Here is a 127,672-nt window from a genome sequence, read left to right as displayed (position 1 = left end):
CAGGAGAGGATTAGGTTGGATATTAGAAAAAGATGCTTCACCCAGAGTGTGGCTGGACACTGGAACAGGCTCCCAGGGCGGTGGTCACAGCACCAAGCCTGACAGCTTTGAAAAAGTGTTTGGACAGTACTCTCAGGTACATGGTGTGACTCTTGGGGCTGGTCCTGTGCTGGGCAGGTGTTGGACTTTAATGAACCTTTTGGGTGCCTTCCAACTCATGAAGAGTTGAGCTTTTCCTGGAAATGGACCTGGGGGTTCTGGCAGACACTGAGTGAGCCCAGGCCAGCAAAGTGCCATTGTGACAGGTCCATTTCTGTGAAGCTGCTGTCCAGTGGGGTGGCCACAGCATGTACTGGTTCGCTGGGCAGGACCTGGCACCTTCCCTTACTGAGCTTCACGAGGTTCTTTTTGGCCCTTAAAAGGGATCTCCTCCGTCCCTGGGTGGGCTCGAACCACCAACCTTTCAGTTAACAGCCGAACGCGCTCTCCGATTGCGCCACAGAGACTGATGCGTTGCACTTCCCAGAGGAGCTGAATTCTTGACCCTGTTCAATAAGTGCTGCTGGTGGTGCCTGTGTGTGCTGAACAGTGACAGAGCAGTGCTGCAGGTACACTGCTGCAGCAAACCTGATGTGCTATTGTGTCAGAATCCAGGGGCAAGAAATGCTCTTACCTCCTGTGGGGAGCGAAAGATGAGATTCTTTTGAAGCAGCTGTTCCTCACTGCTTACCTCTCTCAGGAGAGGATTTGGGGTTGTGTCATGCCAGGCAATTTGTTAGTGGTTCCAAGTTAACAGCACTTGTTTCTTGTGTTTTTTGTGCTTCTGGAAATTTAGCTTTAAGATGTCTGAAAACCTATGTGGCTTGTTAATTGTATGTTAATGTAATTAAAGCAAAACACGGGTATGCTTCAGAACATGGATTGTGAGACATCAGATTTACTGACTACAGAATTCTCAGTGCAGCTGAGAGCTGGGGATTAGAGGTGAGAGAGCTGTTGGGCAGGTCTGGATGAACAGGGAAGACTTCATGGTGAAACTTGCATTTTTAAGCTTCATACCTCAAAGAAACATGTTATCAATACTAGTGGACATATGTATTTTTTACTTTGTCAGTCGTCAGCCAGGAAAAGACGGAGCCTTCTGCTCTGTTGCCCTTGCATATTGCTGGAAACAAAAGGATACGAACTACTGAGATACATGACAGGAGCTGAGTTCTGTTCAGCTAGTGAATCTGTACCTGGTTTGTTTTGTTTTCTGCCAGAACAAAACTATTTTAGTATTCCAGCCTTTTTGTTCTTGTTCATTTGTTGAAGGAAATACAGCAAAAAGTTGGCTTGAAAATGGTTGAATGCTTTTGAAAGTTAGGAAGCTTAATCTCCGCAGGGCTGTGCTTTGAAGTGCTGCTGAAAGCATTGCTGGTGAAGTTCTCCTGTCACTGAGCTGCAGAAGCATAGGAAGATGTGTAAACTGTGGAAGGGCTTGGAGCAACTTTCTCTTTGAGAGGTAGGAACTGTTAGGTACCAGCAGTAGATAGTCTTTCTTAGCAGGGAGTATGACAACAAGCTGCTCCCTTTCCCTTTCCCTTTCCCTTTCCCTTTCCCTTTCCCTTTCCCTTTCCCTTTCCCTTTCCCTTTCCCTTTCCCTTTCCCTTTCCCTTTCCCTTTCCCTTTCATCTCCTGTACTTGAAGCTGTACTGTAAAGCAGTCTACACCATGTGCCTCAAAGCTGTGGGGCAGGTGTGTCCCACAGTGTGCCCTGGGGTCTTACTGCTCCAGCTGCCCCCCTCGGGAGCTGAGCGGTGGTACTTGGCTCCTGTCTGCCCTGCACACTGGGTTACTTGCCAGGATCCCTTGTATGAGACAAGGGTGGATATCCAGGTTTCATCCTGAGCTGGATTTGGAGGGTAGATGGGCTGGATGGAGCTGGGATGGCCTGTGTTAAGTGTTAACAAGAGAATCCACTCCTTTTTGCCTCCCCTACTCTGCAACTGCTTGCAAGTCAGATGGACATAAATGCCCCTTTTCTGGATTATACCATTGCTCAACTACATGTGTGCATTGTCTGAAAAATGATACCTAATCATGTATAACTTTCAGATGTGAGAGAGTTTGTGTGTGTTCTCATGCTCTGTAACTTCCACCTCCCTTGCAGCCTCTACTGTAGGCTTTACAAGGGTTAGATGAGTTTGCTACCAAGAACTCTTTCCTCCAGAGCTTTTATCTTTTAAATGACCTATTGAAAAGCTCTCCCTTTGCCTGTGCACAATGGATTTTATCAAGTCCTGTCAAATCTCCCAATCTGTTTTCATCTTATGGTGCAATTTACTTTTATCCTAAAACATAGCTCTGCAAATTTGCCAAAGAAAACATTGGGCTCTATAGAAAGACTGTTTTAAATGAAGGTGTTTGGAGGAATCTGTTACAAAAGTAAAAAAAAAAGTATAAAAAAAAAAGGCAATGTGTTTTTTATAGAATATGTTTAAAAAAAAATCTTTTATGCTCTGATTTAGAGAACAAGTGGACCCTTGAAACCACAGTCTCTTTCCTTATTGAAATTTTATGTCTCTCAGTTAATAAGGGGCCATGAAAGTGCTGGAATTTTTATTTAAAGGTCAATGTGAACATTAGAAGATCTTTTCAGACATAACTGAGAAATGCTGCTAAATGAGACTTGCCAAACTGATACAAGAGAGAGAAGATATTTGTCTAGGGCACCTGCAGTTGGCCCTCTCCAAAGCTTGAGCTCTCCATAATCATTTGTCCTCTGCAGTGCTTAGAGAGAGGCTTGAAAAGGCAGTGCAAGATGGGTCTGGATTTCTGTAGAAGCATTTAGGTGGCAAACTCCCTTTGAGTATCTGGGCACAAATTATTTGTGTAAAATCTTACAAGGACACAGAACATACCTGAGTTCCCACTTAATGCCAACCACTTACTTCCCCCTAGTTCAGTAGTTGTAGCTTTCCTGTAATAATTCACAGGTGCTCTACATAAAGTTCATTTAGGTGCATATGGGGAAATGGGGATTATGGCCATTATGTTGTAGGAGCCCTGGTTGCATACTACCCAAATTTAGCTAGTACAGCTTAATAATGTAGGGTTATTGCATTGTAGGTGTTCATGCTCAGTAGGAATTTTTTAACATCTTCTGTGGTTACTAGTGAGTTGAAAACTCTTTCATGAGGAGGAAGAGGAAAACAAAAAGCTCAGGTCAGATAAAATAAAGTCTTTGAACAGTGACTGTAATTTTACAGCTTGGTGCAAGCTCCAGAAGGGCTGGGGAAGCTCAGGTTTGCTGGTGGAGTGTCAGTGTTAGATGATTTGGGGGGGCCAAGGAGGACACTTGGCTCCTCTCATACTGGTCATACTCCTTTCAAAAATATTTATGATTTTTGGAATCTAATGATTTAGATATTCAAGCTGCATATTGTGTCCTAGGTCATGACGAGAGCTGAACTTGCATGAGCCCTGTGTTCATACAAATGCAGTATCTTGGCCTTACTGAACAATCCTTTCACAAAAAGTCCTTATCTGAAAACTTACTTTTCTATAAAGCATAACATGGAAACGTGTGGAAAGAATTTCCTTTCAGAACAAAAGCAAAATCTCTCTGGTGTTCTGCAAATGCATCTCTTTGTGACTTACAGATGGAGAAATTGAACCTTTGTGCTGGCTTCAGGCTTAAACTGGCTTATTTTTATTTATTTTAGCATTTTATAAGTCACACCTTTGGTTAAACTGGTTCAAGCTGGCTGTGTAGAGAAGTCCACAGATGGAACACACTGAACGACTGCCTGAAAACTGGACAAAATTGATGACTCTATCCTGTCGTGGCTGAATGGCTCCAGCTGGCTTTTGTTTTATCTTACAAGAAACCTCTGTCTGAGGCAGTGTCAGGATTAACAGCCTGGCTGGTTTGTTCCCTTCCTTGGAAAACTACTCCATTTGACTTCCTGGATGCTGTGAAAGTTACTGTAAAATCAGAGGTGAAAAAGTTACTTCCCCAAAGAATACCTCATCACAATAAGCGTATTTTTGCAAGGCAAGGAAATTCTTAAAAAAAAAAGTTATTACAGAGTAGACCATGGAAGGTGGAGAAGTGCAGGGAAGGAGGAAGAGCAGAATGGGTTTTGCATCAAGTGCTTTTCAAGTTCTCTTCCATAAGATGGCAGCAGCTTATTTTGTCAACTTGTCTGGGAGACTGGTCTGCTGAAAGCTCTACAGAATAGGCTTTCAGTCTAAGGCTTTAATTCTATTTTCTTGGTATACATCTCTTATAATTGTGCCAGTATAGATCAGCTGTGAACCTTACTTCATGCGCAAAACTGTTTTCTGTTGTTTAGTACAGAGGTAATTTCATTTTATTTTTTTCTAAATACAAGCAGAGATGCTTTTGCATTTGTAAATGTTTAGTGTGCAAGATGTAGGGAGGGTGACGGGGTTGTTTGGCCTATATTGATATTTTATAAGTGTTTCACTTTGTGTGACTGTTTAGTTAACAGTTGCCCAAAACCTTAAGTTCTGTGAACTGAAGAGGTAGAAAATCTGTTGGGATTTTTCTCTCCTCAAATAATTGGAGTTCAGTTTCATGACACAACTGTTTTCAGTAGAATCAAGACACTCTTGATTTTCTTTTGAAGAGGGAGACTGTGGAAAGAGGGGATTTCCTCTCCCCTCCAACAGAAAGCAGTGGAAGGAAAAACATATGGGAAGAACTATTTTCTAAAGTCTTATGACATAAAGGATTTTCTATTTCAGCCATTTAACTTTCCCTTCTAAAGGTTTTCCACATTTTCAGTGACACCCACAGTGGTGTGTGCAATACATTTGTGCAGTTTGACTGTCTCCTGTTCTTTCATGCATGTTTTCTCTGCAGATGAGCGTCAGACACTTATCCTGTTAGTACCAAGTACTTAACAGTCATAAACTGCTGTGATACTCACTAATAGAAGATTTTATTTAAGTACAAACTATGAATAATCTTCTTAGTGCTTGTGTTTATTCTGAGTAGCTGGATAACATGGGAGGAGTGAAAAGCAGCCTGTTTTTGCTTTCCCTGGTGCTTACACTTACTGGCTAATGTTAGTCATCTGTTTTGGTTTCCTGTGGCCCTTTAGTATCCAATCAATCAAGTGAGCAGGAGCCACAGTAGCAAAGTTGTAAACTTGAAGACTCAAGGAACAGCTCTCTGTGGTATTTGCCTTCTGTTAAATATTAAATTAAATGGATTAAGTTTAATTTAAGAAACTGTGATTCTGATTTCTGGTGTTGATGTTCTGTTGCAATACAGCCCAAATGGGGTCCACCCTGAGTCAGTTCTGACATTGCTCCCCTGTCCTCAAGTTTGTGCTCTGACTTGATGAGGGCCCCAGGGCTGGATCTTGTCTGGAACTGAGTGGGCCAAGCACAGCAAGTGTGAGAGGTTTCCACGGATGTGCTGGGAAAGGGATGTGCCCAAAGTACTAATGACAGGAGTCTGATAGTTTTAGTCCTGAAGAAGAATTTGGGTGTTTATAGAGGCCAAGAGCATCTCTCTCCTAACCTGCTGTTCTACTGAAAACATCAACAGAGATGAATTGCTTTTAGTCCTTTCTTCCTTTCTCTGAACTGTGCCCCAGGTTGAACTAGGAAAGAAGGACTTTGAACTCAAAAATTTTGGCCAGTGAAGTTTAGTCTTCAAAGAAGTTATGCTTGGCAAGAAATGCAGTATTTTAAGGGGTCATTTCATTGTTACTGGTGTGCAGTGCGTGTGTTGCCTGATTTATACCAAGGAGACTCCTGGAATGTGTGTCCTGGTGACTTCTTTCCTTCTTTCTTTCCAATTAACTTTAAAGAAATAAAAAGAGAGATGAAAGCAAGTTATTTGAGTAATATTTGAAATGTATTTATTCTAGACAAGTTCACATTCTTTTCAAGAGTCCACTTTCTTCCACTTTTGGAATAGGGTCTTTTACACCTCAGATTATTTGCCTTGTGATAGCATCCAGAGACTCTGGTCAGGATGACTCCAGAGGGCTTGGGGAAACAAAATGGGTGAAATGAAAAGTAATGAGAGCAGTTTGGAGTTGGCTTGTGGCACTGAGCACAGGAGCAGATGAACACAGAGCTGGAGCCTGGATGGGGAAGACCAAGTTCAAAGTAAAATGCCTGGTTTATTCAGTTTAGGTGGAGTGAATGAGGCTGAGAGGGCTGGCCCAGCATGCAGCTGAGTGTTAGCTTAAGGATGGGGCTTTTTGTGGCCACATACAGTGCCTTTGCTTTTCTTTCCTGCAAAGTTTTGTTACAGGACAAGTTAATAGCAATAATTTTGGTTAGTAATGAATTTCTTGGAGCAAATAACTTGAAGTCAATTGAGTATCAGATATTGTCACATATTACTTTGTTTTGTGTTTAGCCACAAATAGCTCATGACAGTTTTTGTATTATAATACACTGTAATTTACTTTGAGCAAGCATGTAATTCCTAAGAGACAGGGTGGCATTGGGTTATGTATTCTTTGGTCCACTCTACATTGAATCCAACACAATGGGTGCAGCTGATTGATTTAATGTCATCCTAAAAGAATTCACACAGGCTGCTGAAAAAGAAAGCAGGCCATGGAAATAAATTGTAACTAAATATGTTCTTAAATATAGGACCACAAAGCACACAGAGTGTCTATACTGCTATCCCCTGCTGAACTTTGTCTTAAAGCCTTAACTTCCTGTTAAGAGAAGGAATAAGAAGGAATAAGAGAATAAAAGGGAACCCAGTAGAGTATATTCCAGTAAACAGTAAATTCTGTGAAACGGTTCTTTCATGTCAGACAGGTGGAAGTTCAAGATTCCAGTGCAGTTCAGAAGAAATGTGAGATTCATACCAAGCATGAAGGTATTCTGTTTATTGGCACAAGAGTTTAAGTAAGAGTGAGAAATCCAATAAATCTGTTAAAATCTCTCTGCTAGATAGAGGTAGCTTTTGGAGAGTTTTCAAGTCTGCTGTAAATCAAAGCAGTTTGCTGGTTCACTGTCTGTTCATGGGCTGGGTGGCCAAGAGAGTCATGGAGCTGATCAATAGGTTTGAAATAGCTTGGTCTGCAGTGGTTTACACCAGAGCTGACAATTGTTGCAAATATACCTGTTCCTCTGACCAGATCCTGACATGACACTAGCACTAGGTGTTGGTTTCTGTTACAGAAAAACCCATAGCAATTCAGTGTTTTGCTTGATAAGCCAAATTATCTGGGAAACACATAAAGGGTTGATGCTTCCATCAAAGCAGAGATATAACATACACAATTACCTCTGGCTTGCACTGCTTCCAGCAACCTGACTTTGTTTTGATTTGGAGAGGTTGTGTTTTGAAGTGTCAGTATTCAACTGAGAGAGGCTATTTGCCTTTTATTTACCTGACAAACCATGTGATTCCTTGCATTAGGATGTTCATTAATTCTGCTCTGTTTTAACTATGTCAGAAACCTACTAAAAAGGTTTCAGAAAATTTCCATGCCAGATATTTCAATGTACTTTAGATGATTTATTTTATTCTATTTCTAGGTTATTATACTTAAAATTATACTTGAATGCATTCCTGAAGAAGGGCCTAAATAAATCATTTATATTTCAAAAACAATGGAAGTAACTTCACTCAATACACAGAAGGATATCGCTGAGCAAGTGTAATGCTTGCTACATGGCTTTGTATGCTGCTCTTGAAATAGTACCTATGGCAACTCTAAATCACATTTTTCTGGTACAATTGTCCCCAGTGCTGCAACAGGATCTGCCTGTTAGGAAGCCTGCAGCCCTTGAATCCCACTGTGCTCTGGGGGGATTTGTGTGAGCTTGAGGATCTGTGCCAGGGTGAACTTTGTTTCAAAGTGGAGACTGCAGTGTTGGAAATGGAGTGACAAGATGGGGTTGAGAAAATATGAGTCTTCTTGTAGCATCTCCTGCCCAGGGAAATGACATCTTTGTGGCTGCAAGGGTTTAAGCAGGTTGTATTTCCTTGTCTTCTAGTATTTAATTAAAATATAGAAGTGCACTAAAGAGGCAAAACAAACAGAAATTTTCCTTACTCTGATGTGTTGGTGCAGGTTGATATAATTTGCCTTAGTGTGCCTGTTGCTGGAGAAACTTGTAACAATAAAATATGTACCAGTGAGAAGCCAATTTATGTACCAGAAATGACTACATGTGTTACATAATTAGAATACCTGCCCCAACTGCTGAAACCTATCGCTGCTGGGCCTGCTTTTAATCTAGCATCGTCTCTTCAGCTCAAAGGATGAAATGTAGCTGGGGAGCCTTATGAGAACCAGATGGGAAGCCTGGCTGGAGGGCTGCTGGGGATGGAGAGTACCTTGCCCCACTCTGAGCCAAGTGTACTGTGTGCCTTTGAGTGATACCTTAATCCATGATAAAGACAGACAGCTCACTTTTCCAAAATCAAAACCATATTCATCAATGGTAGCCTCTTTCCAACACAGTACAGGCTACTGCTCTGAGAGATGCTGTCTGGAACAGCTTGATACAGGCAGAACTAGATGACTACACATGGATAAGATAAAAATCATTCAACTACCTAATAAATAAAGTTGAAAGATGTTCTAAGATGATACAAATTCAAGTACTAACTTGATTTATTTTCCTAGAGGGATGTTTGCTCCACCTTTCAGTCACTGAATCCTGATTTATGGTGCACGTTTTTAGGCTTGATTTCCCCACCTTTTTTAAGAAAGAAGCCTTTAAAATATAGTTAGTTGACCTAGTGCTCTCTGTCCAGCTAACTTCATACTGCTTAAATTAATACAACTCATTCAAAACTGTTGTTGAATGGATGGGTTTTTAAATCCACAAGGATTCAGTTTTGGTAATGAAATGTTATTCCTATATTCTAGAATACCAGTAGAAGTAAAGTCAATAAACTCTAAAGGCAAATATATTAAAGAATTCTTATGCAGCATGATTTTCCTCTTACCATTGAGGGAAAAGATTGTACTTTGCACAGGAACTGAAATGTTTCCCTTTCTGTGGTCCTGTGTGGATTTAAATAAAGCAGCAACTAAGAGAAACAGGGGTTCATAAAGAAAGCCTTGTTTATAATTGTAGAGTGGTTGTAAGCATATGTTCAGAGCAGTTATTTTTCTTGTTCAGAATTTTATTATGGATCTTTAAGTTTCAAATGACTCTTGATACTTTGCATGTGTAGACAGATTCTAGGTAAATAAACATTACTGATTATTTTGAGACAATACTTCAAATATATATATTTTCAAGGGTGTGTTCTTTGTTTGACCACATATGACTCCTATAAATCTATAAACTATTTGAAACCAGATTATCAGATTGTAAATAAGATAAGATGGAGCTAGGGGGAGAAATAAATATTTCTGCTAGTTAACGGTTCTAGTTTTATCAAAAAGCTCATTGGCACAAGTATAAATTATTAACTGGTTGTTCAAGATTTTTGACATGGTTAGAGTTTAAAAAATTAACCACAAAAACATAAGACTCTGTGTTTATTTGCTAAATCAGGGGATATATTTATATTTGCAGAAGTAAGAATCTTTGACAGCCATCTTTTGAACAGCATGATGTGTTTATCATCTACATATTCCATCAGGAGCAGAAATTGATTGTGAAAAATGTGAAACTTAGTTTAACAAGTTCTGTCTACAAAGATAAAATACTTCCTTGGCTAGGATTCTGCCTGTTACTTTTTAAATGTCTCTTGAACTCCAATGGTGGAATTTTTTATAGCCCTGAACATGTGAACAACTTGGTGGTAAAAGTAACCTTCAAAAGTAAGGCATTCATTGATCTGGAAGAAGTAGTTTGGGTAACCTCTCTTCTTTCCAGGTGATGTTTTCCTTTGGCAAACAATTGGTATAAAACTCACAGTGCCCTCCACACTAAGGCTATGACTGATACAGCCAGTACACTGTGTTACATACCATAGCACCCAAAACATTGTGTATTGTGAATTTTTTTCACAAACCACTGATTCAAAAGGCTGTAGACTTCAGAACAGCATGTTTTGAAACATTGAAGGCTGAACAAAAGACACTCAACCCACCAGAAGAATGAGTCTTATGGGCACAGCTTGTAGTGCTGCTGCCTGAAGCATTGGGTGGATATCCAGATATAAGATTCATAGTTCAGTCTTTGCTGTAATTTATTATGTCCACGTTTTTCTGGAACAGGTAGCAAAATTAATCATATCAGTCCTTTATCTTTTTTTTTTTCCCTTTTTTAAAAAACATTTAAAAGGTTAAGATTTCAGAGAGAGCCAGGCCTTAAGCTGTATTCCTTCTGTTTTGAGCTGGTAGTGTCTCCATTTGCATATGACACCATGTATTTCTTTGATTTATTATTTTAGTCAAGGAATAAGAAAAACATTCAAAGCCTACTGTAGGTTCTGACAAATAAAATTACTGATTTCTTACATCTGAAAAGCCAAGTACCCATAGTCTGGCTGGTTCAGATTTGTCTAACTGCAAAGGTGTTAGACTGCTTCTTATTCATGCTTCATTTGAGATTCCAACCATTTAAAGAATGTTATCCTACTAGTATATACAATCCATTTATTTTATTGCACATACTTTGTTATTTAATGCCACCCAGAGTTTTCAAGGTGGCTTAGATTAAGTAAAAGGGCAGTGTTAACTATTAACATTTACAACTTAAACCAGACCTGATGCAGTAAAGGGAAAAACATTCATCACAAGATGCCAGTGTACCAACAGTGAGCCTTGCCCCTGCATGGTAAGGTGGGTGCTGCAGGCTGGTAGAGCCTGGTGTTGGTCTGACTCCTTGGGATGCCTTGAGCAGCAATCAGCCTTCTGGAACTGCTGCTCTGAGAAAGGTGGTGGGCAGTGGTGCCCAGACCCAGAGCCAGTGATGGACAGGAAGGGAGGGGTGATGCCCTGTGACAGCAGATCTAGCAGTGTGAACAGGCACAGCCTTGGGAGTAAGTTACACGTAAACCTGAGGCAGTGCAGAAAGGGGAGCTTGAATGACATCAGCTCTGGAGACTCACAGGGCCAGACCTAAAAATGGCCTGATTTTTTATCTGTAGCTGTACTGCCTGTGCCTCAAAGAGATGCTTTGCATGGCTGAAGGCAATGATGAAAGCAGGAGGTGCTGAGGACATGAGTTAAGTCTCTTCACCGTCTGAGTCAATGTTCTCTCTCATCTGCTTCTTATGCAATATGTTTCAGTAAAAAAACCCATTTAGAGAGTATTGTTCCATGAAGAAGAAAGCTAAGCTTTTCACTATCTAATCAACATTTCCTGAAGAGTTGCCAATGTCTCCTGAGCAGAGTAGTGATGTTTCTGCAATAAATCATGCCGTTACTGACCTTAAACTTTCCCTGGACAAATGTCCTCCCTCCTGACAAGTGACATTTCAAACAGGAATATAGGCATTTAAGATAAGGACAGTGTGTTCTATAAAGCACATTCTTGGTGTTCTGCAGACAATAATCTCTGAACTACTTGTGATGATAATTTTGGGGGATTTCATCATGCCAGTACATATGTCAGAATCCTGGATTTTGACCAAGAGGTTGTTACAAATAATAAACATCAGTAGCATTGCCATCCACTGTAGCTAACTACCATCTTGCACTCAGATTGCTTTGTGCACTTGTATTGCACCCAGACATATACAAAGTTTAGGTTTCTCTTGCAAACACTTGATGTTTTGGTAACTAACTAAATGAATAAACATATAATCTTTCAGGAACTGGCAGAACAGCATCTAGTTCTCATTACCCTCTTTGTTTCTCTCCACCCTTTGGCTCTCACCATAATTGAAGACAACTGCTCTGGCCACTCAGCTCAGCATCTGCAAGATGAAGTTATACATCTTCTAGATGTGGCACCCAATTGCCAGCACTTTTCTTACCCTTTGGTTTGTTTTGGGCCCCTGCTTTGGCCTCAGAGCTGCCTACCTGTCTCCAAGTCTACTGCTGATGCTCTTCTAACCATGGTGCGTAGTACTGGATTCCTGTGCTGCTCTCTGTCACACTATGGAAAAGAATGGGACATGCTGTGAGAGACAATTACATTGAGCTAACAGTATGCTCATTTTATTTGCAAACATATCCAGAGCAATCTAGTTATTTCAGAGTTCATGTTGAGCTTTTTTCTGTGACAGAGATGCAAGCAAAGGAGTACTCTCTGCCATCATGCATTGGGTCAGAGTACCTGCATCTTTCTGTAACAGCAGCAGTTAATTTTCTATTTTAAGTAGAATGGTATTACCAGAAAATTGTTATTGTTAACATTTGCATAGAGCAGGTTAGTTCTTTTAAGTGGCTTCATGCCACTAAGTAGGAATGTAACCACAATATAGCAGTTTGTCCACAGAGAGGAAAAATAACCCTTCAAACTCCTGGCACCAGATCCACATTAAAGCTAAAATACTGTAGCAGATTGAAATGACAAGACTTGCATTTTTAAACGAGCGTGTAAACAAATCATGTGCCCAGACTGGCATGGGACAGGAATCCTAATTTGCACATAAGCCTTGGGAGTTGTGCGCACACACACAAAAACAATTAAAAAATAATCAGGCAAAGAATACATAATGCAAGACTGGAGGATTTTGTTTAATATTCTTACATCAGTAGTGCATGAAAAGACCTAAGCAGACTTTCAGGATCCAGTGTTTTCTCTAACAAGTAGTACCAGGACAGCTCACCACAAATGCCCAAGGAAACCTGTTATGGCATGTATACATAGAGTATATATGGAGTGTGTATAGAAAGTCTGCTTAGTCTAGAATATTTATGCATAAATATACTCTAGAATAGAGGCCTCTTAATTGACTTTTTTAGCTTTGTAAATGTGATGCAAGAGACTAGACAGTCTGCATTCTTTGGACAGGTCCTTTCCTCTCTCAGCAGTTGGAACATGAGTTGTCAGTTTGTCCTGGACTGCAGCAGAGCAAGTCATCAGTTGAAACATTTCTTATTGTTCTCCATTTACAGTGAATGTGTCCAGTAGGATTGCTTTATGAACAGCTCTTTAGGGGGCTGCTAGGTGCAGGCAGCCCCACTGTGCTCTCCCACGTGCTTGGTGAGAGAAGCAGGATAACCTCAGTGAGGCTGAGAGCGGCTGGGCTTTGTCAGGCTGTGCCCAGCTCAGGCCACGGTATCCTGCCACACACTGGGAAGGGTTCTTCTTGACTTGCAAATTCAGGCTTTGTAAAATTATTCTATTTTGCCAGCCATGAATAAAACTGTTGTTTGAGTGGTGGAGACCTGGGTACCCTGGAGCACGGGGTGTGTGGTGGGGCACAGTGACAGCTGAGGCTGGGTAACCAAAGGGTTGAGCCTGGCACCAGTGCCCTGCTGCCACCACAGCCAGGCTTGGCTGCAGTGGGTGTAGCACTTGTTTGGGCTGCAAGGCCAGTGCTGGGGCTAGCTGTACAGCAGCTCAAATACTAATTAGTGTCTTAGTTTCAGAACTGTGTTTATTTCCACTCTGATTTCATACAATTGTTTTATATATCTGAATCTTTGGTAATTGGCCATGTTGAAACCCAGATACTTCAGGTGAAATCCAGATATTTTTCAATGTAAAAATTGTGCTTTGATAGTTCATTAACATCATGCTGTCTGATATCATAATGCTTTATTGTTATACTACCTGATTTTCAAATGTGATGACACTGTGAAGTAATGTTTCATATGAGTTAGTAGAAAACTATGAACAGGGGAAGGGAGCTCCATCAATCTGTGTCTAAGCACAGATGAAGTAACTGACCCTGATCCAAAGACCTTTCAGCTGAGCAAATTCAAGTGTTGTACTCAGCTGCTCAAACCCAGCTTATGTCTCATATTTGTGCCTTTTGTTTTTCTATTTTGGGCAAAGCTGAACAGAAAGTTTTTGCTGTTGGTTAAGTGTATATGCATATTTTCAACTCCAGCCTGATTGTTGCCAGTGTTACAATGCATCTAATAATATTTTTTAAAGTAAAAAACAATAAAAAAATTAAAAGTCCTCTTCCCCACCCCTATCCCAAACCGTATAAAATGTCATGGGGTGGCTTTTCCAATAATGTCTTGAACTTGTAATTCTGCAGCGTTGTCTCTGAGCCATTAATGAAACCCATATTGCAGGGATGGCCTTGAAGTAATGGAGGCAGAAGAAAGCAGCTGTATTTCCTATCCTCTGGCTCTGTGTTTTTCATTATCTTCTCTCTTATTTTTGTTTTGGAGCATATTTTCTGGAGCGAACAACCTTTCTGGGAATGGTCTGCTGCAGAGACCAGGTTAAATGCCTATTGCTGGCTCTCCAAGGGGTGCCAGATGTGAGACTCAACCTGTTAAGCAAAGCACCAAGGTGCTCGTAAAGGAGGAGCAGCATTTTCTGGGGTGAAAGTTCTGGCACAAGCATTTGACTGAATGACTGTGAGCATTGTTACTGAAAAACCAACCCAACCAGCATGATACTGCCAGAGTTAGCCTAATGATCCCAGCACTTTACATAGCTGATGATCACGACAGGTTTATTCCCTCTCAAAATGACACATTGGAATAATATTAGCTAACTGTCTGTAGCCCGGCTGGAGCGTCTCCTTCCAGACACATAATTGGTACTGTCACCTCTCATGCTGTATGGTATGCAAAGCTGATGCCTATGAATTTTGCCCATATGTTTTTTAAGTGCAGTGGAGGCAGTCAGCCTTGAATTCTGAACAAATAGTGATGGGTCAACTAATAACGGGCTGAAAAAGCACAAAATTAAAGCATGTTAGAGTGCATACATTAGCAAGATGGTTTTTCAACAAGCTGTCAGACAGCATATGTAAGAAAAGTAAAGCTACAATGGAAGAGACAAAGAGGTTGCACTTAGATAACTAAAGCAGAGCTCATCTTTGATCAGGTTTGCAAAACTGGATTCACTTTGCTTTTTCCTTACTTCATGCAATTTGTGTCCATCTATAGACATTGTAGTGGAGCAGAGGGTTGAAGCTTACATGGACAAAAAGCTCCTGAGAAGGGTTTAATCCCCTTCAGCTTTCCATTGTTTGCAAACAAATCTTCCTCCTAATGAAAGACTACAAAACTGAAAAAAAAATTAAAGGATCAAAATAATATAAGCACATCACTGCTTGTTTTTTTGGCTTCCTAGTAACTAATTTCTCCCAAAATATATCTGCACATTGGTAATACAAAATGTTTTATTTCACATTAATGTAAGAGTGTTTATTTATGCAGCTTCATTTCCAATAAAAGCTACGCTTTGCAGTGCATTATGCAGAATGACAGCAGTGCACTGAATTGCAAGGTCACGCTATAGATCATACTCACTCTGCCAAACACCCAGTAAGGAATTTTGGAGTAAGCTGTAATAAGGGGCTGAGCAGTGAGCAGAGCCAGAAACAATACAGGTTAGAAAAATGTTTGGTTTATTTAGTGAAAGAAGAAAGAGTTTGACTTATTAGGAAAGCTTTTCCTACCGTATTCATTCTGGGTCCAGGTCCTGGAAAGAAAACTTGGGATGGAACTTCCTGAAGTTGACCCTAATCTGTCCTCAGAGCCTCATGCGTCTTCCTCTGAACTGAGGGGTATGGGGTGTGTTTGAAGATCTAACCAGCAGTTTATGCCTGAACTGTTACTTTGCCAGACCCGCTCCTTTTTCCATTTCGTATGTGAGGCTACATGTCTGCTGAAAGGTGAAGTGTCATCCTCTGCACACAGATTAGGTGTGTGCTACTGTGCAGCTGAAAGCAGTGGGTCCAAACGGTGAGAATGCCTTATTCCAGATGTTTGCAGAAGTAATTTTTCCTCCAGAAGAAAAATTTACCCTAGGATAGAGAGGGTGACAGAAGTAACAATGCACAGTGCAACTACTGTACAGGTTTGTGCATTTTCTGTCTGTGGAAAATAATTTGAAGATAGCAGAGGTCTAGCAGGCCAAGAAGTGCCAAAGTCAGGGTGGCAAATAGCTTCTCTTTAGGAGGGATACAGCTTTCAGGCCCTGTTTCACATGTGGGACAAGAGAAGCAGCACCAGTTATGAAAGCAGAGGGCCACAAGAGAAGTTATTGTCACATCCACATAAAACATGACAGCAAAGTAGAATTTCACTATGTCAGGCTGTTCTCCAGATGTTTTGGTGAGCTGTACCAAAAACACTGAAGACGTTTATAGTAAACTGGCTTTGCAACAGAATCAAAGCTGAGCAACAGCTTTGTTGGTGTTCCTCAACAGACACAACTGGTTATTTTGGGGAGGAATAGAACTTGGTGTGGTTGTACTGCCTGAGGGGGTGCATTTTGGACAGCACAGAGGTGCTGGTGCCATTTTAGAAAACTTTCTTTTTACTTGTGCTTTACCAGGTTATTTTCTGCAGAAGAAAGAAACTGGTGATGAAGTGAGAAACATCCTTGGTGCAGACCAACTTATTTATCTATTTATTTATGTATTTAGATACAGAGAAAAAGACAGGAAACTCATCTGCAACAATGAAACAAATTGTCAGCAAAAGACATTTCCAAGTCTCCCTTACTTAGTGACTTTGACAGAACTGCCTGCTCCTTCAGACATAGTTTGTCAGGGCTCTCATAGCACTGATTCATTGACCAGAACTTTGATTTATTATTGCCTCCTTGGGTGGTTGTTATCATCAGGTGCCATTGTAACATGGGAATGATGGTCCCAGGGCCTTGTCCCACTGTTGGCAGCACAAATCACCAGTCTGAATTCCTCATCCAGGGGACTTAGTACCTGTATTTAATGCAAGCGTTCCTGATGTATTTGCCTGAATATTGTCACCACTTTCAGATGAAGTGAGGTCACTCAAAAGTGAGAAATGAAAAACTGGGATAGGGACAACCAAAGCAGGGTATTAAATGGTTGGTGATGGAAGTCCATAACAACAGAGAAGTGGTGAACATGAGTTTCTTTACATGGTTCTATAAAAAAAACAAGTGATTTCTGTAGTTTATCCAGAGCAAGACTGGCTCTTTCACCCTGAACTTCAGCAAACCTAAGAAATAGTGATATCAGTGGCCCAAAGGGAGGGGCTTTCATGCAAGTATGCTCTACCTCACCCTTTCTTGCTATTGTAGCTCTTCACTCCTGCTGTACACTACAGCCATATGCCTCTGAACGCAGCAGAGTCTCCAGGTTGTTACATCAGGTCAGTCTCTCATTCTCCCTGGTCAATACACATCTCCACTCCTCTTGCACTGCAGTGCTGGTCTTCTGTTCAGGGCCTTGCAGTCTCATCATGCAAAAGGGTTCTGTTTATACCCAGCTGAAGGGAACTTCACAGTGCTATTGCTTTTATAGTAAGCATTGCTGCCAACAGTCTGGTTCAAAGTTTATTGACAGCTCTTCATGGAACCTGTCGTGTTAGTTGTTCTTGTTCCAGTCTACCAGATGACTGAGGTAATCTGGTAAAAATATCAGGTCAGATAAGTCACAGTTTTGCTGTTTTAGCCCAGTCATGCTCTGGCAGATCATCATTATGTCCACCAAGATTTTACATGAAATAATATTTACAGCTTAACACACTGAAGACATTATCCATGCTGTCTGGCAATATAAGAAGCTATTAAGAAAGGGCAACCTCTGCTCTCTGTGCAGAGCTAGTGTCTCAGATCCATCCTGCAAAAATAGCTGCATTTCTCTCCTGGACCAGACAGTCAGGCTGTGACATTGCTCCCTCTGTGTTCAGCACTGGTGAGGACTCAGCTTGAGTCCTTTGTCTTGTTCTGGGCCCCTCACTGCAAGAAAGGCACTGGGATGCTGGAGCGTGTCCAGAGAATGGAAACAGCTGGTGAAGGGTCTGGAGAGTGAATAATTTGAGGAACAGTGAGGGAGCTGGTGTTGTTTAGCCTGGAGAAAAGGAGGTTCAGGGAAGACCGTGTCACTCTACAACTGCCTGAAAAGAGGGTGTAGCCAAGTGGGGGTCAGCCTGTTCCCCCAGGCAACCAGTGACAGGACAAGAGAACATGGCCTTGTGTTGTGCCAGGGAAAGTTCACGTTAAACATCAGGAAGAAATTCTTCCCTGAAAGGGTGGTTAAGCTTTGGAAATGGCTGCTCAGGGGAGTGGTGGAGTCACCATTCTCAGAGGTATTCAAGAAATACGGACGTGACATTCATTACTTTGGTTTTGTTGACATGCTGTTCGATGAGAGGCTGGACTTGATGATCCTGGAGGTCCTTTCCAATCTAAATGATTCTAGGATTACATGAGCATTGCCCATCTATGCTGGCCATCCCAATGCTGAGCTGTCTATTAATGTGTGACCTATCAAGATGAAGGCTGATGTTAGAGCAGCTGGATTCTACCCTGATTTCAAAAGCAGTTAAAAAGTTATTGCTAATGGGCTTGTCAGTGTGTACAAGGCAGTGTCTGAACTTAAATGCTTCACTGGGACCTGTGCTCTCCCACAACGTGTGAAGCAAAGGCAGTTAACACAGTGTGCTAACAGTCTGTGTACTGGTTAGGGATGGGTGGCTCTTGCTACTAGAAGTTCCCTTTTGAGGAAGAGTTTCTCTGGGCAGATTCATGTTTAAGTCAGTGGTTACTGCTGTAATTTTATTACCTCAGTAAGTGAAGAAAAAGTGGATCTGACTGAAACTGAAAAGATTGCTTTTATTGAATTTTTCTTTAATTAAAGCTCTTACTGCCTTCATGCTGCTTTGGTGGCAGTAGCATAGTTTAGATTTTTACAGTGAATGACAGGAGGAGGGAGAAAAAAGAGGAAACGTTTATTTAATTCGTGCTATAGAATGTAATGACAAGAGATTGTTTCCATACGTACTGTTTTTGTTGACCTTTTAACATTTGGAAAACTCAGGAAATACCATTACTGTAGGTCTATCCAGCTTTAATGCTACAATAACTTTATAGCTATTCACAAAGGAAATTATTATACATTGCCTGAAACAGTGAAGGTGAATGCAAGCATGCACACAGATCTCTTTTTCTCCCTTCCTGCCAAGTAGATCTCTGTGGTTGCATGCAGTCTCCATTAAAAATGCAACTTTTGTGTCCTTCCAATTTTGACTTTACCAGGCTTACTGAGACACCAAATAGGCATGTTTCTGGGAAGCTTAAGGAAGCTTAAAATAATGTATGATGCATTTTGAATTACTGTGATTAGAAGTTTGCTAAAATTTCACAGGATCTTTAAGCACAGATATTAACCTTTGCTTGGTTTGAGTTGTTTTGAGGGGCCTGTTGAGATTCAGAGAAGTTGGAAAGCTGGTACTTGGCTCTATGCATGATGCCTTGCCTTTAGAGCTGAGGAAGAGCGTTCAGTCATGACTTTGACACTCTAGTCCCAAGAACATGGAAGCAGTGCTGCTGAGACAATGTCTCCCTGGCTGTGCTGAGCTGTGTGCCACGGAACAGCCCCGGGGCAGCCGAGCTTGGCAGGATGCTGTCACCTTGGACAGCACCAGCGAGAAACCGATTTGTGATGGTCCCCTTGTCTGCCACGGAAACAGCGTAACAGAGACACTCAGGAGAAAGGGACTGGCATCAAACACGTTGCTTGTCAGATTCTGGCCCAGAACCTGAACCTTCAGTGGTTTGAGAGGGATGGGCATTTTGTCCTTCAGTTAGAAAAAAGAGCACAGTAGCTGATGGGAATTGACTCTTCCACCTCAAAATCTCAGCCGAGGGCTTCAAATACTAAATGAGGGAAACTGAAACCAACAAACAGAAATACATGTATTTGAAAATATTTTAAAGTGTTAAAATTAATACTGAGAATGGGCATAATTTTTGCATGTTTTATGGAACCAAGCTAATAAAATTTTAAGGAATTACCTCTAAGTTTATAACTAACATTACAATGTCTGCTCAGATATACCCTGAACCTTCCACAGTCAGTTCTTTCACAGGCAGTTGTGAATCTGGTTGATTTTACTTATCACATGTGCAATTAAAAACCAGTGATAACTCAAAACACTCAAATAGAAATGCCCTACACAAAAATTGTGATCTGAACTAATGAAAAAGTATAGTTACTGCCATTTCACAAGCTTAATTTTATTTCTGAACAAATCAGTTTTGAAATACAGTAAATGAGTAGTAATTTTCGGGTGTGATTTATTACTTTGCAGAAGTTTGGAAATGAGAACTGTGAAAAATGTCTACTTGAGAGTACCAAATCTCTTCCACCGGCTCAGATCAAGATCACAGTTCAAGTTCGTATGTATTGTTTCAAAGAATAAATTTTAAAATATTTAGATTTTGACAGAATTTGTTGATATTTATTTGTACACATTATTTTAACTATATATGTAAATATATATATATAAAATATATGTATGCGTTTTCATAAATATAATGTAATTCACACAGAGTTATCTGACTACTCTGTTGTCCTTTGCAATTCATTTGCATGATATCAGAATAAATAAAAATTATCTTCCATATATATTAACAAATATGCTGAATTTAAGTGTATTGGTCATACTTTGTTATGTGTCTTAAAACTGTGGATAGTATTAAAACCTTTGAATGGTAGTGGATTATCCTCACAACAATTTAAATTGCTTTAAATGTTTGTTATTCATTACATCTGTTAGAGAAAAATCTAAATAAGCTTTAGAGACTGTCAAAATAAAAAGATATCTTTGGTGGTCTTAATATGTGTGCATATAAACCTATAGTGTGGATACTCACAAAAATACACATATGGGATTCAGCTCTGTGCTTGATTCAGCCAGGAGAAGAAATTTCTGCTACATGTGGATAGCCAGTTTTCACAGTTGTTGTTTCCAAAATTTTGTGAAGTTGTAAACTATACCTGACAGTTTGGACTGATGTAGTCATGCAGTCTCTATGTTAGTAGCTTGCATGTGCTTTATTACTTTGGCTATATAATTATTTATGGTCTTTAAACATAAACTCAGACACTGTGATGTGTGTGACCACTAACAGACATGCTTCATTTAGAGGTGTAATGTGCTTCCAAATTATTACATGTGATTGCTGGCAGTATCTGTTGTGTTTCTGACACCTTTCCCATCTACATATTGAAAAAGAACTTTCCATTATTTTCTAATGTGGTAGATTTCTGATGAGTACAATTAAGCACAAAAATAGACTTTAGTACACCTGATAATCTACTGGTGACCTACTTTGAGATAAGATTTTGTACTGGTTTTTCTGGTTGATTTTTCACTTGTGAAGGATAGAAGATTTATTGGCCCAGGTTTCTGCTGCTAGTGCTTAAAGCAGAAACAGTCCTTCAGTGTGTTGGCCTGTTGAGAGTCCCCATGTGCTAGGACTGGAGTGATTCCCAGGGTGGGCCTCCTGCTGCAAGATGACCTAAAGGGAAACTATATAAAATAATTGCTTGGTGTAGATGTCTGGTATTCCTTGTGAAAGAAGCTAAAAGTTGGGGTAAGCCTCTGGAGCCCTCCAAATCAGACAGGCAAGATTTCAAGTTGGGTCATTTATAACTTAAGCCAGCTGAGATAACTGCTGGGATGCAGACAGGGGGAGGGAGGGAAATAAGACAAACCCACTTTCTCCTTCCCTCTGAGAGCCAGCTGATGAACCTTTGCTTCCATGTGTGCCCACGCTACTGTGCACATTTGCAGGAGCTGCACTAGATGTTTAATCACAAATTTTGTTCTGTTTTGCCTGATTCATATCAAGGGGCCCTTTTTTCTTTTACAATCTGCGGAATTGAGCACTTGCTTAGCCATTTGTACAGCCTTGGTAATAGTTTTTATAAAACTGTGCCCAATTTAAGTGAGGTAATTGCAAAGCCCTTAATTGCATAGAATGAGCACATATCAAGCAGCAGATATATGGGTGAAGTTATCTAAATAGCAGTAGCCTTCAAAGGGTCACAAAAGCTAATATATTTGAGGTACTGAGGCCTTGGTTTTGCAAAAGTGTCAACAAAGTCTGCAGCTGGCTGTGGTGGCAGGGACTGAAAGTCAGTAATCCACAATGTGGTATTGGTCATTAAACATGAGGCTTTCTCCCTGCCTGCCTGCACTCTCTTTGCTAGTGAAAAAAATAGTCCTGCCTCTATGGCAGAAGCTTTGGTCATGACCTGAATGGTCCTCAGGCACAAGTGGTAGGTGCTAAAAGAGAAAAATATGCATCATTTGGTGCATACAGATCAGCAATGAGTGCAGTGTTGAAAATTCCTGGCTGTGGGTCAGTTTAGCAAAACATTTGGACAACATTTCCCTGAACTGACGTTTCTTAGTCTGGAAATCCAAACTGGTGATAACAATTAGTTGTTCCCTTTTGCTTCTGTCCTTAATTAGAAATCAGGCATGGGGAGGGTGGGGGGTGGGTGCAGAAGAACAAATGAAAAACAATCAATCATTTTCAAACCTGTCAGAAGGTGAAGGTCAACCTAAATTTAAGCCATGGCTTATGGTTGATTTGTATTTGATCTGAGCCACCACACATCCCTCAGACTCTAATACACCCTGGCAATCAGGATGTACTCCTTCCAGGGCTGCGTTTTTCCCATTACTTGCCAGACAGCGGCAGGGTGGCTCCTTGCAGAAGGCTTTAAGGAACAAAGAAAGACAAGAGGTCATCAGTGACCACTAAAGGATCAAAGACAGGGAAGCTGGGTGGTTTCATACAGTCAGTCTCCTATGGAAAATTATTTTATATTGCTCAAGATCCAAGTCTGGTGCAGCCCATTGTTACTGCTTTTCTAAATATCCTGACTTGTTCAGAAATGCAGTAAAAGGCTTTCATCCCAGCCCATTCAACTTAAAAAATGGAAAACAAAATCCTCTTAATCCCTCCTTGGATCAGCCTGCACAATGAAGTAGCCAAACTGGTAGTCACAGTATTGCTATGGTGCTCAGCCTGCTGCGATTCCTCCACTGTGTCCTTCTCAGATCATCAGTGGGATCAGTCATTCTCTATTAGGTTGGAAAAGCTCAGAAAATAAGAACAAGAAAAATGCTAAACGTGCTGTGGAATTTCATTCCACTTCTATAATGAGCTTAGCAAACCCTCAAGCAGAGAATACATAATTTTAAACAGATTTTTAAGTAGCTTTTTGTCAACTCTGTTAGAAGAGAAGCAGAGCCAGATGATAATGCCTTTTTAGGAGCAGAAGCTGGGGCCTTCTGGGCTTGATCCCCATGGTGCTGAGTGCCCCTGGATTCTGCTGCCATGGGCTAAGCTGCACTTGTGGGGTTGGCAAGGGAGCTTTGGGGTGCTCCCACCCATGGAGCAATGGTGGCAACACAAGAACTCCTGGTATTTGGGCATGGAGGCAGCCAGCTGGGCCTTGCAAAGGATCTGGCACCTTTTCACAGGAGAATGACATTGCACAGCCGTAATTGTAGTTTCAATAATTCCTCCACCATCTTCAGCTTCATTTAATTCCCCCCTTAACAAGTGTCTGAAGGAAAAGATGCAAAAAGAGCTTTTCTAATATGGGATTTCTTTTGGACACCTTAAACAATGGCTATAAAGTAAGGAGGAGGATTGCAACCCAAGATCACCACATCTTCACTTTATTCTTAATCTTCTATGACTGGTAACTGCTCAACAGAGCAATAAGAAAAGCATTTGGAGAATCCCATCAATCCAGCACAGATTTTTAACACAGGCCAGTCCAATTAGACTGTTATGGGTGGCCAAAATAAGATCCCCATGCTCTTGATAAGTCACATGAATAAAGTACTGGATGATCATGCTGTGCTGAGCAATTTGAAGCCAAAAGCAAGAACATTTCTAGTCTCAGTTTCTGTCTAGAGAAGCAGACAACATGGAAAGGATCTGCTGCTCTTGATTAAAAAAAAAAGAGCTGGAAATGAAACAGATGAAACCATTAGTTTAATTCACTTGAAAGCTTCTGCTTTGAGGAGAGCTATGCCATATTGTTCTGTACAAGGACAACAGATTAATCGCCTTTTCTCTCCTTCACCTTTTATAGTGATGCTGCACAAATGGTATCAAGCTGACAGAGAAAATTATAAATATACTGTGGCTGCAATTTAGCGGTATTAATCACACAAATTTAGTAGTTTTAGATGGTAGTAGGTCATCCATTAGCTGAAAAGTTGACAGTAGTAGCATAGAAGCCTGAGTTCAGGCCTCATCTTCCCCTTTCAGGCAATCTATTTCTTTCTCAGCAAAAACATCTGGTCATTTAAAAACTGTAATTTTCATACATTTTAGCTAACAGTGGAATGTTGAAAAGCTGTTCTGAAAAACATAGTTCTTTTCTGTGCCAAACCAGTTGGCCTAGAGTTAGCAAATGTTGTTATAAATCTTCCCTTTGCTTTTTCAACAGCTCTAAAACTACAGAATTAAATGCTTCATAAAGACTAGCCAGTGGATGCAAGTTAATATGCTGAACAAGTTGAGCATGCAAAGCCCACAAGACCTTTTGAATGCTGCCCCAGTCACCCTACAGAAAACCCAAGCTGCCTCCCAGCCCCAAGGAGATGGAGGATCCTTCTGTTTTATTTCCCTCTCCTCGAGCATGGCTCAGTGTAAGCCTCTGAAGTATAGTTACACTGAGAAGGCTCAGAAAGAAAGTAACAAAACAGAAAACCTGCCTTCCATTACATGTATCCATTCTTCCATTAATGTGTGTCACTGGAGATGGTCTTTCCCATCGCTTGTCCTTCAAATTTTACCCCAGCCTTGGGTGTAGACTCATAAGCAATAGGCTGAGGGATTTCCCACTCCACATCTCATTTATTTGCCCAAAAGAAGAAAAAAATCCAGAGAGAAATAGCAGCACAGCAATTTTTGTCAACCCAAAAGAATTAACAATATGAAGTGGTGAGATAACTTTTAACCTTTCCATTGTAAATTTCATGCAGAGGGAACTGAGAACATCAGAGGTGTGTCAGCTGCTGTGCTGCTTTGTCCCACCAAATAACAACTGAAGAGTGTGGGAATGGCAAAGCCAGCTTCTTCCTCCTCCAACAGGTAAGTAATGGCATATGTCAAATACAAGGAGAGGGGATTCTGGCAGTGTTCTACTCCCGTGGATCCTGTGGTACGTGGCTGGGGTGTGCTGCTCACAGACCTGCTTTGGCTGGAAACCTTGTTCTGCCTTAGGCATAGTGATGTAAAATCCCACCTCCCCTTCCCACACAAACCTCCTGGCAGCAACTCTGGAGGCTGGTGCAGGGGAGATGCCATCCCACATGCTGTGAAGGGTGCATGGATCTGCATTGCCATTGCTATTGCTATGGCCCAATGGTGCTATTTGAAAAAACACACAGGGAAACAAGGTGACCCATTCAGTCAGTGCAGGGCTCTTGTTTGCTGAAAATTCAAGAATTATTGAAACTCCAGGTCTAAGCCAAAGCAATTTTTTTAAAAATAAACAGTCTGGTTTTGTGGTCCTGACAAGGACAGCAGGAATGGAATATTCTCCACTACCGAGTCCTGATGTGATAACAGCACTCACCCAGAGCAGCAGCCTTGGGACAAGGCAAGAGGAAAATACTGGCTGCATGGGGTATCTTCCAGAGCCATGACAGAATTTCTGGTCAGAGGCAGGCAGCTTTATTTCAAAAAAGCCCAGCAGACCATAATAGTTGTTAAACATATGGAGGAGAAAAAGTCAAATTGCTCATCTGTGTGGCAAATCCCAGACTTGGCTGCCAGAAATGCTGGGGTTTGCTCTCTCTCTCACATGCTCGTCATCTGCAACTAAAGCTGCTCTGCTCTGTGTAAGGATTAGCCAGAGTAAAGATTAAAACTGAACTGCTAAGCTGCAAGCTGAGTGTCTGTCTGTGGAGCTGTTCACAAGAGGCACTAGCCAGCAAACTACTATTCTCTCGCTTAGTACAAAGAGGCAAAGACTTCAAAACCCTTTATTTGACAAAGAACAGGGACTTCAATATGTCTCTTCTTCAAAGTAGGTAAACAGCCTCAAAACTGGTGTTTTGGATGAGAGATCTTGCAGGCTTACTTTTTCTGTTTCTACATAAAATGTGAAATAACCATCTTTTCCTCCAGAGAAAGACATTTTTAAATCTCCCTACAGTAACAGATGCTGGGAACCTGAGCAGGACTTTTCGTGGTCACAGAAGACCAGAATTATGTTAGGAAGATGAGTCATGCAGGAAGGGTATTTTTTGCCCCTTCTGCCACTCCTTGATGTGATGTCTAGCCTGGTACCTAAGCCACTGGCCTGGGATACTCAGCACATAACAGCCTCTTGCAGAAAGCAGCACCAGCAACAAAAGTTGCCTGTTTCTTAACCCTGATATTATGATTTGCTTTCAGACAGATTCCTTCAGCTCATCCAAGGCCTTCTCCAGTCTTAAACCTATCAAACAGACAGATAATACCCACCCTTGGCAGGACCAAGAAATAAAGGTACAGAAAGACAGGCGTGAGTCCCAGCTGTTGGCTGGACAAGCTTTCAGGCTCACGTTTCAACAGCATCCATGCGGAAAAACACTTCTTATTTCCAAGTCCTTCAGCCAGTCATGGTTAAATTGCAAAATAGCTCCTTATGAGCCAATACCTCCTGTCATGTGCTGTCCAGGAATGTGGAAGCCCATTCAATTCCTAATGGAAATGAATTGAGCAATGCTGTTTGTCTTCCTCCAGTCCAGAACTCTCAGTTCACAGCTAATGATATGGGAGAAGGGCTTCTCACCCTTCATTTCTTCTCAGCCTAAGTCTGTGAAGCCTTTATGCCTGTACAAACCAGTATAAAATATTATTTTGCTGTCATGGTGTTTTATACGAAAACTACACAGATATATGGTGACTTTGCAAGCTGTGAGTTAGATGTCAACCAGAATTTTGGTTACCTAAACAACACTTCCAGATCCTATAAACAGACTGCCACTTTGCAGACCTGACCATGCAGGAGAGGGACAGGTATCTGTAAGGTATCTGTTATCCAGTCTCCCCCACATCACACTCCAACACCTCCACTCTGAAGGGTGGTCAAGGCAGTAGCAAAGTTATTTCAATACCACAAACAGAACTGGGTTTGGTTTTAGTTTGCCACAAATTTAATTCCCTTCCATCTGTGCTAGTTACCCTTTTGCACTGATGGACTTCCTGCATGTTTACCTAAAATGTGATGGCATTGAGGCTGATAGTTATTTTGCAGGAAAAAGTGTTTTTCTGCTTGTCCATCTCACCTTTGCCTTCTCCAGCAGTAGCCACCAAGGCTTCCCTTCCTTTTCCACACACTTCTCTTCTCTTAGAAGTCAGGTCTCTGCATGCTTTATAACCAGAGGACCTGTGCTGAATTTTAGAAGCTGTATTTGGGAAGTGTGGATTTTCCCCCCGCCTCTCCAGTGGCTGTGAGCAGCAGCCCATTTTTAGCTGTGTCTGTGCTGTGAGAGCCGTGCTGCCTTCGCCCCTTCTGGGCTGGGGCTGGGCTTTCCTGGCCGGCGCTCAGGGCTGGCAATCGCACAGGCTGCAGCTACAAGAGCCAAGGAGCAAAAATGTAGAAAGCTACTTAACAAAGAGATCGCATATGTGCGGCTCAACCTGAGGAATGAACAATTACTTTCCTGACTTGTCTGAAAGGGGACTGCTTTATTTCAGTATCAGAAAAGAGATTCTGGCTTTCTCCCCAAGTACGGGCAGAGCAATCCTTCATTAGTGACGCCGTGCGGAGACTTGTGTCAGCCTCGGAGCAAACTCAGCTCCTTCAGCTCCTTGAGCACGTCCCTGATCATTGCAGCTTTCTCTTAATGCTCTCCATGAGCATGTAATGGCCCTCACTGCTGGTGAGACAGAGGAAAAGGAGAGCCCTTGCTCCCATTCCAGCACTGTCAGTCAAGATGATCCGGGGAGGGTGGGTTCATGTGTTGCAAGGAAGGTGTTGTCACTCCTTTCTCCCACTTTTTCAGCCATGGCTCTTCAGTTTGGCCCTCCATACAGTGCAAACCAGAGAACTCTCTCTACCCACACAGGCAGAGGACATGAAACAAAATCTATCAGACTCAAGGGAAGGAAGTGAAATTCCTTTTTTTCATTACATTTAAACCTGTCACTTTAAGACAAACTGCTGCTTCTGCCTGCCCTCTCCCAGCTTTCTCTGCTGCACCTCAGGGCAGCTTCTCACCTGGAGCAGGACACACAAGTGAAAGTGGCCTCAAATCCCGGGAATGGACTACAGGTCCCTTTTTGTGTACATCCTCCACCTCTGAACCCCTTGCTGCAGAGAGCATCTGTTATGTGGCTACTGCCCTGTGATGGGGTCTTGGTTATGGCCAAAGCTCCAAGAGATACCACTGTAACACGTCAGTGAGAAGGGGCCTGTGGTGGCTGCCAAAAAAGTTGTAAGGATATTCTCTCTGCAAGAGGTATTAGAAGGGGTGGAAACAATAAAGAAAGGACTGGAGGCTGAAGGGGAAGAGACAGATGAAATTGTGCATTCAGAAAGTGCCAGAGCCCTTGCAATGAGCTCAGATTGCTTACAAGGCATTCTGTGCAAAGTGTTTACAAAGGCCCAAAGTTAAAATTATGGTGATATCAGCAACCATTAAAGTTTGCTGCACTGGAAGTATTTTATGCCTGTCAAAATTTACCTTCTGCTCTAATACACTTGAAAGACTTATAGGAATAAAAATAAAAGTAAGATGACTTTATTATTTTAATTTTATTACCCTACTCCCCACCACAATAAAAAAAAAAGAAAAAAAAAAGAGAGAGAGAAAGAGAGAGAGAAAAGCATCAAAGAGTCCTGCGCAGAAGTCAGTCTCGTAATTATGCTTTCAATGATGAATCTACTTTTCCAGTAGTAATTAGGCCTGGCTGTGCCATTCAAAGACTTACCTCCATGCTTTCTATGGCAATCTGATCTTTTTTCCTTACAATGACTTCTAAGCATTCCCTAAATGCTGTCGGACACTGCAGAGAGTATCTGCATAGAAAAAACCCCAACCCAAACACTAGGTAACTCTCTCAGCGGTTGTCCCATAGCCCACACAGTTTTATACAAAAATAAATCTGAGTAAACAAGCATTTGGGAACAAGTAGTATTTGCACTGCAATAAAAAGCATACATGATGCCCTCCCACCCCACTTCAAGCATGAAGAAATTGTTAATTATCTGTGTTGAACGGAATTAGGCAAAACCTGTAATTTTGATGCTGTTTCTTCAGGCAGGATCACCCACCAGAGGATTTAATTGGTATTTGAACTTTACTGGGGAGAGGCTGAAGGGTTCACCCTGCAGCACAGTTTTTTTATTAGACCAGCATAGTGGTATCACTGTTGCTCAAGGCTTAATTTTATTGCACTCAAAATTGCTTGGGGCAGGAAAGTTCAGTTCTGGTCTCACTGCACTTTGCAAAAGGCAGAACTCAATTTTCCATCTGGGGTTACTCCCAAGCTGCACAGCAGCAGAGATAGATTTGTACCCCCTTTGTGTGGGAAACATAAAGATGATTTTCAATACTGGTTTTCAGGTACCTGCCCTCTCCTGCCTGACAAAAGCAGTATTTTACCTCAGTTGACTTGTCCTCCGTTTGTAGAGCTCAAAAAGAAACCTTTGGTGTAACTGGGTCTTCCCCAGGTAGCAAACAAGCCTCTCAGAAAATAAACATTTGTAATTATCCTCGGCTGCCACTGGATGTCAGTGATTGCTGGACTTTAGCAGTGGGTTTAGTAAAAAAAAAAATAATAAAGGACAGCATTTTCAGACCTGCCTGAGCCTAACAGGATCACAACCAGGCAGTGCAAGGGCAGCCAAATGATGGGGCAGCCAAGCTGGGGACCAGAGGAGATGTTTTTTCTCAGACTGCATTGCTGCCTTTGCACCCATACATGCTTGTAGGCACTCATTTGTAAAAACGTACTTTAAGACAGATAAGAGACTGGTGAAAAAGAGGTGCTCTTTGATCTGATAGACACATTAGAGTTCAATGGTCTGCATTTGATCTGCTCAGTTTCAGGCTCATGAAAGCTTTTCAGAAATTGTAATCTCAAAATGTGGCATTGGCAGATGGAATAAAGGAACCCACCAAGAAAGGAAAGTCCATTAGTTCATGCTGAGTGGCTCTCCAGAGCAAAGGGAGACAGGAGGCACAAGAGAGCAATACCAAGTCTGAGAGAGATACCCCTGGATTTTTGCAGGCATAGGCAGCAGAGGTGTGGGGTCACTTGTGTGTGCTGGGTGGAGTCAGTAACACCCAGAGAAAATAGATCTGTTCCTGCACACGAGCTGGTCACAGAAGCAATACTGTCCAAGTTCTTTGTGGGCATGCTGGCTGCTTCCCCTCTAGATTGCTGTGTGTGTAACTGGGGAAAAAGGAGAGGTAAATTGGAATGCTTGAAGACCAATCTGTTAACATGCTATAGCAGCCTTCAGGAGTGGGAGAAAACCTGTAGAAGCAAACTGGATGACAGGTTGGAGGGAAGAAAGGTTGACACACTCAATTTGTTCTGCTTCCATAGTTAAAACATGAGGAATGCTAAAACACAAAGCATGAATGGTAAAGTGAATAACTGCATAAGGCAGCTGCAGTAAGCAGCTTCCCATTGGTGTGGGGAGCTCTGAAGAGGCTGTCAGACACTCCAGGAATGAGAAACTCCATGGAGCTCTGCATCTGGCACATAGTCTTTGAGGCATTTGTTGTCCCACGGGGAAGGTGCAGGCTGCCAGCACTGGTTGGGACACTTGGCTGGGAGAGGGACACAAGGGCTTCCCTTACAGGGAGCTTCCAGGGGCAGGACCCGACCCTTCTAGTCCCAGAGCTGCTCACCTCCTGTGCTCCCATTCCCTTCTATCTTTCTGCATCTCTCCTTCACAGACCCCTCTGTACCTTCCTCTCACAGGAGATGCTCCATTTCAGCAGAAGGAAATCTGGGTGACCACATCCCAGCAGGGTGGCCCACAGTGCTCTTGGTGGTCCTTCACATTCACAGGAGGGAATGCAGCAGCACTGAAACCTCGTCCTCCAGTTCCCAGCAAAATGCTCTGACCACTGGACTAGGTGGAAGTATCAGGGGTCATATTGCTGGATGTGTTTTAAGGAAAGACATTCCCAGAATTTGTGCTGAGCCATTATCTGGTATGCATATAGGAGAGCAAGTGGAATCCTCTGGGGACTAAGAAAAAGCAGAATGTCAAGCCCAGGGTGCCATATGGTTTTAGGTGTAAGTCAGGACTGATCTAAGTTGTTTCCTTGGGGTACCAAAAAGACAAATGGGGGCTGAAGAGGAGACTTAGGCACTATGAGGGTCTCTTTAATAAGGGACCATTTTCAAGATAATCAGTTTTAGACTTAGCTATTTTAATCTTCCTTGGCTTTAGATTTTAAAGTAATAAAGTCATAAAGAATCCACCACAGCTTTAGACAAGTTTTGGTGAAAAAATACCCAAATACTTAAAAAGGAAGTATATTTTAGTACCTTAAATACACCTTCAGCAAATGTCACCACACTTCATGGTGACTAGGTAGAATAAGAAAATGGTTTTGTAGCAGCAGCATAGAAGATATCACTGACACCAGGCTGCTGTCAGCCTGCCTTTATAATTTAGGGCATTTGAATAGACCTAGGAGATAAATTGGTAAGTCTACAAGGATCTTGTCACAGTATTCACTGTCCTTCACAGAAGGTGAAGACTGTGCACACCAAGGGCCATGACTAGTAGGGCACTACAGTAGGTACCAGATGTCAGCTGTCACTGAGAGGGAAATGGAGGGATCCTCTGGCAAGTGCCAAGTATTGCACTTGGGTGAAGTAGCCCACATCCTCCCTCAGCTTCCTCCAGGGATTTCAACACAGCCAGGTACAGAAATTTCACAGTTGTTCCCATACTGTGAAGAACCACATGCTTGAGTGTGCTGTGTCTGGGACTGCAGGTGAGGAAGATGGAGTAGAGGGCTGAAGGAACTTCAGGCCCTTTCAGCTCTGCTCTGAGCAGCTGCTTTACCCTTGAGTGGAGGCCTTGTACCAGAGATTCCAGCTGCAGTGGAACAGCCACGAGAAGCTGAGCCTGCTCCCCTCTGTCCTCCCACTGCTGCAGCTCCCAGGGTGAGGTGACAAGTGTGGCTGCTGCTGGCAGGGCAGGGCAGGGCAGGGGCTGGCTCTGAGCTCCATGTGCTGCCCTGCTGGAAAGCCAGCCCAGGCAGCACTGCTGCCACTGCTGTCACTTGAGGGAAGGAGGTCTCAGAACAGCCCTTAAGCTCCTGCTCTACCTAAAGACAACATTTTCTTTCTGTTAATTGTAGCTCATGCTGAAAAGACCCCTAAAACCCCATTACAGAAAAAGCCACTGGGGGTACCTGATCTGGGGTAAATAAATATTTCCTTACTAGGAAAACAGGAATAGAGGGTAAAAGTCCTTTGCTCAATCCTGTTCTTGAAAATAAAGACTTCTTTCACTCTATTGTTAATGTAAGCATTGAGACAGTTGTCTCTTTCTAGAGCCTGGTTTTCCCAGCCCGCAGGGGCTCGAACTGGGTTAGCACCCTCCTTTCACTCACCCTCCCTTGCCACCACAGCTTTGATGCTGTCTTTGGTAAGTGCTTTCATTAAATAAGAGACTGTTTGGATTATTTGCCACCATCACATGCTCAAAATTTCTTGTTTTAAAACAAAAAATGATGCCTTGTCCTAGCTGTCATCATCTTGCTTGTGAATCATTTAGCCTGATTGTCATGGGATGTGAATGAATGTTTGGCTTGACTTCAGTGCAGGCTGTGCAGAGCTTTGTAGACGTGAGGAAACACTCCTGCACTGATGGCCAGCCCTCTCTCACACCAGGTACTGCAAACACAGCAAAATCAGTGGGGACACGTAGATTTCCAGCCTGTCACACACAGGGTATAACTGCTTTGCCTTGAAAAGATAGCTGTAACAAATGAATTAGTTTTCTTTCACATGTGTATGCTTTCTGCTTTAATGTTTTGTGAGCAGTATTTTATATTTTCACATATATCCAGAGGCACATTTTAAAAGTCCCTTGGAAAAATGACACACATACTTTATTTCACATTCAGTGATTTTATGTCACGCTACACAGAAACTTCAGTACTTTATAGCAACTGTATTTCTCTGGATGAATTTACCATCACTATTACTAGGCTAGGGAAAGAAGAGTGAAGAAAGCTGGCAGGTGTAAGGCTAAGAGGAACACATTTCAGAAGGTCCTTTTCAGACTACCAGGCAAAGCTGTTATATAAATCCTAATCTTCAAGCTAAAAAAAGCCAGCATGAAAAAATTTCTCTCCAACATCCCCCAAATAGCCCATTGTGGTAATTACTGCTTTTATCCTTATGGTCAGAGAGCTCTGACAAAGGGCAGCAGATTAATTTTAGATCTGTCTACTCTGTCCTATCCAACAGCTCATAAAAAGTAAAGTTTCCTTTGAAAGCTCTTGCACTCCTTAGCTCTTGGGCAGCTTTAGAAGGCAATATAACAAAAAGGGCTAGGAGCACCTGTACTATTTCAGCAGTGCTCGGGCTAGGTTTTTGGATAAGCTGTTTAATTCACAACAAGAAACATGCCCTAAACCAGGACAAAGCCCCTAGGCTTAGCTTGATTCTCCCCATAAACTGATCTCACAAGCACACATCTTCCAGCCTGGGTGGCAGCACAGGTTTCCTGCTGCAGCTGGAGCCCAACAGCAGTGCCAGGGGGAGCTGGAGCAGGCAGGCCTGTTGCATTCACACAGTGGCTGATTTATTATCTGCTGGGCACACACGGATGGATTCCACTGCAAATAATAGATGCTGCTGGCACAATGAAGGAAAATAGGCTCCCAAAACCACTGCTGACATTTGCTTGCCTGCTGATCACTGTATCCCATGTACCTCTGCTGGTCTCCATCATACCCTGCTTAAGCACTTTGCAGTCATTGTGAGCTTGATTCTCCACTGCCTCTCACACTGTGCAGTCATTTTCACCTGTGTAAAGTGAGTGCAAAGTGAGTTTACATCTACTTTGCACAGGTGTAAATGGTTACACATCCCTGGAAGCCACTGCTTTGCATTGAAGTTGCTCTGGCCAGAAGTAGCATCTCTGTTAAGCATCAAGAATCTGCAGGGAGCAGGTGATACACTTACTCCGTAGGGGAGAATATTGGATGTGCCACGGGGAGAGTGTCCTTTTGTTTTAGCATGAGCTTGCCACATCTCATAGCACACAACCATCATTCTCAGAGGCACAAAGACAATATGTAAGTTTGATTTTCTAAAAGCAACTCTGACACTTCTTGTTTTGTTGCAGGGGAAGGGTGGTGAAGCTGGAAATAAGGAGCTTATTGAAAGAATTTCAGTGGCTTGAAAGAGTTTCTAGACAACACAGTTACTGTTAGCACACAGATGCACATCACCTCATTTTGGAAAAGGACAGGTTTCTGCCTTGCCTTGGTTTGTGCTACAGAAAACAGGGCTTGACTGTTCTTTTTGATGGGAAAAAAGTGAGTGGTAGTTCTATCAGCAATCAGTTAATTTTATAACAGATATTGACTGGTTTGAGGGAGTTTGAGTTATGTAGCTGAAGAAAGTTTTTAAAGACAATGTTATTCATAAGTCTGCTGAAAACTTGCATGCAAACTTCATATATTAACTTTAATGTCACTAAAAATGTTTAAGAAAAGATAGGACTATTCCCTTTTAACCTGAGTGGTTGCAACTTGCAACCCTGCAGTGGGATTTGTTAGGAAGAGAAATCACTCACTAAATAATATGGGGTTTTATGTTAGCCTCTTTATTCATAGTAATCATTCAAAGTTTTTTCTTCTCAACAGAGAAGAAATTAAACAGCAAGTGGTCAGCATTCTGCTCATAGTTCCTTTCCCTTTTTGCAGGATACTTTGCCAAAGAATTGCTTTTTTTGAGCTTTTTTACCTAGTTTCTTGGGTCAAGGTATTTATTTTCTTGTTCTTCTGCTACGTGCTGTCCCAACTAACACCCAAGTTTCACAAAATAAGACCAAGAGAGATTTATCTTTCCATAGTTGCCCGTGTAACATATTCCATGGTTCATGTGGAGGTTGTTGAGTTTGAGTAAAAAAAAAAACCTTTTGAAAGAGAGTAGCTACTTTTAATCCATTAAAAGCACCTTTGGATCATTCTCACCAGTGTCATGGGTCTATAATGGTGGTAGTCTAAAGAGTATGTTCTACACAAATAGAAATATGGTATCTCTCACAATCATATTTGAAGCAGTTATAGTTAAATAACTAATTATTACATAACTTGTCAGAGTATTTTGTTATTAAATTGTTATTTTATTCCCATCCAATCAGTCTTGAAAATATACAAATAAGACTTGTAAGCCAAGGTGTTCTTTAGTAATACAATAAATTGACTCAGAGGCCTGAAGCTTTTGCTGCAATTAGGACACTTTGAAATCCTTTATGTTGCTGTAGCAATACTGTCTCTAAACAAGAAGTTTAGTGTCTCTTAACATCTGTTTCCTATGTGAAAGATATTTTAAAATCAACAAAACCAAATGTGTATGGTCACAAGAGCCTTAGTAACTCCACAAATACTAAAGTATGTTCTGGTGACCATTGCAGTTATTTTCTGCCACAAGCTCACACAAACTAGCTGATGTTGTGCAATATCTGCAAGCTTAGAAATAAACTTCTTGTTAGGAACTAAAGTCCTCCCTGATCCTGCACATCCAGGAAGAGTGGCTGTTTCAGGACCTCTCCACTGTCATTCTGTCAGCAGCAATCCCCCTCCACTCCCCATCTGCCCAAAGCAAACTGCTCTTTCATCAGGAAATACTTCCTTCCTTTGGAGTTTTAATGCAGCCTGATAGACTTAAGCTTGTCTCAGAAATGCGTACACTCCCTAGGTAGAGACCATGGGTTTTGATGTGCTGAGGAGCCAGGGGAGGCAGCTCCCTCAGGGCACTCAGCACTCGATGGATGTGCCAGTGCCGCGTGGAGGTTGTTTGGTTGTGTTTCTGCAGGGCTGTGCTCAAGGTATAACCCCTTGCCTTATGGCAGTGGGGAAGAAGCCACATTCAGTGGACACTGACAGAGTCCTTCTGCCACTGTGTAACACTTTTTTCTGCTGAGGTCTACAGCTGTTTGCGAGATCCAGAGTGGAAAACTAGGCTGCAGTGCTGCCGTCTGAATGGGATGTGGGGCTGCCCTCCTTCCTCTGAAAAACCAGAGATACCCAGGGTGATGTCAGAGCTCAGTCTCACCTTTTTGAATTTCCCAGCTGCCCAGAATATCTCCTGTAGTTGGCTTTAGCTAAGCAGTGAAGTGGCTGCTCTGTGGCCACCTTTCTATATTATGGTCCTGTGCTACTTTGGCAACAAGAAGGAGGAAAACTCCAGAAACCTCAGCAGTAGAGGTTTGTAGGGCATCCTCAGCACTGAACACCAAGATCCCTACATTTCTCTCCACTCTTCTTTCCCTGCCAGTTTTCACCTGTATATTTACTACATCTGCTTACTTTATTATGCTTTATGGCACTTATTCTCTTTTTTCCTCTTTTATTTGCTCATCATCAGAAAAGTCTAGCACACAAGGGAGAACAGATTCCTGCTTCCCATATACCAACACTTGAGCAGCTAAAATCCCTTTGAGATCCTAGTCTCGAAACCAGTTTCAGCCTCTGGGAAGAGATGTCTTTGTCTGAAAAGCTCCCATAGCATGTCACTTATTAAGGTGCCATTCCCTGCTCTGTGAGAAACGGTTGTCTACATGTCATTTTACTCACCTGCGATCCACATTTTAAAAGAATTTTCATAGGCAGGCTTTGTAAGACATGGTTTCCTGGCACTTACAAAGCTATTAGGCATAAGGAAATCCAAACTGTTTATTAGCTCATCCACTATCTTGATTATCCAGAAATAAAGCTGAAATTCCAGATGTCCAATTTTCAACCCCAATTTTCCCAACTGTTGGACAAATGCACATTTCTCTGTCGCTGTCTCCATTTGAGACCAATTAGTTGGCTCACTTTTGGACAGTCTACCCCTTGCTGTTTTTAGCATGTCTGCTCTATTAATGGTTATCCTTGAGGCAATGTCCACTTTTTCCATGCATTTCACAGATACCAGCAGATGATTTGTAACCAGCCTCCTCCTTCTGTTCTTCAACAGTGAGGATCTAAACAAAAACTTGGGCCTCATTTGTGTACCTCTGGGATTCAACGACATAATGTGGGGTCCTTGCAATCCTCAGACTGGGAAAGAGGACTTTTACTAGGCTCTTGTGATGTTTTGTTCTGGCCCAGACTCCTGTTATAACAAGCTGACGTTTTATAGCAAACTTTTTCACTGTACCAGCACTTAACTGCTTTCTTTAGTTTTTGCATTATTGCCAACTTCTCTTGTTTTAGAAACCAAATCTATCACTATTTTTAATTGTTCCAAAATGCCACAGACCAGACTAGAGTCACCTTTTCCATTTGACATATCTGTGCTTATAGGGTTCATGACAATTAATGTCTATCTTGCTAGCAGCTGCTTCCTTTCCTGATTGGCTGCTGCAAAGAAAAAACTCAAATGATGGGGCAAATTCCCCAAGCCCTTGGACTGTCTGATTTCCTTTCACTGATCTGGCCCTGCAAGCTGAAGTCCAGCTAAATATAAATTGTATAAATTGTTCCACTGCCCATTTATCCTGGGAGTCCTTGTTTGCACCAGATTATGCCAAGAACAGGTTTTGTCTGGTCCTCAGCCAGGCCAGAGGATCCAGCTTTCCCCTTGCTGCTAATTTTCTGATCTGGCTCTTTTTGCCTCATGGCTGCCTGTGCACCACATCTCAACAGCTCCTGCAAACTTGGAGCACTCCTGTCTGTCACGGGCTGCTCTGCAGCAGGGACAGGGCTGGCGTGCACAGGCTGCCTGCTGGAAACCTCTCCTGTTCCTCCTCCTGGCCACTCGCTTGGGTGAGACACTGAGCAGAGCCAAGAAGCCTGTCAAGGAGTTTTCTCTCAAAGAAATCAAGCTTTGCATTATTTGAACTGGACAATCTCTCCTCTCCCTCATTGGCCTCTGAGGGTTACAAATGAAGTAGAAAATAGTTTTATTGAGGCCATTTGGCTAACCCACTTGTGCAGCCAGGTGGCTGAGTGAGGTCTGCTCTGACCTCTGCCCCTTTCATTGCTTTCTCAACACACTTTTTGAGATCTGTCATTCCTTGCTGCAGATTTTGGGTTGTTAGGACACCTTTGAGTCTCCTGGCTCCATGGAAATCCTCCTTGTTCACAGCAGACAGGTCTCTGCTTCCAGCTATGGGGCTTCCCAGTCTGGCTAGACACTGTGTGCAGCATGTGGAGATCTTGCCTCAAAAGCAGTTCCATCTCCACCTACAAGCTCTCTCTCCATTGTTACTAAGAGACTTCTTGATGATTCTTCCTTCTTTAATTGATGCTTTCTGCTTTAACCATGCCTCATGCTGCTGGCTCTAGGGAGAGCTTTTTCCTGGGGGAGTTGAATGAGCTCAAATGCACTGAGTCCTTTTCCAGCACCACACTGGAAATACAGGTAACATTGACAGACACATTGACAGCAGTGGTGGAGGTGATGATAAACTCAGACTTTTTTATTATGGTCCTCTTTCTACAAGGAATGTGCAGTGATCTCAGACACAGGAGGAATTAGGAGCTGGTTTTTTTCAGGTTGCAATTGCCTTTTAATCTGCTTAGCCAAAAATTCTCTCCTCCCCCCCTCTGCCTCTGTTCTTGGAGCCATAATCCTGATGTTTGTTTAGGCCAAGTCCTTGGCTTCCCTGGTCTTCTCTGGTCTTCTCTACCTTCTTTCCATAAACACACAAAACCACTGGCTAGTGAGATATGAGACACCAGTAAGCAGAGGTAATTTCTTTATATCATTTTTGCAGGAATGCATGTGTCTGTGTGGAGACCACTTCACTTCTTCTGGTTACACAAAGCATCTTGAAGGCTTTTGTCTCTTGTATTTATCCCAAAGTCATGGTGGCTCTTACAGGCCTCCTTGAGTCCTCTGAGGACAATCTCAGTGCTCGTCTGCCTGCACAACTGACATTTCACTTTAAAGAAAAGGCATGCTTTTGTTTTTGTAGGTTACAGCCATTTAGTTCAGTATTGCTAATTTGCTTTAGCACTAATTAAAATGGCACAAGATTAGTACACAGTCAGGTATCTTCATGGTGGCCTTAGTCTAGGGTGGTTAGTTTGATGTCTGCAGACAAATTGCTCCCCTAGCTGAGAACTCTCTTGGGACCATTAACAGAAAGTCACAGTTGTGTGTAGGTCTTGGAGATGAGTACCCTCCTCCACCTGTCTGAGAGGAATTAGCACATCACCATCCAAAAGGCAGCTCACAGGCTTCTTGTGCCTGCTGTGGGCAGCAAATGGAGCATTCAGCCTCAAGAACAATCTATGAAGGCACTTCTGCCAATGGTAAATTCGATCATTAGTTAAAGCATACTCACACCTGTTCAAGTGTGATGCAAAGAAGCATGGGTGGGAAAGAGAGGTAGGGAACCAAAGAGCGGCTGGACCAAAGCTCTGTAATTCCAATGGAATGAGCTCAGGTCCTTTGAAAGTTGTCCATTTGAAAACATTTCTGCTAACTTTTTTTCCTCACATCAATTTGCTTATAGATTAATTTTCATAAGCTTTCCATAGGGGGAAAATTGATAATGTGACCCAAAATATTTCTTTTCCAAAAATGTCCAAGTTACAGTGGAAAAAACCAGTTCAGCCACATAAAGATGTGATAGTTATAAAAGCAATGTGAGGGACTTGCACAGCTCTCCACCTGCAGCAGCTAATTAAGAAGCTGAGGCTGAAGCCAGGTCTTTCCCCTTGCTCAGAAAGGACTGCTTCCTGTCCTCCGGCACAGCAAGAATTGGGGTTTGCTTCTGTGATCATCCACTGCCTCCAGCAGACAGACAGTGTAGGGGAGACTTAAAAGTCCATTACCAGCAATGACTACGCTTTCCTGGAGGCAGCAAGTAATTGTAGAATTAAGTTCTAATTCTAATTTTCTTAGAGGATGTCAGCTAGGTGAGTGATCAAAGCAACAGAGTCTTAGGAAAGGGTTAGGTATTTGTACAGTCAAACAAACTGTCTAAAGAATTCACACCAGTACCTCCATGTTAGGTCTTCTGTGTGGAGGGACAAAGACAGAGGAGCTTGTCCTTGCCTCTCTTGTGATTCAGTTCTTGTGTCACATCTTCACTGTCCAGGCTATCACAGAATGATAGAATGGTTTGGGTTGGAAAGGATCTTAAAATTCATCTATCTCCAATGCCATTGACATAGGCAGGGAACTTTCCACTAGACCAGGTTACTCAGAACTGCATCCAGCCTGACCTTGAACCCTTCCAGGAATGGGGCATCCTCATCTTCCCTGGGCAACATGTTCAGTGCCTCACCACCCTCACAGTAAAGAATTTCTTAATATGTAATCTGAATTTACCCTTCTGTGTTGCCCTCTTTAACTTCCCACTTAATGTATCTCTGTAGGCACATGCTGGTGCCTCACATTTGTTCCTCACATCTTTAAGATCAAAGCTGAAACAGGTCTGCATCTTTCCCCTTCTCCCTCTGTGCAACTTACCTCAAGCTATTACCTAAAGAAAGTCTCTGGGTACAATCACTGAATATGGAGAATGATGCGTCCCAACTCATTTCTCAGCCAGGTTGACCTGAAATGAAATAACTTTATAGCTCTGAACACTAAAATTTTGAGGAGGGTTTGCTAGTCCCAGGAGGAGGGTTGTGTTCTCCTTCTTGCCCTGCCCTGGGTGTTTCTGCAGCCAGCAGCGATCAGAGGGCTCTTTTCTTTGTTGGATAGAGCTGGGTGGTTTTGGTGGTGATTTGCTGCCACTGGGGGGATGGACATGTCCCACCTAAGGGACAGCACAGGTCTGCACAGGGCCAGTTCACAGCTATGATCACAGAGGTGCTGGAAATAGCCTGCTGTTGCTGTGCTGTACCTGTTATGCATCTCTAAGGGCAGGGTTACACCTGGTGCCTGACACCTAATTTGGGATTTCTGATGGTTGGTGTCCACAGGAGGGACAGGGCAGGTTAGGCAGTTTAGCAAGAGAACTGTGCTTTAGAGGGACAGAATCTCTCTTCATCCTTCTCTGGCAATTTAGGTGAGATCCCTGTCATGTTGATGGACTTTATCTGCCTGGTTCACACGGAAACATGCATCTTGACTCACAGATTTGAAGACTCAAACACCTTGAGGGTTCATCAGGATCTGCTCTCAGAAGGAGATGCTCATCCATCTTTGAGCTGCCTCATGGAGCCAGAAGCCATTCCCAGGAGTGCTGTGAAAGCCAGACTGCTATCTGCAGTTTGTAGCCTGCCTTCATACCTTGGGTTTGGGATATTTGTAGTGCTAGCTTCTTCTGGGCAGGTTCCTAGGAAAATCCTGATGGAGCATGCTTGGTTGATGATCCAAGCCCTCAGTAAATGTCCTGTAAAACTGGTTTTATGTGTTTCTGTGGGTAAGCAACATGGGAAGGCATCAGATCTGGGCTGAGTGTTCTATGCTGGCTGCTCTATATGGCAGACTAGTCCAACCAAACCAAAACCTGAGTTCATTTCCTGCCTGAATCAATCCATTCACTTGAACCTGGCCTTCTACCTCCCAGCTATCCCCTGCAGGCCTTAAACATTAGCATTCCTTACTACCTCTGTCCTCATCCCAATGACATCCAGTTGCCTTAGACAGAGTCTCAAGAGAAAGATGCTACACGGTAGGCTGAGATATTAGGCTGAACCTAAGTAATGTCACATGGAGACAGCTTCAGCAGCTGGTCCTGGGACTAAGTGTCAGGTCTGTGTCCAAATCTGCCTGGCAGCAGGAGAAGGCAGAGTGACAGCTTCTTTCTTCCCTTCTTGTGGCTGAGCCTCAAGTTCACAACATGCCCCTGAACTGAGACAGAGAACACATTTCTGGAAAGCTCCAACTGAGCTGCCACGGCTGTACCTGGAGGAGTTGTCCTCGCTGTTTCCTGTGGTTCCAGTGTGCAGCAGCAGTGTAGGTTTGTTCCTCACTGTCTACAGGTGCTGTCCCTGTGCCTCCCGGTGCCTCGCACAAAACCAGGCATGACCTCTGCCCAAAGGAATTCCACCAGGCAGCGAGATGTCTAGCTGCTAGAAAATCACCTGCAATTATTCACACCCTCAAAATTGCAGGAGCAAAATGAGAGCCTGCTTTTCAAAATCAGGTCCATTATGTGTCTGCAAAGTATATAATCTCCACATAATTCATCAACACCATTAATCTAAACTCCTAGGTACTGAGCTCAATAGAGCATGTGTTTTCCATGTGTGTGTAATATCAAACAAACCTGTGTTTAACTTGTCAGAATATAATCAACTTCCATTAATTACTTCAGTATGAAGTCTCCAGTACCAATGGTTCTTCATATAATCACTCAAAAAGCTTTTATTGGGGAGCTAACCAGCTCAATAACACTAATTAATTGTGTTTCTTGGACAACTGAGATTGTATAAGTGGAAAGGTGGTTTTGGTACATTTCCCACTACATTGATTTTCACATTTCTGGAACGCATTTCCCCATAATAGTCATTAGAGCACAGAGAGAAGAGTTGGAAAGGTGCGGTAGAAGCACGGCATTCCTAAAATATGATTTGAGATTTGTACTGGATCTGCTCTGTTTGCCAGAAATTCAAACTCTGGCAAATAACTTAGCCTTTCTAGGCTGTTTGCCCAATAGGCTGAGTGAAAGAAGCAGCAAACCTAAAAATCTGCCAATATTTATGTACCAGCATGTGATTCAATTGTTTTATTGCAGAGTGAAAGCGACACTAGAAGAAGAGAACAGAAACTCTGCAAGGGGAAAAATATGAGTGTTAGTGTCAAAGAATTTTAAGACTTTAATTAAACCACCCCAAAATTCACAAGTTCAACAAAACCAAAAAAAAAAAAAAAAGGAAAGAGAAAATGCACAATTGCTCTCTTGGGGTTTTCAGGGCTTTACTTCTACACATATTTTCCTAATTCCACGTAGAGGAACAAAGAATGTGTTTTTCCCACCTGAGAAGTGTTGTTTGGTGATTCATGAAGCTTTCTCCCTTGTCTGAAGCAGAGGTTTCTCAGTTAGCACCCCAGGCTGTGCTGCTGCAGAGTGGAAGAGAGCTGGCTGGGAGGGGGGTGCCAGTGGGGAGGGTGTGAGGCCAGGGGAGCATTTCAGATCAGCAGGATATTGCTTGGTGTCGTGTGTGTATGTATTTATATATAAGGAGTAAATGAATTGTTGTTCTCAATGGCATGGAAAAGTAAATAAAAAGCCTCTCTCAGCAGGATTGTGAATGCTGGCTGTGGGTTTGGATTCATGTTGCAAGGCTCCATTCGCAACTGGGTTTATGTTCTCAGGCCCTCTCTGCAGCTCCAGTGTTATCTCAAAAACACCATCTTTTTGTCCTCACAAATTGCAGCACTCAAAATGCAACTCTACTTATCCAGGAGTTACAGCATCCAGTTCATAGCTTTTTGCCTTATAAGTGTTGGCTCTCCCCAGCATGACAAAATGCAGATTCCACTCAGCAGAAATGGGTGGCACAGCCAGTGCCTTCGTAATTCAAGATCAAAATGAGATCAAACCCTACAAGCTTATTCTATTCAAGATTATTTTTGTTTAGTAGCTGCTTCTTCTTTAGTAGTAAACATTGTCAAAAAGAAGCCATAATTTAGTCCTGTGCCCTAATGAGCCAGGTCCTGTAAAAGTGCACTCATCCCTGAAAAATTTCGTCTCCTACGTGGTAAAGATGTGTTGGGAAGTGCAAGGAGGGAGGGAGAAAAGTTGCAGACAAAGCTATGGTGATGGTTTAGGACTTCACATTTTCCCTTAGTCTAAAGGGCAGAGTTAATTTCAGCCTGAAGGAATGAGGAAAGAAGATTGCATTTTAATTAAGTTCAAAGAAAATAATTAAATTATAAATAATAATTATAATTTGGAACTGGAACATTCACTGCTGAGTTGCTTATGCTGGCAATTTGAAAAATACCTGGTCTGGCAATTCTAAGAAAGAGAGAAAAAATACTGCCTTTACACACAATCAGACTGTAATTTCTGAAAAGACATGTTCTAATTCTTAATGCCTTACACTCTTTTATTCAGACTATGGAGTTAATGCTATATTCTCCAGGCAGACCTCTCAAAAGCCATTTGATAAAAAGTTGGTGTCAAGAGACAGACAACAGTATCAGTATTATGTGTTGCTCTTGCAAGGATCTCATGAGACATTTCTGCCATTTCCTTAAGTATGTTTTCACAAGTCTTGCAACTCTTGTTAAAGGAGCAGAATCTTAATGTAAGAAAAGAGAGTTGCTCTAAAAAAAGAACTAGACTTGCAGTCTTACTGAAATATTGGCACGTGACAGTCAGGGTCTCTTTAATCCCTGGCACCAGCTGAAGGTGGAGGGAGGAATTCATGTTCTGTCACTAACAGGTAATTTATTATGTTGGTCAGGTCTTTCAGATTTAGGATATTTGACTGGTTTCCATCCTCCAGTGATCAGTAGTTTTGTTTAATAACAAGTTCCCATTAGCAGTATCTCTGATATTCTTTCCTACCTTGAGAGCCAAAGCCTGTTTCTATTATGCTGTACTTGGATCTGTTTCAGGTTTCATCATCCTTCTGAAGATTTCTGTCCATATAAGTGAGTTCTTTGCATCCAGAATAGCAGGACTGTCAGTCTTTTTAGTGAACACCTTGTGAATCATGTAGCTGGCAGAGAAAGGGGATTGAATTTTCTGTATTCACTGGATTTGATACAGTGGTAATAAAATTCTTGTCTCTTGTATCAAAAGTGACTGCGTATCTCTTTGGCTAATGGAATTGCTGGTGCTTGCAAAAAACTCCCTGTGTCATAATGAATAGAAATGCAAGACTCTTAACTTCTGATTTACTTTTCCCCTTTATACTTCTGGCTCATTCTTCATCTTTGTATATAGCTTGACTGTGTTTTGTCTCCTGCCTACCCCCCACCTCCATTTCCCTGTCATCTAGCTTCTTTGTGAAGTGAGCTGCTCGTACCTAGGAATGCATTCAGTGTCTCCTTGAGTCAATATACCAAATCTTTACATTCCAAGCAGTCTTCCTTCTGAATGATCCATCTTGTCACATAAGGAACATTCCTGCTGTTTTTTCACAGATGCTGCCAGCCTGTGTGCACTCGCTGAGCAGCTCTGGGGATTCTCTGGCAGCAGTTTCCTTGGCTTTGTGGTGCTGAGTGTGAGTCCCTGCTCGGACTACAGGCATTTGTTTTCCTGTTCGTTAGCGGCAGTGGCCACAAACCAGCCTGTCCAAAAGTGTGTTGGTTAACATGTTCAGCAACCCCTTTTGAAGCTTGAGGCAAGCTGTGAAATAATTTCTTCCCTGTTTGGCATCTTTTGTGAGACTAGAACTTCTCAGCATTCACCAGATGCTCTGGAGCAAGTGTTATTTGAAGCGGCTTATAGGATCTGTTCCCGTGTTTTTCTTTGTGGTCGGTCTGCCTGTGTCAGGTTCCAGAAAACAGTGAAAACATTCAGTCTCCCATGACACTGAGTAGAGAGAATATGGGCTAATCCTGCAACACAGCCTTCAGAGAGCTCTGTGCAGGAACTCCAGGTTCTGCTCAAAACAAACATACCTTCTGGAGGGTTTCTGCCCAAGTATTTTCTATGGAGGCCAAAAGCACTTACAGATCCTTCAGGAGCTGTTCCATTGCACCTAGTTGGAAATTTCCTTGCTTTCTTCTGGCAATTTGAACTAACATGTTAAATGTACATCCCTCTCTGTCAACTTTCATGTTTTTCAAGTCTGCTGTCTTCCATCTGGGAGCCACCTTTGTCCCTTATGTTAGACTCTGAAAGGCTGTGAAAGTTAAACAGCCTGCGATGGATGGCTGCCCAGTCTCCTCTGCTGGCTGGCTGGTGGGATCAGAACTTGCTGTCCTTCCCCTCCACTCTTACTCCTGGAATGTAAACACACCTCACAAAAACAGAGGAATAAACCAGCTGCTATTCACTCTTTTAACCCTCTATTGAGCAACAGACCATGCTATGTTTATAAGGCAGATTGCTGAAATGGAAAATCAGGTTGGAGAGGTGACCTCGAGAAGCCATTCTGTCTCAAAGTACCATCAATGATCCTATTTAATTCCTGATTAATATGTCTCTAACTTGTTCTTTAAAACAGCTTTGATTGATAGAAAGTCTGCTACCCACACAGGATATATTTTCCAGTGCTTCCCTGTCTGATCCTCCTTCAGCTGGCATGTCCTACCCAGGAATTCACCTATCATCTCCTTTACTGCAATTAAAACCCGTTCTTACTCAAGTGTACTGCTGTACAAAGAAGGGATTATTCTTTTTGTGTCTCTGCTGACCTCATATACCTGAAGTTCACAATCTTCTCTACACTTAATAACACCAGATCAATTAGATTTCCCTTTCAAAGCACGTTCACTCCTAGTATGGTAACTGGGTGCCTCCAGTTGGTACTTATCTAAGTGCAGCCCCAACAGAGCAGAAGACATTCACTTACACTTCATATAATCCAACACCTACATATACAGCTCGGTGTGGCATTTCTTTTTTCACAATAACAGAATAGTTTTAAATCATCTTCACCTTGTGATCAGCCTTCATCTTCTACAGAACTCCTGTCATGGTTTTAAGGAAACCAGGACACTACCTCACCATGCTCCGTGCAGTTCATCACTTTTGTTCACAGGCCCTTGCAATACAGTATATGAATTCTGTTATTTTTCAGGCCATTTCTCCAATGTATCAAGGCAATTTAGAATTCTTACCCTGGCCTCTGATATACTTGCAAGGAGAACAAAGCTGAGAACAAAAAAAGTATCAGGATTCTGCATCGGAAGAGTTTGAATTTTTTTTCTGCTCCAGACCACCATGGAGAACAGTGGAGGCACGGGGAGCATGCCCCAGCAGCAGCAGCCAGGCGTCTTTTCTGGGCTATATGCCCCCTAGGAACTGGTTGTATAAAGCTAATAGCACATATTGTATATCTGGGGAACCTTTCCTTTATTCCTTTAGACAAGCTATTGATGAAAATACTGAACACAAACTGCCAAGACCCCAGTGGAAGTCCTTGATGGATAATTTCATTTTGACAACGAGTCCCTAATAACTTCCCTGAGTTTTCCATTTATTTTATACACTCTGAATGGTAATTTCAGTTCCATGATATTTCCTCTGCTTATTTATAAGAATGTCATATGAGAGGTTGCCAGAAGTCTAACTGGAGTGCCAGTAGCTGTCTGACCTACTGAGTATCCTCCATACGTGCAGTCTGCTCTACTGTCACAGCAGGAAATCAAATTGGTTGATGTGATATGTTTATAAGAAGCTCATGCTGACTGTTACTTTCAGTACCTTTCTTCCTTGTGCACAGCCTGACTGGCTGTTCCTGCAGATCCCTGAGATGACAGCCACCTGTCTGGAATTCCACAATTTGTCCCTGACATGGCTGGGCAGCACAGGCTTTGGTGGATCAGCTGACACCCCTGTAGAGTGCAAATAGCCAGAAATGGGGCTGCCTATCCTGCCCTATAGCATCAGGTGCCTCTTACTGCCCTGCTATTGTGAAGAAGGTATCAGGGCACAGGTAACCCTCAATGTCTGTTTTGGGTTCCTGGTTGATCTACAGGGCCGGGAGAAGTGGGTAAAAGTCACATGAAGGTAACTTGGTTGCATCTTAGAACACTTCACCCTTCTGTTTGGGTGGATGCAGCAGTACCTCAGGCTAGAGCAGTGCTGAATCAGCAGCACAGAGCTGTGATGTCTCTGAGCTACAGATTATTTGAAATTTACTTCCTACTTGAGCATCAGGAGCCATCAGAGCAAACTACTGAAAGCAAGACATCGGAGTACCTTGCCAGGATTCTCAGTAAAAGGTGAAAAATGGAGTCTCTGGGATCTTTCATGCTCAAGTGGAAAGCAGTACCAAAGCTCCATTGGTTTTGATGAAAGCAGAGTTCAGCCCAGGGCCTGTGACATTTAAGAATCCACAGATGAAAAGTAATGACTCCTCCTTATACATGGGATGGGTTTCCTTTTCATTCTCACAGAACAAGCTAAAAAATTACACTTGGTCTTTGGTTTCCATGCTGCTATTTTGGTGCTGTTGAGAGAATTCAGAGAGAAGCAGCTTAGTATTTGTTTACATAATAATGTTTCCACATGCCTGTATTTAATTTCAAGTTGTAAATTCAGGTACCACCAGATCCTACACTCATGCTGGGACAGGTCCTTGTGAAACAGATGTGGGAAATATTTCATTTTATAAATTACGTCTATAATTCCCACCCCAGCTACCCATGAGGAAATCTCAAAGAGATTGCAACCTTTTGTATTTTTGTTCCTGCAGGGGAATCTGATTGATGTGTCTCAGAAGATGTTTGATATTGACTGGATTATACAGCAGTGCCTATATTGTTGTTTTCACAGTAAACACTTGTTGCAAGCAGCCTTGTTTGAGATAGCAATACGGGAGATGTGATTTTCCAGGAACTCAGTCCATAAAGGAAAGGCTTTTAAATAAAAAGGTGAAAGAGGGTGGATAAATATAACTTGTAACTGTATAACACTTCACTTACGTTAAAGTGACAAAAGCACCAGACTTTCCAGCCATGTCTCTTCCAGTTTGGCACTGGGCATGGCCTGATGGGGTTACACCAGTCTGGGCAGGCTGCTCTTGAGCAAACCTTTCTGCTGCCCACCTACAGACACCCTGCTTAGCAAACGTCAGCTTCAGGACTGTAGTCAAGGTTTAAAAGACTGGAAATTACGAAGATTTTCTTTGTTCTACATTTTAAAGCATAGTGAGACACTCTTGGCTGTTTGCTGGGTTTTTCCTCACTTTTTTTTGCATGTGGTTTCACTGCCAGTAAAAGGTTGGTGCAAAACTTGGAGCACTCTCAGTTTTCTGGTTGCCATTACACTTCTCACTGAGAAATATATTATTATTGCTGTTGCAATCTCCTTTTAAGTGATGGAGATGCCTTCTTCAGTCTGACCCCTTTGCTTACTCTTGCTTGGTCTATTATTTGTAATCAACATGCATGAATGAACACCACATAGATTCATCCATTACTGCAGTGGGTGTCTGCTCTCCAAGGCTGAGGAGTACTAGCAAATGCTATGCTCACTATCTTCATTTTCCATCTGAATGCAAATTACTTTACATATCCCAGACAGCAGAAAAAACCTCACCGTTTCTTTTAAACCCTTTTTTTTTTTTTTGAAGGCAACAGGACACTGACACAAAGGCGACCTACAGCAAAAGCATCATTGTGCTGGCTGAAATGATTCAGCATAAAAACCAGTACTGAGATCCAGACTTTTATATCCACAGGCCACCATGCAGAAGTGCTCTTGTTTTCAAGACAATGAGCATTAAAAGTTCTTCAGTGCAACTATGGAGAATGTATTTTCCCTGCCTGTAGATATTTTTGAGATGGAAAAACTTTTTTGTTGTTGTTGTTTAAAAATGGTTAGAAAGTGTAAATACATAAACAAATTAAGAGAAATAGCTAAAAGAACAATTAAAAAAAGTCAGTAAACATAATTTGAAAACCTCAATATTTTGGTAAGTTTTAATTATTTCTGTTTTGGTGTTGATTTCAATCCTTTTTACTATAATTATCTTACATTTCAAGACAACAAAAGTAAATCTGAAAAACTAGACTTACTCATTAAAAAAATTTATAAATTGGGGATTGATCATCTCCGAGCTTTCTTAAAAGAAATCCAAAGAAATTAAACACAGTTGTCCTGTTCCACAAAATGTTTCCAATTTGCTGACCTGGCATTTAATTCACAAAGATTTAGCTGAAATGCTGCTGACCATTTTTCATTACTACACTGGCTGCCACTGAGTACTTGGAACATTTTTAAATCCGGCCACATATTTTGTGGCCATTTCACAAGATTCCCAAAGTTAAGATTAACATTTTAAGTGCTGCCCAAAGCATTTAGCCCTGTACTTCAGCTATACACTCTCACTCTTCCCTATGAATATAATTTTTTCTCTGTATGTGAAGGCAACAAACATGAATCTGGAATTTACTGTTGAAAAGGAACCCATTTGTGCAGTGCAGTGATGGCATTGACCCCAGTGTGGTGTCTATGTCCTTTCCCAAAATGACAGTAAGGTTATCTTGCGTTGCCTGACTTCTCTATTTCTTCTGATTCTTATGAGCACATTCTCCAGTTCTTAGACCTCGGAGAAGAATTCTTTAAAAGATGCAAAACCAGAGCTTTAAACCCTTAAGAGTGAAGGTTCTCCTCCCTGTACCAGTTAATATGAGGAAAATCAGACTGCTCTGCTGAACATTCCCAAGTCACAGGGACTGCCCTAAATGAAACATCTTATCTTACACCTGAACTTGTACATCCACAAATTCCTGGGCAGCAAGTCTTTCTTAAAGACACATTTCACACTTCCTAGGGTGAGGTTATCCATGTGCTTCAGTGTGCTTCTCAGTTGATATTGCAAAGGAAGGTCAGTAGTGGTGGCCTGGGCCCAGTAAGAGTCTTTGTGGTGTGGGTCCCAATGTCTTGTTTCTTGAGAGTGTGGTTTGTCTTTCCCAACTTCAGCTCTGTCAGATTTGGACATCTGGAATCAGTAGCTCAGTCTCCTGCTGCAGTCAGTGAAGAGATGGAAGTGCTGCGGAAGGTGATGCCTGCACTGGGACATGTGACTGAGATGAAATTATAAATTACACTTAGTGTCTGAAAGCCACAGTTCCTGAGTGTGCCACTTATGAAACAGCATTGCTGTCTCCTACCACAGCAGTGAGGGACATCTCAAGACATTCCCTGGTGTTTAGAGCATCCCCAGGGAGGAGTCAGCTTGTCTGCATGGACCAAACTCAGGTAAGGCTTACCTGGACTCACACAGGGAGCCTGTGGCAGAAAAGGGCCTGCACTCCAGTTCTTTACCAACAAACTATCTTTCTTATGCTCAAGATAATGTGCCTTTACTGTAAAGAAAGAAATGTCCCTAATTTGTGGTTATTTACAGCACTGTAAATCAGGCACATGCCACGAAGTACCAATAAAAATTGTTTAAAATCAGCCTTAAATAGCTAAACTCTCAAAAGCAGCTCATAAAATGAGACTTGGCAGTTCTTAGGTAGTTATGGTTAAATTGACAGTCCTTTTGGGAGTTAAGATAGCCAAAAGCAGTAGTAGTTAGGAGTGAAGTGATAGATGGTGAGCTTGTTGGTTGAAGAGCTTCTATTGCACACTCCTGATGCTTCATATGTTCACTGGCCCTGGACTGTGAGAAGGGAGATACCAAAATTTGTCATTGAGGACCAGCTTGTTGTACCATGTATCGTTTGCATATATGGCCCTAGAAACTGCAAAGCCAGAAGAATGAGCTTTGGTGTGAAGGATCCAATTGCTGTCTGCTTCAAACAGGAGACTTTTCAGGCAGGAGGAAAGATAGAAGGACAATTAAGTCCAAAGCAGGCAGAAAGGAAAGTTAAGGAAATCTGGAGAAAGGACTAATACCAAGAATGAAAAAAGCCCATCCATGAAGAAACCAGATCTCAGCTCCTTTTAAAACGTCAGGTGCACAAGTTATATTAGCCTTGAGCCAGGTCTAACTTCCGCTGCCAATAACCACTTCCACTGCCAATAACCCAAGCTGACATAACAGCAACATTAAGGAGGTTTGGTGGTTTTTTTTCTGTTGCATTAGGCATTCATGTCTCTTTTCCACTTCTTTTTTTTTCTCTTCATTTTTTTCCCCCCTCAAGGTACTTGAATTTTAGCCAACTGCCTCCCTTCTTGTTAAACAAGAGGAGTTTCAAGATGGGGCCCAAACCTAAACACTGGCTCAGCAACCCAGCACTGTGAAAGCTGTGGGTTTGGGTCTCAGTTCTGCTGCTAATGAGAATCGAGCACACCCGGGCACTTGCAAATCAGCTTGTAAAACATGAACTGGCATCAAGGTTGGATTCCTGTAGCCTCTCTTGCAGTGTGTCAGCGCAGTGCTCCCCAGCAATTTGTCCCTTTGCATCATGCTTCACCTTTCTTTCCTGCCCTACCTAACTAGGATGGGCAGGGATGTCACCAGAGCAGCTTCCAACTACCAATGTCCTCCTACAAACATCAGCTCAGCCCCACAAAGCTGTATTATTGTGTTCTTTGGAATACTGCGCCAAAGCACAGAGAAATTTGTGGACAATGTGAATAAGACATAGAACAATCAATGACCCCAAAGCTGCACAGACATATTCACACCATACTAAGTCCAGTTCGTGCTCTTTGGGGGATCTTGGTAGAGCAGCTCAGGCTTGATGCCAAACTTGGTTACCCAAGTTTCTGTCCAGCTGGCTCAGAGGAGGCACGCAACTGCCTGCACTTGGCCATGGAAACATGCCTTGGCCCTCAGACCTTCAGAAGTGTTTCGATTTGTGAGGTAAGGAGCCTGAAACCCTTTGAGGTTCTTTCTAATTTTCCAAGAGTCTCACAGATCATTCATAGTAGCATAGGAATGAGAACAGGGGGTTGTCATGCTTAAAGCTGTCACTGTGACCACTGAATTGGTGCCAACTGGGCTTCAGAGCTGGTAGTGGAACACTGGAGAGGATCTGGTGCTCTCAGTCTGTGCCAAGTCCAGGCTCTATTTTCCTGCAAGTACCAGGCTCAGGTTTAAGAAAGTGTAGTCACACCAAGGACTGAATGGAAGCACACTTGTGTTGAAGGTTTCATAGCAGAACATGGGGTTTCACAACAAGAAAAGTTTGTTTGTGTGAGAAAATCATTGAATTTGGCCAGAAATGTGGGGGGCACGAAAAAGATTTTTTTGCAAATGTATTAATGGTAATAGGCAGTGCAGAAGCAACTTTGGACCATTATAGGATGATGTTCACCCCACAAAGAGGGAGGGACATGGACATGGCAGAGGTGTTTAATACCTTCTTTGCCTCTATCTTCAACATGGAAGATGGACCAAGGGGGATGATGATTGGAGGACCCTGATTGTGAGAATGATCAGTTTCCATTCAATCCCAAAACTGTGCAGGATTTGCCTCCCCAGCTGGATCCCTACAAATCTATGGGATCTGATGGGAATCATTCAAGAATTCTCAAAGAGCTGGCTGGTGTCATTGCAAAACCTCTCTTAATTTTTGAGCAGTCCTGGGAATCTGGAGAGGTCCCAGCTGACTGGAAGCCGTCAAACATTGTCCCAGTTTTCAAGAAGAGCAAGAAGGAGGACCCCAGAAACTACAGGCTTGTCAGTCTCACTTTACTGCCTGATAAAGTCATGGAGATTATTCTGGGAGGTATTGAAAAACACCTGAAAGACAACACAGTCATGTGGTCACAGCGTGAAGTCTGAGAGAGTTCAAGAAGTTCAAGAATGCTTTTGGGCGTATGGTGTGAATCCAGAGAATGGTACTGTGCAGGGATGGGATCTGGACTCGACCCTTGTGGGTCCCTTCCGACTTAGCTTATTCCATGATTCTGTGAAAGTCAAACATGATAGAAACAGCTGCACCCTTCCCTTTGCCACACAGCAAGAGGACATCTGAGGCAATGCCAGGAGCAGTGGCAAGCTTTGCTTTTCTGTTTTTCTCTCCTGGCATTACCAGGATCATGGCTCTGCCAGGGCTGCTCCGAGGTCCTCAGTATTCTTCTGAATGCAGAAATTATGTGTAAGACTTGTATAGCCCTGGTGGAGCTAAATTTATAGAAGTTTTTCTGCAGCATTGGAAAGTTGGGTGTTTAGTCACCCATTGACTCTCATCTTCAACCCCACACAGGGGACTCACCAGCAGACAAAGCCATCTCCTCCGGCCCCTAGAAGCCATGTGAGGAACATGGCCCAGGACTTCCATAAGACTGAAAGATACAGAGGCATGATGGAACCTGAAAGCCTCTGGAAAGGTTCCTGAAGGAGGATCCGAGCTTGGTGGCTGCGGTCCCACTACTGGCAGTGCCTTAGTAGGCAGGGGGAATTGTGCTCCACTGGCATGCTCCCTGACTGGCCCTGAGTCATTCCTCATGCCAGTGATTCCTCATTCACCACTCACTGTGGTGAATCTGGGAGAGAAGGCAGTTCCCTGGCATTTCAGACCATCCCCCAGGGCAGCCACCAAGGCCTTTCCCTGGTGCACGGCCCTTTTTGACTAATGCAGAACAATTCCTAAACTGTCTCCTATTGCTGGGGATGATACACAGGGTAAAAAGGACTTTCTGAGCATTAAAAGTACAGCAAATTCCAGAAGCTCATGATTATTTTTATAACCAAAGCTGATTCCTGTAATAGCAGCTCACACTTGGTGTTGTTGATCTCCGGTGATGGATAATTTAGGTAGATAAAAAACATAATTCATCAAAGTCAGGGAATATAATGAAAATCTATCTGAGTAAAGAAATCATGAAGAAACGGGTTTAAGCCTGCATAGGCTTTCCCATAGCAAAAGCTATATCCATTCTTCCTTTCACAGTACAGACATGTTATCAGCCTCTTCCCCCATCTTCTCCTTCTGGCTCATAGCACAGTGGCCACTTCACACATTGTGTGTGGGTATCCAAGTCTAGCTGCATCCTTTGCCAAACTCCAAGTTAAAACATATGCCACCAAGTTATCAAATGTCCTCAGAATGGTCTATGTGTTGTCCTGGGACTTGGTCTCAGTCTCCCTGGTGGAATGCTTCACCTGGCATATGTATTTTATGCATTAGGTCACCAGTGGAGGATATGAGGCTACAAAGTGAGAACTATAGCTCAGTGGTTGCAGAAGTTGTGTGGTGCTAGGAGAGGAGTCTGCATTCCTGAGCTCAATATATATTCTAACTACTGAATTGAAAATTGGAGCTCCCCTTACTCAGTGGTTTATAGCAGTTTGGAGTGCTCAGCTCTGGCAAATGATGTGACAGAGGAGGTGGGAGCAGATTGAGTTGGTGTCTTCATGTCAGACTCGGGTACAAAGTAGGTGCCAAGTAGCTCAGCATCATTAAGATGTGGGTGTTTTTATACATTCCCAACAGCAAAAGTCAGGCTGTACATACTCCCTCAGGAACTCACGTGTCAGCTGAATATCCAGATCTCCACTGACGTGTTGGGTGGCCAGAGGTGTTGCAGCAGTATGCTTTGTCACAGATCAGCAGGACATAAAACCTGAAAGTGCTGATTGCCCACCAAATCTGAGCTATCACCCTCCCACACAAGTGGAGCAGCTTTGCCAAGCACAGAATTAAGAGATCACTTGCACTGGGCTCTACTATTAGCACTGAGCTTCTGCATGGGCTGACTTCACCTCCTTCTGCACCAAGGTTCCCCAGCCAAATATCTACACAGGGCAATGTAGGCAAATGTAGCCTGTGCTCCCAAAAAAACCCAAATGACCAAAGTTTTTCCCAGCTGATGGACCTTCTCCAGGGACTCAGGTCAGCTATGGTTCCCCCCTGCACTCCTCCAGTGTGGAGGATTTATCAGCATCATGCCACGTTGTCATTAGCAGTCATCACTCAAACCTTGCTGCAGCCATTTTCATTGGGTAGGAGCTAAACTACTTCACACAACTACATACCACAAGGTGTATTGATCAGAATAACTTTTCTGTTTTGTCCTTTCCTATCACAGGTTTGTGTTCCACTAGAGGGAAACCTGACTATTACAGGAAACCAGGAATGCAAATGCCTAAGGACAGATAAATGAATATTTAATTCAAACCAGCAAGATGTTGTTTGCAGTTATTTATTTTACTAAAATGGTTACATATGTTGAAACAAAGAAGAGCAATAGTAATAATGTTTGTTTTTCCAATATCATAAATAATTACTGAGTTTTCATTAGCTGTTGGCTCAGCACTGATCATGACTTTCGTTATTTAAAAAAGACACACACATAATTCATCAGAATTTGTGTTTTCAGAAAACTCTAAAGCAGCAGTAGAAAAAAAATAAATTAAAGGAAACAGTAACAAGAAATTAGGCCAAGTATTTCTTAAATTTAAAACCCACTTGATGTGTTTTACAGATTATTCTTGTGCTTTGATCATTGGAAAAGACAACCATTAACAAGTAGTTTATACAATGGCTTACCTTCTCCAGTTTTACTTCAGAGGAGTCCCCAAAAGTACCCTTTCTACATGACAAATTTTGTTGTTTATACAGACAAAAACACTGAATATTCCTAACAGAAGAGTTTGTCAAAACCATGAATTTATTGTCACAAAATATTTAATACCAGAATAACTTATAATAGTATGAACAAAAGTGAAGTATTAACTCTCTGCTATTAGTTATAAACTCACATTATTATGCCAAAATCCAGTAAAGTATTAAAAATTAATGTCATGGAATTTAGACATATAATGATGCAAGTCAGTAAAACATACTTCAACTGTTCATACAGTCACAACATACATTTCTTGCTTGGCACTTTAAGTCAATGCAAATCAGCAATTTAGAAAACAAAGTAAAAATATATATGTACAAAATATTTTCATATCAAATAATTTTCATTGTACACTAAATAAAACCAACAACGTTATGTTACATCAAGAAGTTTCCTAAGAAGTCACACCAAGGCTGATATTTGCAATGTGTCTTAACTATTTTAGTGCAACTGAAACAGCCTCTATTTGCAAGTTAGTTACATCATTAACATAGTCCTGCTTCCATTGATGTGGGAGTTCTGCCATTAAACTCAGCAGGAGCAGAACTAAAGTCTTGTCTTGTTCATTGATGGCTCACCAGAAAGAGAAGCAAGGAAAGGGATAAGTAGGAAAAAACCTGACAGGATACCCACAGGAAAAAATCCAAATCCTAGCAACAATCAGCTCTTTTCCAGTTTTCTGTAACAGATTCTGTATAAATTGGTTTTGGCTTTGCCACTGTTTATTCAAGCACTGTAAACCTCATTAGACTATTGTTATATGACTTAAGAATAACTTGTACACCTCCAGATAAAATTTAAAAATAAACCTGGTTTTATGATAGTTATTACACTCAATAGCAGTCAATTTTAGAGACATGACATTTAATACATGGTTTAGTATCTTCTTAAAACCCTCCTGTCTTAAATGCTGAGATTTTTCAATGTTTCAGTTCCTTCTGTGATTCTTGTTTGGGCTTCGATAGTTTACATGATAGGCTTTTCTTACTGAAATGTGAAATGTCAATCAACTGTCCTCATTTATGCAGTACATACAAAATAAAAATGTTTAAACCACATTAAAGTAATAAGTTCCACCATGGAAACATTTCTGAATGGCACTATAGTTTTAGTTTTGTACAAGAAGAAACCAATTTTACTTCTATCAAAACTTCAATAAGTCACTAGTAAAGCTTTAAAATTATAGAAATTCAACTTGAATTTACAACTAGTCTGACTAAAACCTTCTCAACTAGAAATCTTTAATGAGCAACACAGCATATGTATAAGTTCAAAATAATCTGAACAATTAACTTATTTCCTAAATTTGTGTGTTCTAGAGTATTGCACTTTTCAAAGGAATGGTTTTGGTATTTTAATATACTGCATATACAGGTAAGAAACATGCATAACAACCTTATCGTCACTTTGACAAAACATACTGTACAATTTTTATAATACTGTTGATTAGAAAAAAAGAGAGTGAGAATGATGTAACAATTTCATTAAGACTCATCAATTTGTACAAGTCAAATAAGCACAAGTCTCCAGGGCCTTCAGCAGTAATGTGTTTAGCCCTCGGCTGCTTAAGCCCACTTGGAATAATATACAAAGTTGAAGCATTATGGCATTGTCATTTTGAGGCATAACACTGTTGTACTATGCCCACGTTATAGCTTATTTTTTCAAAGCAAGGCACTTACTGTAATAGCAATGCAAACATCTTATACGCGCTTCGATTAACATAAAATAAGTTAATGTTTTGATAAAAACAGGGTTTTTATAATTTACATGCCTTTTATAGAAGCAGTTGAACCTTTCATTTGATACAATGAAAACATCTGAGTCAGAAGGGACCTTAATTTTTTTTAACTGACCATTCTGTAAAAGGGGACCTATTTTCCACATTTTCCTCCTGTCTGTGAATCGGATTTTGCTGAAAACAAATCCTGTGAGGAAAACGTCTGTTTGATGTGTAAAAGAAAGAGGGCCCATCCCTTAAAACTGCTGAACTAATGGCACTTTAACAGTCTTTACTTCTGATATATGTGATGATTTCTGAATGATGCAGCTGGTAGTTCCCTGCAGTTTATCCTTCCCCTGGGCAAGGTTCGTTAGGGCCATAGCTGCGTTGATCTCCTTCCAGTACGTCTCATCTTTGCTGGGTCCCCTTCTGTTAGCTGCACTAGATTCAAGCAATAATAAATATTTACACACACATCTTACATAGCTACGTGGTATCAGGAAAACTGTAATAGCAACAACAGTTTTGGAGAACTGTGAAGTCCCTTACTCACCTTTCACACTTATTTGGTCCATTCTCCAGATTTTCTGAAAACAGGAAAAGAAAAGTCTATTTTATTTTAATAGTTTTAAAAACAAGCATGTTCAGGGAATAGGCATATTGAAAAATAACCTAAGATTTACTCAAAATTTGATACCAGATCTGAAAGAAAATCTTTGCTTTGACACACATAAAGGACACGGTTCATGCAGGCATCTTCCTGGAGAAAGCTACACTGAAGGTGTAGCTGTTCCTGAAGGTTCACCTACATTTTTTAGGGTAATAGAGGAGTTCTTCAAAACATATTTATGTTTTGAATACCAAGGACATAAGGAATTGCAAAAACTAAAAATAAAATTCAGCTTCATTGCCCTTCAGTGAATGCCTTCTAGTATGCACTAAAAATAGGACTCCCACCCATGCACACATGGTGTGTGTGGGTTTCAGTGTGCCCCTTGCCCAGGCAGTGCCTCAGTCACAGAGGCAGCTGAGAGGGACACAAGTAACAAGCACACCTGGTTAACAGCCCTCAGAGATGAAATTGCATCACAGGCATAAGCTACACTTCCTCATCAAGAGTCATATTTGTTCATTCACTAAGTCCTCACGTCCCAGAGAAGCCAGAAATATTTGCCAGGCAGAAATGTATAAGCTTTATTCAGTGGGTTTGCTATCCTGACACAGAAATACATTATAGAGGAGCAATAAGCCAATGCCCAGCTGCAATTCCTATGGAAAACAGGTCAAACCAAAGAAACATCAATGGCATGAGCACTAATGGCTACAAGACCCAAAAAGCCTCTAAACACAACATAAATCTCAAAAAGTAATGTACATTTTTGCAAGGCCAGATTCCCAAATAAAATCAACCTTGCCGCTAGATTTCCATCAGATTATTAATTAAAAATTGATCTTGTCTTTAAACAGAGCTTCCAGTGGAAGAACCCTTGGTAGCCCTTCCCTGCCCAGACAGCCAGCAGCCCATTATCTCCTACAGCCAATAATTCAGCTCAGCTGCACTGCTCAGTACTCAGAGGCGACTGCTGGAGACCACAGCCCCACTAAAGAACTACAGGGAGAGCAGCTGCAATTTCGGAGATCAGCTGCTTGCCAAAATGATCTAGCAGCCCTCCATCCTTTCGAAAAACAGCTTTATAAATAAATGTTCCCAGGTGGCCAAGATTTAAGTGTTGTTCAAAAAGCGCACGGCTTAAATCAGTATTTCTTAAGATTTCCTAGAACAATGCTTGAATGGCATTCAAGAAAGGGAAGACCAGCCTATGCAGAGGACAAGTAACCAAGGAAAAAAAGAAACATTTGGTCTAGAAAGAGGTACTGGATGACACAAAAAGTCTCATTTTTCACACTGTCCTTGGCTATGAAGAACTCTTCAGCCCTGCTTCATTGTTTTTCTCTACTTAGAGACAATTTTCAAGATGATGTTTAGGACTGAATAGATCAGTAGGTATAGAAATGGAAATGGCAAGTAATAGAGAAGATCATTGCCAGAGCAAGCCTGGATATAAATACACCTCTCTCAAGCATCTGTCAGTTTCTTTTGCTGTTGGAAAATATTTCCTATGAACAAAAAAATTGCTTGTACAAACTTCTGAGGGAAGTAGGTGTGAATGGTGACACACATTCCAATTCCAGCATTTATTTGAAGGAGTATTTGCAAATATTTTTTACTGGTGTTTAGCCAGCTTTCAAAGAAAGCATCTTGCCCATGGTATATAAAAGCAGTAGCAAAACTAAAAAATAAAATCCAGGAGGAAAGAGCTGCCCATTCTTTAACTTTGCTGAAGATTTTTCCTGAATCACACATATTTTCTTATTCTGTTAATATTTTATGGTTTTTTCAAACAAATAATTTATGTCAAAGAAACTCAGAACTGGGTTAAAATAAAACCATCAGTGATAATTTGCAAATCTCTGGCTAATAACTGCTCCCAAAGCTTGTTGGTACAATGAAGTCTGAAAATCCATAATTTCAAAGAACAGGCCGTCTTTTCCTTGCCAAAAATCCTTTTCTGCTATACCAAACCTCTGACAGCATATGCCAGTTTGCACTACCACAGCCTTTAGCAAAGGAAAGAAGTATTAACTTTTTTTTTTTTGGTTGGGGATAACCGCAATGAGAGAGACAAAGACCTTTCCTTATGCTCTCCTTGACATCTTGCCAGTCAAACCAACTTGATGTGACTCAAATCAAAAGTGGGGTTCACTTCCCATGCCATGAAACTGCCATCTAAGTCACACAAATTTGTATCTTTATTTGTCTGGACTCCATTCATAAAGAACAGAGATGTCCTCCAAGAAGTGGATTCAGCCATTCTGTTCAACACTGCAGCCCCATGTCTGTGAGTGCTGCTGCAAAGCCAAATCCCTGAGCCTTGTTCTGGCCCCTTCCTCACACTTTGTCCTTTGGACAGCATTATCATCCATGTGCATATGCTGAGAGCTGGATGGGGGGAGGACCATATCTCTCCTTTGGCTATTCAGTATATCAATGATTCATATCTATTTTTATATAGAGACATTAGACACTGCTAGGATAACTACAGCCTTAATGGCTTAGCTCAGCCTGGAAGAAATGCAGCCTGGTCATGTCTGGCTCTTCACTCCCCAAAGAACATAGATGACAAAATGTTATCAAGCATATAAAAAAAACTGCAAATAGTGAGTCTTACCCAATATTTTGCTTTTTCTTAATCTTTTGTAACCTCTCTGCTCTGCCTCCAACTACTAATTAAAGATTTTGATAATTGAAGCTTTTAATATTTGAGGTACCTGCACAAGAATTGCAAAGTATATTTCAATTGCAAAAGCAAAATTTTGGTGAGATTGCTCCATAAAAATAATCAAAGAACTGCATTCTCAAAATGGAAAGTGTTCATTTGCTTGACCATCACACAACACATCCTTAGATTTCATCTCTGAAGCAATAAGGAAATGGTACTGGGGCTGGGCAATCTCTCTGGAAATGGTGATGAAAGGAATGGAAAAAGGATGGAGCATCCTGAATCCCACTAAGTAGCCTCAGCTACTTACTCACTTATTTAGTCACCCCAGAGCAAGTGCTGATGGGCACTCCACTCATGACCCTCTCTCTACTACATGAGAAGCAGCACTTTACCAACCTTGAGGTGCCAAAGTTGCACCAGAGGTGTTCTCTCCAAGCACTGTGGTTACCTTTAACCTCATACACCTTCAGTGGCAGAACCTCTGGTCTCTTCCTAAAAGAGTGTGGCTCTCTCAATAGTCAGATCAAGGCAAGCTGCCACACCAATTTAAACCCCTACAGACTGGTCAATTTAGATCAGTGTGTGAAGTGACTCCTGGGAAAGCCAGCACTGATGAATTATTGTATTCCACACCGTTCCCAAAACTCATTTTGATAGGTTAAAAAATTATATTTATCTTACTACACACAAACATAAATACATTTTAACAGCATACAACTGGCCAGCACAAATAATTTTTCTAAACAAACAACAGTAGTGCTTAATAGTATATTCAGTAATTTAAACCAGAAGAAACTGCTGCTGAAGATGTTTTGTAGTGTCTCAGAAAGGATTATGCTTCTTGTCAAAGGATGGTGGTAGGCCTTCAACATATATTGAAATCATATAATAAATCTATTTAATATTAAACATCAGAAATACTTTTTGCTACAGGTTTGGAAATCACTTAAAACAGTGGTCACTTTCTCTGCAGCCAGAAAGTTTTAAACACTGTGAAAATAGAAACTTAATCATTTAAAATTAGGTGTTGTCATTTATACCTCAATTTCTGGTGCTTCATTCTGTAAGCATCCAGAGAATCACTTTTGCCTGGCCAAGAATGTCTCATTCTGCTCTCAACATCCACCCAAAGAAACCAGCAAGGCAGGATATTTGTTCCCTCTTGTTTATAATAGGAAGTCATTATAAATCACCTACCAATGGAATTCTGTATACCTTTCCATTAGTATGAGTTTTCAGTATACAGTTTACTGCAGGGCACAGTGCCAAGAGTGTAGACACCAGACAATACCAGCTTTGTGATACAGCATGGTATTTTTCAGGACTCACATAATTTTTAATAATATACATGGCATCTTTTTTTTCCACCATGAAATTTCTTCATAAATATTAACTCGCTGATCCTGACAACTCTCTTGGAAGGTACCCTGCTGTCCCATTTTAGCAGAGATGTAGATGACACAGAAGTCCAAAGTCAAAATACTGCCTAGGCAATATTTCAATAGCATTTAAGAACAGAATTTTCTAGGATTTCTTTTATATTTAAAGCATTTTTCATTGTTCTTCTGCTATCAGAAAGGACTAGCCAAAGAAAAGGAAGCCCAGCGTTCTTGCAGGCAAACCAACCTTAAACTGCACAAGAGCATCACATAACTCCAGTTTACTATGCACAAAGGCTCTCTGGTGACACGGAGCGTGCAGCACATTCAATATTTAAGAACAACTCAGACCCTCACTGTTCGCTGCATCCAGACTAATAATTTTTTACACATTTGGACAACTTTGGGGGTGTGCTAAATAGCGTTAATTACAGTTACATTTTATCATTTGGACCTGAGAATTCTAAACGAAGCACTGCATGTGTGCAGTGATGAACTACACCCTAAGGCCCTGCTGGGAGCAGCAAAGGCAAGGCTGACTGACCCCTTACGTAGCACCAAGCAGCCTCACACTGCTCCCTGTGGTATCTGGCTCCAGCTGAGCCACAACAACTGGCTTAAACCCTGCTTTGTGTTATCAGGTAACACTGACAAAGCAGAGATGGCTTGAAACCAACAGGGGAAAGAATGTGTGAATGAGGGAATGAGACAGAGATGGAAGGGTACAGAACATTATGTAGTGGGGAAAAAATGGACATAGAAGTCAAGGCACAGTAGGTCAGTCTCACATGACCGTCGTATTTTTTGAAGCTACTTAAACATGTACAGATTCCTGATGAATTACACATCTTCTATTCTAGCTTAAAATAGAGGGGGGAAAAAAAGAACTGCTGGCCTCAAATGGTGAACACTATAAAACATTTGTTGGTTCAATAAAAGGTCCTGTATAACTTATCTTCATTTTAAAATTGGCAACATTATTCAGTTGTTTCTCTCACTGCCTCTCCTGAACTTTCTTTTGTTGGTTTTGGAGACTCTGGCTTAACATGTGTTGACCAGCATTTTCAAAACAAGCAAGAAGAGGAAAAAGAAGGAGAAACAGGAAATAAACTGGGGCAGCTGAAAGAAAAATGAACATTACATGTGTAAGTAAATTAGTGGGGAGATGAAGTATTTCTGTAGGACACATACTCACGCACACCTTGACTCCAGTATTTTCCAAACCACAATTTCAGGGCACATAAGACTTTCAGATCCCCAAGAACAAAGTTAGGTTAATTTGAGTTAATACTCCCGTGCTCTTCTGCATTGACACAGCTCCTTTACCCCTGAAGGATCCCAAAGTAAACTGTGAACCACACAACACCACTAATGTTCACCCACATCTGGGGAGGGAACGTGGCTTAGCCCAGGCTGCTCAGCAATGCAAGGGAGGGGAAATTGTAGCCCAAAGCAGCAGGCCAGGGTTCTTATAAAAAATGCCATTTAATCTTGGTGCAAAAACTACAGCATGTTTTGAAAAACAAGAAAACCTCAGCTTCTCTAGCTAGAATTGGAGGAAGAAGGAACTGGCCATCCCATATTTACACTTGCAGCCTCCCATTTTGAGCCTAATGTAAACAGACAAATGAGCCTGTAAACATGGATAACTGCTCAGCCAGCAACCCACGCTGCCACAGGCTTTCCACACACAGACAGGACTCATCCCACCCAGCACTGGAACTCCTAAACCCTCTTCCTTTTGCACCATCCTCCCAGTTTCCTCAGGGACAGTAGACCTATTAAGGATGAATTATGAAGAAGTGCAGACAGGAAAGCTCAAGCTGGAAGAGACTCCAAACCGCAGAGTCTCCTACAGAAATATTCCCAAACATGCCCTGGTGGCTGATCTCCTGCAGACCCCAGGCCACCTCCACATGGGATCCCTTCAGTGTTGTCCCTTGTGAGCCCTCTCCTGCCCCAAAGCAGGTCCTGGGCTGGGAAGGTCTGTGTGAAACTGTCTGGTTGGGGCTGGCAGCGCTCATGCAGCAGAGCCTTTTGGTGGAGGAATGAAAGTCCCTGTTGGAGTTTCAGGTGACCTGTGGCTGCAGACACAGCATGGCAGCGTGACCTGGGAGAGTGCAGGATACCACTCACAGCTGGTCTGATCTCAGGGGTGTACTGGATTTCTACTGACAAAGATTTATTGCCGTGTCCTTTAGCTGGTTGGGAGGAGGAAAGCTGTCAGAAACTTGCAGGAATGAGCTCTGGGCCCAGGCTCTAGAGAAAGCTCCTTTTCAGCAAAGCATTATTTTACCACTGCTCTTTCTTCCAGGAGGAGGTTACAGAGCAGCTTGTAGTGAAGTCACCCCCATAACCCTGTTACCTCACTCCTTTGGCTTCACAGGGACACCAAGTACAACAACTGACCTGTCATCAGCTGTTATGTCCTTTCAGATGAACAAACTGCATAATGACAATTTATGTTCACAGTGACCACTAGAGTGAATATTTTTCCCTGTTCACCCAGTGGGTTTTTTCCGAGGAACAGCCATAGCCCTGATCTGACATCTTCTATTAAGATCCATTTGCTGGGTCTTGCCAATGTTAGAAACATCCCTTTTCCATCATGCCCTAGACCAAACCTTTTCTGTGAAAATACTTCCTTGCAATTTGTTTCTTGCATCAAACTTCAAATAAAAGCTTTAACTGTGAAGGACTGCTAACACTCAAGTTTTTTGCTGAATATCTGAGTATCCAAAGACTTTTTTATGTTGTGCAGCCTGGAGCCTGCAGTGGGAGTAGGCATCTAATTACATTTTAATACATGTGATTTTTATGAAATGAGTGTACATGCCCACAGAGACTGCGATAGGTGTATTTTATAAATCATAAAAGAGAACTGAGTTTGCAAGTCTATATTAATAATTGCATTAATATGTGCACTGAAAGCCCCACATAATAGTAGGCTTGGTGGAAATGGTCTTAGTCTTGAATTATGCACATGGATGTAAGAATTAATGAGTTAGCAAAATAGATTAAAAACTGGTGTAAACCACTTCATTGTTTGGGCTGTCACAGCTGACTCTAGATTTCCACTGACCAGTGACAATGTGTTCTCCTTGGTGAGATTCAGAGCACTGTGGGAGTCTTGTTTTCTTAGCCAGGCCTATAATGGGAGCTGGGGCTGTGAGTGTTGAGGTGAGCTGTTAACAAACTGATGGTTATACAGTTTTATTTTCTTTACGAGTTTGCTGCAAAGCTGACTGAAATAAATTTTTTTCTCATTGAGTTGGCATGTTCCTCATTGAGTCGTGCAATGTTGTCAGATTCCTTGGTGATAGTCTCCCACATGAATTTCACAATGCATAAAGGAACATCTGACCTGGGCTTCTTTTGTGTGTTTGTGTGAGATATTTGGAAAGGGATTTATAACACGTGCTGTGCTGACTCATCAGATGAAGTGGTTTGCCCTTCTGTTGCAAACCATTAGGGGTTAACATTGAAAACCACATTAGGCAGCAGGTAAGGGGGAGGGTGAAATAAAGAAAAGAGGGAAAAGAGGAAGAGAAAAAAGAAATAAAGGAAAGACTATGGGAGATGTTACAAAAAAAGAAAATGACAAAATGGTAAATGAAGATTCACCAGGAAAAACAGAAGTAAGGAATATAAAGGGAGAAAACATACCACTATGTCAACCTTCTTTATTTTTAATACAAAAATATCCTTCTCCCACCCAGGAAAGTTGCTGTTGTGCAGGCAGGCACGTTCAGTCTTTCATTCTGGATCTAAAGATTTTAATTGGGAGCTCTTAAAGACTAAAATAAGGCTTTAAAAATAAAAAGCTAAAGTCAAATGCAGCCAGGGTAAGCACTATTACACTCCAGCACGATTGTTTTTCATTAAAAAAGCAGGGTGAAAGGGAGGGTTTCAAAGCCATATTTCAACCCTAGGCTGACACGACAGCAGTAAAATCTGATTTTGTTATGCTAGTTGGCTGTGGGTTTGGGAGCAGACCCTATATATGCGGTGTAATGTTATGATATGAATGCATGCACACAGGATATTTTCAGAAGCTTCTTGCAGAATTTAGAGAAACGTGCCACCCATTCCTGCAGACCTGCCTGAAGGAGCCAGCTCCTTTCCTGCTCCTGGGAGCCAAGCATATGCTGTACAAAGACAATTTAAATTACAAGGTGCTGTATTTTCAGGCAAGTGGAGGAACTTCTCAGTGAAGGTCAGAACTGATTTCCATGACGTGTTTAGCCAGAAACATGGAATAAAGAATGGGTGAGTATCTGAGAGACAAATTCAGTTTCTTTCACTCACCTACAAGATAAAGAACTGACAAATATGGTCTCTTTAAACACTGCTTCTTCCACCCACTGCATGGGGTACTGAAATGTGCACAATACTTACACAGAATCATAGAATATCCTGAGCTGGACCCACAAGGATCACTGAAGCCCAGCTCCTGGCCCTGCACAGGATAGCTCCAAGATTACACCATGAGCCTGAGAGCTTTGTCCAAATGCTTCTGGAAGTTCAGCAGGCTTGGTGCTGTGACTGCTTCCCTGGAGAGCCTGTTCCAGTGCCCAGCCACCATCTGGGTGAAGAACCTTTTCCTAATATCTACATAAACTACTGCTGACACGTGTGCAAATACTAAACCCAGACACCTCAGTAGTGTCCCAAACCTACTGTGCTGTGAGATCATAAGTATACAAATTCAAGGAGCTTGTAAGAAAAGTGCATCAGCAGGGCTCCAGCAATCAAACAGCTATAAAAATCACTGTAAGCTGCAAAAGAGCCTCATGGTAACCCAGACAACTGTTGCACAACAGATCCTGCAAATCCAGGCATTATATGTGAAATTTAAGATTGTTTATATCTCCAAGGAGATGCAGATATTTTCAAATATATACCTACCTGTATCTGCTTCTACATTATGTTTGCATAAAAATGGAAATGGCTAAGCATTCTGCCTTCACACTATGAGATGCAGCAGTACAATCACACATGCTATTTTCTGTATTTTCTGTGGTCACCACTTCCTAAAGGCACACGATGGAGCTGTGCCAGGGCTGAACCTGCAGCAGTCAGTGACACCTTTCCCTGCACAGCCTTGGTGCCAGGACACAGCAGCTCCAAGGCTGTTGCAGAAAGAGGACACAAGAAGAGAGAAGACAGTCAGGTGGACTTAGCACATTAAGTACTTCATGTTAGTGACTGACAGTCTCTCTGCTTGGGCTACAGGTTTGTGTGGTGCTCAATAAGTCATTCTAACTAACACTTTCACAGGTGCTACAGTGCATTCCCTGGTCTCTAGACTCTGACTTGAGAGCCTGGGCTTCCAGCTTCAGCATGGCTGAGCACTCAGAGGTGCAGATGATGTTAACAAGAGTGTTGCTCTGCATGCATAAAAAGCCATGAAACCATGAGCATCCTCAAGGACTTAACCAGCTAAAATTACTTTAAATTGTAATCATTTGGTGCCTTACTTATCCATTTGTGAAATCCAACAGGTGTTTTATGAAAACACCTTTATTAAACTTCAAAAAGGGCAGGATAGAATGTATCAAGTGGTACTGAACAGCACACCAATAAGTCATCCTCTCCTCAGGGGGACTCAGCTGCATTCATGCTGTGGCTTTGGTGGTACAGAACCAGCAGTGAGCAGCCAATGAGGATATACGTTTTGAGGCATCTTCAAACTAGGCCAGGTCATATATGTCAGAAAAGTATCTCTTTCCTGATCTAGCTTGAAATGTGATGGGAACCTCTTTATTCAGCATCCCTAGGAATAACAGCAACATGAAGGGAAAGCTGAAGTCACACTGCCCTGACCATATACAGAATAATCAGCAGAAGGAAAGTGCTGAGTGAGCTGCAGGGGAAGGGGCTGCCCGTGGATTATTCTCATCTCCAGTTGCACAAAAGTGATTTTAGTGTTTGACAGCATTATTTTTGAGTCAGCTCTTCAGTTTTGTTTCCTCTTCTTTCCCTTGTGAAGCTATTGCAGTCTTCATGCTCCTGCTCACCACAACTTGCACTGTTATTATTTCCATTACAGGATTTCTTCCCAAACCTAAATATTCCCAGGCACCTTTTAAACAGGTCCTCAGAGATTTAGTAAATTGGGAGGCCTATCAAGAAGGGCTGTGTTTTCAGTTTTCCTATTCACTGAGTGAGTGAGGGGCAGTGCACTAAAAGGCAGAAGGCTCATGGAGCAGGATATCATGCCCAGAGTTATTCAGGAAGATGTGCCTATTTGCCAAGAGCTTTTGAAGAAGCAGAAACACCTCCTTCTATACTCTAAATATCATCTTGTGTTTAAAATTGAGTCCTAATGCAGTGCAGTTCCAGTAACCCTGCAGAAGAACCATACTAAGAAGAGCTCAAAGCCTCTCTGGGAGATTGGTGCAGTGGAATAAATCAGCCACACTGGGCTTGAATTCTCAAGGAGCAGCTAAACTTTAACACTGCAGATGCTCGCTAATTGAAAGTTGTAAGCGCCCTTCACAGCGGAGCCTTTGCCTAAGACAGACGAGGCTCCTGACTCTGAAGGAGCACGTGTGGGAGGTCCTGAAACAGTAGTAGGCTAGCACTTAACATTGCAGAGGCCTTGGATGTGAACAGCTTTGTGGAAGAAGATGAAATTGCTTCTCTGGCAAAATGTATGAAATCGTCTGTGATAACAGAAATGAGAGCGAGGATGACTGAACAAATATTTGCACTGAATGCCTTGTCAGGACAGGGAATTGCTACTGATATGATCTTTACTTTCAATGTTACTGCTTCTGACAGTCTTACAGACCTTGCAGATGTTTATTGGCCACTAAATCATTCTTCAAGAATGTTGGCTCTGTTCCCAAACCTGAAGAGCCTGAATGTGAAGGGGTTTGTTATTCAACACACAACGCTGTTTTTGGAGACAGTAATTTTCAAGAAACCGGCAGGGAAGCATCATCAGCTGATAACAAGACAGGGACTGGGTTCAGATTTCCTTGCACACTCCGGGCCTCAGGCTGAGTAAATGAGCAGCACGTAGCAGGGCACTGAGCATCCATCCACGTGGCAGAGGCATTGCCTGAGCTGTGACTGCACCTTGATAATGGACCTGCATCACAGCAAAGGGCTTACAGCTCCTCCCGACCAGAGACACTGCCTGCTCTTCCTGCTAGAGCACAGCTGCACGACTTCCAGAGCCTCTGGAAAGCTCGCTCCGTGGGGCTGCAGAGAGCAGCTCTGCTCTGCTCTCCAACTGCAGACACGCTGCATAACAACCAGGCTCATTCAAAGCCTTTGCCATTCATCGCAGCAAGGGCAGCTCGAAAGACGCAGTTGCTGAGCTGTGGAGGACCCTGAGCCACAGCATTTCACAGCAAACAGATTTGCTTCCAAACAGAGTTTTCGAACTACGGGCAATATGCTCAGGCTGCTTCTCTGAGTGAAGAAGATGAGTTTCTGAGATCATTGCAAACAGTTCTCACCTGAAAAAGCTACACTAACCACAGGAAGCTGTACCTAAATAGACACTGGACTAAAATGGTATTAATAATATTTGTGACAGTAAGAATACATATCTTTTAAATAATAAGTCATAAAAAGTAATCAATTCCCTTCATACTATAAAATTATTTTGTAACAAATTTATTAATTAAATTTCATAATATGATGATGAGTTATTGATGCAGTGTATCGTTACAACAGGAAAAAGATACTATCCATAGATATTGAACATATTTCTCCCAAAAGGCACCAACACATTGACCAGTGAGTGGGATCTAAAAGGAGTTAAAGTCAATAGCCTCCTCTAAAACCTAACTGAATTGCTGTCTATCAGCTCCCAAGATAAAAGACAATTATCTAAAGTAGCCCTTGTAACATTTCCTCTCAAAATAGGGTGAATACTGTTTAAAAGTATCAGATTGGTGCAGACATAAGGTGCTTTAAAAACACGTAAGACAGTTGCAGAAGGTGATAATGTCATATTTACTACGTATTTGTTTTACATTAGCTCATACATGTTTCCTGGAAGCCAGGAGACTTCTGCCAGGAAATTCTCTCCTGCAATAGTTTGCCATATCAGACTTAAAACACACATACATATTTATGGTAAAGCCATATTGTATTTATGGTTAAATCAACCAACATACTTCAAAAAATATAAATTTTGGTTAATTTATAAATCTCTATAAATTAACTCTATAAATCAAAACCAGCTCAGAAGCTTTATTAGCATTGTAAATAACTAGTCTTTCTTCATGTTACCATAAATAAAACAAAAAAAAACCCCAAACCCACCCCCCCCAAAAAAAAAACCCCAAAAAAACCCAAACCAAACCAAACCAAACCAAACCAAAAACTCTTCACCCAGCAAGGTTTGCAATGGGAAACTGAGCTATAGATATGTGAAAAAAAATTTAGAAAATACCAGCATTCATAGAACACAATTCCTTATACAGATGCAGCTGGAAATCACTGTGAACTTTTTGTTCAAGGAGCAATTAAATTAACTTTATCTCAGAGTAATTCACATTTATGGAATTTTTTAATGTGTCTTCCCTGATCTACTTAGACATTTTCCTAGCAGGAAAAGGGTAAGCAGCATCTGCAACAATCACATATTTGTACAAATAGCCTTGCATTCTCACCTGCCTTTAAGTATTAAGATCCTGAATTTCTACTTCTATAAAGAAAATCAATGACACACGAAGCCATGGCTCCAGACATAAAGAACATTTATATTTTTAGGAAATAACTGTGGTGGAAGAAACTGAGCTCCTGTGATCCCTCTAACACAATTCAACTCTAGGCTTTGAGCTTTTGACCAGAGGATAAGAGGAGGACTTTCAGCAGCCATGCAAGCCAGGCAGCTACAACACAAACTCTTCAAGCTCTGTGAACTGTTTCATGTTTTTTAATTAACTTGCTGCTATTATTAGTAGTACTTCTGTTTCCACTTTTATAACAAGAAAGGCTTTTTCTTTAATTTTGCAAGAACTTTTTATTTTTGCCCGTGAGCCAAAGCTTTGCCATAGAACAATTGCCTATATATCACAGTCTGTGAAGTTTATGGGGCTCTGCAAAGGGCCTGCAAAGCAGACACAGCAAATCCCTTTGTGGACAGTGCCTGCAATCCTGCCCCCCATCCTTCTCCCACAGAGGGCAAACAGACCTTGCACCACCAGCAAATGCTGTATTTGATAGTGTGGATTCATCAGGATGCACAAAATCCAGCCTAGCTGGGTGGCACCAAAGTGTTACTTCAGACAAACAAAATAGTGAGGTGCTGGCAAAACCAGCCCCCCCAGCAGCCCTGGGAGTGGCTCACCCAGCTCATGGGCAGGTCTTGGGAGTGCTGGCAGACACCACCAACCCCAGCTGTGACTCCAGGTTCAGCAAATCTTTTAAAAATTATCTCTGCATAGCACATCCTAGGCAACTACTATCTGAGACAGGAGCATCCTGAGAGGTGCTCAAAGCAACCTGAGGGCTGCTGCCCACCCCCAGCCCCACCTGCAACAACACCCACCCTGCCTCTCACACCCAGGCTGTCATAACACCAGGTGAGTTCTGCCTGAGTGGTCCTAAGCTTTGCAATCAGTACTTGCCTTGCACCCTTCAAACACCCAGAGGCCCACTTTGGGGGCTTAGGTGACACCTGCCCCATTCCTTTTTTTTTTTTTTTTTTTTTTTTTTAATAAAACTCATTAGCCTTTGTGGTGAAGCACAGATTCCAGAGTACAAGCCAGGACACTGACACTGTGAGTATCCATGCCCTTAGAGCCCAAGGAGGAGCTGCCCAGAAGAAACAACAACAAAGTGTCTAAAAACCTGGCATCAAGGACTTTTCCTTATTATTTTGGTTAACATTAAGATGCCACATTGCTTAGATAGACCTGGGAGAGGAGCAACACCCTCTGCTTTATTTGTAAAATCTGCATTTCAGTAGAGAGAACAAAATGCAGGAATGTTCAGCCATACCCAGTGATTGCAATTCTCAATCAAAATTGCTTCTCAATTGTGTTGTCCTCTTTTCTATCAAATCTGTCTTTTTCCACTTCCTCCCCATTTCCAGCTGGATCCTCATTTTTCTCTCTCTGCTATGATAGGGGAAAACTGAAGCAAGAAGAGTTCTTTCAAGAAACATCCAAGGCTACCTGTTGGGATGGCACTTGGCTTGCAAAACCAAAGTCCCACTGCAGCAACCCATCAAAATATGAGCAGCAGTGCATGTTCAGCTGCTGGCATTAAATTCTTGTTCTGTAAGAACTGGGTAGAAATTGGTAATTGCTGCCTGCCAAAGAGGCAGATTGGGAAGAATGACTTGTGAATATGAAACACAAAGACATTGTGAAAGTTTTCCCTGGCCACAACTCTGTGCACATTTCCTACCCCTGAGTTTGGTATGTAAGCTGGTTTCTATATAGCACTTAAAATGGAAAAAAAAATCCCTTTGAAAGAAGCGCCTTGAAACACAGATATTGGCAATGGATGACACTCACTTGCTGTAATTACTGAAAGACAAATTTTTGATCAGGACTTCTATTTGAATTCTCTCCAAAGCCTCTCTGAGCTCCAAATGCTGTGACCTTTAAAATCAAGGGAGCAAAATGTTCTCTGTTTTAATGACTGGTACTGTAAAAGCAGAAAATCCATGTTAAAACAAAGATTTAAATTGTACTGTTTGGCAATAAAATCGGTCTTGTTTCTTTTTGGGTATCAGAGAAAAACAGGGTCTGTACAAAACGTTTAGAAGGATACCAAGCTTTAGAAAAATGGGCAAAAGTTATAAATAGGAGTCCTATGTTTTCAAGGATGATGAAAACAGTATCTAAATATGTAATGGCATAAAATTTACTGCCTGAACTCCACATTTACTTGTACAGAAAAAAAAGCATTTATGTTTCAAGCAAACAATAGAAAATTTTCTCTGATTATATGATGAAGTTTCAGATGAGTTTACAGCTCTAACTGTTGTTTGTGTTCTCACAGATACATGCAAGAAACACTTCTGTACAAAACATCCCTACTTTCCAAGCAGCAGAAAGGATGCCCTCCTTTGGACAAATACACACTTTTCATTTATTGGGAAAAAAATATTAAAATTAAACAGAACAAATTTTCAGTCAACACTTGTTAATTCAAAACACTAAAATTTCTCTCATATTGAAAGCAGATTGCTCTGAAAAAAACATTCATTTTCAAGGTCATAACAGTGCTGGCAGAATGCAAAAAATTGTAGTCCAACTTGCTTGTGTTCAGCTGTGTTTACTTAGTCTCAATTTGACAAAAGTCTGCCTCTGATTATACATAGCAGTCATCTGCCCACAGATAAATAGATATTACACAAATGCTTGGAGGGAATGACATTTGGCTACCATTATTTTTGGAATAATGTACCCTGCATCCTGAACTTAAAACACCAAAATGATTCATAATGGTTTCTGGATCCAAGTATTTCTATTTAATAAATATATTTACCTCTATGACCTTTGTGGACTTTATATTGTACATGTTGCTGGCTAATAAAAAAAAAAAAGAAAAGAAAGAAAAAGGCAATTTATTCTGTATTCTTGGGAAAGATGTATTCACCCAGAATTCAGACACACACCCCACCACTACCTGCAGCACAGGGGCCTTGCTCAGCTCTCTGCAGAACATGCACCTGCAGTGGAAGCCCACACAGCAGAAACCATAACAGCCCTGCCTGAGACAGAAATGTGTTTTCTATTTCAAATGCTCCCACCTCAAATGTAAACTTAATAGTTCTCTGCCTATTATTTGTAGGAGGGAAAATTAATACATGTTGGATGCCAAAGTGAAATTTTGTGTTATCTGAGGGAAATAGTTGTTTCGTGACATCTATAGAATATCTTATATTTTAAAGGAGACCTGCAGTATTTCTCTGATGTGGATAGAAATTTTGTCTAGTTGAAGATACTACTCAGTCTGGGGTATTTTGTGTTATAAATTATCCATGAATAAGGCAAAAATTTTATTAATAAATTATAGTTCCTACTCTCATTCCTTCCCTAATGCCTCTTCCTAATTCTCTCCCCTTCAAGTAATGCCCTGTCAGTTCCCCAGCCTCAACTACCCCAAACCATATTTCCACATCACACACTAGAAGTATTGAGGCAATTCAAAGTCCATGAGGTATACTGTTACTGCTGCACATTTAAAGTGGAAAATGGTTCCAGAGTGTGGTGACAGATGGAAGAATAAAGCCTAGACCCAACAAAGTCAGATTAGTTTCTGTAAAGTTAGCATGATTTCAAAAATGTCTCTTCAATTAGAACACCAAAATTAAGAAAGTCCCTGATGCAATAGGAACCATATGTGTTTGATATACCCAGCTTCGCTAAAATAACATGTAAATACTGAGTTTAAAGAAAATTAAGAGACTTGTTTACAAAGAACTAGTTTATGTGTTTACAAAACTAAGCTGAATATTTTTAGATGGAACAATTACATACAAGTAATTTCCCCTCATTTTCCCATGTTTCACGAAGGAATATTACTGTGAAGAAGGAATGTTTTTTCAATGTGGACAGCTGGAGGTACAGAAAACAGATTTCTGTCACGTGGAACAAATGCAGCAAATTCCTTCTTTACAGGGTGTTTCCTTACAGAGATTAAGTATTAGTGTTCATTACACTATGATGCAAAGCCCCACTCATTCAGAAGTGTGCTAATGACTGTGACCCAAAGAAGAGTTAATTCAGATGGAATCCAGGAAAATGAGGCAACACACAAACCTCATCAGCAGTCCAATCACATGACAAAATGTGAGGCATCTCCAAAGCCACTGCCTGCCAAATAAAGAAAGGCTGCTGCAAGAAAAATACTTTCACAGCTTGATATCTGGGTCTTGTGACTGCTATCCAAACAAGGAGTAAAAGTACTATATAATGTGGCAGGGTAAACAGAACGACCCACTCACCATCACCAATCACATTTTTAATTCAGATACACTCTGTTTCTTTAAAAAATGATGGGGGAAAAGGAAACAAAACCTTTTGTTGAACTTGAAAATTATATGTGTAATTATCAGATCTGGCATGACATATTTTAGGTTCATATATACCATGAACTGTACAGGAATGCATGTTTTGACATACAGGATCAAACAGCCAGTCCATGCCAGGTGATGTCCTTTCCACCCTACTGACAGATGCTCGTCTCAGAGGAGCACAAAGACACTGCCCCCAGCCAACCATGCATTAGGTTAAGATTCCTGTCTTTAACTTACAGATGATGACTTGAAAAAATTTCAAAGAGAATATCTGATTTGAAAAATTTACAGAAAGGAGCAGACCTAAAAGAAGTTAAAACTTTCAGGAACACTGGGCCAAGGAAGCCTCCACACTTGGCCAAATTGTCTGACAGTAGCCTGAAAACTACTTACAGTTTTCAAAACAGGTCTTGGTAGAATCCGCCAAAGTCTGGATTGGGTATGATTAAGCCAAAGTATGAGAAGTATTCTATACTTTTGTGTCCAGCTTAGTCAGGGATTGCAGATGCACCAAGAGACTGGGAAATTAATAACCACACACCTCACACTAACACCACACGCCTCCATCACTACCACCACCAACACTGGAGTGTTTCCCAGTCCCAGAATAAGCTGTGTTTTTGCCCTGAGTTATGGAGCAATAGTTTGGATTAATTTGCTTTGTATTCTAAGCAAGGTCATACCCTTTCCTGGAAGTGTATTTGCTCTTAGCCTGTGTAACATGGAAAGAAATGCCAAGACACCACAACTGGACTCAAAGGTTCCTTTCAAGAAGAGTGGCAGTATCTTGAATGCTTATCTGTCCTCATTTCTCAAATATGTTGAAAAGGAAAATATCAAACTTCTAATTTTTTACTGTTAAAAATGTAGATATCTCCTACCCTTCTCTAATTTATTCTAGAACCTTTTCCTGTTACACTCAAGATTCCTACCATTATTTCCATACCTGCTTCCTCGGTATTTTATTCTTGCCTTCATCCCTTTGATCCCTTTTATTTCATTTTCCTTTTTGTTCTGGTCCTTAATCTTTCCTTAATCATTCCCCTTTCAGCATCCTTTCCCAGCACTATCTTCTCTTTACAATCTTCCAAAACTTTCTGCTCTTTATTTTCCTATCTGTATTTATTTCCTGGCTCTGAGTTTTTATTTTCCCCTTCATTCCCAATCCTTTCTTCTATCTTTTCCCTCCTAGAGCTAAAACGATACTCCAGCCGTGACCTACCTGAAAAGAAAGTTACATCTTTTAAGTCCATTGTCAGTACTAAAGGGATGGAAAATATCTCAAAAAGAGCTAAACGACTATTCCAGTCACTGTCCTGGACAAACAAGTGTAACTCCCATCAACAGCTGGAGGAGTTCAGCACCTGAGTCAAGTTATTTCCCATTTGCCACCGGTGACTGTTTGGCGTGGGAGTCCTGCTATAGCAATCTGTCCTCACACTAGGGCACGGAGGCACAGACAGAATTTCATGCAGTGGCTGCAGGGTGTTGGTGATGAGAAAAACAACTCTGATAATGTAAGTCCTTTCTTCACTCTTAACTGAGAACAGAACCTAACTGTACTGCAACTTTGTTGAAACTTAAAAAGCAAGGAAGAGACCTGTATAAATTTGTAGACAGCTATGCACCACTTCACCCCAGTATTCTGCTGGATCTCTAAAAAAATACCAAAACATCACAAGAAAAAAATCCATGCATGGCATGCGTTGTGTAATCACGAACACTAGTAATGAAAGTCTTGCTCTTGGCTTCAAATAAAGTGGTGTAACATCCTGTCAAAGGACAGAATTACTACACAAGCAATTAGGTCAAAAGGATAAAAACACTAAGAAGCACTTGCTCCCTGAAATTCTTGAGATCTGCCCATCAAAGCAGTAATGTTTGCTTTTCAAAGCAAACAAAACAATAACAGAAACATGCAGTAGAAATCATCTTTACGGCCAACACTGAAGACAAATTATTGGGGAACACTTTTGTTTTTTGTGGTGAATAAATTGCCCCTGTAACAGTCCCCAGCTGAAAGCCCATTTTCCCCTCCAGCTGGTGCTGCCTGGACAAGCTGGAGCTGTCTTGTGCATGGCTCAATCCAACTTGCACACCAGATCTTAGAAAATTTTCTCTGTTTTCTTTGTCTCACTCTTTTTATATTGCTTCTGGTGGTTTTCTCTGTGTGTTTTTGTTGCTGCTTGCTTCCCACCCTTACCACTCTCCAACTGCTTGCTGGGCAGGCACAGCAATTCCATGTAAGGAACACAGGAAAGAGAAGCATTCCTTGATTTTTCTGTGCGCAGTAACTTGCACGACATTTGATCATAGACAGAGATTAAGTCATTCATGAATAGGGCCCAAAGGGAGGAACAACTCCAGAAAAACAACCCTCCTCACTGTTAGTGAAGCATCCAGGACTCCACAATCATTACTGCCACACTTACAGTTCATAGCCGATCTGGCAAAGCAAGGAATCCAACTGCAGGCTCTGTGGTTTAAATAAAATGTATCTACAGCAGCTTGGATCAATGTTTAAAAATGTTCCATGTTGGTTTAGTCCAAGGGCAAGCTTTTAAAATTAAAAGAAAACTTTGGCTTTAATTACAGATTAAAAGTGAAAGTTGTTTAAAAAGAATGCATATTCTAAGAACAGCAATAGAAGTTACTTAAAATTTAAAACTCATTTTTCTCTCTCCCAGAGTGTGACAAGTCTCCTTGTAAATATTTAAAACACAAGTTTAAAACTATTAATTTGTGGACAATATTTAGGGTGCTTCTGCCTTGCTGTTGTGAATCTTTGGCAGAGCTCAACTTTTTCCTACATTTATACTTTTATACTAAAATAAGTGTCAGATTTTGATGCATGTTACACTGGCCAAAAAATAACCACAACTGTAACTTGTACCTCGTTTTCGTCCCCTAAATTTTGTCACCACATATGTGTGAGGCAGCAGATGTCACCACCCTGTACATAAATGCAAAGGGTTTATTCCAGAGCAGCTACAAGCAATGTGATCCCACAGTGGTTAGGTGCTACAGTGGAGAAGCTGCTGCTCTTGGGACGATTTTCAGCAACAATTGCCCATCTGAAAATCATTAGTGCATAGCAGTGGATTTTCCACATGTTCATATGCTGGACAAGCAGGTTGCCCTTGAAGTATGGTTCCCTGGGGGAAGAAGGAAAACCCAGAGAAAAGTATTCTATTGTCAGATCACGGTTTCACTAGAGCCAGACAAAAATATGGTCAAGCATTCACATGGCTGCTCTGCTGGCAAAACGATAGGGTACCGAAATGGAGACAGCTAATGAGGAAGGCAAACAATGAGTCTCAGGAAGAAGACCTTAAAGGAGTACAGATTTTTTTTTTTCATTTAAAAATTCAAAAATAGGGGTAAGTATGCAAATGTAATGACTTTCAGATTACTGACCTTTCTTTTTATAAGGTCAAAAAGGTTTAGAAAGGGTAGTATTTCCAGTAAAATATCTCATCTTTTAATTCAGCTGTGTTTGAAGCACCAATAAGAAAGTATTGAAAGAGCCTAAGTAAAAAAGTGTATGATTCTAACTAGGCAGTATTTGTTACTTAATGCCCCATTAATCGATAATTTGGCTTGAAGGAGGAAGAAAAGTTGGCAAAAGGGAATGGAATTCTTTAGCTCCTTGTTTTACTTAAGAAAAATTCCCAACGGGCTTCACTTAAACAAAGAACTTTAGTTTTCCACTGGAAAGACAAAAAGAAAATCTTGGTCTAGCATGTCCTGCCACATGCTTTAACTACACAGTAAAAGAGTATGTACTTGGATCCCAGGCACATTTCAAAAGTGTAGTATTTATTAGCTGCTCTGTTGCCAAGTTCCACTATTATCATTTTATTATAACTAAGGTATATTTTTACTAACTAAATTATATTTAGGTTTTTAGTTTAAGCATTTGAAGGCCTCGGAGTGTCACGTACAGATGACATACAATATATCAAAGGCCTTTGTTGATTTTCTCCCTCCTCTCCTCTCCAAACAGTTACCCTGTATTTGTGAACTCGGGGCGCCTGATTTACCTAAACCCATATTCCAGCTGTAAGATGTGCAGGGGCCCAGGGAGCAATATCCTGGGATGAAGCAGAGCTCACCAAGGATGAAGCTGAGCCCTGTGGGTGGATATCCCACTGCACACATGTCCCTCACACCCTGAGGGGCAGGACAAACCCATCTCTCCTGACTACCTCCTTCAGACACCTTGCTCCAACACTCGTCTCTCCCTCTTGGCCAGCTCACCTAGACCTGGCTTTTGTCCAGGACCTCCTGTTCCCAGCTGGGGGCTGGGGGTGTTGCATGGTGGGACACAAGTTCCCCATGGGCAGTGGTGGGCAGGAGCCAGTGGCTCATGGGGAGTTTATCTCAGCAGAGGTAAGCCATACCTTCTGTAAAAGGAGTTTTGGTCTTGTGGGGAGGATGGAACCACTCCTCTGGAGGCTGTCCACACACGATGGGAAGATGAGACAGCCATGAGGCAGGAGAGGGTTTGGTGGGCTCACATCAGGCTGAGTGTTGCCACTGCTCTGGACAGGGAAGGGGTGTTTCTGAGCAGCCACAAAGCCCACGGGCAGGTATCAGAGCTCCCCAAAGCTCAGCAAATGCAGTAGCACCACAGCACTGAATGCAGCCTTCATTTTTCCTACTTTGTGCAAGGAATGAAGGATAAGGACTACCCAAATATGAACACTTACATTCTCCGAGGCTCAGAGTCTGATCTGTGAGCAAAGATCCCACTGAAAGCAGCAGGAGTTCACAAAGTGAAGTTTGGAGACATTTGTGAACACATGAACATTGTGTGTCAAATCATGTAGCACTCTTTGGGGCCAAAACACTCAAAACACAGACCAGATCTTGGCAAAAAAAAAATTGGATTTTTGCACTTCCCAGCACTACCACAGGATTGCTTTTAAAACATATCAGAGTGCCTGTCCTTCAGATATCAGGTGAAGATAAAGGCCTTTTGAATTGGGTATAGATATAATTGTCAACCCTTTCTGAAATAAGAGGGAAGAGAATCAGGTTTGTCAGTCTGTGATTTGAATGAGTTATAGAAGAATGAGAAATATTAAGGACATTTTCCTGGTATAGATTCACAGCAAATGTAATAAATACAAATTAATGCTTATGTGCACATGTAGCAAGGAGAAATTATCACTCACATTCTCATTAGACAAGGAGAGGAAACAGCAGCAGAAAGGCTGGGACAAAATACTAAAAGGAAAACAGGCTTATAAAGACACCTGCCATTTTTGTTCATTTAATTGTTTAAAAAAGTATTTCTTCACATTGGTTTAGACAGCAAAAATAAGCGTTTGCATGAAACAAAAGATTACTGGGATAAATACCTGCAGGTCAGCCTTGTCTTCTCTGCTGACTTTTGTGAAAAAGACTTTCAGCTTTGCAGGGGCAATCTGGAGTAAGCAACTCAGCAAGGTATGGGATTTGAAAGCAAGATATATCATTGTTTGTAGACAATACAGTTGGGAGCCTCTTTTCCTCTGCCTCTGCAAAATTCACTGCCATGGTGAACTTCTGCCCAGCTCTGAGCTGAAGGCACAAGCACAGCAAAACAGCAAGAGAATATCATAACAGAGCACTCAGGAAATACATGTGCATCTGTGTGTATGGGTATATATGAAGCACTGTATATCTTACAAACACCACTATAATCTCAAGTGCTGGCCAGAGCAGGACAGCTTTTTTCGTTTCTCTTCACTCCAGAAAGTGTCACTAAAAATCTGGCACTACTGAGATTCAACAAGTAGGAGGCCCAGAACTACTGTAATTATGATATTGCAGACAGAGAGGGGCTCCAGGTTCACCCAGCAGCCCTGCTCCCCCAGCAGACATAAACTTCACAGGCTGCACGTGGCTCTCTGACACTGCTGCCACAAACAGTGCTGCAGACACCCAGAGCTTTCCCTGATAAAGGAACAAAGGCTGCTGCCTTCTGGAGGAAGCTCCTATTTGAAGATGATCCCAGGGAAATTATTTGATGCAAACATCAACAGCTACACCGGCTAAAAAGCATAAAAGGGAGAAAAGTAGGACAATGATTTTAGTGTGTCTGTGTAAAGGACAATCCACCACCACAGTGCAAAGCTGCCATAAATAGCCAGGAGCACAGCATTGGATTTGCACACCAGATCCAGAACCTGCTCCCTGAGCAGCCACAGTGGGACAAAGCCAGGTCCTGCTCCTTGGGGTAGAAAGAGCAATTAGACAAACAGGGCCCTGGGGTAAAAGTCTCCCTGAAGTCAAGGGCCGAGAGGAATTCTGCAGCACACCAAGACCTCATTAAAACTGCCCGCAGTGTCTGGCCCACAAAGCACACCCCGTGCAAGGAGCGCAGCCCTGCCGCTGTTTTGCAATGCATTACAAAATACCTTGGCTAGCAGAAAGAATTTGAGGCAATTTGCTCCTGAAGAGCCAGGTCGTGAAGAGCCTTCATTTTTCCAGAAAAAAAAAAAAAAAAGAAAAAAAAAAAGGGATTTAAGTTGACAAATAGTAACAGAGAGAAAAAACACCCTGACAGAGTAAGGGGAGATGGAGAAAGGGACAAGGTTTAACTTGATCTTCGAGGGTGTAAATCTGTCAATACCCACAAATGACCACAAGGCCACATGCCAGTTTTCACTCTGAGATACCGTAACTAAGACATTTGGCTGGTACCTCACATTGGAAAGAAAGTTTTTACATTTAGAAATGTAAAACATTGTAACATTTAAGGAATTTTGGCTACAGCCCACTAGCCAGCCTTCCCCCAGCCTCAGCTAGGGGATTATTTTGAATGTTGCTTTGCTTTTCGTGCATCTGTTGCCTAAATCAATGTGGAGGCATGAGGGAGGGACTGAAAATTGGCTCTAGAAATAGTGGTATATTTTAGTGTCATAACTGAGAGTCTTGGCAATCCCTTTTAACTTGAAATGTCAGTGCCATACCAAATGATCTGGTCATCATAACCTCAATTTCTGGCCATCAGTGAAAGAACAGAGATAGAGTCTCTGACATCGGGTTTCAAGGCCACTGTGAAAAATTAAGGAAAACAGATTTCATGCCTCATTAGAATTTTGCTTTACCTATTTTTGTGTTTCTTTTCAGCTATTCCAGCTTGAAATGTTTATCTGATCTCCTTCTGTTTGAATAGTTTTTCACTTTTCCAGATTTTCTACAATGTAATTTACCTCTCCAAATCTCTTCCCTGCTTTAAAAAACTCTCGGTCCTTCTTTTTTTTTTAGCTCACATAAAACTCACTTATACAAGCCTTTTGCATGCTTTTACTGTTAGGACGTATTTCTCCTTTAGCAGATCTAAAGTGGTGATTTGATGCCAATTTAATGCCATAAAGCATAAAAGACCTCAACAGGTCTTTAGTAATCACTGGTAATTTCCACATCTGCCTCTTTATCTCATACCCAAGTTTTTAAGTCTGTAGTGAAGTGGATTTAATATCACTGAATCCAACTCTGGCTTTCTGGATAATTAGAAATTGAACTCTACAGATGAACACTAGACAAGGTTTTGCAGAACAGGTGTTTTTAAAAGCACTCCCCTTTCTCCTTCAAGCTGACAAAACTCCCATTCACAAACAATGCCTACAGGCTCCTGACATTTTCTGAATTGCTCTGTACAAACTCATCCACAGCCCAGAATTATTCCATGCAGATATCCCTTCAGTCCACTTCTCAAATTGTGTCAAAACCCTCCCAAAAGCTTCTCTGTGAGTACACATGAAATATCAGAAGTCTGGTCTCACTACACTGCTTTCATCATTATGTTTCTGGTATTCACATTATGGACAAATGACCTAAAAAATTTCAGTTAAACACATATAGGAGGGTTGGGTTGGTTTTTTTTTTTTTCAAATTACAGAATTACTTTTAAAACCCACAAATCTGCAAAGGGAAATAGGATTTGCTGGATCAGATAAGATCATTTGTTTATCTTGTCAGGTATGTTCAGTGTCTAGCTTTTTAGAAAAGAAAATTAAAATGGGAGGAAGCAATGGTGAATAAAACTAATTTTGCTGTTCAATACTGTATCCTTTTTTACAGCATTTTAAGAAGAATTAAAAAAAAAATCTCACCCAAAAGAAAACAATCCAGTCTTCTTATTTCCCTAATTTTTTTCTATTACAATCAATAGCTAAATTCTACCATTTGCACCAGCACAAATACAATTTTTTAACCTATTTGAGAATCATCAAACACTGCTTTGGTGCATGAGAGTGGAGAGTTTCAAGCGTTTGCCACTCATATCAAAATCTTGCCATGGTAAGGAAAACGTGTGTGTTTGTGCATGTAAGCAAACACAGAAAGACCCAAAACATTTTCTTTATTTACAGCTATATGACTGAACACAAACAAGCTGCTTTTCACTAGTTTCACCACAGGCATAAAATATTTCAGACTCCAGGACTACTGAGAAGCTCACAGTTTTTTTCACCAGTCATCATGCTCCAAATTTACAAGCCTCACTCAGATGGTTATTACTGGGATGTACCTGCTTAAATCCCTTCCACAGATGGGAGAGTGAACACTGTTCATGCCAAGTTTCAGTCTGGATTGAATTTTTACAGCTGGGTCATAAATTTGCAGATTAAAAGGGTTCTAATGGAAACACAGGTACAACCTTAAGTACAGCAACATGAACAGCAGCAAGGTAACTAAAACTGCACGAGGGACAGTCTGCACTACAAGCAGAATCTACCAGGATTTACCCAAAGTCACATTATTTCTCCCCAGCAGCGGCGGAAGGAGGCTGGGACATGCAGAAAACTCATGCCAGGTGTGAAGTTTCAATTCAGATGTTTTTCCAGAAAGAAGTGAAACTTTTATGGGCTTGCCATTCCTTTAAGTTTACTGCCCCAGCCAGAATGTGAAAAGTCCAGCCCTTTTTTCCCTTCTGCTACTACCCTGTCTCGCCTGTGCCTGCCTTGTCTGCACCCTGTCCCCTCCTGGTCACACTTTCTTGCACTGCACACAGATTAGTATGTTAGTAAGGCAGTGGTTACTCGTGATGAAGATTATAGATTTCATATGTAAAAGTGATCCACTGGGCAATAAGGAAGAGTTTTGTCCCTGTCATTTCTCTTCATGCAGGTGCCGTGAGCAGATGTCTTGGTGCAGGAACAGAGTCAGCTGCAGCGCCACAAGAGCCCTGAGGAGCAGGACAGGCACATTTCAGTGTTGGAGCCAGAACAACCCAGTGATCTGCCCCCAGCCATGGCTTTGTCTGCTCAAAAGTGCTACCCCATCACTGATATAAAGTTGTGTGTGATTTCTAAGCCACTTCTGATGAGGTGACAGCACACATCTCTGTGTTTTATTCCTCTGTTTTGCTATTCCATGTATAAAATCGTGCTATATTTTAAAAGTTCATTGGCATACATCTCCCCTTTGCCACAAACAGCTGATACTCACATTTTGCTGCTGGGTCTCCTGGGTAAGGGACAGAGCAGACACACCCTCCTTTGTGCCTTCAAAGCATTCTGGGGGACAGCAGCAGTGCCAGGGCCCCTCTGCATGCACACCAAGGCAGCATGGGGCAGCCAGGCTACGGAGACATCCCACGGGATGCAAACCACTGCTCTTGCCTGGTGCTTCCCTGCTCTGTCCCTGGCTCTTGAACAGGGCTGCAGCACCCAGGACCTTCTGCTGCTCTGCTCCAGCTGGTACACAGCTCATTTACCTCGTCTCGTTACCTCCCCCGAGCCCCACTCTGCCCTCCTCTCTGAGCAGTGTTTCTTTTTGCAGTCTGGATGCTTGCAAGGCTGAGGCACCCCTGAATCAGGGCACAAGCCATGGCAAGGCAGCACGTGAGCCTGGCGTTTCTGCTGCAAGAAATCTGCACACAAACTTGGCTACTGGGGAAAAGTCCTTCTCAGGCAGTGGAAGGAGAGAAGGAATCACATCCATTTCACTAAATGAGTTTTCCCAAGCTGTAGTTTCACACACTCTTTAAATATCCTTAAATTAACTGCTAATTTTCTAACTAATTTCCCTATTATATTCATTACTAACCATGCAGTCTAGAGCTAAAACTGGAAAACAGACTGATTTATGACTATGTGCTTTTCCATGCACATAATTTCCTGAAACATTCACATTTTGGCTGGCCCCAGGTTTTAAAACCAAGCATAATTCTGAAGACATTCGGAACAATGGGAAAATGGGGATAAATATTTTTTTCTCTTTGAAAACACCTTCACTAAATGAGTGAAGCCTAAGACTTGCCAAAGAACAGCCCTTGCTGAGGCCTGGAGCATTGACTAACTCTAAAGAGGAGTATTAAAATATATAGTTGTTAGAAATTGGTGACCACACATTTTTCCTGCTGTGTCTAAGAGAGGTCTTGGGCAAGCACAGGGACCTGATGCTTTTTGGCCACTGCAGTGAATATTTGCATTGGGAAAATTTTAATGGTCTTGGAGAAACAAAGGCAGGCTTGCTGTACCAGCACAGGCAGCAACAACCCGTGGCCATAGAAACATGGCTGGTGCCCTGATTTTTTTGGTGTCTTCTCTGATTTTTCAGTCAAATGTTGTAATATTTTCCATTTCAAATCGTTCATGCAGGAACATCCCATTCCCTACAATGATAAAGCTGTCAGGAGTCCTGACACGTGCTGCTCTGAGGCAAGCTGGTTTGCAGAAAATCCTCTGCAGCCAATACCTGGCTCAAGACAGTTTTTACTGAAGCATGTGGAAAATTTGCCATGACATCAACAGAAGCAAAACCAGAAGACGTGCCCACAGTCTGCCTCTGCTCTGTGGGGTCTCCACAGCAATTACACCTGAATTATAAAACAGGCACAAATATGCTGCTATTGAAGCACATCTTATCTGCATCCAGGCAGATCTCCGGAATCTTTAATATTTTGTGTTTAAACAGAAAAAAAAGCCTTAAACATTCATAACCTTTTTGCATCTGAAAACAAACAGATAAACCAAGAATGCACAGTTTTTGCATCCAGCACCTGTGAGAAAACAAATACTCTTTTCCAATGAAAGAATGGAGAGAAGTAGCACAGGAAAACTGCACTGCCCAGAGTGCTGCTTCCCCTCCCAGCAGGGCTGGCTCCAGGCAAAGCTCTTCCTTGCTGGCTGCAGTCCCTGGGTGCCCAGGCTTTTGGGACAGTGCTCTGCCCCAGCTGTTGCTGTTCCCAGTCCACCCAGCACTCTCTCCCTCCATTCTCCTACTTGACAGAGGTTGGAACTGCTACATTTCCACGAAAAAAGGTTCAGTTTTGGTGAAGCACTGTTTTTTGGGGTCATGTGGAGAAAAGCCTGACCCACTCCCCTTGCAGCTCAGGTACTGAGAAATCAAGAAACTAAAGAGAACTAAAAAAACAGCTTATTTGATTTGTGGTGTTTGAACTGAAAGAAATGCAATAAGTGAACCAAACTAGCAGGGAACGGGTGGGATCTTTAAAGTTCTCAGGTTTGGGCTATCACATCTGGTGTATTAAACCTGATGCTTCCCGTGCAGTAAAGCCATTTCCTTTTATTCTTTCTTTAGAAAAAACAACAGAACAGTAAATTAAACACAATCTTCTCCTCAATTCTCAATTCCATGCTATTTTAGTTGATGAATCAGTCATGTAATAATAAAATTCCTGCAGAAATACGATCTTAAATTGTAACCTTCAAATTGCAGTTATGCTGCTGTGTGCATTTAATACTGTACTTGACATTCACCTTTTATATTTCACTTCTGGATGACATTAGGATCTGCAAAAAAGACCTCCTTCAGCTTTCCCAGGTTACCATTTATTTCAAAGTATCCCCAAGGTCTCCAGCACTGTTTAGATCCAACTTGCAAAAGTCACTGCTGTGAGCAGTTTTTGTAGGTCCCTTGAGTTGTTTCTGAAAACAGGTTCCATTGTGTTCATATTATGCTTTCAAATTTTATGGCTTATTTTTAAATTACACGTTAATTTCTAAAAATGTTAAATTGCAAGGAAAAGTTGGCAAGGACCACACAAAATCACAGCACTGTTCTGCAGTTTGTGTCTCTCTACAGTAGTTCTGTGCATGGCTACACCCTTAATTTAAGTGCTCTGTAGGAATGTGGACCTGATCCTGCAGAGTGCCGAGGGTCTCATCAGAGGTGCTCAGCGTGCTGCAATAAATGACCCAGGATAGTGCTTTATAAATCACCAACTTTGCAAGATCCAAAGGAAAGAAAGAAATGAAGGTGAGAGGAAAGAAAAATTCAGTAGTAATGAAAGCATCAGAAACAGAGCGCACTCCTGAGTATAAATGTCTAAAAATAGAGATCAAACATCAAAAATCGGCCAGTCATTCAAGCACTTCTTTAAACCACCCTCTTTTCCAGGCCTGCAAGTCTTGAGTTTCCTCACTGTTTTTATTTGTTCTGGCTTTTCTACTGTGCTAAGTAACATATAAAGTGAAATCAATGAAAAATCTGCCTACAGAAAAAGGACTCCCTGTCCTGCTATTTCATCTCTTTTTTCTCTTGCTTTAATTTTTCCTTCCTTTCACTAGACAACAATATCCCAGAAAGCTGGGAATTTTTCATTTCCTTGTGCTACAATGATGCAGAACATTTTGTTTCTGCAGGTGACTGACAATAGGGGACTCAGGGAGCACTGCAGCTTGATTACAGAAAAGTCAGCATTTTAGTGATCCGTAAACCAAAGACTGACGTTGCCTCTTTAGATTAATATTCAGCTTCACTACAAACATTAGATCTTTTCCTTGTAGATTTCTGGAGTGCTCGTTGCAGTCAGGACTGTTATTTCTGCATGCATTTGTACAACAAATACGGGTAGACAAGTCTGCTTTCACTTATTCCTGTCACACAGAGAACCCGCTGTGAGTGACTGCATGCCAAGCAGTTAGTGAAAACCAGTTCTCCAACACGGCTTTTTAGCTAAACAAAAACATTGAACCGAGCCTTTCAGTCATCAGTTTAAGACGCATATTTCACCAATTATCTATACTTATATATTATACCTGCACCAGGATTGATCTGAACCGAAATTTTCTGCTTTAAGTGAACACACTTGTGTGTGTCCCGCTATATCCATAAGAATATCAGCTTACGACAGAAGGGCTTATGGAAGCCTGTGCCATCCCCGTGGCACCGCGCTCTTCCCCGGCTGCCGGCACTGTCTGCCCATGCCGCCTGCTGCAGCAGCTCCCTGGGGGAGAAATGCCCAGGGAATGGCAGTGTGGGCACTGCACCTGCCAGGCTCCCACTTGGGGTTTGCTGCTCCTGCTCCAGCAGCGAAACTGCTTCCCATGAGCTCACGGTAATTGCACGGAGGTATAAAGAGGCTGCTCTGCCGACAGTCACTTACACAGCCTGTCCTTGATCTTTATGTGGGATTTCCCAGTTGCATGAAGCCGGAGTAGCATATGGTCCCGTGTTTATAAGCATGTTAATGGCTGAAATGGGAACCTCTACAACCCGTTTTCCTTATAAAGTTTAAACTGCAATTTCTTGTTTTTGTTATTGGACACTGCACGCATACACCGTTAATTTGGCTAGGCTGTTGAGACACGCATGGCCACGCTGACCCCGGGCGCTGGGCACACAAAGCAGCTCCAGACACACTGATGTACCTGAAATCGGGGTCCAGACCCTAATCAGAACCAGACAGGGCGAATTAGCTTTCTTACTCCTGATCTGCTACAAAATGTTACCTTTCCAGGAAAGCACGATAGAGAATTAGCTTAAACTCCAGTGACTTCCCGTCCTTACAGGCACAACGACCTTGCCAAACATTTCTCAAAAATAAAACATCAATCAGTTCTCACTCTGTGCTTTTTGAAATGCTGCTTAAAATGTCTTCATAAATTAAAATATTTAGTAGGGACTCGTACAAGCCTGCAACAGCTCCTTTGTGTTAAAAATAACCTGTTTTGTGCTACAAGAAATTGCAGTGTGGAACTTCTTTTACGTGGTGATATCTCACTTAAAAATACACTTGCCACTTTCAGGAAGGTAAGAGTGGTAAAGTCAGGCATACTGTGCTATTTGCTTAATCAAAATGTATTACAGCTATTTTAGTAAAAACACAGATAAAGGTCTAGTACTGTACTGCACTGGGAACTGCCAACCCAGGTATACCAATTACAAAGAAAAAACATTAAAAAAGTATATCATACTTATTTATCTCTCCTTACCTAACAATCATGTGGATAATTTCATCTATTTGAAGGTAAGTTTCATAAATGGACAATACCTTGAAAAGATATGCTTTCTTAATTAAAAGTTTAATTCCTGCATGTGTAATATCAGAAAATCATTAATGGGACTGTAATCTTGTAACTGAAAAAAGCCCATTTATACCTTATATTTCCTGAATGTTCACACATCTATAGCAGTGATACAGCAAAAAATTCATTATATATATATATATCATATGTCTATGATGTGTATATATATGATCTTTTTTTTTTCTTTCTACATAACCCTTGTCTGCTTTTGAAATGCAAAAAGAATAAAACTATATCCTAAGAGCTGCTGGTCTGTTCTCAAAAAATGTGAAAATGTCAAGGAAGATATTTAGGAACTGAATTAAATACAATCTCAGGAGGAGTTCCAGGAATGTCACTTAGGAACTTTAAGGACAAATATACTAGTTTTTAGTCATTCCAGCACAGCTGGTAAATTTACATAGCTACGGTGTGCCACCCTCAGCCTTCACATTAATGATCATATTTTTCAGTGCAGCTTGAAATTTGTCAAGAAGAACTTAATTCAGTAGCAAATTTATTATAAATTTTAGAAAGTCATTGCATCCATTTTTAGGTTATGATATAAAGTACAGAAAAACAGAAGTTTACATATCTGAGGTTCTGCATCTGCTTTTGAGTAACTTTTCACTTAAAAATAAAGCTTGGCAGACAATATACTTATAATGCAGGCCAAATGCATTTGGTATGTTCAGGAAAAAAACCCAAAACTAACAGAGAGAGTTTATTTTGAAACTTATTAATTGAGCATGCACTATTCTTTCTCTCCACGAGACCCCATTTCTCTACAGGGCCCCAAATCATTCCCAACAACCTGCACACACAAACATCCTCCTAATCCCCACCAGAACTCAGACTTGTGACCCTTCCACATGGACAAAAAAACCCACAGGAAATGTGCCAGGAAAGAAGAAAAGAGGGGGTAAAGGCTGCAAAGTGGAGAAGTTGCAAAGGCACCTGAACCTGCCTGCCAAGGAAGCCAAGGGGAACCAAGTGCAAAATCTAAATCTGTATTAACTTCACTGCAAAATCCTCCCGTACTTTTCAGCAACATCCATGCCCAAAGTGATGCTGCCCTCAGGGTGGTCCCAGACAGAGTAACCTGCCAAGAAAGGCCCAGGACAACAAGGGGCTGCTGCAAGGAGTTGAAACCCTGAGACACTGGTGGAGACCTTCAGAGACTGAGGTGCAAAACTTCGTGTTTTTCAAAATAAATTTTTTTTACCTTATGTCCAAAAGAAATACAGAAGAAGTTTCACAAGAGGAGCCTTCCAGCACCCCCTGACTCACAGGAACTTAAGCAAGTCGTGATCTTGCCCTGATTTACAGCAATTTACTGGCATGAACCAGGCAGTCCCATGTGCCTTGCTCTGACTGGTAATACAGTGGATGACATTACATCACATTTGTATGTTTTTATTGATAAAACTAAAATAATAAACTATGTTTAACCCTTCAAAAACCAGCAAGGTAAGGAATTTAATGGCCAAGTCTGAGGCCCCTTAGCTCTGGAGAATGATGCAGAAATGAGTCTTCACTAATGCCTGTATTCCTAAGAGAAGCATGAGCACCAAAGGGTCACATATTGGACAAGGCACTCTGAGGACAGAAAAGGTGCTGTATAACAGGGGAAGGACTCCACTGAAGGACATATGACTCATGTAAGTGTCACAAATAGCCACCTTGAAATTTCAAAGCCCTCTTCCTCCTCCCAGCTGTGGCTAAGGAGAACTTCAGTCCTCCTCTAGTCCTCCCTTATTGTAATAGAATACACAGAGTTTTCTCCTTGCTTAGGCTTGTCTTAGTGCTAACAAAAAGTGGCCTATAAGTGTCATTTCAAAAATTATCCCCATTCCTCCATTTGAAAAGCAAACCAGCTTCATTAGTGGTCAATAACTGCACTTCACTGTGATACTGCAGGCAGAACTTCTCCAGAGACTGAAAGGATGAACAGGATTTATCCACTCTGATATGAGAGGATGGACAGGAGTAATCCACTCCCATGCAAGAAGATGGACAGGAATTTTCCACTGTCAAATGAGAGGATGGACTGAAGTCACCCAGTCTCATAGAAGGCACAATCAGGTGACACTTATTCAAGAAGCCACTGTCTACTGAAGATGTCTGTAATAGAAATCATGCAGAAGAATATCCCTTACCTGTCCGATAGACAAAATTGCCTTCTGTCTCTGATGATGATGGAGACACCAGTTCTTCCTCAAATTCATTGGAACTAAATGAACCAGAATGATTCCTTTGCCTTGTTTTTTCCATCATAGCTGCATTAGTAGCCATGACGTGTCTCAATGAGTCATTTAGGTAACGATTCAGTAAGCTGCTTTTGTATTTGGGGGGTGACACGTAATCCTCATTGGCACTTGCTTCTGCTCTCACTCCTGATTTTATTACTGAGCTTTCAGTTTTAATCACAGTGTGATGAACTGGTTTGTTATATCCCCCTTCATTCATATGGTTTCTGGGAGGATTTTCTCCATCTGAAAACAAAAGAACAAAGATACAGTAATACAATGAGTACTTAATATTTAACATGAGGCTTTCTCTACATGTTTTGTTATATTGTGATAAATATAATTAAAACTAGACAGTAACTTCAGCATTAGACACTGATTTTAATTTTCTTCTGTTCACACATTGTTCATAGTAGTTCCCATGACTCTCAGATGTTCCAGGTATTCTAAATTAATTAGCTGTAGAAAAGTCTTTGAGTCTAATTTGTTCATGAGTAACACAAGACAGGTAACAAAGAATTGGAAAGTACCCTAACTCAATGATAATAATTTAAAAAGCTGTGTGAATAGGCTGACTCTTACTGTCATAACTTGAAATTTGGTTCACCTCAACACCACAGAATATTTAGGTACATTTATTTAAACTGTACTCTTTAAAATGTTCTGCAAGCAATCTTTTCAAGGGAAGTAGAAATGTGAGTACATTCCCACATTTTTCAAGAAATGTGAGTACAGACTGAAGTTGGAACAAAGATATTTGAAACTGAGTACAAATCGAGACATACTCTTCTAAAAATTCACATACAGATTTCTGACAATGTTCTGTAGGATTTGTTCCTGTCATTGTATCTCCATGTCACAACTGTCTAAAAAAAGCACTCACAGACAGAATTAATACAAGAATTCTATTAAAAATACAGGGTACTTAAAAAAAAAATCCTGCTTTTGTTAATTTGAGTAACAAAGAGAATTCCAGGACATCCTTTATGAAAAACAGCTGCTAACAAAAATACATCAAATAAATAACAGTAATATTCAGTTTACCATCTAAGATGCCCCACTAATCAACCCTTTAATGATGTATATTGCTATAGCCCTTCCATGAAGGAAAGTAACAATCAAATGATTTCTCATTTCTTTATACCAACAAATGTAATCAATTTTTCTTCCTTTAATGCAGACTAAAGGAATAGGCTTGTAGAATGCAAAGGAACAAACAATTATCTTTCTAGCAACAATGAAATATAATAACAAGCAGCCAGATTGCCACCTTGAACAACTTACACAATCCTGCTTTGCGAGGCTGCGCAGCAGTTGGGAGCCAAAAGAGGCACTTAATTCACAAAAACAACAAAGGCAGATCCACTGAGGGTATTTGTGATTAAAAATTAGAGCTAACTTGGGTATCTAGTACTTTCTGAATATATTTAAATCAGTTCAAAATCGATAAAAGAGCATCAACAAACCTTCGGAGCATGAGTCATCGCTGCTCACGCTCAGTCGCTCAGCATTTCCCTGAACATATTTGTTGTACAGTTTTATTCGTAAAGCCCAGCTAAGATCTGGCTGCCTGACAGTGTTCTTCAGGCGACGTCTTGCGTTGGCAAACCAGTTTGATACCTGCATACAAACATGTGTGTTAGCTTCCCTTGAAAATCAGGCAAATCAATCAATCCATAGAGCCCTCAAGAGTCTTATGTGTGCTTCAAGGGGACCACAAACAAGAGAAATATGAACAGAAGTCCACAAAATTACCACTAAGCAGAGCAGGAATCTCATACAGGAAGGCAATTTCTGGCTTCCCACCCTTCCCAAGTGTTAGTAAAACCACATTATCACAAGGTTTCAATTAAGGTGTCCCAAATACCAGTTTTATATTAATCCTTTTTTTTTTAATTTTAAAGATAAAACCCTGAACTTTTAATATGAACCTTTTAATATGACCCTTTAATATGAACCTATTACCAACTTCCTAAATTAAACTAATATCTAATATTCAGGAATTTCCTTTGATATTTATATAGGCTACAATAAGGTTGTTAAACAGAAAAATACATTCTAAATTTGTATATATAAAGGCCCAAATTCTCCCTTGCACTTTAACAGAACTCTTAGCCTGACAAGCCGTGGGCATCAGGAAAGCCTTACACAGAGGATAATGCACTTTGACTCACTGCAGAAATCCACCATTTGCTCTACAGAGAAGCTGATTTTACAAACTCTTTTTGTCATGGACAGTTTAAAATACAGTAAAGATGCAACTCCTCACAAAGTGAACTACTAAACAATAGTCTGCTTTGTCTTCCTTCCCAACTTCAAAGCATTTTCAAGAGTTTGACTTAGCAAAACGGATTCATGTCAGTATCCCTCTAGCATACAGGTTCATTACAAAGTCAGGCTCAAACACAGTATTTCACAGAGTTTTAGCCTCTGAATGAACAAAAAGGCACAGTCTACCCTTCAGTGCCAGCAGTGCTAATTAAACCACCAAATGCCATGTGTGTACTTGCAGTGACTTTGCATGAAAGCACACCTGAGCAAATGCTGGCCTTGATTCTACTGCAACTCAAAAAGATAGAAAATAGAAAATACTGACAACTCCATCTTTACTATGAGCAAGAGCAGAGGCAAGTGACCTATATTACAATGATATTTGCTTAATGATAAATAAGGTGTTAAAAGTACTATTTAACCCTGCCAGTGCATTTTGACATGACCTCTGCAAGAAGGAGGCAGAGTAGCATCACTTGCAGAGGAGGATGTAAAGAGTGTTAGCAGCCTACAGCCCTGTTCACATCTTTGTGCTGTGAACACCCACAAAGAGAAAGCCAGGCTACTGTCGTCATATTCTGACCTGGGAATGATCACACCATTTGATTTACATCAACCTGCAAAGCAAGTTCATACATGTTTTATCAATACATGCTACCCCACCTAACAAACTGTAGACCTCAGTGTTGGATTTTGGCCCTAGTTTTGTCATCTGTCTGTTGTAGCTAAGGTCACTGTATAAATCACACAGAAGTATCTGTCTAATTATTCTGGATCAATAATCTAAAGTGATTATGACAAAAATAAATACTACATGCCTAAAGAAAAAGCAAAGCTTCAGTTCAGAATCCCAGCTAGAACTCAGCAGTGGTGCCTTATGCCTGTCACTTTGATTTTACCTAAAATTACATTTACATGAAACAGGGTTCCACTGAAAATACAGTAAGCAGTGCACCAGTGCTCAGATGGCAAACACGTAACTTTACAAGCCGTGTAGTTTACTATGACAGGTTAGAAAACCAAAACTGTAGCTGGCAAAGTAATTTTAATTTTCTTCTGAGGTTACTTGCTTGTAATTTTCGTATTTACACAGTAATTTTTACAGTAAATGAGATAAGGTGGGCTGGAATCCATGTACTTTCTAATGCTGTTAGCAAAGTCACTCCAGACTGCTCAGCTGAAGCAGCAGTCACCTGCTGCATGACAGTGTAATTCTGAAATCAAGTATTTAACAGTAGAGATGGATCAATCCAGCATCCCAATCAACAGGATTGCAGTTACTGTAGCATTTTACCAAACTGACAGCTTTCCAACCTCTCACAATAAAGATTTCATTATGCTTCATTTTATTACATATTGAAATTTTTCACCAGTGAAGTGCCATTTACAGAAAAGATAGGGTAGTATTAGTGTGATTCATACATAAAAGCAATTAAATTTAGCAGGAGTGATTTTTGTATGGTACTCTTGGTTTATTTTGGGCTCATTCTTCCCATGCCATTCCTTTGCTTTCTGCATATCAATATGAAAAGATGAATCATATTTTAAGTCTTCTGCTATGAGAGAAGGGAATAGTAGTATTTGATCATTATTTCATAATGAGATAAATATATTGCACCTTGTCCTCCTGCTCTGTATGGAGCAGATGATTTTAAGTGCCATCACACACCACACACAAGACACTCAGGGGATCAGGCCCAGCCAGCAAGGATTTGTGAAAGGCAGGTTCTGCTTGACCAACCTGCTCTTCATCTATTGACAGTGTGATCCACTTAGTAGATGAGGGAAAGGCTGTGGATGGGTCTACCTGCACATCAGTAACATCTTTGACACCATTTCCCACAGCATCTCCTGGAAAAGCTGTCTGTCCATGGCTTGGATGGGTGTGCTCTTTGCTGGGTAAAAAAAAGTTTGGGTGACCAGGCCCAGAGAGAGTTGGTGAATGGAGCTACATCCAGCTGGTCACTGGTCACCAGTGGTGTTCCCCAGGGCTTGGTATTGGGGCTGGTCCTGTTTAATGGCTTTGTCAGTGATCTGGATGAGGGATTGAGAGCACCTCAGTCAGTTTGCAGAGATATCATGGTGGGTGGGAGTGTTGCTCGAGGGCAGGAAGGCTCCACAAGGGATCAGTACAGGCTGGATCCATGGGCCAAGGCCAGCGGTATGAGGTTCAACAAGGCCAAGTCCTGCTCCTGGTTCACAACAACCCCTGCAGTGCTACAGGCTGGGGAAGTTGGATGGAAAGATGCCTGCTGGAAAAGGATCCGAGGGTGCTGTTTGACATCAGCTGAACATGAGCCAGCGAGTGTCCAGGGGCCAAGAAAGCCAATGGCATCCTGGCCTGGATCAGCAATTCTGTGGTGTCAGAGACTGGAATCCTTTGGCATACGGTCTGGTTTGCATTTTAATTCAGGCAGAGGCATTTCTAACAATTTTAAGAACCAGACCATAACATGTAGCCAGCAGGACCAGGGCAGTGATTGTCCCCTTGTGCTTAGCACTGGTGAGGCTGTAACTGGACCAGTGCTGGGTCCAGTTCCGGGCCCCTCAATTCAACTCAGGTGCTGGAGTGAGTCCAGGGAAGGACAATAGAGCTGTGGAAAGGAGCCCAACTCTGACGAGGAGCAGCTGAATGAGCTGGGGGGGTTTAGCCTGGAGAAAAGAGGCTCAGGGAAGACGTTATTGCTCTTTACAACTACCTGAAAGGAGGTTGCAGCCAGCTGGGGTCAGTCTGTTCTCCCAAGTGACAAGTGATAGGACAAGAGGAAATAGCCTCAAATTGAATCAGGGGAGGTTTAGATTGGATATCAGGAAAAACTTCTTTACAGAAAGGATTGCCAGGCATTGGAACAGGCTGTCCAGTGAAAGTTACCATGGTTGAGTCACTGTCCCCAGAGGTATTTAAAAGAAATGTGGACTGGGTGCTTAAGGACATGGCTTAGCAGTAGACTTGTCAATGCTGGGTTATTGATTGGACTCAATGATTATAAAGGTCTTTTCCAACCTAAATGACTCTGTCATTCTGAAAGAACCTCAAGACAGCTTTTAGAAGAGAAACCTTTAACTAAAGCATGAAGCAGCAAACTCACTCTAGAACCTCTTATCTCAAATGCAATTACAACAAGGTCCATTAAAGCCTCTGAAGAGAGAAAAGTTAGTCAAATCCATTTAAGAGATTTTTAGGCTTAATCTATGATGTGGTAATCTCTAGCTGCTTTCCAGCTTTTGGGCACTGGTGCATGTTGCTGGAAAATCCTGATTTCTAAGACATGATGAGAGTCAACACCTCTGTCACCCTCCAGTCCTGGACAACCTCCAGGTGTGTGGACTGGAACAGGCTGCATGGGCACAGGCTGCCCCAGTCAGCACACTCACCCAGACCTCCAGCCACCACCCGCCTCCTTCAAAGACAGCAGCAGTTTTACCACTCATTTCAACCAGCCCCAAATGTTACCTTGTCTATCCATGTGGTCTTTAAAAACCTGCCTGTCCACTGCTGTAGGTCCCACTCACAAAGAGTGCCAGTTTGCAACAGGCTTACCTAAAGCATTACAAAAAGGAACAACCAAAGCTGCCAAAAACATCCAACCTTTCCCATGGTCCCAAGCTGCGCTACTGTGATCTCCAAAAATAATAAAAGAACAACAAAAAAATTAGATAAAAGCCAGTGGGAAAGTCTTTGTCACATAAACCTCCCAAGAAGTAAGTATCTTGAAAAAACACATGATGAAACTCGCTATTCTTGCAAAGTAACAATCCTGTAGTTCTTTGAGAAGTAAAAAGACAAAACCCAAAGGGAACGATAATAGATGTGCTTTCCAGCATTCATTTTTTTACAGTAGTTCAGTTGTTCTCTAAGAGCATCAGGTACTTATATCAGCATCATGAAATATTGACCCTCTGGCTTTACTTCTGAAGACATATCTTCAATTTTATTGTAATTTGTTCTGCTTCAGTGCTTAACAGCGGCCAAACTTTTAGAAAGGGAACAGACATCAAGTGATTCTCCTCCTCCAGTAATCCAGATATGCCTTTATAAATCTGAATATTATTAAATCCATAGCAGCACATGACTGATATACAAATCTTTGTATTGAAAAACTTTCTTTCCAACAATACACACATTCATATTTCTTTCTGGAAGGAATATACTGCCATTTTTCTTTTTTATTTCACAAGAACATCTAAACCAAAATTTAAAATAAAATAAATCAAACAGTGTGGTAATAATACAAATGAAAATGTAGCATATTAATAGGACAAGTTATTGGATTCTGAATTGAAATCTAATTGGAGTAAAATATAAAATGCCTTTTCAAACTATATTGCTTTTTTTGTTTCCTGCTTTGGCAGTTGTGGAAGTAGAAAACTTTGGACTGCTGGACTGAAATCTGCAATAACATTTGCCTTGAGGACTCCCAAAGACCTTGTTGGCCTGCACAGGAGTAAGTCAGCCCAGAATTTGCCCCAGGTTTTGCTACTACTACTTAAGAAACAAGATGATTTATGATTCCTGCAGAATCCTACCTCCTTGAAAGAGTGACTTTTCTTCAGCACTGCAGTTGGACATGCATCTGGAACAGTCCCCTCGCTGTCCCACTGCACCCAAGAACAGTGGGGTAGGCCAAAGTATTAGTAAAGTAGAACAAATTAATTTAAAATCAGCCAACTGAGTGATAGAAAGACAAATGAAAATAAAGTTGTGGAAGATTTGACATGCAGACATAAAAGTTATTAGTCATTAGCATGTAATTAGTTTGTTCTTATAACGAAAGTAAAAAATAACAGGGATGGATGTTCACCTCTCTCACAGAAGAACTGGTTTTATCTACACCATGGTTCTGAAAAAAGGTCCTTTGGATAGATGGAATAAGGTTGATTAGATGAAAGAAAAAGCACAGGGAGGAGAGTTACATCTGTATGATCAACACTACTGTGACCACACCATCTTCCAGGCAGCTGCTGAAGACCTTTTCCAAGGTCATCAGTCAGGTGAAAAACAAAAAAATACCCCAACCATTCATTACCTAAATGGGATTTTGTCAGAAACTCAAAGAGACATTCAACAGTATCTTTTGCCTTTCCTATGGCTTGTGACAACAAGGTGTCAGCATGTGAGGGATGCTGGGAAGAGGCAGCAGCTGTCAGCAGACAACAGCCTCCACAGGAGGGGAAAGCTGGGGGAGCAAACACCATGGGACAACACTGAGAAATGCAAAAAGTGTAGGAAATATGAGACAGGTCAGCAAATGTGAAGGCATTTAACCCAGAGGAAACATCATACACCGATTCCTGGGTCTCCAACAATGACCAAAATTATTACTAGATTAGAAAAACAATTTATAGGCAACCCTTGTTGATGCTTTTGCAAAGTGCCCCTCCTGGGACAGAAGCAAAGCTTTCCAACAAACTGACAGCCCAGTCCCAAACCTGCTCTTGGTTGTACTGCTCGTCTGAAAAAGCACAGACTTCAGGAAAGCTACTTCAGATGTACCCAGTGTGACTGGGACCACACCCTGGCATGCTCTCCCTCACTCTTAGAGAACAAAAATTTGGAACTGAATTACAATCTTGTTCTTTTTGAGTGTCCAAAAAGTAGGTGTAGGGTGTGTGTTGTTTAGCTCTTTGTGGCTCAGGAATTACTGCTGGTGCCAGACATATGTATTTACATCTCATACAGATGCTATCGAATTCCTGGATTAAAAGAGCATTGCACAAAAAAGATGAAAAAAACACCTGGGATTTCTCTTTGATGTTGTGCTTCTGTAAATGAAGATTGATATGCCTGATTGCACAGTTCTTTCAAATATTACAGTTCATAGAAACAAAACTGGTCAAATTCAGCTTCAGCGTAAATCCACTAGAGTGACAGGGGTCTAACAGAGCTAAAAGCAGCCCTCCCTGATTCTTTTTCATTTTATACTACTCTTTATGTAGATCATAAAAGTCTGTGGAAAAGTGGCCATGGCTCACTTGATGCTTTTATAAAGGCTAACCTTTCTTATCCCCATCAGGATTTATCAAAGCTGCCACAAAAGAAAACCTGCAAAAACCCACCAGTTCTTCTTCCTTCTCTGTTCATTCTGAGGGATTTCTAAAAGAACAGCAGAACTCCTCAAGATGTCATTAATGTGAAAATGTCCCAACACATATTCTGGATATATGTTTTAAATCTCATGTAAAAATACAGGGGTATTCTAAGGGCCATAGTCCAATAAAATACTCCTATTGAAATGTGCCATTGAAGGGATAGTGTTTATGTAATCATAGTTTAAACCTTTCATGTATATTTTTTAAAAGCAAGAGAAGTTGTTCTAACTATATCTTCCAGTTATAACTGGCATTTTCTGAGACATTAATATTATTTTTTGTCAAAGCTATAGTGTTTTTCCTAGTGCAATAGTTTCATAGTGAGGTACTGAAGTGTAAAAATTTCCCATTTTGCCATTACTAGAATTGAAGTTCATAGCACAGTTTTTTTGGTTTTTTTTAAGGGTCACTCAAAATAATAAAGCTGAATTACCACCTGTTTTTTCTAATACTTTAGGTTACTTTGATCTCTTTGTGCTCTTTGCAAAGTGACACATAATGTGTTAGGCAGAGTGATGAGGACCCAATCCTGCAAACACATGGATTTCATTTTATGCACCTAGCAGTAGCTTGCAGTAAGGAAATTAGATTATTCACAATGCATAAATCTTTGCAGCATCCAGACCTGAGATAGCATCACTCGGCAACTGATAGCATTTAACACATATTTCAGAGTAGAGTACCAGATGGCAAAGAGAACAAAGAAGTGAGATTTATAAACATTCGCAGCAAAATTTATGCCTCTGACAAAAAGAAAACTGCCAGTCACTTCAGGGGAGAATTACCTGAGAGCAAAACAATTACTCCCCATGTCTAACCGTATTAGAATGATAATTCCTGCAAGACTGTGTGTGCTGAGCCAGTGCACACAGTGTGTATGGTAACGCTGATGTCTGTGCAACAGGTGATGACAATTATTATCACAACAATAGAACAGTTTCCATCCTACCCCCTTTTCAAAAGGGAAGAGTAGCTCCCTGAAATTTCCTCAACAATTTCTATTCTGTGCTGAATTCTCCCGTGACTGATATTTTTTACTTGAGAATTTTTAAAGACTAAGCAAACATATTTTCATCGTATTTATGAATGAGATGAAAGGATGAGGGCATCTATTGCAAGGAGCGCATGCACACATTTTTGCTGATTGTCTTTAGCAGCTCTCCAGCCACGATAGCTAAGATGTGGCAATTCTTGTTTGAGAGAGACAGTCCTGCTAGGGCGGGGGAGCCCAGGGGAGAGTGGAAGAAGGATGTGCACAGGACCCCTGGTCTTGCTGGCTGCACCGATGCTCCCCAATACCCAGCTCAGCTCACTGAGGAGCTTCGGCAGATGCTGTCCCCATCCCTCCCGTCCATGAAACGCCTCGGAGCGGCTTTTAGAGGTGGGGGAAAGGGGTTCCCTTCCTTACCTGCACCAGGGTCATCTGGGAGCCGAGGGCCAGCAGGATCTTCTCCGTCTTGGTGGGGTATGGGTTGTCGCGGTGCTTGTAGAGCCACTGCTTGAGCGGCCGCGCCATGTCCTGCAGCGCCTGCCGCTTGTGCCGCACCTTCCCGCCGCTCTGCCGCGCCCTGCCGCGGAGAAGGGGCGCTGAGCACCGCACCGGCGGGACACCGGCCCGCTGCCCCGCCCGGCCCCGGGCCCTGCCCGCTCCCCGCCCGGCCCCGCGCTCCCTGCGCGGGTGCGCTACGTGCGCCCCGTCCGAGGGGGCACCCACCCAGCTCGGGGTGCCCAGCCCTGCCCGGAGAAGCCGAGCCCTGCCCTCGCGGACTTTCCACAGCCGCAGCCCTCGGCCCGCACGATGCTCAAGAGAAGGTGATGCCACCAGCTCCCCGAACTCCCCGCGGAGGGTCCGGGCGAGCGGGCTCAGAGCTGCCGAATGGCCGCGGCAATGCTGCGGGCCCCGCGGGGATTTCAGCGGGGCCAGGGCTCCGCCGGTGCGAGGGCGCCGATGCTTTCGGCGCTCGGCACCTGACAGCCGTGTGGCCGCTCTGTGTACGGAGCCGCTTCCCAGCTAGACCCCGCAGCTGCAGTGCGCGCTACCCCGGGGCCAGCCCGGCCTGATTCCCCCGCCCGGGTTTATTTCCCGCTGATGCTCAAGAGTTACCCGGGGCACCGAGCAGCTCCTGGATCATTTCTCCCCTGGGAGCCGGCGGCGAGTGCTCCTGGAGGAGCTGGCCTGCCGCTCCCAACGCCGCCGGCAGCGACCCGAGGCAGCCCGTAAAGCCCCGCGCCTGCGAGTAACAGCGTATGCGGGGCAGCAAAACGCGGGTTCCGATTAAAAAAAAAAAAAAAAAAGAAAAAGAAAAAAAAAGTCCCTTTAAAATGAAGGGCTACAATAAAAAGTGAGCGAACAAAACGGGAGGAATGCCGAGGAAAGCCCAGCGGCGGGCCGGGGCCGGCGGCAGCGCAGCGCGGGGCGGCAGAGGGCGCCGCGGGGCCGGGCCGGCGCTCCGGGCTCGGCGGCAGCCCCGCTCCGCCGCCACCGCCGCGGCGACATCCCGGGGACACACACCTGCGTCCTCCCGCCAGCACCGCCGCTAAAACCGCCAGCTGATGCAATCGCTACGGTGGAAACTGGTCAGTACAAGCAGCTCCCCCGGACTCCTCGGTTTCGCAGCCGCCTGACTGCGCTCCTCGATCTTCACTTTCTAACGCTGACCCGAAATGTCTGGTCAGCGCACGCCAGTTCAACCCTCCGAGCTACGGCTGTCAACACGCCAGAGCCCGCACGTCCTCTCATCACCTTCTATTTCACCTGTTCCAGCTCCAAAAAAATTCTGACCCAAAAAACCAACAAACCTAACACCTCACCCCCCCCCCCCCCCACACAAAAGAAAAAAAAAAACAAAAAAAACCGGCTTCGGGCGGCTTAGCCGTTTTAGCGCACCCGATCCTAATATTACGTTATCCACCCCCGACAGGCATCGTACTAGTCCGTTCTAAATCCCATCCCTGGGAACGCACGGACAAGGCAGCCCCATCCCGCCCGTTCGCCAGGCGCGCTGCGAAGCCGCGGGGCCGGCGGAACAAGAGCCGGGGCCGCGGAGCGCCCGCCTCAGCCCCGCTGCCCCGGCACTGCCCGCGGCACCGGCCGCGCCGCCGCCCCGTCCCCCGGCTCGCACACGTCCCGCCTGGCGCCTCCGTTCTGGAGACTTTAAATACATGAAGCGCCCGAACAAGCCGGTGGAGCCCCGGTGTTCCCGGTTGCTTCTGCTCGGAGGCAGAGGGGGAGGTCAAGCACAGCAGGACAGGAGCGCTCTGTCTGGTACATTCCAGCCCAATCGGACGCCCCTGCATCACCTATTGCCGGAATTTCCCACCGTAGCTGTGGAATGAGAATCCCAGAAAATACGAACCCGGGGCCGCGGGCAAAGACCCAGCTAGAAACCCATCTCGCAACCCCGAATCGGCGGCGCGGCGGCCGGGAGCGCGGGCAGGGCCGCCCCCGGAGCCGGTGCGCGGCGCGGAGTCGAGCGCACGGCATACCCCGTCCGCCGGTTGCGCAGGCTGAGGCTCTCCTTGATGGACGGGCTGTCGGGGAGCAGCACCTCGGCGTGGTGCGGGCCCTCCACCACCCCCACGTAGGACCGGCCGCTCCGCTCCCGCTCCTTGGCGTCCTCCTCGAAAAGCACCTGGCCGCTGAGCTTGCTGAAGACGATGGTGTTCATGGTGGGGGGCTGGGGGCCGCCGTCGTGCTGGCCGCCGGCTCCGAGGTGCGGGGGCTCGCTGTGCGCTGCGGGGAGGTGGCAGCGGTCACCGGGCAGCCGCGCCGAACCGCCGAGACCCGCCCGGCGCGGCCGGCGGGGGGGCAGCGCGGAGGCACCGGCGCCGCCTGCCCACCCACGGGGGGAGCAGCCCGCCCCTCCCACGGCCCGGCCCGCTCTCACGGCCCTCCCTCACAACCCCGGTCCGCTCCCTCGGCCCGGCCCGCTCCCACGGCCCGGCCCGCTCCCACTCGCACCTCGCCGCCAGCCTTCGCCGTGCTCTTCGCTCTCTGTCGCAATAGTTTTCTGTCGGCTTCGGTGTTTCTGTCTCGCTTGCTCTCTCTCTCCTTTTTTCCCCCCCTTTTCCCTTCCCTTTTCCTCCCTTCCCCTCCCCCGGAATGATTTTCCCCCTCCCCGAACGGGGAGGGAAACAAATTGTTTTTAACGACCACCAAATGCGCAGAGCCGGCGCCCGGAGGCACGGCGGCCGCGCAGCCACTCACACTGTCGGGACTGCCGCTGCCCATCCCGGGGGGAGTCGCCGCTGGCCCGGGGACCCCGGCAGCCCCAGCCCGGGCAGAGCGGCGTCGAGGGGCGCTGCGTGGAGGGGCGGGTAGGAGTCCGGCCAGGGGCATCTGAGGGTACGGCAGTGCACGGCTGGGCAGCTCACCGCCTGTATGGGGGAGCCTGCCGGGGAAGGCGGCTGAGGACACCGGCTGGTGTCACGCTGACCGCAGGAAAGGCGTAGCCACAGCCCCGTGCCACTCATTAACACCGGTGTTTAATAATGCCATGCCAGGAACCATCTCCTACCACGCTTCCCCGTGTTCTCTTGTGAGTCGTGTGTCCCCCCTACCAGCCCAAGGGTCGTAAATTAGCCCTCAGTCCAAGCCGGGAGACAGCCCCGTTGCCTTCAGCATCCCCGGCGCGCTCCCGCCGAGACACGATGCTCAGTTACCGGCGATGTCTGCGGTCGCCCCCGGCCCGCTGCCGCGGATGTGCCCCTGTTCCCCCGGCCCGCTGCCGCGGATGTGCCCCTGTTCCCCCGGCCCGCTGCCGCGGATGTGCCCCTGTTCCCCCGGCCCCGCCGCTCCACATCCCCCGCACCCCCGCAGCCCTGCGGAGCAGCACCCGCCCCCGCCGGTATTAACGTTTTGCTTTTCTGTGCGCGGAAACGAAGAAGATGGCCACAGTCAATATTTACAAGGATGTAATTCAGACGGTGTTTGACCGCCGCGGGTGAACGGGAGCAGCCGTCTGCGCCTGCGGGCCCGGCGGGACGTGCGCGGCGCGGATCCCTCGTGCGGGCACCAGCCGCCACTCCACGCTCTCCGTGACGCCTCTCTGTCCCTGTCCTTGTCCCCGCAAGCGTGGCCCCGAAGCACCTGAGTCTGCATGCCGCTGCCACTCGTATCCCCCCGCCCCCGACCATCAGCCTGGCCTCGTTCCCTCCCGTTTTCCTGGGCTGCGGAGGGTACGCGGAGGGCGCGCGGTTCTCCGCTGGACTGGCGCTGCAGCGGTGGGGACGGAGGGGACAGCGTGCTGCCCTCCGAAGACCCCCGGCCCCCGGGCTCAGCCGCCGTGGGCTCCTTGCTGGGGCTCACCCCCATCCCCGCACCCCGCCGAAAGGGGCGCGTGACGTCACTGCCACTCTCGGTGACGTCACACAGCCACAAGCATTCGGGAAAGGGCTCCTGGAAGAGGGGCAGCTTAGCATCGGGATTCACCGACCCGATTGTAATTCCTCCATTTGCTGATGGGAAGCAGGGGAGAGGTTGGGGAAGGGCAATGCATTGAAGACGGCCCAACGTCCAGGGAGAAAAATTACTGTTCCCAGAGTGGCAGGAAAAGACACAAACAACTTGCTGCCAGTCCCCTGCTGAGAAAACAGAAGGTCTAAAAATGTAAATAACCATGCGAGTGCTCCTGTGCAGGCTGTGCATCCTGCACTTCCACAGAGTTTTGGGCAAAGCCCTGGTAAGGCTGACCCTCAGGACATGACTTGGCCAGAGCACTCAGGAACCACTGGGGGACAAGCAGCCATAGGGGAGCAGTGTGGGACAAATGCCTTCTGTTAGACGGAGCTAACATGCTGATTAGGAGCTTCGTGCAAAACATGCAACTCTGATCATTGCCATGCCCAGATGAGCTGTGTATGACATGGGAAGCATTGTTATAATTATGTCACAGCAAAAGGAGTCTTAGAAAGTGACAGGTTTGACCAAAATCAAGCTCCCACGGGAAGGTGATCTCAGTCGTTCACAGTCTCAGACAATTGTTTGCTCTGTTGTCATCCCACTCCCCTCTCCAAACCCCTCTAGCACGGCAGGGGTGATCCTCTCTGCTAGGTCAGTACAGGTCCTGGTCCCCAGAGCCTGAGGGGAGGTGCAGATGGGGCATGGCATGTTTCTGTGGGCCCTGCAGGCTGAGACAGGCTCTGGAGAAGGGGGCAATCCCTGCACTGGCAGGGTACTGAGCAAGTGCCCTTGGAAGAGCCTTCCCTCTGCCTGTCCACCGTGGTGGAATGCATGCTCATTTCCTGTGGGGTGACTCAGGAGGATCTGGGAAAGCAAGAATATTCCTTCCCTGTGTCCACTGATGTTGGTGCTGCTTGAGTATGGGCTTGGAGGATCGTTGCACTTGCCGGGTATGTGGCTGTCCTCAAGGACATGCATGGTCCCCAGGAGTGGTGGAAATGTGCACTGCTCACCTGCCTGCCTGTCCAGAGCTGGGCAGGGCAGGGCAGCCAGGGCAGCAGGTCACTGAGGGCCTGGCAGATCCCACACCCACACCCAGAATAAGTCACAGCAGCAAGAGCTGAGGGCAGAAATCACCATTTGGAAAGCAGTTCTGGAACAAAACAAAAGTGTGTGTGGGGCAGGCATTACCAAACGTGGTGAGGCAGTGGCAGGAGCAGTTGGCACTGCGGCGCCTCACAAGCCTCTAAAGCAGTGAGATCTCCCAAATCATCACATGTAAATCTCACACACGCCCGCCCCCTCCATATTTTATTACATAGATCACAGTTGGAAAGCTTAAATGAAAACAGTGTTTCTATTTCCAGAGCTTGTTTAACATCGTGAATGTGATACAAACTGTGGGCTTCATGTTTTTAATTAAGGTTTCTTACCCTTCCATGCACGGAAAAAGAAGTCAATAGCTGCTGGCCGCATACCGCAGCCTGCAGCCGGCTCCCTGGAGGATGCAGCACCGGCTGATGGGAGCCCTGTGGCTCCCCTGCATCCCACAGCGGGACAGGAGCCCGGGGCACAGCAGGACTTCAGGCACCTGCCAGGCTGGAGCTGCAAAAACTCCTTGCTGCTCTTTGCAACACCCCTCTATTGGCCCATGCTTGTGTGCCAGCTCCAGACAGCTGGTAGGCCAGGCTGGCATGCCAAAAAGGGGCAGCAAGGCACACTTCCAAGGGATATCATGCAGAAAGAGCCTAAAAGCGGTGCTTTGGGTCTTAATGTGTCCCACTGGAGGAGCCAGGAAAAAATCAACGTACTGTCAAGCTGAGAGGAGAATTTGCTCCTGAGGCTGCAAGTGATGGAGCTCCTCAGTGCCAGCGCTGCTCCAGCCCTTGGAGAGGCTGCAGCCCCAGCCCTGCTGCCTGGGGTGGCAGCCATGGCCCAGATGGCACCACTGGGGCTGGCTGTGAGTGCTGCTCTGCCTGCTTCCCCCTTCTCCAGCCATGAGCAGGGGAAAATCCAAAACCAGTTCAATAGGCTTCCATCTATGCTCCTAATACAGTTCTTGTTTACGGTGTCCACTTCCAGCAAAATGCTGCCTTTGTCTGTTGTTCTGGTTACTTTTTATATGCTATCAGCAAACATTTCATTGGTGTTGCATTCTCACAGCTCCTCCCTCCAGCTGCAGATTTCTTCACAGTAAACATATATGTTTGAAATTCAAAGAATTTCCTCATGTTCCTGGCACTCTCTGTGCTATGGCAGGTTGGATGACTAAATAACTATGGCCATGTATGTTGAAAGGCCTGAAGTTGTGTAGATGAGAAATTGTTTGGGATTATGTTTAGGAATGGGGTTTTATCCATACTAAAAAATAGCCACACTGGCAGGTAAAGCAGCTGCAGAGACCTGTTGCCATCCCTCACAGCAGCTGGATCACTGCTGACCAAAGTCCTGAGGCACATATAGACAAAGATGAATGTGCTAAACCATGTTGGCTAAAAGGGGTTTGGTCTGCTTCTGCGAGGAGCCAGAGATGGCAGAGTACCTTTAGAACGGGCTCTTCATGGTCAGTCTAGTAGCTCCTAGCTCATTGGCATAAGATAAAGTAGGGATGAAATTAAATCTTGTAATGATGAGTTTTGCTGAGCCCTAAGAAAGGAAGAACTGCCTCTTCTGAAGACTCTGCTGGAGCAGTTCCTGCAACAGCCACTGTCTTAGAGCAAGGAGGGTCTCAGTGCTCCATTCTTGGTGTCAGCGAGCTCATCAGACTGGGCATATAACATCTGAGAAGGGATGTATAAATCCTAATCTAGTGGCCCCATTATGTTGAGCCCAATTATGTTGGGCCACTAGAAAGCAAAGAGAGGTTCTGAAGTTACCACCTGATTTTTGCATGCAAAGACCTGTGGAGAAATGAGCTTTGGAAGATTTCTCAAGTCAACAAGACTGAAGGAGCACTTGAAAGACAATATGTGTGCTAATTTCTTTTCTTTATGGATATTTGGTTTTGAGGAACTGGTAAGAAGGTGTGTTGGAATGATGCATGCAGGAAGGAAAGGCATCAATGTCATCTGTGACCATCCCTAAAGCAGCTTTAGTGCTGGTGCTGCAGCAGGTAATATTGTCAAACAGCAGGGCCAAAGGCTGTGGGGACCTCTGTGAGCAACAGCAGCACAAAGATGAACTGAGGATGTTGTCAAGAGGGTGTTCTGAAACCTGGCTGATGTGACCATTGATCAAACCCTGGTTTCAGTTCCAAATAAAGTATGACTGGACTGAGATAAAATGATGGACTGTAGCTCCAGGGTAGCACTCAGCACAACTCAGGTATTTCCTTACTGTGTGCACCTGGGAAGGATGTCCACCAAGAGCACGGCGAAGGATGTCCACCAAGATGTCCACCAGCAGCCTGTCTGCAGGCTGCTGAATGCTGCAGAAAGATGGATCAGACATCACCTGATGAGAAAGCCAAAAAAACAATCCCTGTACAGATGTAGGAGATGACCTTGCGTGAAGGTCCAGTTCTTGCCTTCCACGAATCAGGAAGTTTTGCATGCTATTTGTGTTTGGAAAAGAGTAGGTTGAGGGCTTGGGCTGGTTTGTAGAGTTGGTTTGTGCTACAATATATAATATTGGAAGGGGAAGTGGCCAGGGTGCTTCAGCTGCAGGAAGAGGTTACCCATAAAGCTGTGAGCATGGCTTCAGTCATGGCTGTCAGGTGTGACAGGGCTGAGACCTCTCTGAAGTCAGGGAGCTGGTCTTGCAAACATAAGGAGGGGGCATGTGCCTCTCCTGAAGCTGCTGCTGGTCCCTGTTTCTTTTAGGAAGCACAGGATCCTATGGATTGCTTCCCTGATAACACCCTCAAACTGGGGCTGGTGGCAGCAAGAAGCCCCAGACAAACTGCAGACCTGGAAGCCCCCAACACGTAGCTGCTGCTTTATCTAGAAGGGTGGAAGACCCAGTTCTGTTCTACATATGTGCCTTGTCTTAAGAATTAACAAACAAAACCAAAAAAAGGTCTCCAAACAAGGATCTCAGTTATTTCTACTTCCATCTGAACACATCCCCAAAGAGTCAGAAAAACAATCTCCCAGCTTGTGCTCAAGGTCTTTATTTTTTCTCACTTCTCTGCACCACCTCCATTTTTTATTGCATTTTTTAGGTTTCCATCCCCTTGGGCCATGTAAAACAAAACTCCTTCCATAAGGTCTCTGCTGTGCATCAGCTGCTGCGTGCAGTGGGCACGGGGAGGAGGAGGAGGAGGGCCATGGTGTTTGCAGGGGATGTGTTTTCCCAGCAGCCCATGGCTCAGGCTCAGCTGGGACTCTGTGACCAGCCACAAGGGCAAAAGGGCTCCAGAGAGGGGCCAGGTGGTTTCCCTGGGCATGGAAATGGTGTGTAAGGCAGTGTTAATTGGGAGGAAACGTGGTCAGCAGGAGAAGCTCTGCAGTTTGGCCTGGGACACAGTCATTGTCTTGAGATCAAGCCTCTTGGTTATTTAACTTAATTTATGTGTGTGAGCTGTTTTCCATTTTGTGCTTAGGATCCAGGTGGGGTCTGTGTGTGCCCCACTGCAGACTCCACTCATGGCACTTGTGGCCTGCCTGGTTTCTCCTGTTCTGTGCCCTCTGTGGAGCCAGGCTGTGTGGATTGCTCCAGTCTGTGCCATTGCCCCTCAGCTAGAGCTTTTTGCTTCAACCCCAAGGAATGCAAAGCCAGAGACTCAAGCCTTAAATACATACACGGGCTCTTCTTTTCTGTAAAGAAAAACAACTTCAGTTCAAACATCCCCAAAGAGGATGATGTTCTTAATTATGTGCAATGCATCAATAGAATCGAAATTAGTGATTTTGCTATGTTTCATACATTTTATTAATTTAGCTGAGCTTTAAATCCTGTACTTAATATTCTCAGAGCAAAATCACATCTTTGGTGTCTGTACTGGCCTGGGAGTGACTCAGTTCCATCTGATGTAGTATCTCAGATGGGTGATGTCTGTCCTACATTTGGAAAATGAATGTGGATTTGTTTGGATTTAACATTAACGGTGCAGGTCACATTGCAGAAATCACTGCTCTGAAAAGTTCAGCATAAATGCTGAACAGTTGATAACAATAATAATTATAAATCTAATTTTTCTTCAGCCACCTGTGCAAAAATAAACACATCACGCTCTGTTATTGAATTCCCTGCTTTTTATGCCTGTTCTCTCATCTAGCTCCACTGGAGAGCATAAAGTCATTTTTCCACCAATATTCTTCAGTATTACAGATATAGAGGTCTATCCATAACTTGAAATTATCTGCAGAACAGTTCAAGCTGTGATGATTATTGTTCAAACTTGTCTTTTTTAGGCAGGAAGAGAAGAGGCTGTGCACATGTGTGAGAGCAAAGGTGGTGCAGTAATGTGCAAGGACACTGTGATTGATGTGGTGTCTGCCTGGGACCCACCCCCAGGGACTTAATTCCTCTACCAGCCCCAAGTCTTGAGCATCCCCAAATATCCAAAAATGTCAACCAGCCTGGCAAGGCAGGGAGAAATGCGTGGGCTGAGGGGATGGAGGGGGCAGCTGTGAGGGTCTGACTCCCTTCCCCACTTGAGCTGCACACAGTTTTGTGTGACCTCAAGGATTTCACAATCCCCATGCTTCTCTTCTGCAGCTGTAAGACAGGAATAATAACGCTTCCTCCCCTTTCTCTGCTTCCTACTCTGCTTTTGGCACACTGCTAATACAAGAGGGCTTGATCTCAGTTGGAATCTATCACTGCTACTGACATGTTAATAATACCAGTAGAAACGTTTCCTCTTTCCTTTGTACTGACAGAGCTCTGCACGGGGTAGCAGCTCCCAACACGTCAGCCCACAGCGTATTCACTTTCAACCCCAAATCTGAGGCGTTTTCCGGACACAAGACAGAGAGGATGCAAGATTCAGGCTGACTTTTAGGATTTTAAACAGGGAGTAGTCATAACACGCTTCAGTTTGATGGTCCTCCAGTTATTGCATAAACCTCTGAGTTATCCTCAGCCTCTTGGCTGCTTGCACGGCGTTAAACCTCGTGCGGTTGAGTCAGGGTTTCAGTGATTTCTGTCTAGAAGCTCCTCTGGTAGATATCGGGTCCTGGAGAGGACAGGGAGAGTTGGAGTGCGTTGCCTTGGCAACACGGATGTGATCGAGGGGATTTTGTGTCTTGAAGGAAAACCCCAAAGTTAGTGCCAGTTTCTATAAAGACTGTGTGCAGCCAGGCACCCGGAGCTGCCTGGGGAGAGCTTCCTCTGGGACACAGGATCCTGCTCTCTCTGCCTCTGCTTGGGAGTCCCGCAAAGGAAGCCTGAGAAAATCTACAGATAAAATAAGGTTGCAGGAAGATTCTTCTAAAGATGGCTTGCAATTAATGCTTTTGGCCTGAGTTTGAAAATCTCCTTTCTCATTGCTTGCAGTCATACAAAAACATCTCCCTAGCTGCTATAGCTCTTACATAATTGATAATTTACAAATCTCTAATGATTTAGAAGTTTTCTGAAAGTTGTCCAGTAATAACAAATATGTTTGTTCAAGAAGATCAAAAAGTCAGGCCAATCCTATTAATCTGTTTAACCAGTGCTGATAGCTGTATTATCTCCTTTTTAGCAGAACTGAGGTTCTGTAAATAGCTGTAAAATACACAAATGCTGTTTTAGCAGAGGCTAAAGCCAGAGACTCAAGATGCAATTTGGCTTTGACAGCTACTGTAAGCCTCGAACGTGGATACCTAAGGAGGGGCAACAAACTCGCACTCTGTCTGTGCTCTCCTGCCTGGGTACAGAATAGATGGATTCTGCAGGGTGCAAAACATGAGGTGCAGCAGCATAACTCATGTACACACTGTTACTGTTTAATATTGGTGAGGCTGAGGCACGCAAGCCAGCAAAGGAAATAGCTGGCACATCTTCATTAATTCCTTCTGGTTCTAAAGTAAGTAGCTTTCAGGAAATAATTCTCCAGGACCTTGGCTACACACACAGCGTATTTATTCAGAGTTGGCAGGGGCACCAGAAAACATATAGTTCATAGAGCCCTCATTTCTTTGGATCCCAAAGGTGTTTATCAAAAATGATTTTTAGACAGATTAGAGCCACACACATGCACAGAACCATGCCTATGACAGTTTCTGTGTCTCCAAGCACTTTAGGTTTAATCATAACCCCCATTCACCCTTTGAATAAACTTCAGAAATTCCCTGATGGCATTAAGGGTTATTTTGAGAATGCGGAGACATCCACCTTAGCTTGGCAAGTGAATATTGGCTTCACAGGTTTTTTTTCCTCCAAGTTACTTGAATATAACTATTATACTTTCCTCTGAATTGTAACTATTTGACTTGTGACCTCACAGATACTTTACTTGTTGCTTTGAGATCTAGCCATGACTAAACCCAGAAATTTAGATATATATCCAGACTTTTTTATCTGAAAAATAGACTGAAAATCTTGAATATCAGTGTCTCTCATGAGATGTCCTGATTTCATGCATTACAACAGGGCCAGAAATAACACAAGAACAGCTTTTCTCACAGTATTTCAGTAGTTCTTTTCTGGCCATTGCCAAAAGCAGGATGTGAAGACATGCACGAACATTAAAGCAAACTCTTATTGGAATAGTTCAAGTTCCTTTTGCATTGTGGTAAAAATTCGTGTCAATTTTCATTCTATTCAGATTATTTCAACCCTTTCAGTACTTCAAAAATCCGTCAGTGTTTTTTCTTAATAAATCATTCTGCTAGCTTAAATGTGTTTTGTGGGTTTTCATGTTTTTTTCTTTTTCTTTTTAAACACAGGCCAAGGATATGACAAAGTGCTCAGACCCAAATTGCACATTTGACTGTACACATAAATGTTGGCTATCCCACTGGCTATCCCATTGGCTTTGCAAGAATTCTTCATTGGTAATTTTAATCCTGCAGTAAGTGTTTGCAGGATTGGGACAGAAGGTGCCCTGGGATGCCCAGGGAAAGATGCAGCTGTCATCAGTGGGGATGTGCCCCAGGGATAAGGACAGATTCAGTTTCAGGTTTGCATAATTAAATTTTCTTCAAAGCTGTCAGCAGACTCAGGTGCTGGTTGCCTCACAGTCCTTCCACAAAGCAGTGAATTGCTCTGAAGTTAACTGCTTCAGCTGCCAGGGTGAAGGCTGGCAAAAAGCAGAGCTGTGGCCTCCTCCTGTGGGCTCCTCCAGCGTGGGATGTGGGATGTGCACTGGGCTGACAGCCCTGGCAGGGATGGGGCAGATCCTGGTGCTGTGCCTGCCCCATCCTGGCAGTGCCTGGGCACTATTGCAGCGAGCCCTGAGGTGCCCCTGCCCTTTCAGAGGTGGGCTCCTCATGTGCTGTGCCACCAGGCAGCTCGTGCTCTCCTGGAGAGCAGCTCCCCACCCACCCCGGAGCTGTGGTGGCAGCAGGTGAGGTTACAAATCTCTCTGCAGAGCAAGGTTCTCCAGATGTCTGAGCATGGGCGCTTCCCAGGGCACAGAGGAGATCAGCTAAGCCCTTTGGACTTCACCTTCTCCAGCAGGTACATCCCAGCCTGTCTTAACAGACCGGTGCATCCCCTACTTCCCTGATTCAGTAAGGAAAGGATTGCAGGGAAGGGATGAGCAGCTTGTCCGTGCAGCACCTGCAGGAACACCTTGCACCTCGTCGTTGCTGAGGAGCTGAGCACCTTGCCCATGAACTAGCCTCTAACCAGAGGGAAAGTGAACAGAATTTTGGGCTGCCCAGGGCAGTAGTGGAAGCTCAGATCTCCTGAACTGACCTGTTCATGAGCTGCAAACTTCGCATCACCACATGGCACCACATGGTTGGCTCAAACACTTGGTGTCCTTGGGAGAGCTGTCTCCCTGTCAGGTCCTGGCTGGAGAGGGTCAAGTCACTGCTATAATAGAGAGGAGACCTCTAGTTTTCTGCTGATACTTTCCCCCAAGGACAGCTGACATATTAGTGTCTTTCTTACTGCAGATGGGTGAATCAGAGCATGAAAACACCTGCCTGGCAAGCCAAGAGCTGTCAGGCCATTTACAGGATATAGTACAGGGTTTACAGCCCTGGCATCATGAATCCTAATATCTCAAATCAAGAGGGCACTTCAGGAACAGTCAAATACTAGAATAGGATTTTGCTGTCCACCTTTCTAAGGACAATAAGAGGACTAAAAACTCTTGGCTACATAGTATTCAAATTGAAAATTGATTTCCTTCTCAACATTTGTTTCTCCTTCAGTGACCTATAATATCTGCCTCCATGGGTTGGGATGCACATATCTGGGAAGGAGCAGATGGCCTTTTACAGTGCACAAGTGACACGCTACTGGTTTTATTGAAGAAGCCTTTGAGGAGGACACCCACTGGGCCTCCTGGAGTTCAGAGAACTCAATTCTGAGATCTTTTTCAAAGTTGTCACAGCCACTGTCCTGTAAAAGGCTGCTACTGGGATGCCTGGGCCCACTTGGAGCACTGTCTCTCTCAAAAAAAAAGCACTTTGATTTGTGCCTCTGTTCATGTGGGAGACTCCATGGGCTGAGCCATAAAGTCCCAGTTAAGGTAATTCTGCCTGGCAGCAGCACTAGATAGTTTACAATGAACATTTACAAACCATCCAAGAATATGATTTCTTACACAAAAGATCCAGCTTTTTAAAGCTTTTACTCATGGAGCTGCTTCAAGCAGTCCTCATACCTCAGTCCTCCCTTGGATGGAATCTGCAGCCCTGCACCAGGCAGCTGATAATCCAGAAATGCTCGAAATGCCTGGAAAGGACACAGCCGTGTCAGTTGTCTCCAGTGAAGGTAGCAGTCACAAACACACGGGTTTGCCAAAAGTCCCTGGCTAGTTCCAAGACACTTTCGTTTGTTTGCATTGCTAATCTACCAGAGACTGAGACTGCTGGGAGAGACACCAAGCCCTTGGTGAGCTTGCTTTCACCCTGCTCCTGTTGGCATCTGCCGGACAGCAGCCATCTGAGGAGGTTTTGGGAGACTGCACGGTTATCAGACTGAGACAGAAGGAAACAGTCTGAGCTGGAGGCAGGACAGCCTGTGCACATATTCATTCTTCAAGTCCTTTTGCTTCTCAGCAGCTTGTCAGGGCTGTCAGACTCAAGGTCTCACTGCAGCAGGGTCTGGACAGGCTGGAGGAATGCCCTGCTGAGATGCATCCCCATAAAATTCAGTTAATGCTGTAACAGGTAGGGCATTTTGCTCACAGATCATTATGGGATCCCCACTAGAAGAAAATTCCTTTAAAACATTCTGAAGCTCTCTTCTCATAGCAGAGAGACATGTACTTTTGTGTATTTATGGAAAAGAGAGCAGCATGAGAGTAGCATAGGCCACATATCCCTTTTCTGAGTAGATGCAGAGTTGATTCATGTTGTCTCTTGTTGGCCAGAATGATTTCTCAAAAGAGGGGCTGGCTTTGGATCCTGGCAGCCTGGGTCGCCATTCCATTGTGCAGGATCCCAAAATCTGTGTTTATCAGGCTAAGAGACCAAATAATCTTTCCTTGCTTCTTGCTAAGGTCTTTCCTTAATAAAACCTTTCTTTCCACCTCACTTTCTTCCATGCAGTGATGTGACTGACCAGCACCTCCCCTGCAGCTGAAGGTGCAGCTGCTCTCACCTGGGCCCTGCAGCAAAGAGCCAGGTGAGAGGCAGAGAGCATCAGTGCAGCCCCACTGCTCCCAGGGCTGGAGCACACTGGGTGCCTGCACATCAGCTCAACAAGTGGGACTCACTGAAAGCGACTCCTCCATCTCTCACTCAGACTTCCCTTGGGCAGGAGGGATATCCTACAATCCATGTCTGGAATTTTTATGCAGTTAGTTATCACCCAGGGCTGCCCAGGGCAGTGTTCCTGCCACTGCAGGCTGGGTTTGCAGCTCATCCTCAGCCAACAGGAGCTCTCCAGGGGTAGCCTGAAGCCTCCCTTTGGCTCTCTCTCAGCTGTTTTGCCATCATTTCGTTTGCAGTTATTCAAGGCATACCTACCCAAATCACACAAGGCAAAATGTTACCTCTCTCAGCAAAGTGAGATTTCACCTATTTTTCCACAGACTTGAATGAAACCTTGAAGGGGTACCTGCAGGTGGCAGCCACATTTTGTAACTGAATTCTCTCCACATTCTTACAACTTTGTAAAATTGCTACTAGTTGATTACAGAAGCACAATCTTGTTACTTCATTGGCCTGTTTAATTTAGAAATGTAAATCTCATGGACTTTTGACAATTACTAACTTTCCCATTGTATTAAATTCTTAGACAGTTTTATTGATTCATTCTGCAGTGTTTTCCAAGGTTTTCTTTGGCTGGGCCAGCTTTTCTAAACTGCCACTTAGATTTGCTATGAAAACATATGCCTCTGCATGCAGTGCACACCCTGCCAGACGCAGGGTGGAAGCCCTGAGCCCAGGCTGCCCATCAGCCCCCTGCCCAGTGCTGCAGGATACTAACACTCCATTGGGACAGCTGGTACTGGGAACCCCCCCGGGGAAGCTCTGTGCTTGATCTCAGCCTCTCAGGACTCAAACTTGAGGCTGCAAAAAGATGCTTCACATCACTAAGACTGCTTGTGGAGTTCAGCATTTTGGCCGGTGCTTTGTGAGGCAGCAGCATCACAGTTGTGTTTTGTCCTAGTTGAAATGGATGTCCCTGATACAGAATAGCTGTTCCAAGGCCACAAGGGGCCTGTCTCATGTCTGCATTCTCTGAGGGAGACTCTGGGTCTTGCAGTTTCTGAGGGTGCTGTGGGACAGTTGAGCCTGCATTTCTCATCTCCCAGAGCAAGAACATACATGGCAGAGTACAACATTGTACATGGTATTTTCCCCTTAAAGCTGAGATCTATTTCAAGTCTTTTGGGATGGTGGGTGTGGATGTGGCAGTCTTGTAGGAGAGGAGACACACAATTCAAATGCAGTTCTAGCAAAAGTTGAAGTGGTTTCTATTACACATTCCTACAAAGTTCAGAACAGATAAAGTGGTAATTAGATATCAGTAATTGCCAGTGGAACTAAAATCATAACACAGATCTCAGTAACTGTTGATGTAGAAATGTCCACAGTAGGGCGTCTACAACCATACTTGTAGAGCCCCAAGACTGGTGAAAGGAGCATGTCCACACAATGGAAGTGTCTTAAAGATACTCAAAAATCTGAAAAGCAACTTGAGGGGACTGGAAAGAGTTCTAGTTTGGGCTGTTATTTTTTTTAATGCCTAGTTTGGAAATAATTAGGCTTCAGTTTCTTCAGACAAATCATTCCTCTTTGTTTTTGTAGTGTTTTTTTTTTTTTTTTTAATGTCTAGTTTGGAAATAATTAAACCTCACTTTTTTCAGACAAATCACTCCTCTTTGTTTTGTACCTCTTCACGCCACATCAGATCCAGTGCTTGGCAGTCACCTATACTCCTTAGTTGCTGTGCTGAAAAACATTCACCTAGTCATTACACTCTGGGAAGCATACCAAGGCTGGCCCACAGATGTCCGCTTTTCCAAATATTTTTCCTTTTACATGACACCCCACCACAGACAGTTGTGGAACGGGTTGGAAGGAGGCATCAATCTGACCATAACTTCTCTTTCTGAACATATTTTGCCCCTCATCTTTAAGTGTGTATGGAATAGCTCTCTCCAAGGGTTGCTCCAGCTTCACTTTGAATATTTTCCTGCCTAACCTCATGCAGGGGTAAGGATTAGGTAGTCTGCTTTCCAAATGGTGCCATTAAAAAACCAGTCAGCCATAAATGAGTTCAATGAAGGTCTGCAGAGCAAGACCAGCAGCCATGGGGGCAGAGATTTTCCCTATGCTGAGCCAACACAGGACAAAAAGAGGGCAATCCCAGAGCCTCTGACTACTGCATCCATGGTGACTGAGCAGTTATCAAGGACAGCATGACTTTGGTTATGAGAATGAAGCAATACTGATCTCTTCTCTCCGAACATTAGGAGCTGTTTTTCTTTTGGGCTGTTCACCTCCTGGAAAGTGGGCAGAGCAGACCCACTGGTTTAATACATGATGTTGTCTTCCAGTGGGTCTCATCTCAGCCCTAATCAACCCCAGTCCCATAACCAAGGTTTTCATAACTGCTGACCATCTACCACCAGCCTCCTTCTCCTCTTTCTTTTTGACTTTTTGAGTGTCTGTTTGTCCCAAGATGTGTTCCCCCACCCTTCCGTCATTGGAAGGTTTAATGCTGAGTGAAAAACCACGAACAGCCTTTGAACGTGTTCTGCCAAGTCTCTTTACAGTACAATACTGGCAAGAGTAAAACTCTGGAGCCAGGCAAATATGCAAGCTTCATCACATTAAAGGAAGCAGAGCTGCACGGTTATTGCATCATTCTATGGCTTCCCAGACGTTGTTGTTATGTTTTCATTAGAGCAACAGAACTGCACTTGGTGCTTTCTGCTGAGGAGCCAAGGAGGCCCCAAAAGGCTGTCAACTGGGGCAGAGAATGTGGCAACTGGAAAGATGAGTGGTTTACTGCACTAATTTTATAGTGCAGCCTTCACCAGTTAGTGGTAGAGAGAACCAGCAACATGATCTGTGTTCATATTTTTTTTAAAAAGACACATAGCCAAATACTTATAACTATTTGCTTGTTCAAGACAAGTTATTTGGAAGTTTAACTACTACTGAATCAACCAACATTTTTCAGCACTAAATCATTTCAGCTCCATATCCATATGTTTTTAATTTTATCAGCATCTGTATTTTTTTAATTACCATTTTTATTAAAGCCTTTTTTTTTTCCAGAAGCAGGACACAAATCCCTAGGTATTTAATCTGGATATTAGAAGGTATGGTTCAAGGCTCAGCCATTGAAGGAAAACTCTGCTGCCAGATGCAGCCACTGGAGCACAGGTGCTGAGCTTTGCTTTCTTGCCCTCACCAAGCCCTTGCAGAAGTGGGGTGTTACACAGCATGGCTGGACAAAAACTTACCACCACTACCAATCTCAAGGAACAATCTGGAGCCCCAAAATCTTCTCTGCCATTTCTCACCTAATGAAGCAGGGAGCAGCTTTAAAGGCATTCAGGATCCTGGTGCAATGGGGAGTTGACTGAAAACTGCTGGTTTATGACCTCTTGATTCATGGTTCAGCATTAGTACAATGACATTCTTACAGTCCTTTTCCAATACAGTCAATGTAACAAGAGGCAAAAGTTTTGACTGGCCAAGTACTATCTTGTCACCATGTCAGGATTCTCAAATGATGGAAGAAAACATGTGAAACTAGTGAAGATGGCTTTGTGTCACGGCAGAACTATGGAAGTGGCAGGACTAGGTCACATCACTTTGTATGGAAGCCAAAGTCAGCACTTCCTTACGTGCATTGAGGAGCCTTTCAGAAGGAACATGTTTGTGTTTAAAGTAGAAATGATTGCAGTTGTAAAAGATCAAGCAACTGAAGGGTCCTGTGCTCTATGTAGACCAGGATAAAAACACATAACTTGCCAATGACAACAACTGGAAAAGAGAAAGGAACTTGCCAACTGAAAGGGGTCTGGCAGATAACACAAAAACAAGTAAAGAGGATAAATACAAGCCATGATGATGATGTCCATGGAAATACTTCCCAGAAAGTTGTATTACTGAACTGATAACTAAGCAAAGCAGAACTTACAGTGAAAATTGCACTCAAGGAAAAGGTTCATGAAAATGGGTGATGTTTGTCTGCTTTCAATAGCCAAAGCAACAAGATATTAAACACTGAAGAATATCACTGTTTAAGCGAGGGAGAGAACAATAAGTGGCAAAATTGATTCCATTAGAAATGGTGCAATGTAACTTACCACTGCAATGGCTATGGCTGAAACATGCTAGCCCTGGCCTGTGCCAGGTGACTGAACAGTCTACAATTAGGTTGTCTGAATTAAAGAGCGGCCAAGATGCAGAACTCCTTCTGTTCTGGATCCTGAGCAGTGTGTGGCAAAGCTTAAGTGGCTAAAGAAGAGGCAAACCACAATTTGCAGTTGGGGAGCAGTCAGCTTCTGACTCTGGAAATAAGCTCTGCTAACAGCCTGCATGGAAACTTGAATTCCACTGCTGAAGAAACACATTACATGTTTCCATCGCAGTCATCTTGCTGTCATGTATAAAACAAAGATTATTTTGGTGGAAATGTGAAAGGAACAACCACTTAATTTATTATGAGATGAAATTCTTAAACTAACATATTATCTAGTTCAGCCTCCTGGGATAATTCACATCTGACCCCCAGCGTAAGCAGCTCACTCAACTCATTTTAGGAGACATGGATTTAAAAAGGTACCACGCTTTCAAAGTGATCAGTTAGCCTAAAGCATATTACTGAGTCAAATCTTGAGACAGCCCTGTGAGTCTCAAGCTCATTTACTTTCCAAAGGAAAGTTTTGGTGATGGAGCAGAATAACACAGCTCATAATATATCACAGATTCCTTGCACCCAGGCCGTGAAGTTTATATTTCTCTTACAACTTGGAGACAATATCGTGTGTCAGAACACATGCACTTGTCATTAGCATGAACACTAAAAGGAAATGAACATAAATCCCAGATTCAAATGTGTAGTTTGAACATCCTGGGACAATTAAATTATTGATAATGGTTATCTGTCACCAAGCAATAAATCATGAAGTCATGGAGTGGTAGAAGAAAAGCTATCTTGCTGCTGACAGATGTGTAGACTGAAAGATGTAGTGGGCCTATAAGGTTCCAGAAATAATTGCATAAATGTGAAAGATTTCTTCTCTTGCTTTTTTTCTCATCAACTCTAGTATTTCCATACTCAGAACAACACTTTCTCATGACAACTTTTCTTACTTAGACTCCATGGTTTTTAACGTTTGAGTGTAACTGAGGAACAAAGCTGACAATGAGCAGCTGGTGAAGAGCAGGCCTGGCATTGTGACTGCCAGCTGGAGCATGGTGCTCTGCAGAGCTGGGACCTGAAACTGTGGAAAGTGTTGAATACTCCCTGCTGATGGTAACATCAATGTAAATAAACAGGGGAAAAAAAAGACATATTACAAAACTGTGAAACTATAGGAATCACATAGAGAAATCATGGAGGGAGCAGACTGAGCAGATGATGGCAACTGAACAGGACAAAGCCTGGCTCCCCTTCTAAACCACTACATTTTTGCAACTAAAATAATTACATCCAATTGCTCTGAGTTGAAAATAATACTGAGGCCCATATGCAGTGTAACCATATTTCCTAAGAGGCTACAGGTTTACATGGACACGAAGCAGCTGGTGGAAAGAGCAAGGAGTGAAGGAGTTTCCCTCCCAAGTACGGGAGCCAGGGGTGGGAGCTGGCTGCTGCCTGGGTATACGCAGTGGGAGTGCTGGGCCTGGGTGGTGGCAGAGCCTTGGGGTGCTGCCAGGACTTGAACAGGCTGGTGGGCACTGCCAGGAGGGTTGGAGGGCTGTGTGAGCAGCATGGGGGACCCAGCTTTGTGAGGATCCCTTTTCAGTGGGCTGCAGCGCTGTAAAACTCAGATCTGTGGACAAAGTGGAAGCTTTTCAAATGTACATGCTGTACTGCATCACTCACAGGGGCCAGGGATCACATTCATTTATTCATTTTCCAACAACTAAATCTCTTTATATTAATTACATGGAATCAACCAGTTTTGGCCAAAAAAGATGTATTTTTCTAATACTAGTTCTTTGCCTGTGTGATGATCCGTATTGATTTCAACAATTCTCCTTGTACAGAACTTTAAAACTGCAGGCATGGTAAAGGAAAAGAAAACAGCACAAGTAAGTTATCTTAAGTCTGGGATTAACTGTCTGAGGTTTTAAATAAAGGTTTCAGATTAACTACTTGGAGGCATAAGGGCTACCAGTGTGAGTGAGAGTGGCAAACTGAGGCCATTTCATTGTCAGAAACATGACATTTATTGCCCTGACACCTGTATCATAAAATTAAGCTTGCTTTAGAACTTATTCCATTTGAAACCCACGCTAAACAGTCAAGTGTGCCTTGAGAGGTCAAGCTAAGGACAAGAGTTATTTTCAGGGAGTTTTTGCCCTTCAACAGTTAGAAAAATAAGCTACCATTTTACATGTTATTCATAAGTGAGACTGTGATAAACTATTTGTATCCACAGCTCCTCTCACAGAAGAGACAAAAATAAAATCAAGCCTCTTCTCTTTCAAATGAATTTGGCAATTATCATTTATTTTAGAAGTATTTTTGGGTATAGCAATGAAGCATATGATACTACTACAGCTGTGACATCAGTGTAATAATACAGACACGTTTAGTCAAAATAACATACCAGGCTTTTGGGGCAGAGCTTGCAAAAACCTAAAATAGCATTTATGTGGTCACTGGATGCTGATGGAGCTTGTGATGAACCCTGTGACTATGTTGGTGCTTGCACTGATCGAAAAGTACTAGTTGGATTGACATTTTGATTTCCACACTGCTTCAGCATCTGTCCATAGCTGGCTTCCTTTAAAATAGCCTCTACACCTTCCCTAAGGGCCCAGTGTAGTTTTCCTTTTTCAGAATTGTGCAAGTCTTCCAAAATGATATTTTAAATGAGTCTTCATGTCTGCTTCAGAGAAAACACAAATAAACAGGTGCATTGGCATTATGTCCTCCTCAGAAGCTTCTGTCAGCAAGAAAGTTAGTTGCTTTGAGAAGTCATTCTAGTTGGAGGAAAATAATGAAATTATAAAATGCTTCTAAACCAAGAAAATTGTTAATTATTAAGGGAAGTAAAAAAATAATTCAGAAGTGAGTCCTTGACAAATGCATGTCATTTAAATATTTGCTTTTGTTCACTTTTGTCTGCAGTCTGTGACTGTAATTAAGACATTACTGCTCTCACAGAAATGAGAGAGCAATTTAGCATTATTTGTTTAGCATGGTATGTACAGTGGGTTTATAATTTATAGTATCAATAATAATTTCTGTGCATTTTTGAAAGCAAGTGTAATTCTGAACATAATTTTACACAGAAATAAATTAACTACATCAATACAATGTTGTCTTCAGTTTAAAAATTAAAAACCACAAAAGATAATGTGTAAATTTAAATCTAAAATCTGACTCTCTATTTAGAGCTGAGTTAAACATGTTAATTAAAACACATTTCACCAGCTACTTATAAAATTAAGCACTATTTTGTTTGATGTTGGTAGAAATGGGAAATTTGGAGTGATGTCTATTGCTACAGCTGTTTGCAGTCTTTATATAATGCCAGATGTGAGTTTCATGTATCTGCATTTTCTGTTCTCCTGTGAGTCACAACTGATCAAACATGCAAAAGCATAATAAGAGGATGACTGGACAAGATTATGATGCAGGGAATTGTTCAAGACATTCATAAATTGCTGCATAACCACACACACAGAGAAGCAAAATTTATTGTAAAGTCACAGATAAGCAAAACCATGTATAGCTACAATGAATTAAAATAAAAGCATATCAGTTGTAGAAAATGCCTTTGACATATCTTAACTGATGGTCTTTGGATGGATGTAATGCTAAAACACACACGAAATTAGGTATGAGTGTTTTATCAAACCTAGGGGTGATAAACCAGTAATGTAAAATCAAACATAAGTTTCCACAGATTTGTTTTTATTGAATTATCTTCAAATAGATGAGCTCTGCTATGAAATACAGATGCTAGAAGGAGTAGTTGTGTATTTAAATGTAGCTCAATTGCTAAACAAGTGTGTTGGTAAAAGCTGCTGAAGCATCAGCCATATTTTGCTTTTTCTGTTGCCAGAGCCAATCTGCGAATGTTTGCTATGCAACCAGCTGCTGCCTCCTGCAGAGTGTCATCTGTAGAGCCTACCATGGCCAGTAGGAGCTAGCAAAAACACAGAGGAGAAAAAAACAAATCAGTGGGGTTTTTTAACACATAACTAACTTCTGTTTCATAACATTAAAATCATACCTAGAACAACTGCATTCATTAACCCACACGTCTGATAAATAAAATACTTACAGTCACATTAACAACACTGGGTTATACATATGCATGTATCTACCACATGTATAATTTTGTATGCATTTATCTATTAACATCCACATAAAAGAGCAATGCATTATATTTTATCATATTTTTACCTGTGAATTGATATTTTCATGTCTTTTTTCCTGGTCATTGCACTATGTCTATTTATTGGTTGTGACTTGTATTTCTGCTATTGTAAGGAGAAATTGCACATGCTTTATGTGAGTCACATGAGTCACAATTTTCCCTCCAAAGGTACATGCTCAATATTTTTAATAGACAAAGCCATGCTGCTTTTTTTTTTTTTTTTTTTTTTGGGTCTTGATCATGAAACTGGATTCATGTGATGGACCTTTGTGTCCCATTGATTGCAATAGGTTTCTTTATTGTCACAGCTAACTACTCATGTTAAACATCTTGAGGGATATGGATCTGGGCATATCAGTCTTAAATGTCCACATGTAAAAGTGAAAAACAAAAGCTCAAGAAAGGCACCAAACTTTTGGAGTTGATTCAGCTTTTCAGTCATGTATAGTAGATCCTTTACTCTGGAAGTCATTCAAATTTTTCAGTGGAAATTCCCTGGGAGTAAGGTACTGTTCAACATGAGTATGACACAAGACAGGCCTTGGTGATAAAACATTTTTATATATCAAAAAACCATTAATAATGGGCTTTGGATCTCACTTCAGTGTGTTGCAAGTCTGTGATGCAACTACAAGTTCAATATAGTTGAAAAAGAGAAGACTCTTGCTTAGCTTAAATCAACTCCACACAACCCCCAGCTTTCTGAAAATTTGCCAGGCTTAATGTGCGTTCAGGTATTTTGAAGCTCAGACAGCTCTAATTAAAACCTGTATTTTCAGTCTGCAATACTTAGGAATCTGTATTCACCCAAACAATGTTGAGTTAAACCACAGAGAAATCTGTTATCACTCAACTCTGGTGCATATTTTTCATACAGCTAAAATATTACACAAAATTATGAACTGCTAAATATAAAAGCATAAATTGAATGCAGACATCAAATTCATATGCTACCTTTTCCTAACCTTCCAGCAGTCGTGAGGCATGGGCCACAGCTGCACACATATGGCATTTACTTAGAGAGATCAAAGCATTTTGTACTTGAGGAAGTATTTGTGTTAGCCAAATGTACAAAACAAGCATCTTTCCAGTCACCTTTCACCCTTTGACCCCTACATTCAACATGTAAGAGTGCCTGTGATAAGCCTGAATTATGTCAGAAACAGTATTATCAATTAAGCATCAATGATAATTTTTTCTAGGAATCCTTCCTCTTAAAAATTTCCATTCCTGTAATCAGCTATCTAGGTCCAAGTAACTAGGTAGGACTCTTAAAATATGAACCCTTATGAAAGGATAGGCCGGAGTCAAAATGACATGAGAAGAAATGATAGCAGAAAGTTTTATGTTTCTATACATTATTTGTGTGCAAAACCTGGGCCAGGCTCAGCAACCACAGAAGTCAGTGGAAGGTTCACCACTGACTTCAAATGGACATAAGACCAAGGAAACCACAGGTCCACCTGTAATGATGAAGCAGCTCTACAAAGCACAAAGACCAGAACACAAGCTTATCAAATGCTTAACTTATATTTTTTTCTTTAGCAACACTGCTGGATGAAGATCCTCTTTGCCATTTGTCAAGATTTCATTTCTCATCACCTCAAATTACCACATGATTCTTCAGGTGCCTCACAAGTTTCTTGTGCAACTAACAGAAGAAAACTGCTATAGATCCTTCATATCCCTGACTCAAACCCAAAAATATATATGCACATGCCGTGCATATGGTGGTTTTGGTAAAGCTCTAGGTTTTAAATTTGGGGGCAAGGAAACCATATGCCTTATGTGATTATTCACTGCATCTTCACAGATCTAATGCAAGGCTTTTTCAGTGTAGTGAGTGTGGAACTCTAACATATATAATAATTTCAGATAAGACTTGTATCCATGTGCAAGAGCAGATGTTCATCAAATATAGAGTTTTGGAGATACATTATCTAGTAGGAACATAGGAAAAAACAAAAATTGACCTTTGCCTTTGTTATGACTACATGTTAGGTAGGATTCGATTCAAGGTTAATTATCTCTTATTTTAGCTATCATTTCTTTCTAGACTCAAAAGACAGAAGAATTGGTATTTTCTGTCACTTTCCATAGAGAACTCAATATTAAGCAATGATAATAGCTGTAGGGGAGGGTTCATGCTCTTTACTGCAGGTGCATTTTGGAAAATCAGGGTGAGGCACCAAAGAACAGAATCCTACATGAAACTGGTACAAAAGACCCAAATAGATGCCAAAGAACTAACGGTACATATGCAACCAATGCAAACACCGGTTTTTACAAAGGTATCAAATACTGATTTTTTCCTTCTGTGTTCAGGGGATCACAGATCAGTTTCTCTCTAATTTGCTTCTAAATCACTTGCCAGTGGTAACATCTGCAAGAACTGCCACGTCATACAAAATCCAGTACTACGCCGTGTCTCAGGATTTTCACTGTGAGACTTCAAAGCACTATTTTTGGAAACACTGCCCAATACAGTAGCTGCCTGTAAGGACTGTGGATATACAGCAACATTTGTCAGTTAACCTACTCCTTTTGTACTAACAAAAAGACAGCTGAAGAGAAGATTATAAAAAATGTAAAATATTTCAATAGAAGTAGGTAATTCTGTATTTAGAAATCTAGCTTTGAAGATTTTTATATAAATCCTGCCTTTAATGAAATAAAATTTATTCCTTTTTTAATAAACCAAGACATTTTTAAGTCTTTCACCTCCTGATTATCACTCCTTGACCCTTTCATGGGTTCAGTTCCATTCACTGGCAATTTGGGTCATTCAATTCAGGTATGGAAATGCATTCATAGATTGTATATACAAACTACGCACACATATTAGGTATATTTGACAAGTCCAAGAAATCTTTTTCCTTTTTCCTTTTCTTTTATTCCAATGTACTATATGCAATATGACATGCCATTTTT

At 42.6% G+C, this 127,672-nt stretch overlaps 2 protein-coding genes, 1 long non-coding RNA gene and 1 other non-coding gene across 14 annotated transcripts in view; all 4 read right to left on the bottom strand.

Annotated features, from left to right (window-relative positions):
• Window positions 1-432: 432 nt before the first annotated feature.
• Window positions 433-506, bottom strand: TRNAN-GUU (transfer RNA asparagine (anticodon GUU)). Its single transcript has one exon. It is a non-coding gene; the product is annotated as a tRNA-Asn (tRNA).
• Window positions 507-56,129: 55,623 nt separating this feature from the next.
• Window positions 56,130-104,795, bottom strand: MKX (mohawk homeobox). Of its 6 annotated transcripts, none has more exons than XM_064405955.1 (7): window positions 104,467-104,795; window positions 103,746-103,992; window positions 101,668-101,827; window positions 93,365-93,518; window positions 91,809-92,144; window positions 58,288-58,321; window positions 56,130-58,175 (listed from the first exon to the last, which is right to left on the bottom strand). In XM_064405955.1, exons 2-7 carry the CDS (start codon window positions 103,925-103,927, stop codon window positions 57,989-57,991), a joined length of 1,053 nt encoding a protein of 350 aa, XP_064262025.1. In that variant the 5' UTR covers window positions 103,928-103,992; window positions 104,467-104,795; the 3' UTR covers window positions 56,130-57,988. The 6 variants fall into 6 exon arrangements, with proteins under 6 accessions (XP_064262025.1, XP_064261917.1, XP_064261963.1 ...); XM_064405847.1 differs by lacking the exon at window positions 104,467-104,795 and adding an exon at window positions 104,221-104,359; XM_064406024.1 differs by lacking the exon at window positions 104,467-104,795 and adding an exon at window positions 104,221-104,359 and having other exon boundaries at window positions 58,038-58,175; window positions 58,288-58,343.
• LOC135291950 (uncharacterized) lies at window positions 83,740-85,352 on the bottom strand. The gene is made up of 2 exons (XR_010354592.1): window positions 84,845-85,352; window positions 83,740-84,581 (listed from the first exon to the last, which is right to left on the bottom strand). It is a non-coding gene; the product is annotated as an uncharacterized LOC135291950 (long non-coding RNA).
• Window positions 104,796-124,251: 19,456 nt separating the features above from the next.
• Window positions 124,252-127,672, bottom strand: part of ODAD2 (outer dynein arm docking complex subunit 2) — a 67,804-nt gene continuing 64,383 nt past the window's right edge. For all 6 annotated transcript variants that reach the window (XM_064405248.1, XM_064405179.1, XM_064405401.1 and 3 more), the window contains one exon: window positions 124,252-124,507. In XM_064405248.1, coding sequence (XP_064261318.1) covers window positions 124,394-124,507 — 114 coding nt within the window. In that variant the 3' untranslated portion in view covers window positions 124,252-124,393. The remainder of the gene's footprint in view (window positions 124,508-127,672) is intronic.

This window comes from Passer domesticus, chromosome 1 (genome assembly GCF_036417665.1).
Source record: "Passer domesticus isolate bPasDom1 chromosome 1, bPasDom1.hap1, whole genome shotgun sequence".
Taxonomy (NCBI): domain Eukaryota; kingdom Metazoa; phylum Chordata; class Aves; order Passeriformes; family Passeridae; genus Passer; species Passer domesticus.
This window is presented reverse-complemented; position numbering and strand designations above follow the sequence as displayed.

Coding starts and splice junctions, on each gene's coding strand:
- MKX (XM_064405955.1), bottom strand. CDS start 103,927: ATGAACACCATCGTCTTCAGCAAGCTCAGCGGCCAGGTGCTTTTCGAG. Junction 93,519..101,667: donor CCCAGATGACCCTGGTGCAG/GTAAGGAAGGGA, acceptor GTTTGTATGCAG/GTATCAAACTGGTTTGCCAA. Junction 58,322..91,808: donor CAATTTTGTCTATCGGACAG/GTAAGGGATATT, acceptor TCCTGTTTTCAG/AAAATCTGGAGAATGGACCA.